Source organism: Engystomops pustulosus, chromosome 1, assembly GCF_040894005.1.
Source record: "Engystomops pustulosus chromosome 1, aEngPut4.maternal, whole genome shotgun sequence".
Lineage (NCBI taxonomy): Eukaryota > Metazoa > Chordata > Amphibia > Anura > Leptodactylidae > Engystomops > Engystomops pustulosus.
In genome coordinates, this window is record NC_092411.1 from 212,151,592 (window position 1) to 212,295,770 (window position 144,179).

At 39.2% G+C, this 144,179-nt stretch overlaps 2 long non-coding RNA genes across 5 annotated transcripts; one reads left to right on the forward strand and one right to left on the reverse strand.

Moving 5' to 3' along the window:
* Window positions 1-3,302: 3,302 nt before the first annotated feature.
* Window positions 3,303-107,425, forward strand: LOC140104153 (uncharacterized). 3 transcript variants are annotated; one of them, XR_011850263.1, is made up of 5 exons: window positions 3,303-3,437; window positions 30,737-30,794; window positions 32,277-32,376; window positions 56,054-56,122; window positions 91,623-91,797. It is a non-coding gene; the product is annotated as an uncharacterized lncRNA (long non-coding RNA). The 3 variants fall into 3 exon arrangements; XR_011850275.1 differs by lacking the exons at window positions 56,054-56,122; window positions 91,623-91,797 and adding an exon at window positions 107,298-107,425; XR_011850258.1 differs by lacking the exon at window positions 56,054-56,122.
* LOC140104078 (uncharacterized) lies at window positions 58,053-97,619 on the reverse strand. 2 transcript variants are annotated; one of them, XR_011850250.1, is made up of 4 exons: window positions 97,571-97,619; window positions 96,884-96,929; window positions 65,712-65,852; window positions 58,053-58,596 (listed from the first exon to the last, which is right to left on the reverse strand). It is a non-coding gene; the product is annotated as an uncharacterized lncRNA (long non-coding RNA). The 2 variants fall into 2 exon arrangements; XR_011850247.1 differs by lacking the exon at window positions 97,571-97,619 and adding an exon at window positions 97,113-97,185.
* Window positions 107,426-144,179: the final 36,754 nt, after the last annotated feature.

Sequence of the window (144,179 nt, forward strand, 5' to 3'; positions counted from 1 at the left end):
GTACATAGAGGGGGATACCACATGGCATCTATACATTGTAGAATTCCATTGTAGTATATCATCAGAAAATCTCAGTGTCTGCTATGCACCAAAGAAGATACGATCTATGCAAATCCCATCCATATGCTGCAAAAAATGGAACATAATGGGGCAGATTTATCAAGTGTCTGAAAGTCAGAATATTTCTAGTTGCCCATGGCAACCAATCACAGCTCAGCTTGCATTTTATCAGTGCTCATGAATATTTTAAAGGGGAGCTGTGATTGGTTGCCATGGGAAACTAGAAATATTCTGACTTTCAGACACTTGATAAATCTGCCCCAATATGTGGTATAGATTTCAAATAAGCAACTTTGATGATGTCAAGCTTAAAGGGGTTGTACCAAGTTTGCAAGTCATATCTTAACCACAGAATAGAGAAAACAAGCTGATTGGTTAACATACACTTTTGGGAATAATACCACTGTGTGAGTCTGTTTCTAGCCTCATGGTTTGGATGCATTATTTATTGTTTTCTATATGCTGTGCATTGAACATTTTTGAACAATAAAGATTATTATATAGGACTATTATACATATCCATTTTTTTCCAGATGTTTTTGCACAATCTCCAGCCCACTCATAGACAGTGAAGGGGACAGTAGAGCATTGTTCTCAGCAATTTCTAATACTCATTTATTGAATGGAGCAGCAGGACGAGCTCTACCCATTAGCAAGAACGGAAACCCTGTTCCCGAATTGCGAGAGTTCCTGTTCTCATGATCTTAGAATCCTAGCAGTCAGACCCTCATTAATCGTTATAACTTGCAAACTGGGTAAAATCCCTTTAAGGTAAAAATCGTTTCAAGAAAACACAAATTCCATCATTTGTCACTCCAGATTTTTTTGTGCATACGCACCATGTATTTTACACTGTAGAATTTTGGCATCGTACCTGATCATTATATTAGCATCATCAGTAAATCCTATATGGTCAAAGACATGAACAGTTTTATAATCCTTGCCTAAAGTATTTATTTTTTATATTTCAAGATATAAAAGGTAATTTGTATATATAAAGAATTGGATTTTACTGCTTGTTACAAATACTAGTACTATTCATACTACAAATACTACGGTATATATACAGTATGTATGTATATATATACATATATATATATATATATATATATATATATATATATATATATATAGGCTGTCCTCGGGTTACATACAAGATAGGTTCGGTAGGTTTGTTCTTAAGTTGAATTTGTATGTAAGTCGGAACTGTATATTTTATAATTGTAACCCCAGACAGATTTTTTTTTGTCTCTGTGACAATTGGATTTTAAAAATGTTGGATTATCATAAGAACCAGGATTAACAATAAAGCTTAATTGCAGACACCTCTGATAACTGTTATAGCTGTTTATTGAAGCCTGAGGCTAATGTACAATAAATTACCAGCACCCAGAGGTCCGTTTGTAACTAGGGGTTGTCTGTAAGTCGGGTGGTCTTAAGTAGGGGACCGCCTGTATATATGTAATTCTTTATTTAATTTGAAAATTCAAAAACTACAGCTGCATAAGAAGGAGATAGTAGCCAAAAAAAACCTACACAAAATTTGCAGAAAAGAAGAAAGAAGTGAAAGCAATATATAAAATCTCCAACGTGGAGCAAAGACATAGAGGTGAATCCTTTCTCATTTGACACCTTATATTTTAGCTTTGGATCATGCCAAATTCTTATAAGACTATCACTAACATGCCTTGAAGAAGTCAACATTATCTTACACGCGGCAGGTTGGCTTGGATTGGGTGTCTTTGAGAAGTAGTTACGCCTCAGCTTTCTTCCATACAACTTTGCCTTTGGCTAGATTTATTTGCTGTGAAGTCAAGCAATCATTGATGTTTTTGTGAAAGTATCTCCAAAGCTCAAATGTTTTAACTGGAAAATGTCAGCCTAAGGAGGAAAAACAGGCGTGTTTCTAGGCCTCGCAAAACAGGACAGAAGTGCGGGAAGAAATTATGAGTGTAGCCACATCTGATTTCAATATGATGACCTTTTTCCTGCACCAAATACTTATCTGAAGTATGCGGCTTATATAAACAGGTATTACTTAGTAATTCAATATCGCACCCTGCTCCTGTGTTAGCCAAAGATAATGCACTGCTTCTATAGTAATAATATAGACATGATTGCTAATATGCAGGGAATACACTATCAATTTATTTATAAAGTTCCACACAATAATCAGTCAAAGTGAAAGCCATGCTGATTTTGTTGTATGTCACAGAGATGTCCACAAAGATACAGCTGACCAATCTTTGCACGGTGGTCTAAAAATGATCAGACCAGCCGTGTGTACTCAATGCATAATATTAGAGAAAATGCTGCCAAGAGTGGAATTTCATTAAATTCTCTGAAGACCGGAGGTACCTTCCAGCTTCAGTAAACATCACTATCAATTTAACACTCACTGGTGAGCTTGATGATAAGAAGTACTGGACAGTTCAGGGCGGCCAAGGTATACACCCAGATGCGCTTTTCGCCTTATTGTGTCACTTTTTTCCTTCTGACGAAGCAAAGGCATGAAACTCGCATCAGGGTGTATGCCTTGGCAACCATGGACTGTCCAGTACCTGTTTTCGGGTATTTTTGATATGTTGTTGTTGTTTGGAATTTTGTAATTGATACTGAGGATCATAGGGGGCATCCTTTTTTGTTTGTTTTGTCTGGTTTATTGTACTACATTTTGAGACTCTTTTGTCATAGTTGAGACTTTTTAATCTCATTTGGGAGAAAAAAGTCAAAACTTGACAGAGAAAAAAGACTTAACTGCGATAAAAAGTCTAAAAAAAAAAGACCAGCGCCTCATACTGAGCTACTGCGTTCGACCTAAGATATTTCATATGATACCTTGTTGGGGTGCGCCTTTTTGTGGGCCCATATACCCTGGTGTCTCCAGTTTCCTTTTCTTTTCCCCTCCCCCTTTATTTTGAATTGTTATATGCAGGGGTGCACCTACCATGAGGCGGCTTGAGACAATTGTCTCAGGCAGCGCCACCTGGTGGACACACGGAGGCGACATTTTGCCGACGAGTAATGGAGGTAGCCGGTAAAGTTTCCTGCAGAGCAGTGAGATGCGATTGCACTGATCAGAGAAACAAAGAATCAGCCCTGGGCATGATGTGTATCAGGAACCCTAAGGGAAGCAAGCCCTGAGCTGATTCTTCTGTAGGCGAAAAGAGGAGCTGCCTCTGAGCTGCACTCACACCCAGGGAACCTGTCCCCATGAGGCTCAAGTAGCAGCAGGTCTATGACGTGTAATCATGCTGCCCAGCAGCCCCATGCTTGCTGTGAGGGTAATGTCTGCATCATAAGGAAAGCCCTAACATGTCCTGTATACAGTCTCCTCACAAGCTGCCCCTCTCATGTAGACTTAAGACAGTATTAAGGTAAAGGTGTGTCTGTTTGCCTGTATTAGTTTGCTAAAATGTCTCTGTATAGTTTTGTCTCTTTGTATGTAAGTATATTTCTTTGGTACAGTATATGCCTGTATATGTATATTTACTGTTGAATCTGTGGGTTTCTGTATGTGTCCATGTGTATCACCATGTGTATGTAGCACTATCTGTATGTGTACAAAACACTGTGTTATCGAGCATATAAACAGCTGTTTCCATTGAAAAAAATTGATAAGTTAAAATTCTCTACCTCATGTGGCAGAGCTGATGTGTCCACCCCATCTCTGCTAAATCTGTCTACAATAGTAAGTTGCAGCAGGGCTAAGATGGACAGATGTAGAACGAATGAGGTTGCACATGAATTTATTGGGCCAGATTTATCATGAGTGATTAGTGGGCAGAGTGAGCCGGATTATTGAAGACCAGGTCGCTGTCTTAAATAATCCGGCACTCCCTGCACTTGCCTATAAGATTTTTTTCTGGTGCACTAAGTTTAAAGAGCATACTCCACAATTATGTCAGACTTTAGACATATATGTGGAGCAATGGCACATTGGCAATGGAAGCCCCCTTTAGGTGCAGAGTTTGGTGTCACAGCAGACACAGTGCTGACATATTACAAGACTGAATAAAAAGTGTGCAACATGTCATATAGTCCCCAATAATGAGCTTATCCCACAAAAATTACACCTTAGATAGCTCCCTACATCATAGCACAAATAATTTATTTGTTGTATTTTTTTAACTTCTTAACAACCTTTTTTGTGCCCCTGTTTTTTGCTCCCCCTCTTCACAAATCCATACTTTTTTTCAGTTTTCCACATACAGATCTGTATGTGCAGCAGTTGTCTGTGTAACAAATTGTACTTCCCAGTGAAATGGGTTGGAAATGGCGAAAAAGTGGCAGTTCAGACATATGGGCGGTATTTTGTGTTATGGGCTTCAACACCAGGAATAACCTCATAGAACACGATATTTTGGGACAAGGCTATAATGGAAATGTTATGATTTTTGTTGTTTATTTTTTATATCAGTTCTAGGGGGTCATTTAAACTTTTAGGGTTAACATTTTTAGCCAAAAGTACTTTGACCTCTCCATCCAAGCGTTCCTTAAGGAAGGTGTTAATATATAGATCTAATCTATATAAATTTTGTAATACTGACCATACTAACTTCAATAAAGGGTCATTTGGATTGCACAATAAAAACTGTAGAAACATACGTGGCTTCAAAATTAGGGGGGAGAGGGGCATCTTTCTATAGTTTGCCTCAGGCAGCAGAGAGCCTAGGTTCACCCCTGGTTATATATTATGAATCTGTTTGTTTGAAAACACCTTTCAACCTTTACATGTGGCCCTTACTCATACACATGCTTTTTACATCATTATTGGATTTGATCTTTGTAACAGCATGGATGAAATAAAGGAACAAAGTATTTCTTTTCGACTATATTCACACCATTGGCCAATGCGTTTTCCCCCCTCTCCCTTCTTTTGAAGGACTACTCATGTAGCTTCTAGTGTATCACAAGGTAAGCTGACCATATTTTTATTGTCTTCCATGTGAATACAATCATCTTGTTGTTTGAACCTGGTGATAACCCCCATCCATACATCTGAGTAAAGGTTTATTCACACAGCTATATGTGTTCCGTGTAATACGGACCATGTGGCAATCTTAGTCCCTCAGGCCTAACACACTGAGACTAAAGACATGAGGATGTGATCTACAGCAGACTACCCTCACCAATTCCAACCACTGAGTTGTAATTTATCTGCCGGCAGGGAGCGGTTCAAGTTTTTTGTTTTTGTTTTTTGCACCAAGTAAATGGAATTTGTAATAAATCTCATCTACTGTGCTGTGTTGTGTAAATCACTAAGGGTTAGTTCCCAGCAATCATCCTGCAGCAAACCTGCGCAAATACGACTGTTGTGAGTTACCTTCAAGGTGGAACAGAGGAAGTCTGATGCCAGATCTAATCCCATTGTTTCCTATGTGAATGTTTTTGGAATTATGTGATGGTGGATTGCTTAATGCATACCTATAGAACATATTGGGGCAGATTTACTTACCCGGTCCCGTCGAGGAGGATTCAGGTCCTGCGTGATTCACTAAGATCGTGCGCCCGAGTACCTGCATGTGTCGCTTCTGCGCCGAGGTCTGCTGGAGTTCACCTGCTTCTTCCTGGTGCATGTGAGTGCTTGATCTTGTGACACAAATCCTTTTTTAAATTCCGTGGTTTGTCCGAATCCGTCGGGTTGTCCGACGACCCGCCCCCCGATTTCTGTCGCACAGGTCAATATCCCAGGGCAATCCACGCAAAACGGAAATCGTCGGGAAAACCAACGTAAATGTGCCCGGCGGACCCTTAGTAAATGAGCCGCAATGTATAGAACATGAAGTATAAAACATTACATCTGGATATGGTCTTATTTTGAGGAGGTATAAGTTAATATAGTGAAGATCATCCCAGATGAACAAAGGTTCATATTAAAAGTTTTATACTCACGTGTAAATGATGAAAGCTTTCCGATAATAACAACGTTGCATCTGGTCAGTCCCCGACCCAATTTGAACATTGCTTCTTCTGCCCTAAATTACATTTCAACGCGAAACTGACTTGTCTAGGGCAACAGCTTCCTCATGTCTCCTATCAGGGAAAATATGGATAGGCTACTCTAAATTTTCAAACGTACAATCTTGTGTTTCCAAAGATAAGCAGCACCAGATGTTTCTGCAAGCCACTTATTTCCACCACGCAATAAAAATCCAAGATAAACACAATGTTGTGTTTAAATAGTTGAGCCAAGCACAATCTTACCTTTAAGAAATTTTATTATTTTATTATTATCATTACAATAAAATTTAGAAGAGGAATATTTCATGTTTTTGTTCATTGCAAAAGGTTATATATTACACTCATAACCTGCTACATAACAACATATTCAAGAAGGAAAAAGCTGCCATCTAGAGAATTCAAGTTTTCTTCAACATTCAATGAGTGTTCATCTCTGAAAAATATATACCGTAAGTTAAATCCAATCTAAATCTGTGTATGTTCTGTACTAGCAACTACAAATAAACTGCTACTCAAGCCACTTTCCACAGAAATGATTTAGCGACATAAAATATAACATTCCAAAGAAATTACAGGATTACAGGTGTAATGGTACATTAAACCCAAGCAAATATACTGAAAGTAAACAAGTATAATGATCTACTAATAATATTAATTCGTGTTTGTATGTCTGTTTATTTTCCAGACTGTACATACATGACATAGAGTAATGCAACTTTTCTTATCTTAAATTAACCCTGTAATCAAACATGATGAGTCTGCATGTCAATGTTAATGGGGTCTGAAGAGGGTTCACATGCTGAGCATTATGCAGAAAACACTTACAATTGGTGCTTGCGCCGGTCTTAACTGTTTAAAGGGGTATTCCCACGAAGACAAGATTCATATATGTACTCAGGATAACAAAATAGATTCTCTAATTCACTGTTATTAACAAGAATACAGAATTTCACATATATAAGTCTCTATCAGTTCTGGTGTACACAATCTCAGTTGCCCCTAGACACAACCCTGTAACTTTGGATTTAGGGTCTGGGGCCGCCATCTTGGCTGACATTTCTGTCTCTCTGCTCTCTAGCCACGCCCCACTGCAGTCCAGAATGGAGCTCACAGACACTCATCACTTCCTGCCAGCAAACACATCATGAGGAGAGAGAAGTCTGCTTAGAGAGTTCCCGCCCACACCCTGGAATCTTAAACTGAGTGATAGGAGCTAAAACAGAAATAAAACTGATTAAAATTGTAAAGTAACGGTTTAAAATGATCTTTATTGTGTAAACATCACTAGGGGATAGAAATTTAAGAAGTGCTGGGGTCAAAAGTAATTGTGCACTTAAAAGACTGTGTTGGATTTGATTGGCTTCCCCCCTGGGCATCATTCTGGGTACTAATCAGTTGCTATTACAGCCAGTAAATTGTAAAAAAAAATGTATAAAAAATATACGGAATCCAAAATGTTTCAATCGCCCCCTCCTACTTTTGCATAGAATAGCTATAAAAAAAAAAAAAACAGATACACTTTTTGGCCAAATTGTCACCTATTAAACTTAGACTAAAAAGTGATAAAAATGGCGGTACAGTCTTCACATAGTTTACATTTAAACTGCTACCTTGTGCCGCAAAAAATTTATTTTTTACACTGAAGTATAAAAAAGTTATAACGCACAGTTCTGATTACACTCTTCATGCACCTATGTGGCATCACATAACCGTGGCCAGATTTCTATCCACTGGAAGGAAACAATGAAACTTCCTATAGAGCCTCAGTAAGCAGAGATCTAGAAAACCACAAAGATACAGTAAGTACATTGTAAAATTGTACAATAACATGTATTATCTGTAATGGGAACAACCAACTTAATTTCTTAGACTTTATGACTTTACAAACCTTATAGTAGATATCAACTGACTCCCCTATAAACACACTGTGGGATACAGGTATCTATACCATTAGCATTAGTGTTATAGACGTGAGGAGAAGCCCAGGGGACATTTACAAGAACTCTCTAAAATGGGCATTGTGAACCTACATGGGGCTTCTGTCTCCATCAAAACTACTTTGAAAACATATTTGGATGTATACCATGTATAAATGCATGTGGTATATATCCAAGGATCCACATATCCAAGAATTGAGCGTACATTTGTAACTTAAAAGGAACCTGTCACCAATGGATTATTTTATGCTTATCACATGTTCTAACAGCCCATAGTATGACAAAAGGAGCAGACATTTTTTGAATTTGAATCCCAGCCCCCGGGGCAGGTAGCAGGTAGCCGGGAACTTAAGTTTAATGCCTATATTATCTGATCTACACACCTCACCAAAATAAGAAAAGCACATATGTTATGACATTATAGAACATGTGATAGCCATAAAATAGTGTGTTGGTGACAGGTTGGCATGGAGCAGGTAAATCTCCATAGCTGTTATCTAAGAGCTGTGATTGACACAAGAGACACTGGTTATTTACTTACTAGGTGTCTTCATTGTGAACAGAGTGTAAAAAACATCTAGTCTGTATACCTATTTACTTTGTGAATGCATTATTAGAAGTCTTCAATATTCTCTAGGGAAAAGATAGAATGATTGCCAATAAAAGCATAAAATAATTATAGCCTAGACTTTGCCTTCGAAAACTGAAATATGAGCTTAGCAAATTCAACAGTTACAGTGATGGGTTGTGTTTTGCCCATAGAAGACATGGTAGTTTGTCAAGGATTAATAAAGAAACCTATTTGACTTCCTTAAAGCATTGATACATTTACAGCTTTGCTGAAGACGCTACTGTTGCAGTTGTGTAAATTCTTTCTGTGAATCATGTAAAGGGTTTTCATGTCCACATACACAGAGGTTTTGTTTGTTCTATATCACTGTCTTTTCCAGACTGGTGAATTATAGAATTGTCTTCACTGTTTGGATATTAAACTGTGCTAGTAAAAATACAGAGTTTTAAGCGTTAAATCAGGCAATAAAGATATCACTGTTGCACTGTGTTATTGGTCTTTTCATAACAAATTAGATTTTAATTCCCTGAAAGACTTCGGATTATGAAATACAAACAGATAAAAACATATAAAGAAACTATTATAAACCATTTAAGATAAAGAGGGCGTTTTTTAACATAAAAGTGCATTTTTTCATATTGGAAATTTATAGAAAACCTATAAATTTTATATTGAACTGAAAAAGAGAATATGACTTTAAGTGAAGGACTTTTTACTATTGAGTAGGCATAATACACATGTACAGATGTAGTATGCATTCACTCCTGCCGTCAACTGTTCATAAGTACAAAGCAATGTTATATTAAAAAGAAAATGTGAGCTTTAATACATTTTGGAAGAAGTAGCCAAACATTCAGTGTGCAAAATTTACAGAACATAGAAACTCTTGTGAGTTTGGATGCTTTTCAAATACTTTTTTCAAATATATTTGTATCAAAGATTTTTGGAAACAATAAAAACTGTGTAGATATTAAATATTTCTTATTGATACACAACTTGTAAAACTATTCTATTCTTATCATTTTTTTGCCTCTCCTTTGTACCTTCTCCAACTCCAGGACATCATTTTTATTAAATGATGTACAGAACTGAGCCACATATTCCAGCAATGGCTGAACCAGTGCTTTGTGTAGTGGTGATATTACATCCCTATCCCAAGAGTTCATACCTCTTGTAATACATGTCAAGATCCTGATGGCTTTAGAGAGGGCTAATTGCATTCTGTTATTTAATCAATGATCTACTAGTAAATTCAGGTCCAAGAGACTTTCCCAGATTTTCTCCACCTAGAAAATATGTTGTGAATAGATTATTATTCCCCAGGTGCAGAATCATTTCCCCACATGTAAACTTATTAGGCAAGTGGATATGCAAACACTCATAGGATATGGTGTGCCATCGCTTGGTGTAAACTCTGCCCCTCATGTGGCTCCCAGAATATCTAGAGCAGGGGTCTCAAACTCAATTTACCTGGGGGCCGCTGGAGGTAGATTCTGGGTAAGGCTGGGCCGCATCAAGTTTTCCACACAAAATGCGCTTACAAAATATCATTATTCAGATTCAAATGTCATGGCGTCTCCCAGCGCAAGGAAAGAGCTGTGTGACGGCTTGTTTTCTGCGTAACAAATTGCACTTCATAGTGATGGTATTAAATATTCCATGCCATGTACTTGGAAGCGGAAAAAAAATTCCAAATGCAATGAAAATGATGAAAAAAACGCATTTGCGCCATTTTCTTGTGGGCTTGGATATTACGTCTTTCACTGAGCGCCCCAAATGACATGTCTACTTTATTCTTTGGGTCGGTACGATTAAGGGGATACCAAATTTGTTATAGGTTTATAATGTTTTTTACAAAAATTAAAACCTCCTGTACAAAAATTATTTTTTTGATTTTGCCAACTTCTGGCGCTAATAACTTTTTCATACTTTGGTGTACGGAGCTGTGGGTGGTGTCATTTTTTGCGAAATTTGATAATATTTTCAATGATATCATTTTTAGGACTGTACGACCTTTTGATCACTTTTTATAGATTTTTTATATTTTTCAAAATGGCAAAAAAGTGCCATTTTCGACTTTGGGCGCTATTTTCCGTTACGGGGTTAAACGCATTGAAAAAACGTTATCATATTTTGATAGATCGGGCATTTTCGGACGCGTCGATACCTGATGTGTTTATGATTTTTACTGTTTATTTATATTTATGTCAGTTCTAGGGAAAGGGGGGTGATTTGAAATTTTAGGTTTTTTTATTATCATTTTTTTTTTTTTAACTTTTTTGTATTTTTATTTATACTATTTTTCAGACTCCCTAGGGTACTTTAACCCTAGGTTGTCTGATCGATCCTATCATATACTGCCATACTACAGTATGGCAATATATGGGGATTTTCCTCCTCATTCATTACAATGTGCTATCAGCACATTGTAATGAAGGGGTTAAAACGAAATAGCCTCGGGTCTTCGGAGGACCCGAGGCTACCATGGAGACGGATCGCCGCCCCCCGATGACGTCACGGGGAGCGGCGATCCCAGGTAAGATGGCGGCGCCCATGCGCCGCTATCTGTTTGAGGCTGCCGGCAGCTTTGCGGGTGTAACCGGTAAGCCTTTGCTGCAATATGCAGCAAAGACTTACCGGCTATGGAGGTGGGGGCCGCAAAATATTGTCCCGTGGGCCGCAGTTGGCCCGCGGGCCGCGAGTTTGAGACCCCTGATCTAGAGTCTACAGCTGATATATCCAGCTGCTGTTGTGCAACCCCACAACTCTACTCTAGACTCTGCCCGCCTTAGTATTGCACTATAACATGTGACAGTTCCTTTGGTTTGGCATGGAGATGGCATGGAAGGGTGGAATAGTTTGTGACATGCTAGTATATTAAGATCAGCAACATACCCCAAAATACATGTTGGAGGTAGTCTTGGAACATTAGTAGTATAAACCCTGTAAACTAGGCCAAGAATTTCCATCCAATATCTACGGAGTGTAGGGCACATATTACAGTTCCACATTAAGTGAATAAGGTCTGCATTGGCCACATCACATCAAACCAGGTTTGATCATCAATATGAAAACTTGCAAATTGTACCCAGTTCTGGTGCATAATGAAATATCTTTCGAGCCATACTTGAAGTACACATAATAAATGCAGACGTTTTAGAAAACCAGATGTCCAAAATGTTTAAGATGAAAGGAATGGTTGCATTTCAAGAAATTTTAGGGGTTAATATTCTTTGTCATTTTTTTAAGCTTATGCTTATTTTGGTCAAAACCCCTCAGGTCTTATGATCAGACCAAGGAATAGTGATTGCAAAATTCCTTTTCCGAAGCAGATGTTCTCCTCATCCAATTCCATGGCCCCTTGCTAACCTGAATGTTTATAAATTATACTAACAGCGACTTTTATTATATGTTGAAGTAGTTTTAACCAGAAACTCAGATTAATTTATATTATTTTATGACTTTGCTCTCTTGGGAGATGTTGCAGTTACAGTTAGTGTGCTACTATTGATTGATTGTCTCATATTAAGTTGACTGGTTGGTCACTGTTGAATAACAAAAGTCAGCTGTGTGATAATCCAGCCTTTTGAGCTACTGATCTTTAAATAAAAAAGGACTAAAAGGGATGTTTTTAACACATGACATATCCACTGAGGGTATGTGTAAATTTCTGGGCATGCACAGCTATTGGCATATGAATAAAAGTATTGTACCTGTTATTCTAATGCTTGTCTGTATTTGTTGCTAAATTAAACAAAAAAGTCATTTCAGAGCTCTCATTTTTAATGATGTGACAGTGACAGAAGGCTAGTTGTTCACTTATATATTATTTTATGACTAGAGATGAGCAGACTTTTGCCTTTGGGTTAGGCCCTTGCAACATGGGTATTTTGCCAGACTAGTTGCTGAACAACCAATCAGAGAAATTGATGCCCCTAACTACTACCAATGGCTAGATAGCTAGTTATGACTTAGGGTTGGGTACTAGAAGGCTGTTTGGTTGATTTTTACATTGCACAAAAAATTCTAAAAAGTCTGTCAGAGAGGCATGGAGATCAGGGTGCAAAAAGTCACCAGAGTGGGCCCTCAACCCAGGTATGACACTACCACCACCATACAGTGACCATATAATGGTATATTATACCATAGTGGATAACAATGAAGTGAAAGGTGACATCTCTAAATGTATTCATCCACTTTTCCTGTCTCTTCTTTCTGACCAGGCCACCATGACCACTTACTGTATATACTCGAGTATAAGCCGAGACCAAAAATTGGGGAAACCCATTGACTCGAGTATAAGCTGCGGGAGGAAAATGCATTGGTCACAGCCTCCCAGTATATAGCAAGCCCCCAGTAGCATACAGCCAGCCATCCCCATGTAGTATACAGCCAGCATGCCCCATGTAGTATACAGCCAGCCTGCTCCTTGTAGTATACATCCAGCCCTCTGTAGTATACAGAATATAAGGGGGCACAGTGTGAGGTGGAGCTGGCAGAGACACAATGGGGGTCATTTACTAAGGGCCCGATTCGCGTTTTCCCGACGTGTTACCCGAATATTTCCGATTTGCGTCGATTTCCCCTGTATCGCCCCGGGATTTTGGCGCACGCTATCGGATTGTGGCGCATCGGCGCTGGCATGCACGCAACGGAAATCGGGGGGCGCGGAAATCCCGACGGATTCGGAAAAACCGCTGCATTTAAAAAAAGAAATGTGTCGCTTGTGTTAGGGTAGTCCTCAATGGGGACAATTCAGTATATTGGAGAGGAGCCAAATTCAGGATGATGACGAGCTCGCCGAGAATTTCAGACAAGAACACATCCTGGTTCTCTGAATAAAACTCTGCTTTATTGGTGCATGACATCGTCTTATATACCCAAAAGAAGGGCGTTTACATGTTAAGCTGTCTTACAATTATTGGATGGTTTCATTGAACCATTAGGAAATATTATAACAATTGGTCAGTTTCCATTTAACTATATTTAATAATTAACATATGTCCTTGTTTACAGGGCATATCAATAATGAATAAATTCCATTATTGATTTTCCCATTAAGTGCCAGGTGCAAGCTGGCACAAGCTACCTTAATGGTCATTATTCACTGATACTAATCAGAAGTCCTGTAATTAAGAGTATTAATAACCTGGTCAAGGTTCTTTCTGGTCACCTGCATTGACTGTACCTTGTGAGGCTTTATTTTTATAAGTGAATTTAAGACAAAGAGGTTCTTTATAAGGGCCTCAAGATATGTATGGATGAGAGTATATTGGGTTCATCCCTATCAATCCCTCCTTTTGAGAACAAATATGAGCCTCTCCTCACCCTACGTACTTCAATGGTAAAAGACCATTGTCAGACTTCAGATTATGTTCCTTCACTGAATTCCCCAGAGTAGGGGAGTCTCATATCTTATTCTCACAACATTCTCTCTCCTTCATCATCATCATCATCTCCCTAGTGGATACACGGTCTTAGTGATGGATGTTTCAATCAGTCGTTATATAAGTCCTTATTACAGTAAGTTAGCAATACAGTAACAACAGGTGACTTGTGATGCTGTCATGACGGCTGACGAGATGAAGAGACCAGACCATACTGCTCCATTTTCTCAGCCAAAACTCCAACCGGTGGGTAAAAATATCATCAATGCTGGAGTTTCCTGCAAGTTCTTTGGATCACGGTGCTAATGTTCCAATATTGGACTATACTATGGAAATAATAAAAAAAACAATGATAAAATCCAAATTCTTAACCCCTCCTTTTTATACTAAGGACATGTCTATATTTATTTAATCTTTAAGTCAAAATATCAATAGTCAATATGTTGAGGAATCGAGAACTAATTCCAGCTCTGCAGTTATTAAGTTTCCTGCTTTAAACTTATCAGAGATATCTCTTGGAATTCGAATATCATCTATATACATTCTTGGATCTAGGGATCAGTCTTCTCTTTACACCAATGAGCTACATTTAGCTTACTCCTCGGCCCAGTTTACTTAGCAATCTAAGTTTGAGCTTCATGTTTCACCTTACCAGTTTCCTGGAAACAAGGATTGTTCTCCTACTCATGGGGTTACCCAGTATGTTATGACTGGTGGGCGCAACTTTAATAAACAATACATAGATAATAAATGGGCTCATACGAAGCCCTTCACATAGCTAACATACACAGTATGTTGTGAGTCTTTTTGGGTCATCAGAAAGTTTAAATGATGTATTCGTTAGAACTAGCAGTGGCAAATGCTATACAATTAGATTTACTTATAATTATCTTGTCATTATTTATCCTCTAGTATTTTTGTTCTGTGACGCATCTCTGTGATCTCACCTTCCCATATTGGGATAGCTTTTAGCATGGAAATACTTTGTTGGGGCCCTCCCTTCTGGGTATATATATTTCAAGCAATAGAGACCTTTGTCTTTTGGAGAAGACTAATAGGCCCTATTCCCTTTAGTCAATTCTTTACTTCACTCTATTGTGTTGGTTATTTAAATTAGGTATAGATTGTCTATCCTTTGCATACCTTGCTGAATTTTAATTACCTCTGTTATACCAAATCTACAGAAATTTCACTAATTTTAATTCTTCTGTAGAAGTTTCCTTCACGCATCAGGAGAGCTTCCGGCCACCCTAAGAACAGATCAACATACACAAGAGCATACTACCAACCTTGGTTAGTTGCATGAGGTCAATTAGCAGTCATTGGAACAGATAGAGGTGTCTAGGTGTGTGATTTTTCCTATATTATCGTAGTTATGCACATGTGAGATATGCTTTTGTAAACCTGGCTGTGGTAGTAATAACCCCAGGTGTGGAGCGTTGTATGTCCACTAGAGAGCACATAGCTTCTTTAAACAGGTGAGTTGGACCTTGAGCAGCTTCAGCCATCATAGGGTACATAAATCTTGGTAGGCATATTCTCTCCCCAGCTTCCACAGATCAGACTCTTCCCGAGTGCCAGCCTTCGACCAGATCTTCCTCTCTTCCCCGGTGGTTTACCAGGTCAGAGACTGTAAAATACTGAAGTCAAATGCATGGTTAGGCTCAGTGCTTACCTTGATCTGTGATGTTTCTGGGACCTCTGCTGCTCTTGTCCTCCTGGTTGTCACCTTTTCCGCTTTATTCACCCTGTGGTTGCCTTGTGCCTCATTAGTGGCCAGTTTTGTATGTGCCTTTTACCTTTACTATGTCTACTTCTTGTGTAATATACAATGTTCCATCAGTTATTTGATTACTTTCTCATGTTCTACTAGTCTACCTATGGAGGTGCGGAAGTCCCTGTCTTTCTCCCTACAATATTGTATGTATTTACCTGAGACATTACTGTATGCGCTCCAATGAGGGCCTTCAGCTCCTCCTCCTGTGCAGACATGTGAGGAAGGAGTGGTTCTGCTTTTACTACATCATGTTGTGTGACCACTTCATACCCACTGTGGAACCGTCCATCCTCTCCGATGCTGGGTTTATCCGTCTACAAAAACTTGAAATCTGATTATTATCCTTAAGTTTCCTGTGCTATGATGTAAAGAAAACAAGAGGAATGATAAAAATAATTTTTCATGCCTGACTCAAGAATGCAGTGGTATAAAGTCTAGTGACAGCACAGTGTATGGTTACAGGTCTTATTTACGCATATATCATCTTATTCAGTAAGCTCTTCTTTAATTATTAAACTTGAAACAATATCACAAATACAATAAAAAGAAGTTTCTTAAATATAAATACCAGAATGATGCAGCACAAATTTATACGTATGATATCTTATACCCTCTGACTACTTGCAAAATGAGACTGAAATGGTACCAAACAGCTATAGTGGTGATTGCAAGACATCGGATGACTTTCCGAAACCCCCTTTGTTTACTCATTAGATGACTGTATCATAAAAAGAAGGTATTTCATAAAATAAAAATGTTTAAAATGGTAAAACAACGGTAAAACATAATGCCAAAAAGTATTGTTAAACAAAGATACCTTGTTGAGCAAGGTTTCCTATATTATACTTTCTATGTATCTTCCCCCCCTGTTGACATTGCATCAATCACATTAATGGGAACCAAGGTATCTGGATTCAATGTCAAGCACTTAAAATTTTGTTGCCATGAGTGCTGCAATTTGCAATGTAAGTTTCTGAACAGGAAGAGAAAGTTTGCTGCATTATATTCAAAAAGTTATGCAAATTATGCAAAATGGAAATGGTGAAGTAGTTACTACATAATGGGGTATAATTTCAGAAGCAGTCTCTGAACTTAAATTCTTATAATATTTTTGCCTTAATTCAATACAATATAATAAAACGCCTACATGTAATAGGATTTAGTTGAGTCAGCTACCTGACGCTGCGGCTAAGAGGATGTCCACTGAGTGAGTGAAAATAAACGAAGGCTTCTAGACTTCTGTGGAGAGTTGGAAAAGCTATGTGTCTAATCATTTATACAATTGTTGCATGAGGGTGCAGACATAGCAGATTCAAGACTTCTAATACAATACTCTACTCAAAGTAGTACATAGCTAAACTCCCATGTGTTACTTAGTGACTCGATTACCTTCATGTGTCAGAAAGAACATTTTCCTGAAATGAAATTTAGAAAACCAACCATTAAAATTTTCGGACTCCTAGTGGTGACATCCACCAAATATATCGTTGTTTCCTAAAAGTAAATGCAGCCAAAATTTTTGGACCCAGGGGAAACCCATCTGTAGAATTATCGTGATATTTTAGTCATGGGGAATGATAGGGTACTGGGCATATTCTGCATTCTTCAATCCCTTCAGCTCCTTGTGTATACAAGGTGCCAACAGAAGAGTGAGATGGGTTCACATGGTAGGTGACTGTTTCAGATACATTAGGTTCTACTAACAAGTGAATTGTTCTACCATCTGGAAAATGGAGTGTAACCATTTTCTGAGACCCTGGAAGAATGGGGACACTGGGTGGTAATTGTACTGGTGCTCCTATGGGAGCGGTTTGAACGTTTATAACTTCTCCTACAAGGTCCCATAGTTTCCCACAAGTGGGACACTTGAATCTCTGTTGGGAACATTTCCTTGGGAAATATTTTACTTGACCTAGCTCAGCTGTTTCTGCTGCCTGTACAACCTGGTCCCAGATTTGTTCTTCAGTACTATTTGCATCTTCGTCATCCAGAAGTGTCTCTATTATCCTTTCCTGACACCAATCCATCAGTTCTGCTAAGAAGTGTTTTTTTTTAGCTTCTTTTGATAGTGCTTCCCATACAGTATTAACCAACTGTTGAGCACGTGTACTCATTTTTTTTTTTATTTCTTTATTATTTTTCTATTTTTTTTTTCCTTATTTTTCTTTTTTTTTTTTTATAACTTTGCTTATTACTTCCTAAAGCTGCTTATAAGGTCTTTTCTTGTCAAAATAAATGTTATCCCTTATTCCACCTGCTATATCCCGGAAATATTAGTCAGAAGTACCCGTTGGTGTGAAATACATTTGCTGTCTTTAGGTCTATCTTTTTCTCTGGCTGCCTCTAAAACGCCCTTTTCCGTATTATGGCTATGAAGCCCACAACTACCTAGGTTGCCTTTACTCTATTGTCCTGCAACTTGCGGTACCCACTTATTTATAACTGAGCTCAACGAGCATATTTCAGTGTGTTGGTGTGCAGGCCCTTTAATATGATTTGTGACTTGGCCAAGTGACTACACTGGAGTCACGTCACTAAATCCCCTAGGCTCCTTGGGTAAGCACGGAAGAAAGTCAAAGTAAATTTAGCGTATACATATCTCTTATACATCAGCCAGAGTGTAAGATTAACTAAACTTTTACAGCTTACTATGATGAAAGTTGTTTCTAGTGCGGGTTTAAACAATTCTTCCGACTACAGCTAACAGTCTCCGAGAAGTGACAATAATCTGCAACTTAAACCAGCCAGCAGGGGCGTCTTGTTCACACGCAAACCGGACAAGCCAGTATTACGGGAAGAGGTTAGTCTTTCTGGCCAGGAGTTGCCTTCGAGGTGGACTCATATCAGTCATACACCATTCATACAACAACATAAACAAACAACATATAATAGCGGCACAAACATAAACCTTCTCCAATATACTCTTATAATTATCTCAGGGATATTCTACGGTTCTTTGTCAATAAATAATGAGCAGTAAGAAGAAAGACTTATCTATAACGTACCGTAAATCCGGCGGCAGACTTTGAGATAGAGGAGACACAGAGAAGTTTGTGTAAGAATAAGGTTCTTACCATCCCCGGGGTTGTCTGTGTGTCCGCTGCCAAAGAGCCTGTTATGTTGCCGGGTCTGCAATACTGAAGTCAATCTGTTTCCAACTGCCCCGCGATTGGAAGCGCCATTTACTGTTAGGGTAGTCCTCAATGGGGACAATTCAGTATATTGGAGAGGAGCCAAATTCAGGATGATGACGAGCTCGCCGAGAATTTCAGACAAGAACACATCCTGGTTCTCTGAATAAAACTCTGCTTTATTGGTGCATGACATCGTCTTATATACCCAAAAGAAGGGCGTTTACATGTTAAGCTGTCTTACAATTATTGGATGGTTTCATTGAACCATTAGGAAATATTATAACAATTGGTCAGTTTCCATTTAACTATATTTAATAATTAACATATGTCCTTGTTTACAGGGCATATCAATAATGAATAAATTCCATTATTGATTTTCCCATTAAGTGCCAGGTGCAAGCTGGCACAAGCTACCTTAATGGTCATTATTCACTGATACTAATCAGAAGTCCTGTAATTAAGAGTATTAATAACCTGGTCAAGGTTCTTTCTGGTCACCTGCATTGACTGTACCTTGTGAGGCTTTATTTTTATAAGTGAATTTAAGACAAAGAGGTTCTTTATAAGGGCCTCAAGATATGTATGGATGAGAGTATATTGGGTTCATCCCTATCACTTGGGACGCGCTTACCTTCACTTGGTCCGGCCCGATGAACTCCAGTGCGTTCAGATGCTTTTCAGCGCAGCAGCGGCAGAGGAACTACCTTGATTAATCCCGTCCGGACCCGAATCCAGCGCAGAGAACGCGCCGCTGGATCGCGAACGGACCGGGTAAGTAAATCTGCCCCAATGTGACAGGGAGTGGGGGTCGACACAATGTGAGTGGAAGATGGGGAGCACTAAGTGGGAATTATACTGTGTGGGTCTGGAGTAAGGAACAGGGCAAAAGGGCAGTGCAAAAGGTGGGGCTTAGGGCAAATCCATTTTCTGCAGGTCTCTATACACTCCAGATGCTTTGTCCCTCTTTATGAAGTTTGTTGGCATGATATACAGGAGTAGTAGTGCTATGCTGGACCCAGGGCTGGTGTTATGGGTAAGCAAAGGCCCCCTGAAAAAGGAGAATCTCTTCTTTCAAATGAATCTAGACTTGTGTTTTAGGTGTTAAGGAACCAGAGATATTCAGGTTTAAAGTGAGGATTTTGGGTGCAATTTTTATATATAAAAATCACTCTCAAAGGCCCTTTAACCGTTTTTATCTCCATTTTCCTGACACTCAGACACAAATTTAGATTCATATAAAAGTGTAGGATAAGAGTAGTAGTGCTGTACTATAGCCTGGTGTAGGTTAGGAATAACCTACAGGCTGAAACAAAAAACAAATAATTACCTCACAAGCTGCTTTGTCTTGTCTCTTATGCAGTGCTGCCTGAACAGAATCTTTGGAGGATCAGATCCTGCCAGAGGGGGCACACACCAGTATGTCAGTTATTTCAATATAAAACTAAAGCAGACAATAGTTTAAAAAAAAAGTTAAAACTAAATTTCCTAACGTTTTGGGAACAAAAAAACCCTAGCGGAACTAAAACTTTTTTCTTTAGAATTGTTAACTTTTCACTATCCTTTTTCAACACAAGCTATGAAAATCCCAACATCTCAAGTCACACACAATATAAATAATAATGTTGGTTTGCAACATTTAATAAATGTGCCAGGTTCATGATGCAGTTTAAAGTGCATTTCCAAGTAAGGCCGGGCCTGGTGTAGAACACATTAGGGCACCAGACCAAATCCTATTAGTAGTTTGGGTTTATCATGCAGCACTAGAGCAGAGTTGTGGGCTGCAAGGCTTAGAAACAGTGGAGTTGTGTCTGAGACACACCTACTGTCTCATCAATGATCCAAGCTTCTGGTCAATTGCAGCTGCTCTGTGTTCCCTATAGACACTGTAACTAAAGTCCCAGATAAAATTTAGTTACTTTAGTTGCATCAAAAAGGTCAAATTATGTTATAATCCAGTTGTCACGGGTGCTCCCGCGATCCATGTCTCAGATCGCTGGTGCACCCGTGCCTCCCCGGGGTCTGGTGGCCGGCTTCTCTCCCCTTCCCCGTCTCCCGTGGCGTCCTTTGCTGCTTCCCCGGCTCGGCGCTCGTGTCCCCGTCTCCTAGGGCGCGCGCCGGCTCGCTAAGATTCAAAGGGCCAGTGCGCCATTAATTGGCGCTGGCCATTTGACTAATACTATATAAGCCTGTCTCTTCCTGCAAGCCCTTGCCGGATCTTTGTGCCTCACAGCCTGAGAGAATGCTTTTCTGCGATTTGCCTGCGATTCCTGCGTTCCTGTGTCTTCTGCGTTCCTGTGTCTCCTGTGTACCTGACCTCCTCCGTGTTCCAGTGTTACCTGACCTCCTCCGTGTTCCTGTGTTACCTGAGCTCCTCCGTGTTCCCATGTACCAGTGTTCCTCCGTACCTCTGTCCTGTGTGCTGTGTTCCCGTACCCTTCTGCTTGGACCTCATGTTGCTGACTCTGGACCGGACTATGACGTTGCACCTCTACCGCCTGCCCTGACCTTGTGCCTGGACTTCAACCACGAGATTGTCTGCCGTCTCTGTACTTCTACCTTGGCCGCCACTGCAGACAAGTCACGCCTGAGGAACGACCTGGTGGTACCACGCCGCAGCTTGTCTAACCCGCCTTGTGGCGGGCTCTGGTGACAACCGGGTAACACTTAGACTCCGGTCCCAGGTAGTGGCTTGCGTCATCGTCTGCAGTGGTCCAGAGAATCCACACCTGCAAGCCTGACACTAGTCATGGCCATGAGTCAGGTAACTTTTAAAGTTATTCTACAATGCACATCTAAAGCCCCAATCTTCATCCCCAAGTGTCATGTTTCCTAGGGAATTCTACTGAACATGTTAAACTGAAAAAATATGACTTTTTATGTACTGGCTGATGGACATATCTTGCAGTCTTAAGACTTTAAGCCTTCTGTACAAGACTTAACTTCAGGTCCTTCAAAGGAGCAAGAGTCATTTAATCCTACAAAACTAACCACACGTAATAGTTATATGAATGACTCAAATATTGAGTTTGTCCAACAATTCCATAGTTTTTTCCTGTTTTATGACGGCTTGTGATGTTTGACCAGCTTTTGCCTTGCAAGAAATATTCGCATTATTTATTGCCTTCTATTTGTTCCTTGTACTTCATATGTCTTTAACAGCTAATACACAGTAAGCTGCACAAATTCATCAGGGTCCTTTTACTGCCGTAACAGTTTTTTTCTTCTGAATATAATTCATGTGTCATTTCACATTAGACAGGTTTAACATCTGATGTTGCAAAATCAGGGTTCATATTCACAGAACAGATAGTGAACCTGTGAATTACATATATGAAAGCAATCAAGATTTGTGTATCCATTTTCTCTACATAACAATTTTGTCACCAGGTTTTACCCCACTAAACTACTAGAACCATCAGTTCAAGAATGAAATGTCATTTCTAGGATTCAACTTTTTATGTCTACTTGACTTTGGGGGAGATTTGTTAGCGGTGAATATGATTCTTCTCATCTCATTTCCACATGATATGAGTCAGGTTTAGTGGTTGCAGAGGGCTGTAAACTCAGAAGCTCCTATCTCCGGTCTATAGCAGTGCTCCCCAACCTTTTTGTATCCAGGGACTAACTGTAACCAAAACATTTTTCCAGGTACCGGGCCGGGTAACCCGTTTACTATGGTTCCTGAAAAAAATGGTGTGCCCCGCAAATAGTCCATATCTAACCCCAACCCATATAATGTCCATATAATTTCCTGTACACCCTGGATTAAAAGGGCCCCTTTCCTGCAGCTTCCCCCTTTTCTGTAGCCCCTTCCATAATGTCTTTTATTTTGAAGTTCCCTCTTCAGGACCAAAGGTTATTGGTGCCAGAAAGACCAGGTCATTTTTTGACGTTCTGCTATGCATTTCTGTAAATAACAATATCTCTGGAAAAGCATTTCATATCATAACAAATTTTACTTAGTTTTTTTCAAGACATGTGAGACTTGATCTTGATATGATAGTGTTAATAATTACACATTTAAAATTCGCCAATAATTGACTAGAAATGTGCAAAAATAAGCTTTTTGTCATTTTGTCATTAAAGTGTTTTTTTAATAAGTAGTAACTTTTACCAAACTATGTTATAAATATGAACAGCGTTATTCCATCACCTTTTCCCAGGTTCAGCTACAGATGCAGAGGGTGCATGTACTTCTGCAATAATGAAAAGTGAAAGTGAAAGTCTTTCCTGCAGCTTCTTCAACTGACAGGCTGGAGGGGGACACAATTCAAACGCCTATATCTCCTGAACCCTTGCACCTAGAAACACAAATCTGGTGTCAAGAGAGTGTATGTGTATCGATAACAGAACCCGCGATATGCATTTATACTTAATGTACATAATAAAGTAAACACTTACCTCCTATAAGGTCGCCGGCTGATGACATCATAGCAGGCGTGCGCTGGGCAGAAAGCATAGACCGGCCTCTACCCGCACTGCTGGGAAGCTGAGGACAGAAGAAGCCCAAGCCGCTAGGTCAATAGCAGTAATAGAGGTAAGTATCAATGTTTTTTTCAGGTATAAGTTTTTGGATGAGGGGGTTGTTGAAGACCACTGGTTTATAGTACCTAGAAGGAGGCTTTTTATATAACATTAAAGATAAGAATTTCCTCTTTCAGATCACACCAGGATGTGGTGGTCTACAGAACCTGAGATACAGGCAGCTTAAGACACAGTTGAAAATGTGAGCAGATGAAGATCCAGTTTCCTGCCTAACTGTCTGTATGTCCAGTTCAGCACATAACCCAAAGCTTGATGGGATCTGAAAGATGAGATTCTTATCTCTTGTGTCATATTCTTAATATGACATAAAAACATGTTCCTAGGCTCTATAAAACCAAAGATAGGAGCTTCTGAAGTGACCCTTCTCCTGCAACCACTAAACTTGACTCATCTCATGTGAAACGGGATGAGAAGAGTCATATTTATATGGTGATTTATGAGAGTGATTTTTACAGGTAAACAGGTGAGATTTCTCATGAAAGAGGGTATTTTAGAAAGGACATTTCATACCCAACCTAAGGAGGCTGGCAGTTTAGTGGTGTAAATCCTGGTAACAGGTTCACTTTAATTACAAATCCTATAGTAAATATCACCCAGCTTTTCAAGGCGCCAGAATTAAAAACCTAATCATGGTGCAATATTTAAAGTCCAATTGTATTAAACACTGAATATATGTCAGGATCAGTGGTAGTGGACGATCTGTACCACCGCGGACGATGACATAAGCCGACACCAGGGAGCAGAGTATAATAGGGTACCCACAAAGATTCGGCAGGGCATAAGGGAAGAGGCTGGCTATTTATTAGATTGCCAGGTGGTCAGCACCAATTAGCGACTTGCTGGCCCTTTAAATCTCGAGAAGCCGGCTTGCGGGGCGCTGGATCGTGGACAGGTGAGGGAGCCTTCTGCAATGTCGAAGGGGCACAGGGAGGCACACGGGTGTGGGTCACAGGGAGGAACCCGAGAGTGGGGTCACATGAGCATACATGACAATATACTAAAAGAGGCTTTCATTAAATACACGTGATTCCCTTGTGAGTTTCAGAATTTTGACTAAGAGTAGGAAATTATTTAAAAAAATTTCTTTTACTTACTAGTGAAATCTCTTACGAGTCCAGAACTGCCTTTCAGTGGTCACCACTGCTCCAGCAGCAAGGAAATCACATAATCACATATTATACAACCAATTTCTTGCTTCAGATGTGACAATTTGATGTGCCACTAATGCTGATGACTGGCTAGAGTAGTCATGTGATTGGTGTATGTGAAAGTGACACTGCAGGGCCAGCTAGCAAATAGTAGCATTAAATAGTTTGGTAATGGGTATATTTTTATAGATTTGGTCAGGTTACAAAATCCCAGATTTCAGAACACTATTATGATAGATAGTAGTTATGGATTCTGCCATCCTGGCATAGTATACACTAAAAATGAGGTGTTTCCAGCACTGATAGCTTTGATATTCAATAGTTTGAAGTGCTCGTAAAATGTATAGACTTCAATGAAGTCATGTCCATCCAGTTCTGCAGCAGCTAACTTAAAGAGACATAAACATGATCCCCTCCTGAGCACATCTCTGTGGCCTAATGCTTTTTAAAACTGTGTTTAAATACGACTTTGGGCAAAGATTTTGATGCCTGGTTTTAAAGGTTTTTGTTTGTTCATTTTTCACCGTGTCTAGGCCTCATTTACCATAGGATTTGAAGCTATCCCCTTGGAGTGTCTCACAGTTGTTAAGTGACAATCTAAAAGCCGATTTAGGATTAGCCAGCTTAACCAGGTGACCTGCGTGTTTGGCTCTGATTGGATGCAGAGGATAAAGCCGTACTTGGAACTCCATACAGTGTTAGTGAAGGGTTTTATCATTTCTCAGAAAGACGTGCATCCTGAATAGGAGCTGATGAGAAGCTCACTAATCAGGGAAGGATTATATAGAGCTCAATCTATACTCCTTTTAATTCCATCCTCATGAATGGTGTTCAGATGCAGCAAAATGAACTGGCACGGCACAGGGGATGTGCAAACATTGAGAGACACATCATGCTATCTTAATTAGCAAAGGATTTCTAGAATCATTGCAGACGCCCAGTAATAATGACAAGGGAAAGTGATCAAATTTACTATTGATATGTTGAAGGTCAGCAATAAACATGGCCAGTGTTAAGATCAGACCACAACTATGTCAACTAATAAAATGTCAGCACATTTAGGCCACACAGATTAGTAACAATAAGTTTCTTTTATCCAAATCTACTTAAAGGGGTTTATTGGAAAATCCACTTGAGGCAGGCTAGTACTGCAGTGTCTTTGCGTTATGGGACATCTTCCTCCTGATGTTCAGATATTTAAAGGGGTTGGCCACTTTACCTCATGTTTTTGTAAAGTGTGGGGGGAGGGGCAGGTTATTAGGTAATTTACCAATATACCTATTATTTGTGCTTCGATTTCTTGGTATGTAAAGTGAGGCATGTCTTTTACTTCATCAGCCAAACATTAATGTCCATAAAATGACTGCAGTTGGAGGGTCAAGTGACCAATCGCTCTGCCAGAACCTAACACAGCCATGTTGATAGAAGGCGCTTCTACTAAAACGGCTATACACTGTACTTCCTCCTGCCACCTCAATGAGCGGCTGTCGTCTCCACTTTGTCTTCCTCCTTCTACCCTCGTCATTCTGGAGACAATTTCATATTGTAGGCCTCAATGAGCACTTGAACCCACTTCAACTAAAATGGCAAATGAATCCTAAGAAATCAATCAGCACTGAAGATCAATGAGAAGAAAATAAATGGATGATAAGAATATTATGAATATAGTTTTTAATTGAGTTTTTTTAAATTATTTCTCTTTTTTAGTGTTCCTATTCTATCAAAAGTAATACTAATATGTGTTATTTTAGAATTTCCTTGCTGATCCTGTGTTAATTTTGGTATAAACCATACATTGTGCAAACCTTTATACTCACATGTGTGTAAGATCACACATTTGTAATCAGCTGACATTTAGGAATGTAGGAGATTTGTGCACCTGTCACTGTCTGTCAGGCAGATGGGGGCCTGTGAAGCAATTAGTATGGAAAATGACATTTAATTTATTAACATACAGTTAAAGCATGTGTGTGTGTAAGTGTGTTTGTGTGTGAATGTGTGTGTGTTTGTGTACATTTTTGCAGCCGCCAAGATGGATGCTGTCCCCTTATTTTGCAATTGATACCTCCTTGAAGAAAAGTGCACCCAGATATTGTTTTAATATTTTTCTGTACATCCGTTTTTGCGTTTTAATTTTTAATTTTTTTATTTTTCCATGTACAGAGCAGTGTGATGGCTTATTTTATGTGTAACAAATTACACTTCAAAATGGTGGTATTTAATATCTCATGCCATGTACTGGGAAGCGGGAAAAAAATATCAAATGCAGTGGTAAAAAAACACGTTTGTGCCTTATTCTTGAGGGCTTGGATTTTACGGATTTCACTGTAAGCCCCAAATGACATGTCTACTTTATTCTTTGGACCGGTACGATTACGGAGATATCAAATTTGTATAGGTTTTATTATGTTTACAAACATTTGAAAAAATTAAAACCTCCTGTACAAAAATTTAGGGGGGACGGGGGTTGCCATCTTTTGGCGCTAAGAACTTTTTTTACTTTAGTGTACGGAGATGTGGATGGTGTCGTTTCTTGCAGATTTTGATGATGTTTACAATGTTATCATTTTTAGGACTGTGCAACCTTTTGATCACTTTTTATAGATTTTTTTTTTTTAATGGCAAAAAAGTGCCATTTTCGATTTTGGGCGCGATTTTCCATTATGGGGTTAAACGCAGTGAAAAACTGTTATCATATTTTTATAGATCAGGCATTTTCCGATGCGGCGATAACTAATGTGTTTATGATTTTTACTGTCGATTTATTTTTATATCAGTTCTAGGGAAATGGGGGTGATTTGAGTTTTTAGGTTTTTTTTATTATAATTTTTTTTTATTTTTTTATTTTTACTATTTTTCAGACTCCCTAGGGTACTTTAACCCTAGGGTGTCTGTACGATCCTACCATATACTGCCATACTACAGTATGGCAGTATATGGGGATTTTACTCCTCATACATTACAATGTGCTGAAAGCACCATGGGAAGACCCGAGGCTACCATGGTGATGGATCGCCGATCCCCCAATGACGTCACTGGGAGCGACGATCCAACACTCTGCATACTACAGCGGGGGTAGGGGGAATGGATATATGCACACTGGAATCAAATAGAACTAGAATTACTTCAAATTTTATTAAATATCAGTCCACAAACAACAGACACATATGCCTGTATGTAATATAAAAACCAGGTTTTCCATGATCCGCCTCACATACCAGAGGGGATGTTGCACCTTCCCTATAAAATAGTAATACCTAGAAAACATTATGCAGTTATTCACAACAGAGTACAAATGAAGAGCACAACAATAAGTACAATGAGTATATTCACACAATGGCAGTATATGTAACAATGAGCACATAGAAAATATGCAGACAAATATAGTGAAGCTGCCTGGGTGTGGAGGGTTCCACAAAATCACCCTACATCATTCAGATCACCAGCTGTCTGGCTTCCCCAGAGGTCTAGTCAACCACTATATATATGTAAAAAAATAATAATTAAAAAAAAAAAAAAAATATATATATATATCATGTGTCTGTTGTTTGTGGATTTATATTTAATAAAATTTGAAAAAGATTTGAAATGTACAGCTATTTGATTTCTGTGTGCTTTGTTATCCATTTTCCCCTGTTGTGGTATATAGAGTGATAAATCAGTGTTTGACTGTGTATGTAGAGAAATCTGTAAATAAGTTTGCCAAGGTGGAATGAGGAAAACCAATTTTCAGCAGTACCTTAAATAGGGCAGCTTCCTCTCCATAAGGAGTTTAGTTTCTTCCCTGATCCACATCAATAGCCTCTCACCTGGCCAAACTGTACTGACGAGATGCAATAACATCAAAAAAGATCTGTTAATGTTAGGTTTTTATTAGCGATGGGCGGACACATTACATTGTAGGGAAGGATCCTCAGTCCCGAAGCCACGATCCTCCCTAAAATGACAGCGCCCTGCGCTACCGGCAGGTTCATACACATTAATGGCAGAATGGTCGACCTGAACCCAATTTTTTTTTCCATATTAATGTTTATTAGGTATCACAGACTTGCCTGTTATGTTCCTTGGTCTTCCTTTCTGCGCTTTAAACAGAACACAAAGCAGGTGTATTTATACGGAGACTTGATTACACACAGGTGGATTATATTAATCATCATTAAAGAACAACATTGGATCATTCGGAGATCCTCACTGAACTTCTGAAGTGAGTTTGCTGCACTGAAAGGGGCCGAATAATATTGCACGCCCCACATTTCAGCTTATTACAATATCCGATAAATTTCGTTCTACTTCACAATTGTGTCCCACCTGTTATTGATTCTTCAGGAAAAAATTGCAATTCTATATCTTTATGTTTTAAGCCTGAAATGTGGCAAAGGGAAGAAAAGTTAAAGGGGGCCAAAAGTTAAAAGGTTTGGCCACTCTTTTACATAAGTTGCCCATGTGCCTTTATTGCCTTAATAATAATCCCTGAATCTTCATCAAGTGGTGAATCATTCCTGCTACTTCCTTTAGTCTCTGTGATTTTCCATGGATATTTGTTTACATGTCTGAGCTTTGATGAAAAAGAGGGGCTGCAGCAGAAGAGATATTACTCACCCTGCTCCCTTCCCGTCCCCTCTCCCTGTAGCTGTCAGTGAGATGGACCATGAGAGAAAGGGGTACACTAGAAGACACCATTAGGACAGTCTGAAGGAGTCAGAAACAGGAAGTTGTGTATATATGCAGAGAGCAGCATGGTGAGAACAGGGGAAGGCTGAAGCTCTCAAAGGAGGCAAAGGTACAGGTATATATAAATGCAGAGATGTAAGAGGCATTAGTTCAGTCTAGAGGAATTTCAGGGCCCCAAAGGCCCCTGTAGCCCCTCTCTCCCTAGCAGACACATTACATTATACCATATAACCATATGGCATACATATCATGGAACTCAAACTGGACTACAATACTCATCAGACAAAAGAAGTGGTATTTACCAACTTACAGGCGACTAGTATTTCATGGTGACTTCTCCTGGCCATGACTTATCATTGTTTCCCCCTGATGTCTTCAGCTCCATGTAGCACTTTCCTCACACTTTATCCCACAGTTACTTGGTTTTTCTAGATATTAATTGTGACACATGATATTCTCCTAAGTAACATATAGCCTTCATACCACAACTTACCCATATATATTATTTACACTCCTCACCACTGGCCACACTGTGCCTCCCAAATTAATATTAAATACCCCTTATACCACAACTGACTACACTGTGCTCCCTATATCATATATAGATCTCACAACATAACTGACCACACTGCGCCCCCTACATATCTGATATATAATATGACTCATCTATAAATTGTAGTAGACATTATACCCTGTTAGTAAATTATATAGAATCCCCTGAATATAATTATAACAGTATATAACAGAATATAAATTATTAACAGTCACTGAATGATTAAATGTATCTAATTAATAGAGACATCTCCATAATGCATTATAAATTATATCGTCCCCATAATACAGGAAACACCCATAATAAATAGTTTACTCTGCCCTAATAATAGAGAACAGTTTAATATTAAATATATATATCTATATTTCCTTAGTTTGTCCCCCTCCCTTATTCAAAAAGATAAAATGATAAAATTACTTACCTTACTTCCCACAGCTCTTCAGAGCTGTGCATCAGCTGTGAAGTGACATCATTGGTACTAATCGTGTTAGTGCAGTGGGTACAGGGGAAATACCTGTAAGTGCCACTATGATAATCAATCGTACTGGTATCTTAAAGACACTTTTATGATTGATTCATTATTCATCAGTACACAAGCAATCTGTTCAGTCACATTCAGCAAATGGTCACAGCAGAAAGAAAAATAGACACATAGCTCAGTCATTAAGACCCAAAACAGGTGTAGTAGTAAAGGGGTTAAATAAAACAGCACTAAAACAAAGTATCTAATGCTTCTTCTGAGTTTGGCTTAGTATATCATATCAAAACTAAGCTATTCCTTCGGACATCCTTGGGGAAGGTATGTAACTCAGACACTGTACGTTTTATCCTGTTCTGCGTGGGCACTGAAGAACAAAGCATTATGTTACTTACACCTAAGGAATCAAAAAAGAAGCCTGGACATTTCTCAGTAATGTCCACAATGAATCATTTTGCAGACATCTTTACAATTTTCTAATGGTGAGATAATTCATGTTTTCTCTTAATAGAATTGTGTCATCACCACTGCCATTCCCATGAATACCGAATAGAACAGAAAACCTAAAGGTAAGTGGATTGTTGTATTTCCACAATAAGGATTTATTCTCACAATTGTGCTGTATATTAATTATATTTTTGACAGATAATATGGATTCCTTGAAGGATGCACATTTTTGTAAAGTTTTCTTGGACTACTTGGGTCTGTTAAAACAAACCTGATCTGTGAAAAAGTAATGCGAGCACTAGTTTTATACAGATCACAGCAAATGGCTGATAATAATAATAATCATAATGTGTACAAATGATTCAGCTAAAAACCTGCCTGGGTGTTGACAGTGTACTGGTCTCTGTTCCTCATTTCAGTGTCTCCTTTTAGACGGATATCAGACCATGGACATTGTGAATGATGAGTTATAAACAATGATTTTCCATTGTGAAACTAGAAGGGTGTGAATAGACAGAGCAGCCTTGACACGGTCGTGACGTGGCTATGACGTGACCCACCACATCAATTAAAGAATTGTGATGATAATTCATAACAAAATTATTATTTAGTGACAATTTCATGGTAACAGTACATGAAACTGTCACTAAATAACAAATTATCATCCCCATTGATGCGTCAGGCTGCATCACTGCTGCGTCAAGGGGGCATCCTGGCCACTATATATATTCATACCCTAAGTCTCCGAACAAAAATTTGATGCCAACTATAAACAGTTACATTTATACACAGTGCAGAATTAATGTATTCGAGGAAAGCACACATTAAATAATAAGGAAATAATGTCATTGAAAGCTTCCCAAATATCTACCTAAGCTTGGGAAACAAGTTAGAAACCATAGTACAGTTATAGCATCATCGAAAGCTAAAGGTAGTGCAAAATCCTCCTCTGGTAAGTCACATCTATGAGTCATCTAGCACATACCCTAAGTAAATTACAATAATATTAATAAATGAAATTGTAATACTGTAAATTGTGTAAATTATCAACGCTTGCCATACAAAAAAATGAAAATGTCACGGGAAGCTTCTACAGATTATTCTGAGCTGTTTATATATTTCCTATTTGTACAACTATTCATTTCACTATGGGACTAAAATGTGTTAAACCAACTTACTAATGCAAAGATTCTCTAATGGTTTATTATTATTGGTTCATCTCTAATATTTTAAAATCTTATGCCAACGTCTGGTAAATCACTTTACGCTCGTCCTCCTCTATGCCAATATAATAAATATTCTGTCCGATAAAGCAGTATTATTTTAATCCGGGAGAAATAAAAAGGATCTAAAATGTGACATGATGAGCACATGTAACATATTTCATTTTAATACCATTCTGGAGGTGAGATAACTGGTTTTATCTCCTTGTTACAATCATGCCCAGAACATACATTTTAGTAGACTTCATTTATTGTGTTGGAGGGCTTCCACCTCTATCACTCCCTCATGACGAATTAGGCTGCCCTTCTAAACAAATAAGCACTTCAGAGGGTTCCACTTGACAGGCTTGTTAATCCCAGGAGTCTGTCTTATCATTGCAGAATTCAAGGACTGAAGTTTTACAGTATCCCTGTACTGCCTGGCTCCTAGACAGCTAGGGAGAAGAAAATGACACTATAAACTGTGTTTATTCCCAAAGAGGTAAGATTTAGACACTTCCTTCCAACCAGCCAGAAAAAATGATAAAAAACAATGAGGGACATATATTATGTTTGGCAAAGGATGGCACTAGAACTGTTCTATATCTTTTAGTGGGATCTAAGTTTGTGACGCAAGGGATTAATGAATTGGCGCACACACTGAAAGGTTTACAACTCCCTAGATCAGCTTTTAGCTGGGCTATTTTTGTGGTTCAATAAAAAGCTGGTCTATTTTTGCGCCACAAAAAGCGCCAAAAACATGTCGGAAAAATAAAAGCGCCAGAAAACTGGTGGATTCACAAAATTAGAAGAAGTCGAGAGAACACTTTATCGGAAAACACCAATATGATGGCGCAGTAACTTCATAAATTCAGGTGCAAGAGGCTCAGAGAGGGGGGAAAAAACTACCGCCAGTTTTCAGTTTGAAAGGCCACAATAAATGCCCCACAATATCTCTGCTTTGGAAATACATATTGGAAATGATGTATATATGATATATGTGATTGTTGTAATAAATTTGTCATATTGATCATTCACATATATGTATTAATTATCTAGAACAATAACACTGTTTCAATTGATGCATTTCTAATGCAGATCTATTAATATGAATATGTATTGCAATTTTCAGGTACCATAGTATAGAGCAGGAAGAGACTAGATGACTGTACATAGTGGGGCTCATTTACTAAGGTTCCGAACGCCGCACTTTCGTTGGGTTTCCTGAATATTTCCGTTTTGCGCCGAATTACCCCGGGATTTTGGCGCACGCGATCGTATTTTGGGGCATCGGCACCGGCTTGCATGTGGCAGAAATAGGGGGGGCGGGCTGTTGGACAACCCAACGGATTCGGACAAACCACAGAATTTAAAAAAGGTTTTGTGTTGCAAGATAATGTGCTCACATGCACCGGGAAGAAGCAGGTGAACTCCGGTGCAGCAGCGACACATGCAGGAACTCGGAGGCACCGGACCCGAATCCTCGTCGGACAATGCACCGCGGGATCGCGACGGGACAAGACGGGGTAAGTAAATCTGCCCCAGTGTCTTATTTGCAGGCATCATGTTATAGAGCAGCACAAACTGAGCATGTTGGGAAGGAGAAGGAGCAGAGCAAGTTGCACAAAGTGTTCTATCTTCGAGTAGCATGTTAAAAAGTAGGAGGTGCTGCCTGGGTATTGCCCACATTGTACTATCTGCAGGCGGCATATTATAGATCAGAAGGAGCTGAATAGTTTGTACGTAATGAAGGAGGAGCTAAGCAGATAATACCTTGTGCCCTATATGCCGGTAAAATGTTATATAGCAGGGCGAGCTTTGTGTCAAACCAAAAATCATAAGCATGCAGAACCATATAAAAATGAAGGTAAAGGCCAGAGATTTATTGGAGCATTTACACTGGATTTGCTATTCCATCATTTTGCATCACAAATAACAATAACATAAATTTAGTTTTAGTTCATTTTTGTAACTTTTCAGAGAGCCCATTTAAACCACTGCACTTATTATAAGCCATTTATACAGCTGTAAAATCCTGGATTTATCACTCAGCATTTTTTTTATAACATTTGACAGAATAGATTTTACAATTTAGCAACATCAGTTTAAAATATGTGATTCAATATCTGAATATAAAAGGCCACTTGAGCCTTTTTTTAATCTCCATACAGCAACAGCTAATGTAGATTTTATCTTCATTGCATTGCATTGATTTTGCTCTGACAATACAATTGCTTTGGTCCAGGGCATTTAGGCCCGGCAGGACTTTTTATGGCCTTATCAAGCAGTGTCACTCCGCTGGTTTTAATGTGTTCAGAATATATTAACCAAAGGAAAAAGACAGGCGATAAAGGGTGGACACTTGCTTTGTAAAGCCGGGTATTTGCTGATCATTTGTGTAAATATGTGTGTGACAATTCCTCTTGTCTCTATAGTGCTATTGATTAGGCCATTTGTGTAATGTAGAAATAATAGCATCTCTGACAGTGCTATCAGATCTTCTGGTGAGTGCCCCATTCAATGACTTATTGTCTCTCCCACCTGTGCTGCCCCAAAAGACGTATAAACAATCATTTAATAGTACTTTTAACTTTGCAATAATTAACCACCTCGGTCATGATAGTGAGGATGTTCCAGGCTCAGAATTGCCGGCATTCCATATGATATTGATTAAGTCTACAACTGCTTAGCAACTGTCACAGCTAAAGCTTTTAGGGCCTTGATCATAAGCGTTCAATTGATTGTCTTTTATTATGTAGAGAGTATATAAAATTGACCATGGACATTACAGTCAATGTCAATATTGTAAGTCATGAATTTTCACATAGCAGTTTTTTATTATACTATTAAAAAATAAAAAGTTGGTTTCAACATGGAGACAATAGAACCCATTACGCTAAGTATTGAGTTCAGTTTTGATAATATTCCATTATATCCAGCAGACATCACTTCCTGCAGTGGCATGTTGGCTTAGTGGTTAGCATTATAGCCTTGCGGCGCTGTGGACCTGGGTTCAAGGCCCAGGCTCAACTTCTGCAGGTTCACCTGTCCAACTGCTCGTTAACACCTAACTTCTAATCAGCCAATCGCATGGCGGCAACTCAGTGCATTTAGGCATGTAGACATGGTCAAGACAATCTCCTGCAGTTCAAACCGAGCATCAGTATGGGGAAGAAAGGTGATTTGAGTGCCTTTGTACGTGGCATGGTTGTTGGTGCCAGAAGGGCTGGTCTGAGTATTTCAGAAACTGCTGATCTACTGGGATTTTCACGCACAACAATCTCTAGGGTTTACAGAGAATGGTCCGAAAAAGAAAAAACATCCAGTGAGCAGCAGTTCTGTGGGCAGAAATGCCTTGTTGATGCCAGAGGTCAGAGGAGAATGGGCAGACTGGTTCGAGCTGATAGAAAGGCAACAGTGACTCAAATCGCCACCCATTACAACCAAGGTAGGCAGAAGAGCATCTCTGAATGCACAGTACGTCGAACTTTGAGGCAGATGGGCTACAGCAGCAGAAGACCACACCGGGTGCCACTCCTTTCAGCTAAGAACAGGAAACTGAGGCTACAATTTGCACAAGCTCATCGAAATTGGACAGTAGAAAATTGGAAAAACGTTGCCTGGTCTGATGAGTCTTGATTTCTGCTGCGACATTCGGATGGTAGGGTCAGAATTTGGCGTCAACAACATGAAAGCATGGATCCATCCTGCCTTGTATCAACGGTTCAGGCTGGTGGTGGTGGTGTCATGGTGTGGGGAATATTTTCTTGGCACTCTTTGGGCCCCTTGGTACCAATTGAGCATTGTTGCAATGCCACAGCCTACCTGAGTATTGTTGCTGACCATGTCCATCCCTTTATGACCACAATGTACCCAACATCTGATGGCTACTGTCAGCAGGATAATGCACCATGTCATAAAGCTGGAATCATCTCAGACTGGTTTCTTGAACATGACAATGAGTTCACTGTACTCAAATGGCCTCCACAGTCACCAGATCTCAATCCAATAGAGCATCTTTGGGATGTGGTGGAACGGGAGATTCGCTTCATGGATGTGCAGCCGACAAATCTGCGGCAACTGTGTGATGCCATCATGTCAATATGGACCAAAATCTCTGAGGAATGCTTCCAGCACCTTGTTGAATCTATGCCACGAAGAATTGAGGGAGTTCTGAAGGCAAAAGGGAGTCCAACCCGTTACTAGCATGGTGTACCTAATAAAGTGGCCGGTGAGTGTATATATATATATATATATATCTTAAATGATGTGAAATTGACAAAAAGTGCAGTTTCATTACAAAAAAATAGTTAATTCTCCATATTGTGGTTTCATTCAGAAACTCCTAACTTTTTCATACTTTGGTGCATGCGGCGTGATTTTGTTTTTGTTATTTATATATGTGTGTTTTCAAGGGATAAGAGGTTGTAAGGAATTTTTATTATTTTTTGTATCTAACTTTTTTATTTTCATACTTATCTATTGTTAAATCCCCCAGGGCAACACAAACAGGGCAGAAAAATACATGTGGTTAATCAGGGGCCAAAGAGTAGATTAAATTACAGGTATCACCTCTTACTACCTCAAATTAAATATCACCATGGACATTGCTACATGCACTTTCCATGCAAGGTGAGCCACAACCTAAATACTAAGCACTTATATCATAGTACAAATGCTACACCAAAGGTATTTGGACTCTTTACCTAGGGTGAACTTTGGGTGTGTCCCACACTAGGCCAACCATTTATAGACACTCATTACAACATTGTACCATAGCAACAAAATAATAATAAATTATTCCCGAAGGTCCATCTAATTCATTACCATATCACTAAACAATTCATAATTTTTACGTGTGCAATATGTGCAAATTGCTGTATCTTACAAAAAAAGTGCTAATGCCAGTGCAAAGTTAGCTTATGTCACAGGCCACCTGAGGAAGCGGTTGCACGTGAAACATGCATCAGGGTACTTCATGTACATACACTAGACAACTATACACCATGGGTAAGCCAACTTAGGAAGATAGTTATAATGAGATTGCTAGGAAAATTTCATTGTTACACTGCTGCCATTTTGAACCATGGTTTGTTGCAATAATCATGCATTGGCACTTTAATGTGGCAAGTTTATATATACTAGAAGCTAACTTTGCACTGGCATTAGCACTTTTTTGTGAGATACAGCAATTTGCACATATCGATATGCCTTATGTAAAAATTATGGATTGTTTAGTGATGTTGATATGAATTAGATGGAGCTTCGGGAATTATTTATTATTATTTTGTTGCTATGGTATAATTTTGTAATGAGTTTTTTTTTTTTGATTATCTCTAATAAAATGAATTATATTTTTAATTTTGTTGCAATTTAAAGGAAACCTACCACTTGAAGTGGCAGGTTTCAGATGGAAATACCGAGCACCAGCTCAGGGTGAGCTGGTGCCGAAGCTTACTTTTGTTAGTGTTTTAAACCGCTGTATTGCGGTTTAAAACACTTTTTAAACTTTATAGCCGGCGCAGGGAAGTACGCGCTCACCATGCGCACGACTACATAGGAAGTGAAGGAGAGCCGCGCGCATGGTAAGCGATACCGCGGTTTAAAACACTAACAAAAATAAGCTCCGGCACCAGCTCACCCTGAGCTGGTGCTCGGTATTTTCTTCTGAAACCTGCCACTTCAAGTGGTAGGTTTCCTTTAATTTGTTTGGAGCAATTTACACTTATATATCTTTGGATTTGTGTTGTTTATGTAGTGGGTTCTAGTAAGAAAGATTATTTCAGGACTAATGTAATTCTTCTGTTTTGTGCTGACAATTTGGTTTTACATTTTAGACACTGCTAGATCCATCCAATGGGGTCTATTGTATTCAGCCTGTTACAAGAAACGCTAATTAATAAGGGGAATAGGCCTCTAAATGAAATTGAGTTGTTATCTATAAATTAATATTTAGTTTTGATATTCTTCCTTGCCTTTATACTAACATCAATATGAGAGTGTCCTCAATAGTGGACTTGTCTTTTGAGAATTTGGAAATATTAATGCAATATAGAATGTTGAAGAAATTGGATAAAATTTTAGACAACATTGATCACCCTTTGTTTGGTGTAATTCAGGATCAAGTGAGTGGCTTTAGTTCTCGTTTTATATTTATGATGTGTAGGTCCGAGAGATATAAGCGATCATTTATACCAGCTGATCTAGAAGTGTCAAATGTTGCCAGGAAGGGAAGAACATGTCATGTCTGTTTTTAAAAGTACTAATTGTCTCTGAGCTGTGTAATATGTATGTCTTATTTTATGTGTAAGTCTCATTTTATGGTTTTTATGTACTGTTTATGCGGATGTGATACTTCAAGTTCCCTTTGGGATAATAAAGTTTATTATTATTATTACTAAAGTGTGTCCAAATGAATGGTATGTCAAGTCTTTCTGTAGGCTATATTAAATGCACCAGCATCTGTCCTTAATTTGCCATGCATCAGGCATTGTAACTTTTTCCTGTATTGAACACCAGAGAATTGGTGGACAGGGCATGATAAATTCCCTCCACCGAGTTTTTGTGTAGTTTCTAAAACAATGTTCAACATATATAATGTTAGTGAGTAAAGTCTGTCACTTTAATAATAATAATAATAATAATAATAATAATCTTTATTTACAGTATATAGCACCATCATATTCCATGGCGCTTTACAACTTCTCATAGTATCATAGTTTATACGGTTGAAAAAAGACACTTGTCCATCAAGTTCAACCAAGGAAGGGAAGGGATTCAATGAGGAAGGGATTTAGGGGAAACAATTCTATAGGGGACATATAGAAATAAAATAAGACATTACTGAGTACAAAAACAGGAGTGAGGGTTTTACAGTCTATGAGGATGAAGGGGGTGACAGAAGAGGTATAAGAGCTTGTATAATGGTCCAGCCATTCTTTAGGGAACAGAGTAAAATAATTTAATAAGGATGATCCTGCTTCAACCAGTCATCAGCCACCATCTTATACAGAGCTCAAACTTAATGGGACTGCAGAGAAGTCCGTAGCTTGGTATCTGGTGTTTGCAGACGGGATGAGTACATAGGATGGGTTTGTACTAGCATTGTTAGTTTTATTTACTGGTGTGTGGTTTTTTTTTATAAATACAAGATAATGTTAATTTTAGCCTTAACCTGAATATATCCCAGTGCCCATAGTGGTTCTAATTCGGCAGCCTCCATGTCTAGCGAATATTCTTCTGAGCCAATTGATATGCATACTTCTATATGGCTAGATTCTAACACATATATATAATGACTCTATTTGAGCTAAAGAAGTTAATGGGGGTCATTTATCTTATCTCTGTTTGTTTTGGCTAGTTTTTGCCTGTCTTTTTTCTGTCTACTACTACTTGTAATTTATCAAACTCGCTTTTACCATTTTTTTTCCTGATCTCTTTTGGAGACATTTGTTACAAATGTCTCAAAAATGTTGCATAAATGTCTCAGGTCACTTCTTTCCATTTTCTAAGTTTTCCTTAAGTATGGTTTCGTCTAAAGTTCTTTGCGCCAAGAAATGTCACAAATGTTAGACAATTTGAAATGGTAAATGGCACATAAGATAAATGTGTTTTACTGATGATAAACAAATGTCCAGGAGACATTTCAAGATGTCCCCAAAAAGGTGCAAAAATTGCAATGTGCCAAAATAATGGGGCAAATTTACTTCCGACGCTGATTCGGTTCCGGCCTGTATCCACTAGGTGTTGCTGCTGCGCCGAGGTCCACTGGAGTTCACCGAAGTTCACCTTCTATTTCTTGGTGCAGGTAAGTGCAACACTTTTTTTCAAAAATATACCGTGTTTTTTTCTGAATCCGTCGGGTTTTCCGACGGCCACGCCACCGATTTCTGTTGCATGCAACCTGGTGCAATAGCGCTGAAATCCAATCGTGTGCGGAATTTGGCGCAAATCGGAAATCGTCGGGATACCTGATGGAATCGCACGGTTCGGACCCTTAGTAAATGAGCCCCAATGTCTCAAAAATGACAGAAAATACGGGAAGAAAAATAAAGATAAATGACCCCCATTTAACATTTACATAACATATATGCAACTTAATGGGGTTTCGAAGCCAACATTAAGCAAAAAAAGTGCTGTATGTAAGTGACAGCCTTGTCTTATCTCTGTTGAGGTGATGAAAGCTAATTCTGTTTTATTTTTGGAAAATGTTACGCTGTTATCTGTTGGAATAATTTGCTCATCCTACAAAAGCTGAACAAAGGCTTGTTGCTTCATATTTTTTTTATTTACCTGGAATTACTTTTTGATAGGTTACAGTGTGCAATACTTTAACATGTTCATCCCTGAGCAATGACACGTACTATACCGGTATTGTAAGGACTGTGGGAACTGAGTGTTCCCATATCTTGTAATCAAGAATAGGAACGTGAAGTACTGGCCTCCAGTGAGAGATTATATTTGTCTTCTTGAACTTTGGAAACACTGGTTTTCCATTACTACAGCCATAATCTTCTGCACAGATGATGAAATGATTGTTACATTTATAGAACCTGACAGTTTTCATTGTATGTTTGCATTTGATACATGTGACTATTGCCATCCTTGCTTTGTTGGAGCCTTCTAGATGACAGAAAGTTTGTATACATAGGTTGGAAGCTGCCATCTTTCCTGACCTGCTGTTCCCTGACCTGTGCAGAAGACAATGTACAGGGGTAGATAAAGGTGCATCCTATCACAGGGGTGTTATCTTTCATTGTAATCCTGCCTGTAAAAATAATAAAATGACTGCTGAAAATAAAGAGAATAATTTTTAGGGTCAAACTATTATTAGTCTTTTAGGCAGTCTAAATATTGATAACATATTCCTAGATAGGTCCTCAATATCAGATTGGTGAAGGTCCAACAACTAGTATCCCCAAACTGTTGCAGAAGCTGATGAGCAAAGAATGGAATGGAAGCCGTTCTCTGTTTAGTGGTCAGACAGGACTATTGCAGATAATTTTCCATTGTCTGTTTGTGATCAATATTGGAATCACTAGTGAAAAGAGCTGGTGCATCATGTGGCAGTCTAAATATCCCTCCCCCCCCCCCCCCGGGATATACTTGGGTGTGTCCAGACACTTTCTAAGCCAGGTCCTGACACAAGCTAGTAAATGCGCAGGCCAGGGAGTCCTATGCCCCAACCCGTCACATCCGCTGGTGTACAAGACATGATAAATGCCCCCTACTGAGATTTCATCTAGTTTGTATGACATAATTGAACATATGCAATGTCGGTGAGTGAAGTCTATCATAAAGAATAAAGAACATCTGATCTAAGTGTTACGGTAAAGAGATAATATATAAATAAACCTCATCAGATCCTATCAATGTGGCCTGTAGCAAACAGACCACACTGATCCGTACCTTTATAAAAAAAAAATGAGTTGTGAAAAATGTAAAATATGCAAAAATTGATTTGTATAGAGCAACGGAATATGATGGTGCTATATAAATAAAGATTATTTTTCTAAAATATTCTATATAGGGCAAAAGATCGATAAACAAAAATGCTGGAGCGCAAATTTCCTATTTTACTTCATAACTGTAAAATGTCCAACATAACTCTTCGGCATCTGGTCCAACATGTGTAAGATCAATTTAAAGTCATTTAGTCTTTCAATAGTAGATTTCCTTCATGTTAAAAAGATGTCCCTGCCCTCTGCTGACCTGCTGACCCTTCCAGAACCTTTGACTTGATACTGTATTGTTAGTATCTAGCACAGCGTCCCTTTTCTGTTATCAATTATCCACTGTATTCCTGTTTTCTTGATCATAACATAAATGTATATTTTTAGGGCCTATTTGTTACTGCCACAGTCTATTTAATCATCTCCGTTATCCCATGACATTCACTGGAATCAGTTCATTCCTGTGCACTGTGTATTATCTTACCTTTCCCTCATGCTGTGCAATTAATTCTTTTGTATCAAACAGAGGGGGTTGTACATCTGTAAAGAGACAGGGCAGATTAATAGCGCACACTTGGCATACATGTCTCTCATCAAAAACACAGCCATTTTTCATATCATAGACTCCACTTTGTTTGCTTTATAATGGATAGTGCAGGCTGGAACACAGGATTCACTTCATAAATTGTCTGAAAGTATCGACATACAAAATAGACAATTAGTATTTATAATAACATAACGTTTATTTTGATATGTATTGTCTATTGCCATAAATCTGAAAATACTTCTGGGGACTGAAATACTGACCTTTGAACTCTCACCGTCCTCCCTCTTTACAGAGCTTCTTTAAATGTAAGAAACGCATACAGAATCAGCAGAGTTTTGAATTTACTAATATTTTGTAAGAATGTGGTATGTTCTCTTTTTAAAAATTCCAACTCATTTTCTATAATTAATAAAAAGTTCAGCAATTTTTACTCTGGCCATAAGACCTGGTAGAAGACTGACAATTTCATAAGGCTTTTCTGTGCAGAAGTCATCTCATCTCAGACAGGATTATAATCGAAGATAACAACTCTATGGGAAGCTCTACCATCACATCCACTAATGACAAAAGATGATGTCCCATTATACGTACACATCCAATCTGCACAGAGAAGGTGTAGAAAAAAGAAAACTTATATGGCAATGTTTTCCTTATCCTATCCTGGAAAACATATTTGCATATTTCCTACGAAACTCTCCATGAGACCTCACTGAATCGATTCCAATAAGGTATATGCCAAAATGCTTAGAAAATGGAGGGGAAAAAATTTATTAGAAAATGTAATCCATTTCTAATTTTGATACTGTAAGTAAAGTGGAAATAAAGAAGTAAGTAAGGAGAATCATTCTCTTTGAAGGTTTCACATTTCTTCTCTACTGACATGTATCTCCTGCTGCCACATGTGGCACTGTGATAAGCCCAGTGGCAAATGCATTGGTCACAGCCTCCCCGTATATAGCCAGCACCCTTTAGGCTATAGCAAGCTGGCCCCCTATAGTATACAGCCAGCCAGCCCCAAGTAGTATACAGCCAGTCCCCTTTAGTATATAGCCAGCCAGCCCCCCTGTAGTATAGAGCCAGCCAGCCCCCTGTAATATACAACCAGCCAGCCTCCTGTAATATACAGCCAGCCAGCCCCCCATAGTATACAGCCAGCCCCCTTTAGTATACAGCCACCCCCTGTAATATACAGTCATCCAGCACCCTTTAGTAGCCAGACAGCCCCCTTAAGTAGTCATCAAGACAACCCCATTAGGTAGCCATCCAGCCCCCTTTATTAGCCAGCTAGCCCCCTTTAGTAGCCAGCCCCCATTATTAGCAAGTCAATCCCCTTTATTAGCCAGCCAGCCCCTTTAGTATACAGTCAGCCCCCAGTTTGCCCAGCAATAAACATACATACTCACCTTCTGGTGGTCCCGATGTACAGCGCTGCTCCACTTTTGTCTTCTCTGCGATGCTCCGATCCCCGCAGCTCCTCTTCTGTCTGCTGTAACATTCATCAGAGCCACGGCCATGCGCTCTGCTGGCATAGTGGCTGGCAGAGCGATGTTGAGGTGAGGTTTTTCAGCACATTTTTTTTTGTGCTGAAAACTGTGCTTATACACGAGTATAACACGGTAGGTAATTTACAAAGATACACACATTAAAGGTTCTGTTCTGCTGTCTCAAAATGTAAAACAAAGCCCATGGTCAGAAATGTCTTTTACCTCATCAGCCAGACATACCTGTCTATAAAATGTCAGGAGATGGGCATCAACCCATCTATGTAGCTCCCTCCACAGTAATTTAATTAAATCTGCAGCAGTACACCCCGGCTTAATTGCACAAGCGCCATACCCTCAAAGTCAGGGTGTAATACACCGTCTACATTGTGTGACCAAGGTAAATATATTATTTGTTTTAGTGGGAACAGAGGGAAAAAAGTTAAGGGTGATTTGGGACACCAAACCATAAGGTCACATGGATTGATCAGTGTCCCAAAATTCCCTGACAGGTCCTCCTTAACATTACCAGACAGTAAATGTAAAATGTTTATGATTCCTCATTAGCTAGTGCAGCCAACTCTAATGTTTAAGATACAAATAAACACTAAAATGTTGAATATTATACAAATTAGTGTAATGATATAGAAATGTCATGTGTACATTTAGTTAAGGTCTCATGGGTGAGGTCCCTAAATATCATGGATAAATGATACATGAAGGGGAAACACATAGTAAAAGAGCCTGCATGGTCTAATATGCTATGGATTTATTTTTAACATTGTAAGTGAAACAGTTTTTGACTAAAATAATTAGTCATAAGAAAAATGTGAGGCTGTTTTAGAGAAATGTAGACATATTCCCTGCAAGGCCCTTGCAATTATTGTGATAAGAACCTACAGATAGTAAAATGAAAAATAATGGTATGGTCTGCGGTAGATCTTGGATGAAGCATCGCAATGTAGAATTTTTAAAGTAGAGATTTGGAGTAAAGATACTTTCTAAGATTTGTAATCTGAAAGAAGAAGGAGAAAAGGAGTCATAATGTAGTGACTGGGAAAAGGAAACTATTTGAAGCATGAAAAGTAGATAATAGATGAAGTGGAAATCAATGAAGGATTCCTAATTAAGATGAAAGAAATGTACAAAGAGACAAAGAGAATTGATAAATGCGCAGTGTAACATAAAGTGATCTGAGAGTGAACGGATGCTTATTGCTAGCTATACCCATAGGTATATCATATTGGGAATAAATCAAATGTTAGTAATATAATATATACATATGATTGTTTAAAGTGGATGTAATGTGCATCCAAAACAGAGAAAAAAATAAACATCCAATTTTTATTATAGTAGAATTGCCCAGGGGTTATACAAGGTTTAACAAGAATGACATTTACTTAAATACATTACATGGGGTTGCTCTATAACACTAGACTCAACCTGATGACAGTAACGGCTTTTTTTCTGGTACAATACAAATTAAAACAGAGAGATTTTGAAACAAAAACAGTTTATTTAATATTTATTTATGTGACATTTAAACTTATTAGCATATCCAAAACACAAATGAAAGTCTTGACTGTAAGAAAGTAAAGAGGTTTTTAAATTTAAATCATTTTTTGCCTGTTTAATGTAGAGGACGATTGTTCGATTGCTTGGAAACATACTGCTCGGACCCCAGATAATTGACAGAACATGTGACAACAAATTCCTCAGAACTGCTCTATAGAGCAGTGGTGGCGAACCTATGGCACGGGTGCCAAAGGTGGCACTCTGAGCCCTCTCAGTGGACACAGTGGCTGTTTACCCAGCACAGAATTCATCAAACAGGACTTAAGAGATCCTCTTACAGGACCATGACGTGACACACTCAGCGTTATTTTAAAGTGAGACTGCAGGAAGAATAGATGTGGACATGGTCAGATTTTCATTGGAGCCATTGAAGCTCCTGCTTTTGGTCCCACAATTCTTCCTCTTCAGTGGGTTGTCAAGGGAAGCTCCAATGGCAATATGAATTTTCCCTCCTCCTGTCAACGATAGGTCCTCAGGACCGTTGAAAGCTGTGCCACAGCACGGAGCAAAAAGATTTTAATAAGTTAATGCTAGAATTGCTGTGTTGGCACTTTTTAAATAAATAAGTGGATAAGGGTTGCAGTTTGGGCACTCGGTCTCTAAAAGGTTCGCCATCACTGCTATAGAGAATAGAAATTCCAGATTAATTATTCTATGAGCTGTCAAAAAGTCCAGAAGAAATCATTTAAAAAATGAGTTGTGTTCCTCCTACACATCATTGACTTGGAGTTTCAGGATAGGCCTTTTCACTATAGGGAAGCTCAGGGGGCTTGAGCTCCCCCATTCTGACAATACCAGGTGTAAAGCAACTGAACTCTCAGATAATCCTATATCCTGTTGATAAATGTATTTGCTATATATACTAAATATGTAAAATTAAGAACCCCTTTAAATGGTCACAAATATAATTTCATACAGAGGAAAGGATTTGCTTCCCACTAACTTTGCTCCTTTCATCCTTGATCATTTCCGGTTAAAATGCATTTCACTATGAAATTTCTGCTATATTCTTCCTTGCTAGCAAGATGGACAGAAGCTCATTGAGGTGTCAGATTACATCGAAGCTCTCTGCAGAAGGGTAACAGCTAGACGGTATTCTTTGTGTACCTGTACTGGACTACTAGGGTACACCATAACATATACATCAAAATAGGGCTGGCAGAATTATGGTGATCTGGTAGCTGTGATCCAGGAGCATGGAAATGTAAATACTATATGACTATTATAGTCTTAAGCCTGGCATGTTTTCTATATTCTGTGCCTTTTCACAATGTCCCTTTTCACATATGTTAGAGAATTACTTTGCCTTTATTCATATATACTTAAGTGCCTGAATCGACAGCTGTTTTAATATTTTATATTCATCCAAAATTTTAGCTTGGATTCCAAATTCTTATCTCTATGAAACAAGTTACATATATATTGTTTCTAAAATTACAGTGAGAGGAAAATACATTACAGTAGGGACACAATAACCATAAAGAGAATAATGCAGAATATAATTGCACATGCCACTGTATAATTTATTTTAAAGCCATGGACTTTCCATATATTCCTCTCCTCATATAACTGTCAGTCTATATCTGATTCACATGCATTCACTGTATGCCAATATTTAAGAAAAATATGCTCATTGTCTTTGACGCAACAGATGTGTTTGGTGATTGGATCTGACAATATTTTACATACCATAATTCTGTGATTCCTGAATAATGGCCCTTTTGTAATGGACCCTAGAGATAAAACGCTGCTGAGAGCTTTTCATCAGAAATTCGGATATCTTACTCAATTTCTTTTGGATATGGTGCATTTTAACATATTTTGCAGATGTTCCAAGGAGAGACTTTGGGTGATGAATGAATTATTGGAGATAAAAATGTTCGTTTAGGATTTTGACAAAGTGGTAATAAAAAGTGTGCTAGTACAGTCTGTGCAAGAGAGAACGTGGAGAAAGCAGTGGAGCACACAGGGGTAAGGAGGATGCAAAGTGCTTCCTGTGACTTGGAAATCATCTCTGTCATGGAAAAGTTATGTCTGCTGTTAAAATGGTTGGAACCAGCTGCAATCCATGTGTTTGTGAAGCGTGTGTCTCTTCTTTTTCTTGTCCAATTATTGTATCTATAAATTGTTGTGGGCCACCTGTGCAATCCTCTCATCCACAATAGCCCCATAGGAAACATTATCAGATCAAGGCTCATAAAGTGCAAATCCGTAAATGTAAAAGCTGACACTTTCATTTTCTCCTGACTTCATTCTGCTGCAGCTTTTGTAAAGAAATACGTAAATATAAATACATTATAAATATCTACATGGTTCACATGAGGAAACACTGTTAAAGATGACAAAGATGGAAGCATAAATTGTATTAGCCACATATTTTTCTAAACATCTTCTACAAAACAATGGCACATGGACTGAACTTTTTCTGACATGTGGGGCTGAAGTTACTTCCTAAGATCTTAAGTAGGCAATTACAGTAAGTGGGAGAGTTGGAAGACTGCCAGTTTAGCAATATCCATAAGGTGCCTGACTCCTTAGAGTACAGTAGAAGTACTGGTCGTCAGGTCTATGTTGTACAGGAATGGGTAATAATACTCCAATATATCAGAGTGTATGGGGGAGTCATTTATCCAGCCCTTATGTTTGCCTTTAAATATTAAGACATCTTGTATAATACAGAGAAACTGAGATAACAAGCGATATTTGCTACTTAACTTAGGTGAACTATCTCAGCTACTACTCAAATCTACAGATCTACCTGATCAGGTTTTGTGAGATAAGATAGATTATAAAACCATTTATAAATCCAAATGGGATGATAGATATCTGATTTCATTTGTGTAAGAACAAGCCCGATCTCATAATTTTCCAATACATTTGTATGGTAAATATGGACAGTAAGATATATCTATGATTTCCAGGCATCAATATGTCAATATCTATGAACAGCTTTTTCATATATATGTCCAGCCTCAGTTTTGTGTAACATTGGATTTCCATTTAGGTTAGATGCACACTTTCCACATGGAATTGGTGTGGGAAAAAAAAATCAGCCATATCTTTCCCTAGCTCTGATTTCAAAGATACCCATGCACAAGCTGTGGAATATTTATGTAGATAATTTTTCCGTTTTACTATAAATTTTTGATGGATCTCTCTGCTCTCCTAGGTAATCCACAGAAATCTTGACCAAAATGAATTGTGCATGTTTTAGAAATATATACTGTTTATACAGTATGTTACCAAAGAAAGTACTCCCCTCTTTTTTTTCATTTTTTTAAAATCAAATCTTATCAAATTATTGGACAAAACCGAAGCCATTCATGTCTAAACCACTGGCAACAAAAGTGAGAACACCCCTGAGTGAGGGTGCAGTCTTATGTGCTTATGTCTATTGTTGCATTTACAAATGTGCCTCAGCCAAATCGCATACATATGTTTCCTGTGAAATGCACCAGGCGTCTTGCATTGTTTCTATGGAAATGCATATGCGATCAGGCCAAGGCCCGCCCCGGTGTACTAATGCAACGTTATGGACACATGTGACTGCACCCAATTAGCAATTTTTCCTCCTCTGTGTCATGTGACTTATTAGCGTTACAAGGTCAAGGTGTGAATTGGGAGCAGGTGTGTTATATTTGGTGTTCTCGCTCTCACTCTCTCTCTTATACTGGTCACTGGAAGTCACTGAAGGAAAAGAACTTGATGCTCTGTATTGAGATGGTCTAAAGTATGAGTAGATTGCCAGCTCCCCGAGGCTTTCCTCGCACAGACATTTTTTATGGGCACTTAATAGCTGTTGTTTCTCCTGGGCTGTTGTTTCAACGGCCCCATGCATGATCTGACTGGCCATCCTGAAAAACTCAGAGCAGGTCCTATACGGCTCAGGCAGTCTTTTATTACTGTCCTCACAATGGACCACGGGACAGTAGTTTGTGGCCTGAGACCTACACCAGGTTGTGTGAGGTTATCCTGAAACTGAGCTGCAGCCTAGTGGCCAGACAGAGGTTTTACAAGGCAGGTTCCATCGAGAACCCACCTAGCTTGGTGCTCAATGTCATATACAGAGGTTGGCTTTTCACAATAGACCTATGAGTGCTACTAGCATCGCTGCAGAAGGTTAAAGGGCTCGGGGGTCTGCCTCTCATTGATCAGTCCATATGCCACACATTGCATCAATTTGGATTGCATGGCTGTCATCCACCGCTTCTAGAGATGATGCACAAGAAAGCATGCAAACAGTCAATGATGTTGCTTTATACGGTATGACAGGTACAAAGGTATCAGACAGTAGATGTAGATGTCCTGTACAGAATTTGCCACCTTGTCTATAATGATAATAGCTATGCTTCATATAACAATAGTCATTAATCCTTGATCATAAATCTTTTACACTGGGAAGCAATTGAAAACATTCACAAATATATATGTGAAAAATCCCATACTTCTCTGGGATCTAAAGAAATGACAACTATAACCGTATGAAAAATATCGAGAACATAAATGAAATCCAAAACTGTTGTATCTCAAGTTCAATCACTTTTGGCATAAGAAATGCCCATACTGACCCCCAGCTGCTCTTGCACCTGTGCAGTACACAGGACCCGGAGACAGAAATTCACTTTGTGTTATATCACACCTGCCATTTCCATCATACCACAGCAGCTCCAGAAACAGCCATAAATCTGTCAGTGGAGCCTAGTCCTGGGCAGCACCCAGTGTAATACGCAGCCCTCTTATTCAAAGCAGATACTTATCTAGTTACCCCAATACCAACATTTATGGTAGTAACAATCGGATGGAAAATGAGACAGAGTGCCAGATCCCTTTCATATGCAGCACTGTGACAAATGATGATAGCTTTATCTTATACGCAGAATTTCAAAGGCCGGGCCATAAATTTTCATGTGTTATTTAAAATATTTACTAAAACTGCTTTTCCTTTCTGCACACAGCTACACATCTTACATGACTAGAAGGGGTGATGAATGAACACATTTCTGTGAAAGAGTTAGTCATGCAGAGGGGATTAGAGCTATAGAAATCAGGCTGTCTCCATAATAGATCCCAGCATAACGCTGTTTGCCTATTTTAGCAGCTTGTATTTATGTCCATTGCCATGTAGTATCATTTATACTTTACACTCTACCTGTCAAAATCTTTGTAGCTAAGGCATTGAAACAGCTGGGCTCAAAGAGGTGAGAAACAGGCCCGAAATAAGGGAAATATTAAGTATAAACACAAATGACAAGCATCACTTTCACCAGGGACATTCTGCTGCATTCGAGAAGTGTGAGAATGGTTTTATATGGTGTCTTGTGATTATTTACACCGTTTCTCATTTTAATAAATCATAATTGGGGATTATATTACATATTTAGTCCTCAAAGCCCATATTAGGCTCTCATCATCCAAGAAAACAGGTGTTAATTCATCATTATAATCCATTGGCTCCATAGTGAGATCTCATTCCCTTTTCTTCTTCAAGGTTCAACACCCAATTCAGTAGGCTACCCACTCTAGTTACCATAGGTTATCAGTATAGTTGAACGAGTTCATCCAAACCCCAATTTTAAATGGGGTTATGCAGGTTTTAAAAAATTACTGAGGGCAGTGCTGGGGCGGGCAATTTAAACATAATAAACATGTACTCACCTCGTCCGGCGCTGCCGATGTCCCGCGCCGCGGCCGGTCTTCTCTGCGCGCCGGATTCATTACAAGGTCGCACAGGGAGCTTCCGGCCGGCCGGAAGCTCCCATCCGACAACATCTCCCAGCACTTACAATGCCGAGAGATAGGGATGGATGGGAGGACCCGGCCACATCGCGGAGCGGAAGCTACCTGTGCGCGGCTTCCGTGCCCCTGTAAACAAACAGGGGCACGGATCGAAGGGACCGCGGTGCGGGACATCGGCGGCGCCGGAGGAGGTAAGTGGATGTTTATTATTTTTAAATAGCCCTCCCCAGTCTGGCCCTCACTAGTTTTTAAAACCCGGATAACCCCTTTAATGGGTGCAATTATCACTAGTTGTCAGCATGAATAGAGTTTACACAGAAGCTAAAGGGGAGTTCTAACTTCAGTCCGACTCTGTCTGAAACTCTGTGGGAAATAACACTTCAAGGATTGTCTGATAAGAAAAATAGCTGCTTAATAAAATATAGTTTATACTGAACCTGCAGCAACTTACCAACAGAATCACTAGGGATGGCACAAATAATTGTTATGAGTGCATGAGCCGTCAATCGGATTGTGTCGCAATCGCACCGGCTTTCACGCGACATATGTGTCGCAACCAAGAACTTACATGCTCCGGGAACTCTGGTGGACCTGAGTGGGGAGCGACACATGCAGGATATCGGGCGCAGGATCTAAGTGGATCGCGGCAGATGTGCATTCCGGCAGACATTCCGGATCGGGGATCGCGACTCGGACAGTGAAGTAAATGTGCCCCATTATCTGACACCTATTCCTAATATGTAGTAAACACATTTTTTTTTTTTGATAGTAGTTTGCTTCCTAGCTTTTGTCTGTTGTGTTCCTTGAGGCCCTGCTGGTAACCTTGGTTGGCTCTTTCCTTTAATTTAGGCCCTCAACCTTTCTGAGCCAAGAATATAAACCCCAAATGAAATACACTGAATGAAACTTATCCATGTAAAGTTTAGTGATAGTGGCCAAACCCTTTATCTATTTATTTATTTAAGAGGCCCCACAATCAACCATCCTTAGGTAGAGATTGGCCAATCATTGATATTATCCAAATCCCCACTGATGGGGATCCAATAACCCACTGATGGATATCTATAAGAAAGCCGAAGCCTCCTGATAGATTCGCCAGTGCCAGGAGGCATTGTTTGAACCATATGCTGGTTCATGATCCGCAAGCATAAAATACATTGCCCCAATGTATGTGGGCACAACCTTCTTAATGCCTGCACATTTTGAGTAGCTGTTATGTAAGCATACAAGCAGAAGATCTGGCTATTTAAAATAATTTTAAATTTTAATTTTAAATAAAGGGAATTTGTTAGCTGTGACCATACAAAGCTGCAGACAGTGTTAGATAGTTTCCTGGCGATGTGTGTTACCATACCATTATGTGTGCTGTTGTTCAAGTCCAGCTAAAATCCTGACCACACACAAATGTATACTTAAGCAGATCTCTGGGGCTGCTACCCAACACTGCAGTTTTGTGAAGTTTTGTAAACTCCCAGACAGATTCTCTTTATAGGTTACCTATGTAGTGTGGCAACTATCTATTTAAAATACATGATAAATATTTTTAGCAATATTTTGCAACCTTATTTTATAAGAATATATGGTTTTTAGAATGAGTGAAGTGAAAATGTTAAATTGCTTAGTTTAAGTAGTGAAAACTTCTGGAGTTTTCAATAACTAACTACAGGGTGAATAAAACCCTAAATCACTATAAAATAACAATTCTGGGAGAACTCTGTGTTTTAGTCTGTTCCCCTGCTATTGCTTGCTTCAGGTGAGAATATTTATAATGTGTAATATAGTACATTTATTGGGGTCTGTATAACCAATTATGCTAATCACAAGTCTGTTGTTTTCATAGCCATATTTGAAAAAAGCTGAATGTCCTATTTTGGCTATTTTTCCCTCAACAACACACCAATTATAATCTATCAGAGAACGGATCAGTATGTGATCAATATTCTATCAATATTTACTTTTATTGATATTATTTCTATTGAGAAAAGAAACATATATATTGAATACAATGTAGTAGAAAGAAAAACCTTTTGTGACTGATACACCCCATACATTATAACAGCTTTTGCAGGGGCGTATCCAGGACATCTGCACCAATGCTATGGTTAACAGAGGAGGAGTGCAGACAATAATGTTATTAGAGAAACTCCTTTAATATTAAGATTGATCATTGAGATGAAGGATTATGCAGCGTCTTTAGCAATTATATTACTAATTAAAATAGAGTGCAGGAAGATGGTGTCTTCTGTAACTTATGTTATTGGTCCACAGTGGAAATTTCTAGCATTATACCTCAGTACAGCTTCCAGCACAGCTGCTTTAGGGAAAGATGTTTAGTTTCTATAACACTCACAGTTCTACTGCCTGTGATACATCTGGTGTCCATTCCAGTATATTAATGATTATTAAATGTAAATGAAAGTGTGCAGCTTCCCTAAACCTTTTCTCATAGAAATATCAAAGTAAAATGAAATAGCGTAAGACATGTAAAATGAATCAGATAACCTATGAACCTTAAAATGTGAATGGAAATCTTTGCTCATCTCCAAAAGCTTGTACTAATTTAGTCAGTTCCTAGAGTGATACTGTCTCATCCTCTTAGTTAAGCCCATGAATTCATGGATAAGTGTAGAAATAAGAGATAAGAGTTTGGCACAGATAAGCTGAATCAATTGTGTCCATTAAAAAAATTACAAATAGTATCAGTCTAGTATCAGTTTGTCTACAATGTTTGAGAATAGGTGCACCATGGGACATTAATAAATGATTGTCCATCCTATGTTCAAAAATCATCACCTTGGGTATCATAAGACCTTGTCTCACCCCTGTGTAAATATAAATTTCATAAGAGACATGACCACAACTGACAGCAATACAAGGGAATATGAGTAGTCATGATAATAATACTGTTACTACTTGTTGAGGTCTAGAATTTACTGTCACATAATTCAGTATGTAATAAACAGATGCTCAACGCCTAATAAGAAAAAAAGGAGGCAAAGTCTGTGAGCAGTTGTCCCTCAACAATGTTGATACAGAAGAAGTAGAACAGTTTTACCTCAGACAGTTCTGATAAATCTTTCCTGTGAGTATATGAAATAAATAATACAATTTTATTACTCATTAAAGGAAATATATCAACAAAATCAGGCATGGATAAACCAGGGAAACTTACTCATGGATCCAGGCAGCTAGATCTGCAGCGCAGAGTGACTCTGGGAACCACCCAAGTAATCGTTTTAGTTCATTAGCATAATTAAAAAGTTGATTTTAGAAGGAAGGAGATTACCACAGTTCCTTGATCTATGAGTAAGTGTCGCTGGTTTGTCTATTCTCTATTTTGACAGTATATTTCCTTTAAGTGATCAAAATTGTGGTGAGACAACTTCCCATTTGAATCCTTGGAACTTTTTTTAACTAGAGGTTGAGCTACTATTTATCACATATATCATGACTTTTAATTGGGTTCAAGTAGAAATTAACCATAATTATAATCAGCTCCCCATCTGAGACTCTTTATTTTTCCACTAAGGATCACTTTATTGTTTCTAGAATTTAGAGACCCATACAAAAAGTGATCACTGTGCTGCCCTTCTATGGCGGCTCTGGCTGTATCATCATAGGGGAAGGTGCACCATGGAGGTATTAAAATATAGAGGTGTAGCCAAGGGATCTAAAGTGGATGCTTGAATGATCACATGATCTGATTCACTGGCAAGAATATGTATTGACAAGTGGAAGCGATAGCTCTATGTCTTTTTATCTTCAGAGATTGTTACAGTCTGTGAATTTGCCTCAAGAAATGTATCAGAAGTGTCTGAGGTAAAACTGTTCTAGTGGGCCAAGGACACCAATCAGAGCTCAGCTTATATTTTATAAACAGCTGTGGTAAAATTAAAGCTGAGATCTAACTAAAACAGTTCTGTTCTCAGAACTCCCCATACAGTGTTAAAATCAGTGAGAGACAGCAAGGCAGGAGGCAGTGAATATTATTGATGGCAGTAGACGGTTCAGGATAGGGGGCAGGAACACTCAGCGCCTCCATCGCATTCTACCACATTGTTATATAGGCAGTTTGGGTGGTACCAGGGCCCAAGCCATTTATGGCCACCCAAACCACCAATGAAATTTACACTCAGAAGGACCTTCACCCATGAAATCCTCATATATCTGTTCCTGCTCACAATACACATGTACACAAAGACATTTGAGGACTTTTGAAGGTCCCACAAAGATCCTAAAACCACAGATTGAAAGCAGGCAGAAGGGATGCATCCTCCATTCCCCAAGAAGCTTGATTTTAGTACCAAATGTAGGAAGAAAATTCCTGATTGTAGGAGCTATAATATTCATGCAGCCTAGAGCCCATGGCAGTCTTAATCAGCCCCTGCATTGGACCCCCTCATTGCCATGTGTTTTGCTGCTGATTACCTGTAACAATTAATTCTGATTGATTAAAATCTTCAGAAAAATACATACAATTGTAGTATTTAGTTGACTATGAAAACTGTATTAATATCCAATACAAACTGGTAAGCATAACTAATGTAAAGACATATATAAGAAATAGTTATATTATATATGAGATAGATATACAGGTAGCTCTGCTCTATTAAAAGATGTTGATTTCATTACCAGCATTTATCACAAACCCCAGGTTAGTCTTGTGGAAAGCAAAGCCAATTTTTGTGACTTTGTGTTCTCTACTTCCATTCTGCTGAGTTCAACATATGTTAAATGAAAGCAATGTTAAGTACACTGCAGGGGATATCCTCTCTTAACAGATTAGTTTTATTATAAGTAAAAAACAAAGGAGGTTTACCCTCAGCTCCAGCAGCCATAGACATGACAATGTCCCACCAGTTGAACATCAAAGTGTAGCAGATTTGCTTTGGAGGTTTTAAGGAGGAGAAGAACATCATTTAAATATGTGAAAGTTTAAAACATTCTGAGAGCTACAAATCAAACTGCTTGAGAAGAAATTAGAGATTTCACTAGAAGAAAAATTTGCTCACAATGTATTTTCTGGCTGCTCAGACTGACCATTTTTACTAGCTATATGGGCATTCTGGCTTCATCGGGTTGTACTTTTGTTAGGATCACCATTCTAGTAGGTGCAATGTATTTCAGTAATGGACACTAATAACTTTCCTGTGGCAACCTGTTTATCATTGGGGAACCCATGATCAGAATTGATTGGTCTGTATAAGCCAATTACTCTTGTAAACTGTTTATGGCATACTGATGCTGTAGAAGAAACTGATATTGCTCTACCTCTATGAAGTTACATAGTCCTGATCTTCGGAGGTTACATCTATAGTATTGTACTACATTACTGATCTACGCTATTTAATGTCCCTTACTGATATAGCTCAACTCATTTTTTTAAAGGAAATCTACCATCAAAATCAAGCATGATAAACCAGGGACACTTACTCAGATCCAGGCACGGTGATAATGGTAATCTTCTTTTATTTTGTTATCCATGGCTTCCCACCTTCTAAAATCAACTTAAAATGATGCTACTGAGTGGAAGGGATTTGAGGGTGTTAGCACAGCCCCCATGTGAAGACTATGGAGCAAAAAGTTGCATATAGTACTGCTGCACAATCGTCAATATGTGTGTGGATAGTCTGGTCTGCTGTAGAAGCCTCTATGGTCATTACAGTGGTAGCTAGGTCCACAATTGGTGGCCTATCCATCTTAAAGTTACACTTCATTGGTGCTGCTTTCCATCCCCAACCTAAGAGAAGGAGAACGTGTTCCCATTTTGAACTGTGGGTGATGTTGTAACAAACTAGTATTTCACATCTATGATTTCTGTGGTCAAGTTGTTTAAAAATGGCAAATCTGGGCTGTAAAATTGTCAGTTCTAAAAAATCTATAGGAAAAAAAAGAAATACAGTTGTACAGTAATTTTCTGCGCTTCTGTTGTGTTAGATCTGTTCAGATTCGTGTTCAGCAATTTCGGAAAATTGTTTAGTGGATGTAACTGCCCGCTAATAAAACTCATATTTCATAAACATACTTATTATATACATGCCTCATTCTTTCTAATCATATGCACATCACTGTTGACAAGACACTGCAGAATTTAGGTTTCAACTCCAATTGTATTCCTGTGCAGATGCTTTCAGGTAAAGTCTCCACCAGTAAATATGGCGGGCCAGAGAGTACATGCCCCCATCCTGCTTTCCACTGCATCATGCTCCAACAGTGATATAGATGGGGTTTCTTACATGCCTGCTTTGCCAAATAACTGGTGGAGAAGGCTTTGTAAAAACCCTACATATATATTACAGCAAGAACGTATGGAAATCTTGCCTTCCATGTGATAGTAAAGTATTTAACATCATGATGAGGAGAACATTTTATGGGTTCACTTACCCCTCTTTCTGCATGTGGCCCCTGAGGTCCCTTTGTTCGGCCTGTGAATTAAGTTATCTAGATATGACATAGTTGTAGATAAGCCATTGCCCTTTTCTAATGGCATGAGATCCAAGAAGAAATGCAAAGGAAGCAATTAAATGCTTATCAGAAGTTGGGACCCATGTAAATTGGTGACAGGCTTCAGCTTTATCACTTAGCAACCAGGACCAAGGGTCATGCATTCGGTTCCGGCATTGGTCCAGTTGTCTATCTGCCTCTGTGTAATAAATACAGGTACCACCTGGATTCAGCGCTCATTACCACAGGATTGCCGAGGGACGTGCAGTAGCTCACAACCATTTCATATGCAAAAACTATTTGCACCGGCGGTCATATCCAAGGACAATAAACAATCTTGTTTCTAAGGGTCCATATTACTACACTTATGGTAAATTATCTTCACACAGAGACATTTTCATTAATAACATCCGATTAAAGAAATGTGTATATATGGAAGATGAGTTAAATAGCAATGCCTTTTCTGACGCGTTTTACACAAGGTTTTTGTGCCTCTGTTGTTCTCTTTTTGCTCATACTATATGAGGTATTCCTTGCTTGATATTGCGAGCAGACAACTTTTTTGAAAGCAGTGATGTATGTGCAAGCAATAAATCAATAGCACAGCCTTTCTAAAAACTTTTCTAAAGTGCACAACAGACTAAAAAAAGAAGAGGCTAAATGTTAACTCCTCACATACCTAGATAATATTTCACATGACTTGGCTCATTATACTACAAAGCACTGATTACTCTCTATGATACTAACAAGTTGTGCACCTGTGCGACATCACATGACCATGAACAGATTTCACTAAAAGAGAACATGGAAGCTTTCTATAGAATAACAACAAGCAGAGGTCTAGAAAACTGTGAGGAATTGACACAGAAAGTATATTGGAAGATTCCATAGCTTTATACCATACAAGCAATAACATTTATTTACTGTAATGGGAACACCCCTTTAAGGATAAAAGTACTCTGCCTTCTGTTTTGTGGGACATCTTACAGTAAGACATCTTACAGAAGATGAATTAAAGAGAGTTTACACCAGATCCTTTACCTTATATATTTTCTTCAAGACTTTCTTGCAACAGGGCAGCTGGCAGAGATAGTAATTGTTAGCATATTGATCGAACAGATCATGTCTAAAACCAAACCATATGCAAACCTTATAGAATTTTTTTCCTTTGTAAACAGATACATGAAACTTTAGAGGTCCTGCTTTTTCCGAGATGAAAAAGAAATGTGGAATTAGTCAACACTAAGAAGATGAATTGTTCACGATGAGTTTTAGTAGGCTGTCCAACAAAGAGCTACAGTATATTTACAAATCACTATTCATGATGTTGTATGAAAAACTATCTTTCCTCTTTATCTGTTATAGATGGGTCTTGAGGCTTTCATGTCTAGAGCCACCATTGTCAGTGAGTCACATGAAGAATATAATGTCTGTTCTTGTCTTGTCTTGCTGTCGTGGGCTATGTTCAGGATATTCACTTTAATTCCCTTTTAAAAGAAAGAATAAAAAAAAGAGATAAAGCTTTCTTCATCTACCGTAATGAACAGGTCACTTTAGCGTTCAATAATCAGGGATTTACTTTGTATTATATTGTAGCAATAGCAAATGATGTAGACAGGCACAGCATTCAGATGCACCTTATAAAAGGGTTTACTTTGACAGAAATATACACACATTGGATTATGCTGCAATATAATTACATCATGCTTATTGACAGTGAAAAGAAATTTAAAAAAAGTTATTGAGGTACCACATAGGCAAGAAACTCCAGAAACCTTCATTTATTATTGAAGAATGCTTATACCAAATGTATTTACACCAGCTTTGACATTTATATGCTGCAAAACATGCTACAAAATGCCATAGTTCACATTGAGAAAGTAGGTGTTGGTGGTTAAGAAGGTGACTTTATGGCAAAGGGGATATTTTGCCTCAAAAATTATGCCAATGCATCATAATTTTGGCAAATGTTTCTACCATAAAATGAAATACATGAAAACATTTGATTTTATCATATAATGTAGAATTAGGCACAGGGGTATAAAACTGTCTAGTCTAAGGGCCAGTTCACATCTCTGTTACGTGTTCAGTTATTTACCTCAGTTATTCTTAGCCAAAACCAGGAGCGATTGAACAGTACACGTGGAAGTATTTCCATTATACCTTACCTCTGTAGAATCCATGGAAAGACTTTTACCTGTTCTTTGTGTTATATCTCTCTTGGTTTTGGATTAAAATAACTTAAGGAAATCACCTCAACGTAGATGTGAACTAGCCCTATCTGTTTTCATTGGCGCTATCTGTAGACATTATTAACGCAGGGTTTTTTCGCTCATTTCTCGCTCTCCACCTTCAAAAATCCATAACTTTTTCATTTTGTACGTGTACAGACCTGTGTGAGGGCTTATTTTGTGCGTAACAAATTTTAATTTCCCGTAATGTTATTTATTTTAACATGCCGTGTACTGCGAAGCTGAAAAACAATTCTAAATGTGGAAAAATTGAAAATGTCACGTTCTTGTGGGCTCAGTTTTTACGACTTTGACTGTGCACTCAAAATAACCCGTCAGCTTTATTCTTTGGTTCGGTGCGATCGCGGTGATACCAAATTTATATAGGTTTTATTGTGTTTTAATACATTTTCAAAAATTAAACGAATGTGTACAAAAAAGAAAAAAAAAATTTGCCATCTTCTGAAGCTAATAACTTTTTCATAATTTGGCGCACGGAGCTGTGGGAGGTGTCATTTTTTGAAAAATGAGCCTATGTTTGCATTGCTACCATTTTGAGGTCTGTGCGACATTTTGATCATTTTTTATTCGATTTTTTATGTGATGTAAAAAGGTGTAAAAGTCGCATTTCGGACATTTGGGCGCCATTTCCCATCTCGGAGGTCATCGCCGGCCGCAACCGTTTTTATATTTTGATAGATCAGGCATTTTGGGATGTGGTGATACCTAATGTGTCTGTGATTTTTACTGTTTATTATGTTTTATATCAGTTCTAGGGAAAGGGGAGTGATTTGAATTTTTTATATTTTATAAATTTTTTTTATTTTTTAAACTTTTTTTTTTCACTAATTCTTAGACCATCTAGGGTAAATTCTGTATTGCAATATATGGCATTTTTGCAGCTCATTCATTACAATGAGCCACTGGCTCATTGTAACAACTCTGCAGAAGCCAGATAGCCTCGGTCAAACAAAGACCCGAGGCTACCATGGCAACCGATCGCCGCCCCCCCGATGACATTCGGGAGCGCGGCGATCGGAAAAAACATTTTAAAAACAGTTTTTATTGTTTTACAACAGAAAAAATTTGACAGAGATTGCATGTCTATCCTTATAAGTCTATCCTTATTTTTGTGGTGTATTGGACTTTCAGAATGCCAATGAATTGTTTCCAGATGAGTCTACTACTATTGACAACAATAACGGGGATTGGGAACCATGAATTTGCATCTAAACGGGGTGTGTGGAGGTTGAAAAACATGGCTGCTTTTTTCCAAAAACAGCTCCTCTCCTGACCATGGGTAGGACATGGTATTGCAACTAAGTTATATTGATTTCTATACAGGTAAGTTGTGATAAAAGCACAAACAATGGTTGAGTGTGGTGGTCTTATTCACCACTAGACAACTTTTATATTGATTAAAGTTGATGTCTATATCTTAGAGTTAAAATTAAAAAAGACAGGAGTAATCCATTGGTAATACCAGATGTGCATAAAGGATTCTCACTTCTTAAATGTCAAATTCAATGATGATGATGACTTTGGTTGTCCAGGGTCTAGCTTAGGCCTCCAAAGCTGCTTGCAACAAATAAATTCTAGTAAAAAGTAAAAGTCCATTCTTTTGACTGAAAAAAGTTAAGTTTATCTAAATATTTTTTTCTTTACACAAATTAAAATTTAATATCCTAAATAATTCACATTAGATATTAAAAATTAAATTTTAAAAATCATAAAACATTAAATAATAATTTTTAGATTGCACTAATCTGTAGATACTAGATCAACAGATATCAAAAACAAGAAAAATCTAGATGTCCAGAAGGTGAAAGAGTCATTAGGTATTGTCATTGTTTTATTTGTGCTTTATGCAGATTTTCTACATTTCCCACCACCTATATGGACGTCTGCTTAATGTGGTTAGGAATACGATTTTTACAGTACAGCAAAATCAAGAGTAAATTATGCACATTTGGCACAATGAACTTTATGCCTTTTCGTCTTATTTAATGGAAAACATTTGGAAACTGCAGTAAAAATAGTTTACCCTTTGGAAGGCAAAGACATCTATGACATCAAATGTGCAGACTATAAATGTAAAATGACCGTTTAATCACATTATATTCAGCAAACTTGACCCTCATTGCTCACCATGGAAAATAAGTATGGTCCAGCAATGCAATACTTCCCGAAAGTCTCATAAACATGTACTCTCAAGCTTATAATGAGATAGCTAGAAGTGCAAATGTAGCTGGGGACCTAATATTTCCTCTTTCCTCCAGTGTCTTTTGTCTCCTGCTGTGTCTAGATAGCAGCTGTGCTGATTATAATCATTTTTGATTCTCTACTTTATGTATGTAAACTGTATCATTGCTATTTTGCCTTTACTGGTCTGTATACATTTCAGCGCCTGTAATTCCAAGCGTAGTTTTATATAATGTTTCCCAGCAGGACTCAAGAAAAGACATAAATATCACAGCCATTGACTGGGGAAACCTGATGCTGAGAATAAACGTTGGAATTAATGGCCTGTCGGGACTACTGGCGTGATGTGAACATTGAAAATATGATGCTCTAAGCCAAACATATGGGCACTTGCCATAAAAACGAAAATCTGTACCAAAATCAAAAGATTAGTTGAATGGTAGGGGTCCATGTTAGATCCATGATAAAGTAACATAAAACATTATTGTCTCTATTGTACTTGTAATGTGTTGTATAACTTATGATGCAATCTTTACAGCTGAGTAAGGAGCATTCTGCTAACAATTATTTATACTTTATTCATTATCCAATGTATTCTAATTGTGTTTTAGTGTAAGTTCAAAAATATGCAGCACTCCGGAATGAAGTCAAAAAATCATGCTTGAAAAAGGTGGGTGCCACCACCGATACGTTGCAATGGAATAAAACTTCACCATTCATTTTTTTACTTAATTCCGGAGTGCTACCTATTTTTGGACTTATTTACTGAGATCTGCTGCCGTGGATGTTACGGCTCTGCACTACCACCTCACTTTGTAGTGCTGCTCTGGATTTTCCCATATATTGGGGCACATTTATAAGGGTCCGCACACCGCATTTCCGTCTCATTTGATAGGGGTTTTTGGCGCACACGATCGGATTTTTTTGCAATTGCGCCGACTTTAATGCGACACAAATCAGGGGCGTGGCCGTCAGACAACCCGACTGATTCGGACTGAGCATGGAATTTAACATTCTAGTTGTGTCGCAAGACATGCACTCACATACACCAGGAAGAAGAAGGTGAACGCCAGCAGACCTCAGCGGATACATGCAGGATATCAGCCCAATGTCAATATGGTACCATCTTGTGGATTCTCCATGAACACCAATTGTATAGGAACGGCTTCCCTGGACTATCAGGCTAATACCAAACCTCAAATGCTTCAACGGTGTTCTTAAAACCCATCTCTTTAAGCAGGCCTATCACATTCCCTAACCGCATGAAACATCAACTCTCGTCCCATCACTGAGCCTCCTCCTATCTGTTATGCAGCAAACACCAGATACCAAGTTACAGGCTTCCCGCAGTCTCTCTGACCCCAGACTTTTTATATAAGATAGTAGCCGAAGGCTGGTTCTGGCAGCAGCATTTTTATTTATTACATTTTTTTTATTCTGCTCCCTTATAATATAGGGACCATTATACAAGCTCTTATACCTCTTGTGTCACTCGCTTCATCCTCATAGACTGTAAGCTCTTGTGAGCAGGGCCCTCACTCCTGCTGTTTCATAGGACTTTGTTTGTATTATGTCTTATTCTATTTGTATATGTCCCCTATGATGTGTAAAGTACCATGGAATATAATGGCACTATAGAACTAAACATTATTGTTATTAAACAAAAGAAACATTGCTAACAGTTCTGCTGCCATATCCATGGCATTGGAGCCCACTTCTATTTAAGTACGATAGTACCTAGCACAGCACCAAAGATCCCACCAAAGAAAGCATAAAAAGACCCCAAGGAAAAAGAGAAGACCATAAAAACAAAATTTTCCTTCACACTGCTGATGGTGGTCATTCAACCCTGCAGTTATTCCATTCCTGTCCTTGTACCTGGAGAGTCACCGACTAGTTTTAATGCCCAACCTCATATAAAGTCACATGGGATTGAGGAGAATCCACCAACCATAAGCTAATGTGTACGGGCAGCCTTAGACATTTATACAGAGATATTTTAAATGAGATTTTAACATTTGCAATTTACTTAGAATTTGGAGTTCAGAATTTGACTTGCACAGTTCATTTTGTAGTCAGTTTTATTTTGTAGCTGAGAATATGGCAACCTGTTCAGCATGTAAGAAAATAAGCCTGACTTTTCTGTAAGAAAAACTGTGGATTGATGAGAAGTTGATTGTTTTATGCTGGCCACATAAGAAAGCTTCACTGTACTATGACCTCCTGAGAACCATTCCCACCTCAAATATTTTTTGGTGTGGAAAGGGATGCATGATTCTGCCAGTCTTTTTCTAACATTTGGGTCCACCAGTAGGCCCTGATATTATGACAAGCTTAAAAGGGTTTTCCCACGAAAGAAGTTAGGCCCCTTTTCACAGGATAGGGCCTAACTAGCTGATCGGTGAGGGTCTTAGTGATGGGACCCCAAAAGATCACAAGAACAGGGGTCCGATGGAGTCACACTCTACAATCTCTGTCAGCTCAATAGAGATGAAAGGGCAGTCCAACCACGCACAACCGGCTGCTCCAGTCATCTCAGAGAGCTTGTGATCTGTGGGGGTCCTGTCAGCAAGTTAGGTCCTAGTCTGTGTGCCTAACTTGTTTTGTGGGAAAACTCCTTTAACCACAATGTAACAGTATGTAATGGCGTTGTTAAACTTGTATGGAGAGGGATTATGATCTGTAGTCTCCCCCTACATGGCAGGTGTATCTGTATCATACAGCACATACCTGCAGTTACCTGCCACTAGGCTCTCTGAGGCTCAAAAACCTGCCATTCAGCCACATCTGTTGGAGCAGTATATACAAAATATACTGAAATATTTTTGTATTTCAATATATTTTAAAAGCTATCAGACCGGAGATAAAAAAAAAAGTGAAATAAATATACAAATCATACATATATCAAGTATCCCATCATCCCAAACTGCCTGCTGCTTTTCACCATTTTGTCACCCACAAAAATGTGAATAAAAAGCGATCAAAAGGCCGTACAATCCCTCAAATGGTACCAATTTATATATCTTGTCCCACTTAAAATAAGACCTTTCCCAGTTCTGAACACCTAAGCATGAAAAAGTTACAAGTGTCAGAAAATGGCAAAACAGATAATTTTTTGTAAAGTTTTTTACATATTTTTTTAAGTGATAAAAACACTTTATAAATTTAGAATCTCTTATGATCATACTGACTTAAAGAGTAAGAGGATGTGTCATTTGGACCGCACAGTGAAACCTTGAAAAAGATTGCACACGAGAGAACTGCACAATTACGTTTTTTCTTCAACTGCCCTCATAAGTGTTTGTAAAGCAAAAATAAAAAAAGTTATTGCTTTTGGAAGGTGGGGAGTAAAAAAAAATGGAAATGAGTAAAAGGTAAAGGTAACATAAATAATCACTGTATCCCACATTTTATCAGGTGAAAGACCATAAATAGCTTTTTAGCAAGATTGTATTACTCAATGATCTTCATAATTGTAATATCAATTGTAATATGATTTTACATATATATATATATATATATATATATATATATATATATATATACACACACACACATGTATTTATTACAGGCCATTCAGTAATTCAGTATATGTTTGAATGTATAAACACATATTCAAGCAAGAAAATAATATAAAAGAAAGAAGTAACCTGTACATAACCAGTTTTCTGAAAACCAAGTTACTTTCAAGAGTAAACATGTGATGCTCATACTTCTATCACTGTCAGTTTATCATAGTCATGTTCAAATTCCTTCAAGGTTCTGGCAAGTATCATTGGATAGAAGGGCTCATTATTCATGTGTTACTGCATAACTAACATTTTGGATACTTGTGACCTCCAATATGATACGGCTCATTTAAGAAATAAGTAAAAAGCACATAACATTTATTTTAGTGCTTTGTCTGCTAAAATATAATTTAGCATCATACGTTGCAAAATATGAAACAACAGCTTAGCCCTGAGAATAAAATGAGGAGCTATTACACTACATTCTAATAATATTTTAAGGAAATATTGTGTTAGAGCTGAACGTGATATGGATTTTGTATTTGTTTTCATGGCGATTAATTATATAACATATACAAATGCCTCACTAGCAATGAATAGGTTAATACTTCCATGCTATTTTTCCTGCATTAAATGCACAGTGTAGATGAATGTACTAACCTTTGATCTGAAGAAACCTGAGTCTTATTTACAGCTGTGCAGTCTGGGATCCCATCCTTCTTTGGAAAGATAGAATCATTCTTGAGCTGAAGAAATAGCAGATCTGTTCTTGATTCAATTTTGCTCTGGCCATGGTTTTAGCTGGTAAATAGAGAAGAATAAATGTGCAAACAACAGATTTTACTCCAAACATTAGGTGATTTACAAGTTCACACATGACCATTTCCCCACCAGGGTTGACCTCTCTATCTCCCTCCCCTTCTGTTCTCATATGATTCAAGCAGACTGTGCTGTTATTCACATAGCATGTGATTGAGGGATGAACACTTTTATCTGGGGTGTTGATTGATTTTGGTCTAAAATGGTTCAATTAGTGACATTTCCCATTAGGTAGCTCCATCACTGCCCTTGTTATCAACAACCCAAACAGAATTGGAAATATCTGAGAAGAAGATGGAGAGCTGAGCACTCCAAATGATGGACATTGTGTACAATGAGTTTAGTTAACCTTAATGTCTCTACAGAATTTATCTAATCAGAAAGGTAGACATTGTAAAATAGTGACCATATAATTAACTAGAATTCTGTAGGACAAGATAACTTCATCCAAATCATTGCTAGCTAATTTTTTTCCATTGAGTCATGTCCATGGGCTCATCCAAATCTATGTGAACTGCTCACAATATTAAATAGCTTAAAGGGAACCTACCACCACAAATCTACCTATAAAGGTAGATTGGGTGGTAGGTGGATCATTGGGACGTGAGGATAGCCCTTTTAAGGGCTAATCCTCACGTCCCTGCACTTTTTTGAGAACTTTAATTTGATATTTATTCAAATGTACTTATGTGGCTACCGGGGCGTGGAGTAGCCGCTTATGAGATTACACGAGGCGGCTACTCCACGCCCCGGTAGCCACTTTACTCCTCCTACTCACCCATCTTCGGCGCGCAGCTCCGCGTAGCTGCGCGCCCTCGTCCGGCGAGCCTGCCGTCTGCGCATGCGCAGAAGAGCAGGCCCGCGCCTGTTTCGGAGTTGTGACCGCGCAGGCGCGGGCCTGCTCTTCTGCGCATGCGCAGACGGCAGGCTCGCCGGACGAGGGCGCGCAGCTACGCGGAGCTGCGCGCCGAAGATGGGTGAGTAGGAGGAGTAAAGTGGCTACCGGGGCGTGGAGTAGCCGCCTCGTGTAATCTCATAAGCGGCTACTCCACGCCCCGGTAGCCACATAAGTACATTTGAATAAATATCAAATTAAAGTTCTCAAAAAAGTGCAGGGACGTGAGGATTAGCCCTTAAAAGGGCTATCCTCACGTCCCAATGATCCACCTACCACCCAATCTACCTTTATAGGTAGATTTGTGGTGGTAGGTGCCCTTTAAAAGGAATGAGGTTTGCTCAGATTTTGGCATAACCTTACTTCTAGGTTTCCATATCATTGCTGTCAACTGTCTGATTATCCCCCAATTACCCACTTATACATCTAGTGAATAATGTCTGTATATTCTGTGGCTTAAAAGGTTCATAATGTTGATATTGCCACAAACCTTAATACATAGAATAAACCATTCTCATATAAACAAAGACTCCATAAATTTTCCCATTATAGGTGATCATTTCTGGGGGACCTATAGGACTCCCAGTAATCACAAGAACAAGAAAGGGGGAAAGTCCACTAAAGTGCTCAACCTGCTCTCCATTTACTACTTGGTGCAGCACTGCGTAGTAGACTAAAGTGACACAAACTCAAATCAATATCAATAATCAGCAGCCGACTAAAGCTTTTACTCATAATGGAGAGGAAAGAATTTAGAGAAATGTGATGCAATGTAATCTAATCCCCAATCATTGCAATTATATCATAGCAATAGTCATAGTCATCGGGGCTTATATACTAAGGGTCACAGATCGCACTTTAAAGGTGTTCAAGGTTTTCAGGTTTTGCGCAGATTTGACAGGTATGTAACAGAGGTTTGTGCTGGGATTGTGTTGCACGCGATCAGATTGTGGCAAGGCTGCACTGGCTTTCATGCGACACAAATTGGGGGGGGGGGCGGGCCGTTGGACAATCCGACTGATTTGGACCAAGCACCTTCATATTGTCTCACAATATCAAGCACTTATATCCACCAGGAAGAAGAAGGTGAACTCTATCGGAACTGAGCAGGGAAGCACTACATGCAGGATATCGGGCGCACGATCTTAGTGAATCGCTGCACAGTGCATTATCATTGGGCAATGCACATTCTCCGTGGGACCTGGTAAGTAAATGTGCCCCATCATAGCAATAGTAATGTAATCTCCCATCATAGCAGTGCACCAAGTCCAGCTACAGTGCAAACCTGGAATAACAGTTCTGCTGCTATTAACATCACACACAAAGTTATAATTAAAAGCATTTTCTGGGATATGGATTTGTTTCTTTGTTATTTTAACACAATCTGTCCATGTTAAAAGAAAAATTCTAATCCCAGACAACCCTTTTAATTATCAATAGAAAAATGAGCAGCACTCCAGGTGAATAAGGTGCAAAAAATGGAGTCCTCTCTATTTCATAAGTGGCAGTGACTTTTCGGCTCAGTCAGAGCCTTTCTCAAGCCAAATAACAAGTGACTAGGGCGGACATTTATACAAAATTTATGCATGAAACACAAGCCCTGTAGCCCTGGCGTGTGCATGCATGCCAAGCTGGCAGCACCATCTGGTGTAATAACAACAATCAGTAATCCAGCTTGTCGCTAAGTCCATGCAGAGACTCACAGACGTCGGTCCAAAGAATGCTCAAAAAATATATGTATTAAACTGCCAATGAATAAAAATGAGGGGTATATCACCAAATACAATACAGAATTGGCTATAAATACCACTTCAGGTAAAATAATGTCTAACCCCACCATGGGGAGACAAAACTTCACCAAGGTGTGAAAAAACTTCACCCATAAAAAATGTAACAGGGTTCCCTATTGGACAACCCAGTGTTTCTGTATATAATCATGTATAATATTGCCCCTGGTGTACACCAAGTGCCCTGCTTGCATGAATTGTTTTGGGACTGGCAAATCCCTATGTTTCAATTGTATAATGTATCAGTGTTGGTTGAACTGTGTTTTGTATTCTAAAATGGTTTCAGCCACATATAAAGTTACAAATGTACAAAGAATAAACCCGTATCCATCTTTTACAATTGATACAATTGCAGCATGGAAAGCATCCTTTTCGCAATTGTCCAATGATGCCTAACTGTCTATGGACCCTAATGGAACCTTCATCAGACTTCACCACCCTATCCTTAATACTTTGAGATTTCTTGTAGCTAAAGAGTGGTGGACTTTGAAACTCCGGGACCAAGGTGACACTTCCAGATAATTTAGACCAATGCATACAAATATGTTTGTATATGTTTCTAACTGTTGGTTTGGAAAAATAAGTCAGTTGAAAAATTGTCTTCATGCATGGACATCAATTGGTCCAAAAATAATAATTCTGTATAAGACATGAATTTAATGGTTTCGCCTATTGTATAAAAGCCCCATGCACACTGCTGTTGTGGGGTCCTATATACGTTCCCATAGACGGGAATAGGCACCATGTGCAATACAGTGAGCTCAACGAGTGTTCACAGTACCATGCAGTGGCTGCAAAAATATAGAGCCTGCTCTATCTTTGGCCATAAGAATGGCCGTATGGCACTATTTTCTATGGAGAGCGCACACCTGCTGTGTGCCCGCCGCTAGCGCGCCTGCCCTTTGATACGTGTGTGTGCATGGAGCCTTAGATAGGTATGAAAGGTGAAAAGTTCATGTTTGGTACCAGTCCATAGGATGAAGACGTCATCTATGTATCTCCAGCACTTCATACAATGTCTTAAAAGTGGGGAGGGATAGATGGCGTCCTCCTCCAAAGATATCATCACTATGTTGGCATAAATGATGCCATATTGACACTCATTACCACTCCCATGCATTGTATAATCTCCAGAAAGAGAAAATAATTACTTTTTAGAACCAATTCAAGTTACGACAAAATGCTATCCTGAGTATTGGGTGGAATGTCTTTAGTGGTCGATTTCTTTTATACTGCCTCGAAGGGTCCTGGATGAGGGACACCACCTCAAACATGACTAATAATTTCTTTTGCTCAATAGGGATTTGTGTGTCATTAAAGGGGTATTCTCACAAAGAAAAGAATCTTAAATATACCCAGGATAACAAAATAACACATTCTGTAAATCACTGTTAAAAAAAATACATAATTTCACAGATATAATTCCAACCTGTCTCTATCAGTCCTGGTGTATACAATTTTGGTTGTCCTTGGATATGACCATAAATCTTTTGACTATGGTCGGATTCTTCTCATGAATGGCTTCTTCTGTCTGTACACTGCAGATTCTTCTCATAAATGGCTTCTCCTGTCTGCACACTGCAGTGCTCTCTCCCTCCTGCCCCTCCCCCTGCATTACAAGGCTCCACATGATCAGGACTGGAGTTAATATGTGACTTTTTAACCACAATTTGTGGCAAAATTGTGTTTTTTCATACATGGAATAGTTGTACTATATATCCTGGTTTACAAATATGCAACTATTTTATAGTTCTAGAGAGTCCAGAGCAGCACATCAATTGAGAGAGGTGGGTGCAAGCCTACTTGGGCCGTCAGCAGGTAGTATATAAATAGAAAAAAGGCAGCACTCCAAAATTCCAGTGAAAGTCAAATAAAAGTCCTCTTTATTTCATATCCCAATGCAGCAATGTTTCGGCTCGATGTGAGCCTTTTTCAACAATTTTATAGGATATGCTACATACAATTATATGTGCCAACTTCATTAAAGTCTGTCTTCATTAATTCCCCAAATGATACACTCAATGGGGCTGATGTTTCATGCTTTGTATACCAGTTTATGATGAGTGTGAAAAAAATCACAATTTTTGACAACCTTTTAGATTTACTATAACCTGTACAAGAAAGCTGTTTCTGGGGCAAACCAAATAATCTAAGCTCTTTGTCCCTGAATAGAAGTTTTATCACGAATAAGCCAAAAAACATTGGGAGAATGAGGAAGGACTGCATGAGAGCATCTGGGTATTCTCAAACTTCCTCAGAACATCTAAGGGTCAAGCTTAAGAACTCCTATGTGACCTGTCCCACCACATAAGTTCATATAATATCATAATTGTATGGGAGTGTGGGAGGCAACAGATCCAGTGATGTTATACATACAGTACTAGCTGCAGGCAACATAGAAAGCTAAGATCATACCTGCATCAAAGACTCCATCCAGTAAAGTGACAGATACCTATTCAGAAGCCTAACAGACCTCAAATTGATGGGATATTTTGGGTTCCATTGGTATCTTTAGTGCTAAACATGTAGGGTTTATGTTATTGTTCGGCAAAAACTGTAGAAACTCTATCACAAATATCTTATTGATAAGGATTAGTAAGCTCATACTATTCATTATTATGGAAGATTATTCATTGTAATGTATTTGTATCTTATTCTGCTAAATCTCTGCTTATGAGTCCAGTGGAAGGTCCTGCACAGTGATTGACAGTTATCTCTCTATTCATGCTAATAGCTAGTTACTTGTACCACTAAATAGGACTGCCTACTAGATAGAGAGCATGAGCAGAGATTTAAATTAGATAAAAAATAGATTTAAATATAATACAATGAAGTTACAATAAGTACTTATCATACAACCTTTATATGAATCAGTTCATATATCAGTTTATATACTCAGTTCACCCTGCTCCATAACACGCTGTCAGCTGACTAGACACCAGATTCCCATTAAACAACCTATATTAGTAATATACAATTTATGCAGTGGCAGTAGATTGCTCTATTCTAACAAATTCTTTACAGGCGCCTTATGGATCGGAAATGCATTTTACAAAAATAGATTTATAATAACTTTCTAAAAATATATTTATAGAATGAAGAATCAGCATAGAATTGAGTTTCAACCTACCCTTAAATCCATCTCAAGTTTTAGATATCCATTTCTGAAAGTGCTTTGCCTCCACCACAGTAGTTATTGGTGATTTACTAACAACAGCGACCTCTAGTGTCTGCTTGGGAAATTTTACTTGTGTAAAGCAGAACCAAGAAAGCATCATGAAAAAACAATAGAAAACCAACAATACACAGTGTCACACTCAAAAAGAAGTGTCTTCTGTAGATTCATACTTTACTTTAGACATTGCTCAGAATTTTATCTGCTTAGCAGCATAATTATGGCAGGTTTTACAGTACAGTAATCCATTCATTTTACAGCTACTAGAAAAATCTTTTGTCATGTTCATGTATCATGTATGTTTACCCAAATAATAAAATCTGTATTAAATAGCTCCATTTGAGAAATGAAAAAGTAACATTTTTAGTGGTTATCTCATTTTAGCCAAAGAGATTCACAATTTGCTAAATCTGCTGGGAGATGCAGGCGGAGGCTCATTTCTTCAATAGTGACCTCTATTGGGGAAATATGGAATTTCATTGGGCCATTCTGCATATCTGCTTATATAAGCCATTTACCATTTGTTATTCTGCATGTTTTATTTCTCTCCATCTAACTTCAAGAAATTTTTTATGTATAAAAATGTATGAGGACAGGAGCGTAACGATTGTCGCCGTAGAAGATGGAATGGGCCCGCATCTGTCAGCTGGCAAATGAGGGTCCAATTTAAGACTATTGCACAAAAGATTGGATGGCTAGCACCAGGGCCGATTCTAGCATATTTGCTGCCTGAGGCGAATATTAAAATGCTGCCCCCCCCCCATTAAGTAAATGCTGAAAACTTTACTAACAACTAACATCGCCACAGACAGCTCCCTGACACTGTGTGACTGACTACAGGATCTGGGAGTCATTGGTGGCGTCTAGTACCTTATAGATGACAATCTCTTCCATCAGGAGGACTTTATTCCTGGTTCTCCAATCCATGAAGTATCACAGGTGAATTCACTGCCAGATATCTTCAGCTCCGTGCAGCATCTCCACCCGGCGTCCCTAAAAATACCACAGTCACTTACAGTATAAAGTCTCCTGGATAACAACACTGCGCTCCTAAATATTATGTACCCCTTACAGCACAACTGACCGCACTCTCCCCACATATAAAATATCCCTTCATATATATATATATATATATATATATATATATATATATTTCTACTGGAATTATAGCGTGTACAGCACCAATCAATATACAACACCCCCAATTTATTAATACAGACACCCTAACATTTGGTTTAAATGATGCAAAGTAATCTATGGTATCCTATAACTAAAATATCCCACCCTGTTATTATGTTACATGATTTTACATACAGTGCTCCCCTGACCAATGTGAATATATAGCACCCCCTAATATACATCCCCCCAGTTTAGTAATATTCTGTATCCCATATACAGCCCCCCAGCTGAAATCTGGCCCCATATAATATATACGCCCCCCCCCCCCCCCAGTATAAAACAATTCTGGCCCCATAAAATATATACAGTACCCCCCCCCCCAGTATAAAACAATTCTGGCCCCATAAAATATATACAGAACCCCCCCCCCAGTATAAAACAATTCTGGCCCCATAAAATATATACAGAACCCCCCCCCCCAGTATAAAACAATTCTGGCCCCATAAAATATATACAGTACACCCCCCCAGTATAAAACAATTCTGGCCCAATAATATCCATATAATGTATACAGCACCCCCCCCCCACACACACACACACACACACAGTATGCAACAATTATGGCCACATAGAATGTATACAGTACTCCCCCCCCTCCCACGATACCTCCCCACTCCCCCTTATTGGCCACATTTAATTAATGAAAGTACATGAAAAATAATAAAATCATACTCACCTGCAGGCAGCTGCTCCCTCGGCGTGGCTCCGGTCTTCACGCGGCTCTCCTGTGAACCGCGGCTCCGCACAGCGACACAGGCGGCGTGATGTCATGACGCCTGTGTCGCTGATTGGAATGGAGCGACGCAGCTGCCAAAAAGGCGCCCGAATTGCCCACTTTAGAGCGGCGAATTTCGCCGCCCTTTACAGGGATCCGCATTCTGCCGCCTGAGGCGAGATTTTCATCTCGCCTCATGGCAGATGCGGCCCTGGCTAGCACAGCTTATTATCCATCTAAGGCAATGCACAATTGTAATAACCAACCAAGCTGAAGAAAGATTGTACCAAAAGGCTCTTCAAACAATATTACAAGTATAAATCATCATTTTATTTGAGAACAGACAAGCTAATGACACACATTTAAAAACATTTAAAAATATGGTATGCAATGAAAAATACACACACAGTGAACCAAGGACCCCAGCACTGCAAGGCAGAAGTGCTACCCACTCAGCCACTGTGCCGTTTTATAGAAGGGGAGCTGGCTGCTGGACATTTCATAGAAGGGGGAACTGGCTGCTGGACATTTTATAGAAGGGGGCTGGCTGTAGGACATTTTATAGAAGGGAGCTGGCTGTAGGACATTTTATAGAAGGGGGGCTGGCTGCTCGACATTTTCTAAAATAAAAAAAAAAATTCTTTATTTATATAGCGCACACAGATTTTGCAGTGCTGCACAAAGCATGGCAAATCAGTCCCTGTCCCCAATGGGGCTCACAATCTAAACAACCGAACAGTATGTTTTGGAGTGTGGGAGGAAACCCACACAAACACGGAGAGAACATAGAAAACTCTTTGCAGATGTTGACCTGGGTGGGATTAGAACCCAGGACCCCAGCACTGCAAAGCAGAAGTGCTACCCACTCAGCCAGTGTGCCGTTTTATAGAAGAGGGGCTGGCTGATGGACATTTTATAGAAGGGGGAACTGGCTGCTGGACATTTTATAGAAGGGGGGTACTGGCTGCTGGACATTTTATAGAAGGGGGGCTGGTTGTAGGACATTTTATAAAAGGGAGTACTGGCTGCTGGACATTTTATAGAAGGGGGGTTGGCTGCTGGACATTTTATAGAAGGGGGGCTGGTTGTAGGACATTTTATAAAAGGGGGTACTGGCTGCTGAACATTTTATAGAAGGGGGGTTGGCTGCTGGACATTTTATAGAAGGGGGGCTGGTTGTAGGACATTTTATAAAAGGGGGTACTGGCTGCTGGACATTTTATGAAAGGGGGTGCTGACTACAAGACATTTTATGGAAGGGTGGGGGAGGGTTGGCTGCTTTACATTATATTGATTAATAAGGGGCTACTGAACTTTGTATTAAATAATAAGAGGGCCGCTGACTACGTGTGTATTTGTGAGGAGGTGCTGTTCTGCTACTTTAGGTGGGTTTTATATATAGTGTGGGGCAATATATATTTATGTGCACCTATATTTCAGTTTTCTAATATATGGTACATGTGGGTCTGCTGTGTATTAGTATGTTGTTTTGTATTTATACTGTATAGTGTATCTGTTTAGAGCATATATATTTGGTGTATAGTTTATATATATGTGTGATGCATATATAGTGTATTTGTTCATATGTCTGTGGGGCGTATATGTTATATACAGTATCTGTATTCTGAAGTAAAATATGACTAATGGGGGCCAAAGGCATAGGCTTAGGAATATGGGGCCCTGATGATAAATTCACACAATGTCCCACGGGTACGTTGTTATACCACTGAATGAGGGATTGTTTTCTGTGCGATAAATTGTTCTCCCTAGTGTCACCATTCAATATTCTATGTAATGCACTGGAAAACTGAAATCCAAATTTCTCATGGACTTTGTTTCAAGGCTTTCAAATAACACATTGTCTTCTTTTTTGGGTCAGTATGATCACAGCGATTCCAAATTTAAATACTTTTAAAGTTATATGCTCACAAACGAATGGTTTGGTCATGCACTAGTCATGCACTTAAATATGGTGTCATCTTTGGCAGGAGAAGCTGAGGTTATTTTTGAACCCCACCTCCCTCTTTTGATTGACAGCTCTGTGTCTCTTTAAATCTCAGTCTCATCAGACAGGAAATCCTCTCCCTGTCAATTTTCTGTCCTTGCTAGAATAATGTCATGTTCTCTGCGTGGTCAATTTAGCAGTGAGCACTGTGTGGTAAACAGCAGATCTTCTCACCATTTCACACACCCCACGACGGGCGAAACTAAGTGGTGGTAGGCAGAGCCAATATAGACAAAGGCAGAGAAAGTTTGGGGAACAATTTGATTTGATGGAGGAGGTAGATTTACGCTGGGACACCTTTTTGAAAAAGGGTTTATTTTGCCTGTTCTTGATGGCAGGTCCACTTTATGTGGCTCCAGTGCAAATCTTGGAAGGAATAGGACCTGCTCTATCTTGAGCGTCATGGCTACTGGCTCAGTCACGGTGCATTGGGACACGTTGTGCGTGTATGGCCCAGTATGGTTCTTGATAATAGCAGCTACTGGAAAAATTATAAAGGAAAGAAGCTATAAATATTATCCCAAGCTCTCCCATATAAACTTTTGCATCTACTGAAATAAATGAATCATCCATATCATATTGCAATCATTCTAGTGAAATGTACTGTATTTTTTAGTTCTCCTAGATTTAGGATGTAGATCCTTGTCCTGCATCTGTGCAGATGCAGTAGTGAAATTTATGCTGAACACTTACAAATGGTTACCTAATCTTCACTTTGTCTCTGCAAATGAGCCTCTGCTGCAGACATGTGTTGTATACAAAATAATCTTGGTTTCCTTCCACATATGGTTACTTAGAGTGTGCGCTTTTTAGCTTTGTACTTTTTTAATAAGCTGATTTTTGCATAATGGCTTATTTTTTGCATCTGCGACACTACACACCAGATGACTGGCATGTGGGGATGTGTGAATTAGTCCAATATATTTGCATTGTCTGGTATTTAAAATGTATTGTTTACTGTCTAGTGTTTTACTTTTTTTCACTGTTCTTATAATTGACAGTATAAATAAACAATATTTGAGTGTGGCTAAGAGCTATTCTCACAAAGACAAGTTACTGAAATGTACTCAGGATAACAAAATAACACATTCTCCAATTCATTTCTAATTCACTAATTTAACAAAATTACAGCATTTCACAGATATAATTATAATCTGTCTCTATCAGTCTTGGTGTACACAATTTGGGTTGCCCCTAGACCTGACCCTGAATTTAGGGTCGGCAGACATATTGTTCTTATGTCTGATCTCTGAGGTCCTCTCTGCCTCTAGCCCCCTCCCTTGCATTCCAGGATGAGCCCACACACACACACACACACACTTACTTCCTTCCTGCAAACAACAATACATCAACGCATTATGAGGAGAGTAAAGCTACCTGGGGAGGGGGAGGGTGGTTTATAGCAGAACTGTGTGTGTTATAGTCCAGTTAACAGAGCTGAGAGTGTCAATATGTGTTGTATCCATCTCATGGATCTCATCATCTCTTATCTCTGATCTGTCTCATCTCTCTTTTCTGTGTGTCAGATACTAGTAGAATGTCCTGAAGTTAAATGAAAGTGTATATAAACCTTTACCCTGATAATCTAACCACATTGTCACTAGACTAGAGGAATCATGTGTCTGGTTATAGAGTCTGTACAAAAAATGCTATTGCTCCTATTTGTAGTGTGGTGTGAACGAGGTCTAACTGGGAACTCAGAATATGGCTATTCCATAGATTGAGAGTTCTTCTTAAAGAATCCTTGTCACCTCCGGTGATAAAACCTTACCCCCCTTGTATGAACCATATACGTTTATATAAATTACATAAAAATGCAAACAAATGTGGGTTTTGTATATCGCGCTCCTCCAATATGATATAGGGTTTTGATAGCTTTTACCTTTTGCTGCGGTGTTCTATTCCCGTCCAACAACCCGGAGGGGAAGTGAGGGATAGATGCACTCTTTCTTCTGCCACGGATCCGGAGCAGCCCTGGCCGGTGACTGCGTTCGCATATGTGTGGACGCTGTTCGGAGTTCTCCGTTGTCTGCTTCGGTGCCTTGACGAAGGAGACCGTTCCTGTCTCCAAAACGCATAGGAAATTTGTTCCTCGTTTCTTTCTGTAGCACCAGTGGTGACGTCACCGAAGCAGACACCGGAGAACTCCGAACAGCGTCCACGCACACCGAATGCAGACACCGGCCGGGGCTGCTCCGGATCCGTGGCAGAAGAAAGAGTGCATCTATCCCTCACTTCCCCTCCAGGTTGTTGGATGGTAATAGAACACTGCAGCAAAAAGTAAAAGCTATCAAAACCCTATATCATATTGGAGGAGCGCGATATACAAAATCCACATTTGTTTGCATTTTTTTGTTAATACCATGATAGGAGGTATTTAGTATATTGCAGCACCAATTAGAATCAGTTGCACCAGTAAGCACTTGTCTGTATTTATATAAATTAATCATTATATAAATTAATTGTGTACCCTCTTAGTTGTCTCTTTTTAAGACTAAGTTCTTTCCTCATAAAATAGTTAAATATACAGTAAAATGGCAGATTCATGGATGGGTGGAGTGTTGAACTAAAACTATTAATTATAAAGATTATTATAGTAATCTAGCATGACCATAGAATATATATCAGCCCCTCACGTACACATTGACACGCCTAGCTCTTATGCCCCACAATTTTGCTCCTTAATAGCCACAAACTCTAATAACACGGAAAGGAATTTGTGGGATCCATTATATTCCCACTTCCCTCTTATGTGTTGATTGTTAATGTGTGGATTTATTTCTTATGGCTCTATGGAGATGGAACATTTTCTCCCATGCCGTAAAAACGTCAACTTAGACACATTGTAAAGAGACATCCCTAACATGTGTCTCACTGCTTACTGAAATGCAAGCTTAGATGTCCTATGACAGGCCAGCTGTTGGTAGACTGCAGCTTTCAGCATGTTATTATAGACAACAAACAACAGGTTCCTGTCACTTTCTTGATTTTAGCCTTTTCATTTATAAACTCCATTTTAAGACCTAAGTGAATAGTTGATGTTTCCTGTAGCTGCCGGCATTAACTTAACATCAAACATAGCAAAAGGAATTCACATAGAATATGGGTTGGCAAAACAATGAAGAAGTTAAGAAAGAAGTTTGGCACCTTTGCAATTCAAAAGTAGCAGCACAGGACTATTTTGGGGATTATTTGCTTTGGGTCACGGATCGCACTTTGGTCAGACTGTTCGCCAGTTTCTGGATTTGTGCAGCTTTGACAGGTATTTAACAGGGGTCTGTGCTGGGATTGTGTCGCACGCAATCAGATTGTGGCACAGCTTCACTGGCTTCCATGAGACAGAAATCGGGGGAGACGGGCGGTCGGACGATCCGACTGATTCGGACTGGGCACGAAAATTGTGTTCCCAGACATGCACCAGGAAGAAGAAAGTGAACTCCGGCAGATCTGAGCAAGGAAGCAACGCATGCAGGATATAGGGTACACGATCTTAGTGAATCGCAGCAGAGTGCCACAATGTGCCTAACAGAGGGGGGCCTAGAGGAACCCTTAACACGGTAGTTGTTTACTCAAAAAAATACCAAAATTCCAAAAATACCAACAGTACAAATATTAACTAGGCCTTTAGAATACAGGCCATGTGACAACCCTATAACAAACTCTACAACCTTCTGATCTGGTTGGAACTTAGCAGTAAAAACATTGCTGCTTATTGTGACAGACAATAATGGGATAAATAACTGCATAATTATTAAGCGTAAGGTGCGGTTCTTTATACTCTGGGTCAAACATTCTGTGTGTCCTTTGGAAGTATGGCCCTGAATCATAACCTCAACATTACCCTAGCATTAATATCACCGCAGCCATTGTATGCCCCCGAATACTACAAAAAATGCTATAAGAGCCATACAGAAATATTAACCTCATCAAGACCAAGTTTTTGCATTTAGTTTTCCAATAGTATTTTAAAAGTATTCATTTTTATTGCTATCTTGTGGGCTTCATTGAAAGGCTTTCATATTTATTCATTGGATCAGTACAATCAAGGAGATTTACATAGTTTTGTTATGTCTTAACCCCTTAATGCATTTAGACGTACATGTGTGTCAGAAAATGCAGTCTGTTGAACCATTCTGACATACATGTACGTCTTGGAGATTGCAGGGGCTCAGCTAAGTGTGACTGCCAGGATCTCGCACTAACAGCTATGATCACAATACTTGTTAACCCTATATAACCCCTATATTTAACCCTATAGATGACACAGTCATAGTGACTGCGTTTAGAGGGCACCTGGACCTCACCTGGATGATCGGCACCCTCCACACCAGGTATTACGATATTTTCACAATCAGCCTCATAAAAACAGGATAAAAAGTGATCAAAAAGTAACATTTACCCTCACATTATAACGATAAAAAGGACAACTTGTCCTGCAAAACACAGGGCCTAAAACAGCTCCATAAACAAAAATTTAAAATGTTAAGCCTGTTAGAACACGGCAATGAAAAAACAAGCAGATTTCTCAACAAATGAGTTCTATATTCTGCAAAACAAGTCAACTACTATATAAATGGGGTAGTGCCGTAATTGTGGTGACATATAGAATAAAGATAACATATTATTTTTTTATTGTATGGTGAACAGGCAACAAAAAAAAGATAAAGACCCTAAACCATAAGTAATGACTTTCTTATCTTCACCGAAAAAGAATTGGTCCGGCCATTCTTTATAAAGATTAAAAACAATTACCTGCACTGACCTATTGACATACATAACCAAAAATGTAGGAAATTTAAAACAGGTCCATGAGATAAGTGTAGACAGGATGGAGACTTTGGTGCTTCCTGTGAACAAGAAAGACATAGACAGAGAGAGGCCCTGGTCGGCGTCTTCAGTTTGGTGTATGATGGTAGTACCATTGATTTCACTTTGGGTACAGGTGGAGCAATGGGACAAAAATCTGTTTCTGTATGTGTTTTCAAATGTGTTTTCTAAAGCATTGGCTTTCTTCCTCAGGGTAAGGCTTCAGATTACTGGCAGATTGAAGACATTGGTTGGGCGATAGACTAAGATGAGAGAGTAGATGTAGGGAAGGGCAGCACTATGCCGAGCTTTGTGGATGAGGGTGATTAGTTTAAACTGTATTCAGAAGGAGATGGCAACCAGTGCACAGACTGTCTAGAGCAGTGGTGGCGAACCTATGGCACGGGTGCCAGGGGTGGCACTCAGAGCCCTCTCTATGGACACCCGCACCCTCACCCCAGCGCAGAGTTCGCCAGGCAGGACTCGAGGCCTCTTGTACTTCCACGCAGCCGAAGACCCTAGAAGGAAGCTTCAATGATGATCCAAACTTCTTCTACTTCTTTCTACTGTATTGGTGTCCTCAGATGCCTATACATTTTAAACATGTGACAGAGCAGGGAGTAATAAGTTTACTGCTTAAATTGTCGCATCGGCACTTTGCAAAAAACATGTGGGTTTTGGTTGTAGTTTGGGCACCCAGCGTCTAAAAGGTTTGCCATTACTGGTCTAGAGGCATCTGTGTAGTGTCTGAACTGAAAGACAGGTCTGGCTGTTGCATTAAGAATACATTGTAGAGGAGAGAATTTATTATGTGCATAATCAATAAGTAGATTGTTATAGTAGTTGAGATGAGAGTAAATCAGATCAACAATTGTAATAACTGTTAGTATTGTGGAAATGTTTTTGAGGTGCTCGTAGCAGAAGCAAGAAAGTGATTGTATATTCAGAGCAAAGGAGAGGTCAGGGTCCAGCAAAACCCCAAGACAGCGGGCCCTCTGCTATGTGGTTATAGTCATAGCACAGCTGGAAATGAAGAGCTCAGAGTTAGGTTAGTTAGTAAATGGCAGAAAGACAAGAAGTTTAGTTTTAGATGGTCCGCTGTATCAAATGTTGCTGACATTTGTTAGGGGTCACAATATAAGTGGTTGTTTTTAGCTGAACCAGTTCCAATTTTTAAATTGTACCATATATTTGGGTACAGCATATCTATCACTAATCACTTATGGGCCCTGGTGTCATAATTGAACACTATTCTATAGCTTAACACTCCCCAATCCCCACACCATAGCATGCCCATTAAAATCATTTTGTAAACTTAAAAAATAGCACCCTTCTGGTCTTTAGCAGCTTCACCCTAGACGGAAATGCCAGAGGCCATTGGTTCTGTTGTGGCCTCCTTGGACCATGGTGCACTTCCTCTTACAATTTTTTTCAATGTACTCACTCAATTGCCTGGATCAGCTCTATGACACACACACTGTAAATAGCTTACAATAGAAATAAAAATGCTGCATAATAACACACTGCTGTTTCATTGAATATACTTTTTTTTTTACCATGGGTGGGAGATGAGCCTCATCTTCCGTTGAGTACTCTATAAAGGACTATATACATGCAATTGTTACCTACTGTCAGTCAACTGTTGGGCTTCTTGCTCATAACTTGTTGACAGCTGACAAATGAAAAGCTGTTGCTATTATGCACCAACGTCTATGAACATTTCTGAACAGCCACCCACTAACTTGTGTTCTATAATCTACTGTCAGTTGTTGGCCTTTCCTCACCTAGAAATGTCATTATTTCTTTGTGTCTCCAGCTAGGTGGTCGGAGATGTGTTTTTACTCCTTAGGCGTAGTGTACCTGTTAAAACACTGTGTCTTTTGGCTCCAGCTTTAAGCCCCTGGGCAGGAAGATGAAAGATCTGTTTTGTTAATTGCACTACCATTTTGACTTTGCAAAAGACAATCATTCGATGTATCCTATTGTGGCATTAAAATGGGGATTTGGTTGAAGCACTGCCTTAATTCCTCCCTGGCAGTTCTAGTCTTCAAGGCACCTTGTTTAAATCGGCAGCTTTTGTTTTTTAGACATCTCAGTGTCTTGGCAGCTGTATACAGACATTTTAACAAATAGTGGGTAATTGCAGGGAATAGCAGCCTCACCCTACCATAGAGGCAAGCACAACCAACCTCTAAGTTCAGTTTTACATTGCTTACCGCGTTAACCCTTAAAGTCACAACTGCCTCGTGGCAGATTAATAAAGGATCAACATTAACAACAAGAGCACATACAAAGCTCAATTCTAACAGTGATACAAGGCTGAGAATCTGATAAGAAATGACTAACAGATAAGACTTGTGCTTGATCATTACACAGAATAAATGATCCCTGAACAACAGCTGCATCGACAATTTAGATTATTGAATTTCCTTCTATCAGCAAACAAAAAGGAAACATCCTGATAAGCCAGAGGATTATTCAGGGAAATGGTACAAGCTCTGCTTTTATTGCTTGAGGTTTTACGTCATGATGAGTTGATGATGTTACTACGATGTCTAAAACCTCACAAAACCCGAGCACCGGTTAGGACTGCAAATAGTTTAGTATATTCGAATACTGATTCCAACAAACTTGATTTCGAATTTTGTTTGGATTCAGTTATTTAGCTAATTAATAATAATTATTAATATATAATCTTTATTTATATAGCGCCATCATATTCCATAGCGCTTTATAAATCATAGGAGACTTATACAAATAATATACTACATTACAGAGTACAAACAGTCATATAGAAGGGTCCTGATCGCAAGAGCTTACAGTCTACGAAACATATCAACAGAAGGACTTGCCATAACAAATAGCAAAACTAGAGATGGCTCAGGACCAGACAACTAGATTACAAATGGGTTGAAGGGTCACTCTTAAAAAAAGAGGGAAAATCAATGGCTTGTTCTGATTTAAAAAAAAAAAGAATACGGTACCTTATCTTTCCGAAAGTAATGACTTTAAATAAGGTTTTATTTTGTACACCTGAAATAGGTTTTACTGGTGGCGCTGTTTAGTATTCTGTACAATATATTGGCAGGGTGTCTAGAAAAAAAAGTGAATCAGCAGGGGCAGTAAAAACAAGAAAAGAAAGTTCTGTCATATACTTACAGGTTCTGTTTTCATGGTTTTAATTTATTTCATTTTATTTCTATTTATTTGGTAGCATATCCTGAGGTGTGCTTTGCCGCATGAATAAAATCTCTACCTGTCAAGTCAGGCATGGTGGGACATTAAAATGTAGTATCCCCATCATTTTTCTGACTACAGTAAATACGGCGGTCTGCCTGCCCCTACTCAACAAAAATTTCGAAATGGGGCTTTATACATGCCTTGTCAACCAGAAAACATTGGGGTAGATGGAGTGCACCGGTACATGACAAAGCCCCACGCCATCATGAGGCTTAGACTATATGATGTATGTGTCACCGCGCTGCAGACAAAGCTACACCTGGTCCGCCCTGCTGTGGATTCGGTAAAAAACCTACAAACATTCACCGGTGAATTTCCGCAGGTTTTTAGAAAGTACCAGTCCACAAAACACACCCCGCAAGCCTCTCACCTAATACTATTTACCCTTAAAGCTCAGCATTAGATTTTGAGATGTGTATTTCATTGCCTGTACAGACTGGAAGTGCACGAGAGAAAAACTTATACGGGTTCTCCAGCCAAAGGCAAATGCACCTTCTGCTCTATTAATCTCTATTGCATTGATTAATGCAATAGATTGCCAACGATCTCGCATCATTACAGTGCATTACAGAGACCCCCACCGATGAGCAAGTTAGGCGGTAACTTATATACGGCTGGAGAACCCCTTTAAGCAGTGAATTGTTGTTTCCAAAAACCTTTAGATCAGTTTGCCAATAGAAATGCCTTTTACATAATACCCTTGCTAGGTCCATACATTAGAGTAAATCAGCCTTCAATGGCATCATGGAACTTCATAGTAATAATATGCGAATAGCTCCCCACATATAATTGTAATGTGGATTAGGCTTCCTAATGTAATATGTTAATACCATAGATGTAAACTTAGGTATCTTCGATGTTCACACATGTCATAGTTTAGCTATTACATGGAGCTATCTTTAGAATTTTGTATTTTGTATTCTAACTTCACATTTATTTAAAATAACTTGTGTAAACAAAGCCATTACTAATTTCCGTTTCCCATCTAGAGTTATATTAAGAAAATAAAGGCAGCAAGTTTTATCTCTTTTATTTTACGTACATCAATTACATGTTATCTTATCACATGAATGGAGGTTATCAATAGCAATAAGTTGGCAGTAAATTATGATGTAATGAAAGAGACATTGTAATACTCTGTGTAAAGATGAGTTAAGAAAAAATGTCAATATGATACCTTTTTAAAGGACATCTAGTCCAACTAACCAGTTCCTGCGGAGCTGTTCTTTTCTGTACTTCCCAATTTTGGCAATATAGAGTTATAAAAATTATGCTATCAGTCGTAGGTCCTCCTGCTACGTCACCAGAGCACCTCATATTCTAATTTATCAACTCCGCTGTTATTCTTACAGGCAGGAGTAGTAGAGTAACCGGGAGTGGATACGTTTTAAGACGAGTTGCTCTGAGGCTCTCCTGTGAATTGAATTTTAACGTTTTTTTAAATCTTATTTTTTTTAATTTTTTTAACTTTTTTAAATAATTTTCACTACTTTTTAGACCCCTAGGGTACTTTAACCATATACTACAATACTATAGTATTGCATATGGAGAATTCACTATGGTCTATAACAGTGTGCCTCAGGCACACTGCTATAAATCGTGCCAAATGACGTTCTCTCATACAGACTGCCATGCAGGCAGCCATGGGAATGGATCATTCCCCAATGATGTCACGTAAAGGTCGTGGGCGTCAAGCCTCAGCCCCTCTTCATGCATACTTAACAGCATTATGACGTATATGTACTTTATAATGTGTTAAGGGTAAGAAAACTAACATCAAAATCAAGCATGGAAAACCAGGAACTTTTACTTAACATCAACTATTATAATTATGTTAATTAGCCAGAAGGGCTCTGCCCCCACTGTGCTGCATCTTCTCACAAGACTGTCTCACCAACCTTCCCCTCGGCTCCCTCAGCTCTTACCCCCGCTGTCTGCCTAATGCAATCTCACTGCAGCAATGGAAGTTTCAGCACATGGTGTTGGGGGTGCATTAGGATTAGAGCTGGAACAAGGGTTAGAATTAGGCCTATGGTTAAGCAAACCATAACCCTATTGAAAACTTAAATGAAAAGTTCTCTTCTTTAGTACTTACAAGATAAAGGCTTCAGAAGAACAAATCAAGGCACTTATGACACTTCAACTGACTTTGTCTTTTTTGTCTTTGCAGTAACGGAATGCACATCAGTTCTATGGAACGGCGCCATTTAATAGCATGGACGTGCATTCCGTTACTGCAATCAAATTAAATGAAATGAGGTAGGACCTTTTTCTTTAAAAACAAAAATGAGTTTTTAGAGGATTAATACCAATTTCTAGAACAAGTAAAGCAACATCAATTTGCACTGTTTTTATTCAGTCCTGTACCAAATATTTTAAAAAATTCTGTGAATGCTGAGTGAAATTAAACTTGAATGATTCACTGATTTTTAATATTATTTGTAAACCATTCACGTTTTTCACTTCTCATATTGTAAAAGCATTGACGAAAAACATATTCCTTGAAGTGCAGTAAGATAGTTTATCACGAAAAAAAAAAACCTTATTTATTTTCTCCTTCAAATATTGCTTAAATCAAGGATGTCATATGTTCATGTGTTTGTATCTCATTATATGAGATAGATGCGTTGCAATGGCATTGTTTATTTACACAGGGCTGTTTATTCATGTGAAGATTGGCTTATGGTGACATTAAATCTCTGCAGACTCCTTTTGTTCTAGGTCTTCTTGTAACCCCATGGCTTCTTGTTGGTCCAGCCCCAAATCACTGCAGGTGGCTGAAAACAAGAAAAATAAGTTCTCACAAAATGGAATCTCGTGCAGCCCAGGATGGAAGTCGGTTTGGTAAAGCCATTCTCAGCGCTGTGACAGTATTATGAAATAAAGCTTGAATTACCAATACACCAGAGGCTTCTAATGCAATTATGAATGTTTACTTATACCATGTGTTTCCCAGCAAGCCTCTGCTGCATCAGGATAAACCAGAGGGAGCTAATGTTTTATAGATGGTAAGACTATGTTTGTTTTCAGTAGAGCTAAATCTCCCAAAGCACTCAGACACACTAATTAAAGTAAACTGCAGAGGCCCATAATAAAATACGTGTGTTTGGAGACTGCGGGATGAACTCTACTGACTTATTAAAAGTCAAAAGAAAAATATACATTATTTATGACAATTTAAGAGACACATTTTTGTTCAAAAGGTTGGCTAACTATTGCCTATTGCTGGCATGCACAAGCTTTTCAAATGGAATCTTCATAATTCAGGGTATTCATGTTAAAGTTCTGGAAATCTGGAAACACATCAAATATGTCGTGTAAATAAAGGAAGCGGAGATTATTATTAAGGTTAAGCCAGACCAGCAATGTGAAGTATATTTCTATATTTTTTTCTATGAATTAGGAAGATAGTGATAATCTAGGCGTTAGTAGTTAAACTTATATTGTAACTTTTTACATTCTTCATTCTAGTTCAACTTTGTTCCACCTGTCACATAATGAAGCTTCATATATAGCTTTGACTTAACATAGTTACTTTTTACCATTACGAAAAAGATAGGTTCTTTAGGTTTGTGTTTACCGTATATACTCGAGTATAAGCTGACCAGAGTAAAAGCCAAGGCACCTAATTTTACCACAACTGGGAAAACTTATTGACTATAAGCCTAGGTTGGGAAATGCAGCTGCAAATCTTTAATAAAATGTTCAGTAGTCTCCACTCATTAATGAAATGTCCAAAGCAGCCTCTTTAATTAACACAATATCCAGCAGAGCCCCCCCCATTAATAAAATGTCCAGGGTCAAGCCCCCATTAATAAAATGTCCAGAGTTGAGGCCCTATTAATAAAATGTCCATAGTAGAACCCCCATTAATAAAATGTCCATGGAAGAGCACCCCATTAATAAAATGCCCATAGCAGAGCCCCCATTGATAAAATTCCCATAGCAGAGCCCCCATGGATAAAATGCCCATAGCAGAGTGCACCTATCATTAAACTGCCCATAACGGGGCCCCATTAATAAAATGCCCATGGAAGAGCCCCCCATTAATAAAATGCCCATAGCAGAGGCCCTTATTAATAAAATGTCCAGAGCAGAGCCTCAATTCATAAAATGTTCATGGCAGAGCACCCCCATTGGCCATGACAGGTTAATGAAGGTTTTGAGAAAAGTAAAATTAGTTTTAAAGCAAGATGTACTTATACCAACTTGAGGAACAAATGGGTGGGGTTATACTTCTCTCCAGAAGAAAAAAACAATATTGGGATTGAGTAACTAACCTACTAAATTAGAGGACGCCCCATGAGGGGAGAGGAAGAGTACATAAACACTCTGGGGTTATATATACAGGCGGTCCCCTACTTAAGAACACTCGACTTACATACAACCCCTAGTTACAAACGGACCACTGGATATTGGTAATTTATTATACTTTAGTCCTAGGCTACAATAAACAGCTGTAACAGTTATCACAGGTGTCTGCAATGAAGCTTTAGTGTTAATCCTGTTTCTTACGACAACCCAACATTTTTAAAATCCAATTGTCACAGAGACCAAAAAAGTTCTGGCTGGGATTACAATGATAAAATATACAGTTCCAACTTACATACAAATTCAACTTAAGAACAAACCTACAGACCCTATCTTGTATGTAACCCGGGGACTGCCTGTATATGTGTATGTGTGTATATATAAACTTTTTTTTTTTAATCGGTTGCAATGATGGGCGAGGGTGGGCTTTATGTATAATACCAGAATAAAGATTTATTTAAACGAGAAAAAGAAATGGCCATGGCAGACCACTCCCATTGACAAAATGCCCATAGCAGAGCCCCCCATTAATAAAATGTCCATAGCAGACTACCCCATTAATAAAATGCCCATAGCAGAGCCCTTCATTAATAACATTTTCATAGCAGAGAAGCCCATTAATAAAATGTCCAGAGCAGAGTCCCAATTAATAAAATGTCCATGGCAGAGCACTCAGATTAAATGTCCATGGCAGAGTGCCCCATTGATAAATTGCCCATAGCAGAGCCCCCCATTTATAAAATGTTCATAGCCAAGCACCCCCATTAATAAAATGCTCACAGTAGGGCATCCCATTAATAGAATATCCACAGCAGAGCCCCTATTAATAAAATGTCCATAGCAGAGCCCCCATTATTAAAATGTCCATGGCAGAGGCCCCAATTCATGAAATGCTCAGCAGCAGAGGCCCACTTAGAAACATAATACTCTATGCGATCTGCCGGAGCTCAAACTATGACGTCAGCAGGCAGCGACCCTGCAGTGTCATTGTGTGTGCCGATTGGGGCTTTTTCAGCACAAAAATTGTACTGAAATCTCGGCTTATACTTAAGTATACACAGCAAGTTGAATTTGTATGTCGCAACTGATATATTTTGTAATTGTAACTCCTGACAAAAAAGGATTTTCAATATTTTATGCCATCATGGGAACAAGGATTATCAATAAAGCTTCATTACAGACACCTTACAGCTGGTCATTTTAGCCTGGGACTAAAGAAAATAATCCAGAGAGCTTCACCAGAGGTCACAGGGGGCAGAGAGATCCGTCTGTAACTAGGGGTAGTCTGTATGTCAGTTGTTTTTAAGTCAGGGACTGACTACATATAATATTTTCTATTATATGCCATATTCAATTCAGTCTTAAATTATAGGATCACTGATTAAGTCTTGTATAAGAATATGTAATTTAAACAAAGAGATCTTCATCTTTCTCTTAGATACTACATGGAGCGGTAATATGGTGTAAACAGGGAATGCAGGATTGGGACCTCCAGTGATCAGGCTTCATTCAAAAGAGTAAATAAGAGTAAATTTGTTGGGGGGGGGGGTTCATATTTGAGTGGTTGGAGTCTCACCACCTTGAGTGGGAGATCCTTCATGCTAATATTTACTCCACTTCTGTCAGAATGTGCCAAGCAGCTGGACCATCATGGGTTAAATATTTATTTGCTATTTACTGGACTACTTCATAACACAGATAACAAATATTGTGTGTCTCTGATTTTGTACATTTGCCATATTACAAAGTATTTCTGTTGTAATGTTCTTTTATTATTTCTAGAAGTAAAATTAGGACCTTACAGGGTGAACTTAAAGGGCCTGTGACCATAGCATTGATTTAAGTATGAGCCTTTTGAGAGATTGTAACATGTGATCATATATCCAGATAGTATTAGAAGAATGTATCACTGTTGGATCCCCCACCAATAAGTAGACAGTGGTTTTCCAGATACCCTATTTTTCCTCCCCACATGCCTCCAATGATGACAAGTTTTATTGTCCTAGGGGCAGCAAAGTACTCACCTGTCTTATATCATAATTTTATGTATATTTGATTTCATACGGAATTGGTTTTTCTACCAAATCCAAAAGAAAAATTCTAGGAGCTCTGATTTTAAAACAACATTAAATGGGTTTTGTTGAGTTGGATTGGAAAACCATCAGATGCTGGGATGAGCACAAAGAGAATAGGGATTCCATTCTCACTAATTGAAAAAGCTCCTTTCAAAGCTTTGGGGTCTACGTAAATTGTCACTCATTCACTGGCGTACATGTATCAAACTTTTGGCTTGCCATTTTCTTTATTTTTTGAGACTTTTCAAGGTTCTTCTTCATTTGTGACTTTTTGAGCCTAAAACAGTCTCCTTTCAAAGTTCACCATAATCCATTTTTCTGCAGTGTTCCCTAAGTTATCACCTGAATCCTGATATGAAAGTTACAAAAAAAGATACAAATTTTGGGGCCAATCTACTGCTGCCCCTGACCTGGCGTAGAAATTAGCTTGGCACTGATTGCGACTTTTGGAGACCATTTGCGACTTTTGTTTTAAAAAGTCGCAAATACACTGAAGACCAAATGCCCCATGTATCAATAAGGAAAAACCACTAATATACATCTGACCAGCTGTAAAGCCAAGAAAAGTCCCAAAAAATAGACAAAGCTAGACTTGCTAGTTGTGTAGATCTGTTCCATGTTAGCCATAGAGAGCAGAAGAGGAGAAATAATCAGGTGATACTTTTTTGAGGCTAACTGAGTATATTCGATGGAGAGCTTTCGAGAATATTGGTTCTCTCATCAGACATGATGTTATGCATGAAACAGAAAATTCACAGCATTTATCATAAGCCATACTTATGATAAATGTTCCCCACTGTCGCTGAGTGTTCTAGAGATAGCCGTGCACTGCAATTTTCAGGGCTCTTACACATGCTAGTCCTGCTGCTTTATCAATTGTTGAGAATAGGAACCCCATTCTGGTGATTGGTGGGGTCCAACTGAGATCAGATTGTTATCTCCTCCTATTCACCGTTAATCAATTAAACTTAGAAATCCTTTAAAAGGATATTTGTGACAACATTGTAGATGCTTGTGGGTCCCCTTTTATAGTAGGAAATCCATCAAAAACAGAAAACAAGCCAGAAAAAGAAAGATACCATATACAGTATGTTTTTTTTTTTAAATGGTAAAAGCAGTTTTACTACCACCTGTATACAGGCAATGTTGTCTTTATCGGTAAACAGAGGCCTAAATAAATATAAAATCACACTATTAATCTACTTAGCTCACATATTTTACCCGATTCTAGAGTTTGAACGTTTTTAAATGAAATCCAATGATTTGTAGTACAGTTATATTATATATAATGTTATATATTCCTCAATATATAACGGTTGTCCAGTAGGGTCAGTGGTTTTAATTAGCACATTGTTCACATTGCTTTGGGAGAGTATATTTATATATTATTTGTCGTAAACTGACGTATTTTCTTAGAGTAGACAGGTTATAGGTAAACGGATAAGATTAGATAAGGCACTGCTCATGCCTATACCACAGAGCTGTGGACAGCTAAATCCTTGTATTTATAGCTAGGAAGATACTGTATATCTAAAGCAGCTTGTAATTTTCTATGTTGTCACAGGTTATGTACATCATGTCAGCAAGATTGATGTCACAGCAATGCCTGGCGCGGATTTCCTTGAGTCAAATCAAAATGACTGTTTTGCACTTTGGGGGCAAGAAACAAACACTTCTTCAGGACCACATGTTATATGTTAATGATGAATTAGCTGCTTTATTATGTAATTTTAAATCAAGACCTGTGTTTTATAGTAAAGCTGTGAAATGCAATAAAATATTTTACTGCAGTCCAAATGGAGTTTTGTGTAAATATACCAAAAACTTTAACAACCAGGCACTTTCTCATACATGAGAACTGGAATTTCAAACATGTATAAACCTCTTGCAAAGGAAAGGAGTAAATATAAGAGAATATGTGTGACCTTTTATTATCATCTAATAATATTTAAGGACCTGAAAAAAATCTTTGAACCATCCTATTCATAAAGCTGTGACCCGGATAAAAGATGAACTGACATAAAACTACAGCACTGTGCATAATATTTAGATAGGAGTGGAAAACACAATGCAAAGTAAGAGTACTGCAAAATGAATTGATGAGATGTGGGCTTTCCTTATTTCATGTATGGAGAATAGAATCCAATGCAAATTTTTAGATAAATAGATGTCCGAGTACTTTGAAAAACAAGTTACAGGTTTTATTTTGTTAGTTTTTTCCTAAAGATTCTCAGCCTATCTAAAAAGTTGTATTGACTGGATAGTTAGCCCCTCATACAAACAACAACATTTCATGATTGCCATACAGTCATATATGTCCCAATTACACGATTCCCATAAAAATTGCACCAGGCGCAAGCTTTTTTTGTCCCTTTGCCCTAACTGTACCTATAGTGATGTCACTGTTACATCCGGCACAACGCATATTGCAGCCACCAGCCAGGGTGTAACGTCCGTGCCAAAACGTCCCTCTATCCGCAGTTGGCAGAATAGGTGGCGTTAATTTGTGTGTGAACTGTGGCTTAGTGTTTGTGTTTTATTAACTGAACCACACCCTGCTCCTTGCATTTCAGCATTCCCAGCAAGGGTTACTAAACTGGACAGTTCCCCCAGTGTGCTGCAGGAGGCGTGTCCAGGAACTGCCTTATATACCTGCCATCTCCCCTCAGAGCTTGCTGGTTATTTAAGTCTTATCTGTGTATCTAGTGCTCTTGCTATCTTGTTTGCTATTCTGTATATTGACTTCTGCTTTGCCTACTGACAATTCTATTTGCTATACGATTCTGTATCTTTGCCACCATCTTGAATTTGACCCAGTTTGTCTGACTCCGCTTGTCTGTATCTGTTGTTTGTCATAGATATTGTATATATATATATATATATATATATATATATATATATATATACATATTTTTTTTTTTTATGAGTAAGGCTGAATTTACATGAACATATGCCCGCAGGGCTGTAGCCAGGAGGGCATACGTTCATCGCAATGAAGAGGAGGAGTGGTGACCCCTCCCTCTTCATAGAGATGCACGTATGGGCCATGCATATGGGGAAAGATAGGTCATGTCCTATCTTTTCCCCTATGCACAGAGCAATATGCGTGCCGCACCATATCACTCCATGCAGCCATTGAAGTCTATGGGGGATGCATGTACGGTCGCAGGTCATGTGAATGTGACCTAAGGGGCTGCTCATAATATACCAGCGACAACTACAAGACAACCCCTCAATCTTTCATCTGTTATCATCTAGTCCCTGTCCCTGTTGTGCACGTTAACATTTTGTTGTGTTCTCAAGTATTTGCTTTGATAGACATGTCAAGGAAGGTAATTAGCCTTTTTTTAATAGTGAATGGAACATCACTATGTTGTATATTTATTAAAGTGTTATGCATTTAAAAAAAGTAAAGAATAATAATACAAAAGTAATACAATTCTTAAGGTTAAAATGGAAATTACAACTATTTCTCATTGTTATCTTTGTTGTATAGTGATCTGTGGTATCCATGGTATGTTTATCTAGTCAGGCACTATGTACATACAGCATGTAGCAATGGCCCATAGACCTAATAAATGTAGCCAGTGTGCCAAGGATGGATCATTTATCTCTTTATATCTAATGTTTGATTTACCACCCTAAATCAGAAACAAACAGACTTAGATTAACTAAAATAAGATTTTAAAATAATAATTTCTTGTTTTTCACCTTACAAACTAATTTACTCCTTGCTCTGGAAGATGCATTGCGGATACTTTCTCATTTCCTGTCTTCTTGGATTCTTCTGTTACTAAAATATTTTTATTACAGAAGAACTTGAAGCAATATACATTGTTTGTGGTGGGATTACTTGTAGTCCTGGTAAGCTGAACTTTTGTAATGAAATCCACTTACAGACATTCCACTGTGCCCTGTGTGAACTTGCTTATGCAAATGAAACCTGACCAGTTTTTTATCAGATATTCATAATCTAGAAAAATCAAAGATCAACGCAGTAATGTTTGGCACGTGCAGTGTCTCAGGAGTAAAGGTGAGTTTACACACAACAACACTGAATAAGTATATTTGCAGAAATATTCTGCAATATTTCCCATCTCCTAAACCTTTGTTCTACACACTGGAAATTTTGACAAACTATAGAAATTTAATATACCAGAAATGACAACACCTCTATCAAACATCTTTTTCAACTTTTGTACAAATGCCATCTATTACAACTATTTTATGGCATTTTAAAAAAAATCTGCTGAAAAACCCCACTTTGGCTTATGCACAAGTCAATAAAAAAATAAACCTGCATACTCCCCATCCACCAACCCCATTGCTTGGCGCGGCTCCCCGATGCTCCATGCAGCTCCCTATGGTTCCTCTTCTTTCTTCTCTCTGCTGTATTAGCCGGCAGAGGAGCGTCCACACTGGGCTGGCTATATAGTAAAGAGGGCTGGCTGTATACTAAAGGGGACTGACTATATACTTAAGGGGGCTGACAGGCTATATACTAAAGGGGGCTGGCTATATACTACAGGGGGCTGGCTGGCTTAATATTACAGGGGGATGGCTAGCTAAATACTACAGGGGGGTGGCTAGCTATATACTACAGGGGGCTGGATGTACTGGGAGGCTGTGACCAATGCATTTGCCACACTTGGCCTATACTCGAGTCAATAGGTTTTCTCAGTTTTTGGTGATAATATTAGGGGTCTCAGCTTATTCTCGGTCAGCTTATACTCAAGTTTATACAGTATATTTTGTGCAGGCCCATAGAGGTGACCATGGAACAATATATATGTATATATATATATATATATATATATATATATATATATATATATATATTGGGGTTTGGCTTAGGTTCTGCTATTTTTGGACAGAAAGGGATGAACTGCTCTAAGTATTGTATCTATTGTTAAAATGAGTAAAACAATGGGATTCAATAGAATGATTAACTGCATACACAGATAGGCTAAGGTTTGGTTATTGTGAATTACAGCCATACTGTCAAAAAATGATTATTACATCTGCTATATCTGTAGCTACCAATAGACCTAGGCCGCCTTGGTATATTCTGTGGCTTTCTTTGTGTGTGAAAGCTTTACATCATAGAAAGGGGTCAAGAATAATATTGATGACTTTCAACTTTTGAGAACATTGCTTGACAAGAAAACAAATACAGAAATCCTCCATCTTCTCAACCCTAACTTTCCACTTTAAAGGAAACCTACTACTTCAAAATGGTCATTTTGACCCCATTGGGTGCACCAGGAGTCTCAGCGCTTGGTCACGATCATGATAATGTACGCGCCTTGCGTGTGTGAAACTGCTCCCCCCACCCTCGCTTCCGAGAGCCGGTGACTACCCGAGCTCTCGGAAAGCAAAGGCACATGCGCACTGTATCTTAATTTCACGGCCTTAATACCAAGCGGACGGCCATGCAAAATTAAGATACAGCGCGCATGCGCCTTTGCTTTCTGAGAGCTCGGTGACGTCACCGACTCTCGAGAGTGAGAGAGGGAGGGTGGAGGGAGCAGTTTCACACATGCAAGGCGCGTGCATTATCATGATCATGACCAAGCGCTGAGACTCCTGGTGGGCCAAATGGGGTAATTTGATTAGTGAAAATATTGATTTTTTTGGCTAAACTGCACATTTATCTGCCTTCACAAGACCACCTCCAGCATCAGCTTACATACCCCAAGGTAAAGGTATGTTTAGGTCAAAATGACCATTTTGAAGTGGAAGGTTTCCTTTAAGCTGAATATTAAAGTGACCTTACTTCACATTTTTGGGCTGCTGCCTCACAGTGTATGCTGATATATAATCTATAATAAGAGGTATTTTAGGTCTACACAGTTTAAAGATTAGGCAGCAGTAGCATACATTGAAGAGAAAGCCGTCCCAGAAAAGGTCAAAATTCACACCATTATTGCCACCCCAGAAAAAATGCTATGAGCCTGGGAGTAGTTTCTTTGGAGAGAATAATGAGCACAGTCAATCTATGGATTCCAATAAGATGGACTAAATATCTATAGATTGCATATACACACTGCTGTCTCAGTAACAGGCGGCATTATATTGAACAGCTGGCTGATGTCATCTGAAGTGGATGGCCGGGGAAGGCAGTGGATGGGTTAAAAGTGCTGCAGAGGGACAGGGCCTGATGCCGTTGTTAGGGAGGGGATGCCCTCAGAGCATTTCAGTGACATTAACATAAAGATAAAAGTGATTATTATTTATAACAAAGGGATTGCAGCAATAAGCATCTTAACCTCTATAAAGCACTGGTGGTTAAATTAAGTGGTAGATTTCCTTTAAAGTGTAACTAAACTTATAACAAAACAGGTTACATATAAGGTAGGTTTTTTTTGGTCCGGAGAATTTATGGATGCCAATTTACTTTTGCATGATGTATGAATAAAGAAATCATTTTGTAACCTTGGAATGTGGGGACTTTTCTTCATTTGATAGACATCAACCTAATCCACAAGCACGAAGTAAGCACTGGCTCAGAGTGCTGTCCAAGCCTAGGCATCTGTATGTAAGTCAGAACTGGTATATTTTATAATTGTAACTCTAGAAAAAAAATCTCTGCCTCTGGTAATTGGATTTTCAAAGTATCCAGAGAGCTTCACCAGAGGTCAGAGTGGGCTGAAAGGTCTGTCTGTAACTAGGGGTCGCCTGTAAGTCAGATGTCCTTAATTTAGGGACCGCCTATAAGGACTTAACTATTTATAGAAAGTCCTAATCTAATCTCTTTGCAGAACTGCATCATCAAGGGGAATATTCTGTAGGTGTGCTATAGGAGTTAATTTTAATTCTACTTACCTTATCTCTATAAGGGACTTCAGATACACGGCTTACTGCTTGACTGCTGGAGAAAGAAGAGCAGACAAAAAGCACAGAGAAGCTTTTTTTACTTAATGAAGTATATTACAAATGTATTATTCATTTTTGCAATAAAAAAAATATTCATAGGTTTACACCTTAAACACCTTAAGGATCTCTATTTTACCTCCAGATGTCTTAAAGTACTGATTCATGATAAGAAACTCACCTAATACCTCAATGTTCTTTGCCTTGTGGACTATATGTGAATTCTAAGGTATTGGGAGGTACATGGCAGCTCCTTTAGATAGACCCCAATATAAGTATATAAGTGGTTAATACAAGTGCAATATAAACAATTAACAAGTTGTCAATATAACTGTAATATAAACAATATATTGTGTGCCTCCACATCTCCTGTACCTAAGTTATTGTTCCCCGATCACCTGTCATAGGAGGTTCTTAATATTCACAGCAAAAGCAGACACAATGGGGGTCATTTACTAAGGGCCCGTATCGCGTTTCTTCGTCGGGTTTCCTGAAAATTACCGATTGCGCTCGAATTGTGGAGCATCGGCGCCGGCATGCACGTGACGGAAATCGGGGGCATGGCCGTCGGAAAACTCAACGGATTCGTATAAACCACGGAATTTTTTTAAAAAAATGTGTCGCTTGACACGCGCTTACCTGCAGCTAGCAATGGATGGTGAACTCCAGTTCCTCCTTAGCATTGACCCTTGGAGGAGGAGAACAGAGCTTCGTCTTATTGGCTTTGTTAATTTTCTGCCATAACCAAAAGTCACAAGCAAAGACATATTGAATGCTACTAACTTTACCATGAGTCCTTCGGTTTACAAAGACCCTGCAAATATGTTCTCAGAATCATAAAAATAATGATTGCATTGTTATTGCTGTGCATGTTTCAGCTTGTTAATGATGCTGTTTAGTTTTAATCCCCAAACCTTTTAGCAAGTTTATATAAAAACTATGCTTATTAAATATATAATGTATGGCTGATGCTAGTAAATAAAGTTTAAGATCTCTATCTCCCAGGCTTCTCCAAATTATATTGTTAATATTAATTGCTGTCTGGCTAATTTTCTGTCCTGATTTCTAAATCATGAAGATGTAAGGTAATAATTGTCGCCCTTTAGGATAATAAAATGTCTGACTCTAGAACAGTAACAAATGGTTTCTACATAATAATTTATCAGTCTGCTTTATGCTTTATTGTGTTTTCTCATAGTCCTCAAAGGTTTAGATGAATAATTTGTCTCTAAGTGTAACATCTCATATATGAAATAAGTGCTCTACCCGTGAAGTGACCACCCAGTTCACAATAAAGATGTGATAATAAATATGCTAAAAAATGCATAACTCATAGTTAAAATTGCTAGAGCCCTTCTTTTTAATGTCTCAGCTGTGGTTCCTCAAATTGTTGATCAATTGGCTACTAGCTATTCCAGGCTATACAGATTTGATGACCTATCCTAACACCCAGCACCAGGAGAGTTTCTAGGTAATTCATCCCACCACACTTTTGCAGTCATTTAAATACAGTGTCCCAAAATTAATTATAACAATTACAATATAAACAACCCCCCCCCCCAAAAAAAATTAAAAATATTAAATACAGTGCTTCCCAAAATTAATATTAGCATTTGCATAAAAAATGGACAATGATCTTCAAACTATAATAGAATTCTTCCCAGGAATTATTATAATATCACAGTATAAAAAATACAGCACCAGAACCAAGCTTAATGTATAACTATAGCACAAAAAGCATGCTTAGTAGATAAATACAGCTCAATTGCAAATATTAAAATATAAATAAAAATAGAGCAGCACAGTGGCTCAGTGGTTAGCACTACAGCCTTGCAGCACTGGGGTCCTGGGTTCAACTCCCATCCAGGGCAACTTCTACAAAGAGTTTGTATGTTCTCTCTGTGTTTGTGTGGGTTTCCTCTGGGCCCTGAGGTTTCCTACCCTACTCCAAAACATACTGGTAGGTTGATTAAATTGTGAGTACCATGGGGACAGGGACTGATTTGGCAAGCTCTGTGCAGCACTGTGTAATCTGTGTGCACTATATAAATATAGGAATTATTATCATAAACAGCATTAATGGGACAGGCTATACAAAGTGGACCCTTCAGAAATTAACATGGAAAGTTTCATTAATTAACATTCATTTGTTTGGGAAAAATAATAAGTGGACACAGACTTTGTCCAAATAATGTACAAATATAGGAAATATTTTTCACACTATGAGTCTACCAATCTAAAAAAGCAATATTTTTCACTTTCTTTATTAACATTTATACAAGGTTATAGATCAAACCACCTGGGTATTAATGACATAAATATTGTATATTTTAGTTCACGTTAAAATGAATTCCCTGGCATCGTGCAGGTTGTATTGCAAAAGATTCCATGTTATCACTGCTTCATGATAAGCTTCTTAAACATATTCATGGCATAGAAAGCGAGGACACTATTGAGAATCAGCAAGGAAATCTTCCCAGAGGGCCAACACATTTAACATTTATGTGCTAAGTAGAAATACTTCTAGAAATAACACTGAATCTATTACTTGAGCATTACATGCTCCACCGCTTTTGGCACCTTCTGACACTTGGGCACAAAGAACAACAAGGTCACTTCAGCTTTCCTGCCACAATTTGTAAATTGGGGAGGTGCAGGTGACCATTAAATTATAAATATTGACCTTATACACTAAAAGGTCACTAAAAAGGGATAACTGGGAAATGGATGTATTCTATGCACTGGGAAAGAAAATTGAAAGGCTGTAAAATGAACCCATATTTTCAATTTCTCTTTAACCTGACTTCAAGTTTCAATGAACTGGGTGTTAGTTTCTGTCTTCTGTCTTTCTGCTTGTCTGTCTCCTTTCCAATATGAATGCAGGTACAGGTAAAAGTGACCAGTATCTTGTGAACATTACTGCATCCAAAATATTCTCCTCTATTTATAGACACTATTTATGATTAATATATGGTAACCTGATAAAAGTTAAAGTGCTATTTTGGTTTCATCATAAGTTCCTAGTATTGGGGATAACTGACTGACAGTGGAAGATGATTACTGGGATCTCTTAAAGGGGTTTTCCTACAAACAAAAGTTAGGCCCTATCCATGGACCCCCACAGATCACAAAATCGAGGGGTCCGTAGGACCCCTCATCGCTCTGTCAGACTAATGGAGCATAACGGTCATGCACAGCCGTCTGCTCCATTAGTCTGACGGAGTGATGTCATCACTGAGACCCCCACTGATCAGCAAGTTAGGCCCACGGATAGGGCCTAACTTTTGTTTGTGAGTAAACCCCTTAAATGTACTGGCAATGTATAGAGTAGCAGATCATGCATGCATTGCCACTCCAGTCTCTCCTATGGAACTAGCTATGTACTGTGTACAGCTGACAGTTACCTAAAAAATGAATGGTGTAGCTAAATAGGGACAAACCGATGCTCCATTATTTGGGGATACAAGGAACATCCGTACTTGTGATTATTGGGAGTTCTAGCATTTAACCCCCTTTGACCAGACCTCCCATTTTGACTCCTTTGACCAGAAGGTCATAATCAATATTCCCATTTAATTGACTACTGCCCTTTGTGCTTCATTTTCTAATAGTAATGTTTGTTAATGGTGCGATTGGTTCTACAACTTTCTATGAAACCGAAGACGTATTTTATATCCCATTACTTGAAGGATTTACTTGTGTATATATATTTTACATGTTGACAAAAATATGCATAAAATGTGAAACACATCTGGTGCAAAATGCTTTGTGCCAAATGACTGCTCATTATAGCAAAATGATTTATAGTAAAATGTAAAGAACATATATCTTAGCTTTACATTTGGCCTACACAGTATAGGGAGATTTTTCTAATCCATCAGAGATACTTGTCCAAGCAGGTCCCGACTACTAGGTCAGGGAGATGCATAGTCTTGTCTGTCTTCCGTGTGTTAATGTATATTATTTTTGTAGCAGCAATTCCTAAAATTCTCGTAATATTATTTAGAGTATAAGCACACCCAGTTGACAAATTATGACATAGTACAATGATAGGTGACGATGATAAGTGGTTTACAATAAAAATGTTATAAAAATATGTGACGCATCCATGTCTCCATTCTTGATCCTGCTTGTATTCATCATCTTTTGTGGGTGTTTGTGGTGCTACGTGATGGCATCTATCTGCTCCAAACCTTTTTTGTAAAAACAGTGCTTCACAAATTAGGTTAGTATATAGTGTCTCATGTCTTTGTCACTCTTCCTGGAAAAATCTGCATTTTTTGCAAACACTATGAAAGCCACAACTAAAAGTATGTAAAACAGCCACTTCATAGTGTAGCTAGGCGTAACGCTTTCTATGGAGATATTTGAATTTGTGAATAAAGTAACAAAGCAAATATCTATGTTTACCTATACATTGCTGTTAGCCCAGGGGCGTTTTCCATGAATGTCAGTGTATAATAGGACTGTCACAATATACGAAAAAGAATCTACAATCAAAAAAACTGTTTTTTTCCAAAAACAGAAAGAAAAAATATTTTTAACACTGTTCGATGTGGTGCTGCATAATTACTTCTCAGTTTCCATCTATGTGTTTCGCTATCATCTGTCAACGGCTTCCAGTAACCAAACTTTGTATACATGTAATATACAACATAGCCGTGGTCACTAGTAGTAATAGTGTACTGCACATTAGATCTGGCCCATTTATAATTCATGATACAGGAGACATAAAAAGATTGGGGTTGGTTACCAAAGATAGTAAGAATAATCATATAGAAAAACCCACAGCTCGATAAAGATCATGGGGACATAAACAAACAAAATTACATATCACAGGGCAATAACATCATCATCATATGACACAATGGGGCACATTTACTTACCCGGTCCAGTCGCGATCCAGAGGCGCGTTCTATGACGAGGATTCGGGTTCTGCCAAGGTCCTTGTGCCCGATATCCACAAGGAGTCGCTACTGCGCCGAGGTCTGCCGGAGTTCACCTTCTTCGTCCTGGTGTATGTGAGTGCTGTTCTTACAACACAAATTTTTTTTAAATTCCACGTTTTTTCCGAATCCGTTGGGTGTTCCGACGGCCACACCCCAAACCCGCCCCCTCCTTTTTGTCATGTGCGCTACAGTCCAATCACGTGTGCCAAAATCCCGGGGCAATTCAGCGCAAATCGGAAATATTCGGGAAACCCAATGAAAATGTGCAATTCGGACCCTTAGTAAATGAGCCCCAATATGACAAGAACTTACAATCTTTGAGGTGGAAGGGGTGACGCTGGAAGTAACAGGGCTTGTGCAATGATCCAGACATTCTTTATAAAGCATCAAAATAAATCGGCCTATATCCATACCTACATAATTCATATGCTTAGGGATGACATATAGGGGACTGAAATCATGATGCTTAGTTTAATGCCCTAATGTTACAACCCTTCCAATTTTTTGCATTTCCATTATTGCTCCTGTCAGGATCACAGACTTAGGTTCAGGAAGGGAGCCTGTAGGGTCACACTGGACCGTCCACTGACAGCTATCCATCTTTTAAAACCTAAGCTACTTTAGCTGCCACAAATTGTCATATATAACGAGACACCTTACATTAGACAATACCCAAATTATACACAATATTATACCTACCATTTGGTTATACCTACCAAACAAACCTTGGGAATGCTGTACACTGATGCAGAAACATATATTGTTTAATCCCTGAACCAAGTGGTTCTGCTAAAAAAAAATTATAAAATTCACGACCTTGGGAAAGCTGGGTGCCTACATAAACACATGAGTTTTCCTGAACTATCCAGACAGGACTAATCAACCTGAGCTGGATGACTCCTAGACAGCATCTGGGGGGTGGTGCAGCGATTCATTACTACCTGTCAGGGACAACACAGTGATGACATATTTTTGGCTTATGCAGGGCGGGACAAGGCTGAAGCAGTAAGTAATTAGGGTACGGAGAAGCGCTGAGCCAGCCAAAGGAGAGAGATAGCCTAATTATCATAATTTTATAATAGTTTTTTTCAGCAAAATCACCCGGCTCAGGGATTCTCAAGGTATGTTTGGTTCATAATGCATAGAATCAAATGGTAGATTTCCTTTAAACAATCAGATCCTAAAGCTGTATGCAAATGAGATGGGTCCAATAGATCTTTATCATATTCAGCAGTACGGCTTATTCATGAGTGGGTGACACAGCTACACCCCCAGTGTTGACTGACAGCCGGTATAATTTTTTGCCTCATGTACATTAACAGGGTTTTCTCGAGCCTGTGGTCTGTTGTTTACAGCCCGATTGTCATTGCCAATGACAGTGGACAGGGCCGGCTCCAGGTTTCAGTAGGCCCCTGGGCGATAGATCCTCAGTGGGCCCCTCAACAGTGAACTCATGTGGCAGCATTAAAAACATAAGAGGCGGGGAGGCAAGGCTGCAGCCTTCTCCATGAATTAATAAGAAGAGGCGAGGAGGCAAGGCAGCAGCCTCCACCATGAATTGATAAGAGGAGGCGAGAAGGCAAGGCAGCAGCCTCCTCCATGAATTGATAACAGGAGGCGAGGAGACAAGGCTGCAGCCTCCTCCAAGAATTGATAAGAGGAGGCGAGGAGGCAAAGCTGCAGCCTCCTCCATGAATTGATAACAGGAGGCGAGGAGGCAAGGCTGCAGCCTCCTCCATGTGGCTGTGTGCTGGCCACAGAAACAAGGGTTGGCACAAGTCCCCAATACTTTTCTTGGAAAATTACTAGAAACCAGGAAAAGGACAAACAATCTGCAGAATACCATGATGAACATGACTATTGCCATTACAGATGCACCATCTCTCATAAAGTCAATGGACCATACTTTCATGTTTTTGAAATAGGTGCAACTAACCATAAATCTATACTTTCATGTCCCAATCTCTGGGGTCATGAAAGGACCCACAATGTTACAACAGTTCACTCTATGCATATTAAGAAAGTGAGACGCTCTGTGGTTTATTTACAGGGATTATATAGCATTTTGTAATCAGATCAATAATACAATTTGTCATTTAATAAATCCTGGTTGTTATGCTAAGATAAAAGGATAAGTAATATGAGAAATAAAATTTAGGAAGGATGGTACCCACCAGTGAAGTCATAGCAACACAACAAAGAATAATGCTTGGAATTAGAAAAGAAAGCGGAAACACTCATGTCAGTGGTTTAGTGTTTGGGAAAGGAAGGGATTTTCATGAAACTCTGACATTCCCGCTAGTCACCAGCACAAAGACAAGAATGACATGTCTTATTGTGATTCAGTGCCTCCAATATTTTGGATGGTTTTGCAGCTCACTGGGGTTTTTCAATGATCTGGTAACCTGTCTGATAAAGTAACTGGCAATAATGCAAGTTCCACACCCCTGGGCAAAATCATCTAATCCCAGCAATTATATTGTTCTTAACATGCTGCACGTAGTTCTGGGGAATAATTCATCTCCCATGGACAATGCTTTATCGGAAATATAGAGACATCCCCTGCAGAGTATCACATCATTAGTGGCTGACTCTCGGAAACTCTGTACTTCATTGTCACTCACTGTTCTCATTTATTCCTAAAGCAATCAATCAACATGAACAGGTTATATGTCTGAAATATGGGTCTCTGTTGTCAACCAGTTCTACAATTACCTAAGTCATATAAATCTGCATTTCAATAATCGTCTAAGCATGGATTTATATACAGATGGAAAAACAATTGCCTCATAGAAAAAAGTTTACGCAAAATAGCATGATTACTTTTAATATATAAGAAAGATTAACAGTAAATAGTCTCTTATATGGACATGGTCTGTACTATAGCAAAAATGTAAAAAGAAGCATGAGGTTTTAAATACACAAGTTCATGGAGACCTATGTTTATGTAAGATCACTGATCTAACACCAAGGGCAATGACGCCCAGTAACCAATGTCACTACAACAGCGTATTTGTGGGTAGAGGAACATATTGTTATGAAGCTACATAGATATATTTATCATATATATTTATAAAAAAAAGAATAAATATGTATAAATGATCTATATTGTTGCTATATTATACCTCACTCACATACAGGTCAAAATTAACCATTGATATGTTTGTTTTAAAAAATATTTGTTCCCCATAAAAAAACAATTGTGATGCATTATTTCTCTGAGCTGTACCATTTCTCTCTAATTCCCCCTAGAAATGTATGAATAAAGTGCAAATTTGTTGCTACCTTCCTACTTGTCAAAGTTGTGTGTGGACATGGATTGGGTTGGTCACAAACCCTTCTTTGTGATCTTTGCACCATTTATTCATAAATGTCTAGGAGTGCCAATTAGACAGTTGAACAGAGGTAAAACGGAAACTAAAATAGAAAGATTTGGACCGCACATCCACACATTATCCAATTATCTATTGCCACTAGGTTACATTAACAAAACAAACTTGGTGGTCTTAGTTACATTTTGACCAAATTGCATAAGCCCACTAACCCCTTCACGGTGACCTCATTGTAATGGGTCCCTATGTTAATGGGTGCGGCATAACCGTGAAGTGGTTATTGGCTTATGCACTTTGGTCAAAATGTAACTAACAACCTCAAGTTTGTTTTGATAATGCAGCTTAGTGGCAATAGATCAATGTATAATGTGTGAATGAGGGGTCCAGATCTTTCTCTCTCCAAATGTTGGTATAGTTTGAATTCTGGCCCCTCAATAATTTTTTTTTCCAGATACCCGCACTCCTCCCTATTTTGCCTAAGTGTTTTTAATTTGCAAGAGACCCTATATAAGCGTCCGCCTATTTGCTCTTGGTCAGTTTCACAGACCACATGGACTGGTCTCAAGACCTGTTCACACAGTGCAGTACACTGTGGTGTAGTAGTGGCAGGGACCTGGGACCCAGAGCGATAAATGGACACCACTAGTATAGGGATCAACTAAACACTGTGAAGTGTACATGGGCTTATGTAATTTGATCAAAATGTAACTTACATGTTGTCATTCAAGGGGTATTCCCATTTCAACAGGTAGTTTGTTTTGTTTAAATAATTAAAAGTTCCAAAGTTCCAAGTTTTACAAATTTCCAATATACCTTCTGTAGCAGTTCTTTACGGTTTTCTAGATCTATGCTTGCTGTACTTCTATAGAAACTCTCTCCGAAAATTGTATTATTTTTCATCATGCAAACAATAACATTAATTTGCCGAAGTGGGAATACCCCTTTAAGGCTGTATGGAGGAAGTTCATAGGGCAGGGCTTCTGCAAGGTGGATGTACAAACAGTCATGATTGGTGCCAACTGTTAAAAAGGTTGGTCTCTTTACCTCATGTTTTTGTAATGTAGGTGAAAGATATTAGATACCTTATATATACTCGAGTATAAGTCAACCCAAGTATAAGGCGAGGCCGCTAATTTTACCAAAAAAAACCTGGTAAAACCTATATTTTTTTTACTCAAGTATAAGCCGAGTTTGGGTTTTCAGCACATTTATTTGTGCTTAAAAACTAGGCTTATGCTCAAGTATATATGGTAATTTACCAAGATACATGTATTAAAAGTTCTGCACCTTTATTGACATGTAAAGTGAAGCCTCCTGTCTTTTACCTCATCAGCCAGACATTCCTGCCTTTAAAATGCTATAGATTGAGAATCATGTGATTTTATTTGTCCATGAACAATCGCCCTGCCTTATGATAGTATTCATGAATATAAGATCAAGGTCCTGGGAGGGTGATAGTTCATGGACATATAGAGATCACATGACCCTCCATCTGCATCCATTTTATGGACAGGAATGTCTGGCTGGTGAGGTAAAAGACAGGAGGCTTCAATTTACATATCAAGAAAGCAGTGCAGAACTTATAAAAGAATTATATTGATAGATTACCTAACATCCTGCCCCCCACACTTACACACACATTAAAATATACATGAGGTAATATGGCCAACCCCTTTAACTTTTTAAGTCAATCCTGATTACGGCACAGACACAGCGATGGTGCATCAATTGCCATAACAGGGGACACACACAGCATTACAAACTTATGAGTTTGTAAGTGAGCATTTAAAATCAGAACAAAATTAGTGCTGATAATTTATTTGTTAATATGCAAAAACTTTCTCACTAGGAATAGCCTTCTGCAAATACTGGGGTGGACCATAATTTTGGAACCTTTAAAAAAATTGTAAAATCAGTCTGTCAGTATGCATCAACCTAATGGAAATGTTATAGATTACTACATCAAGAAGGTATCTGCTATGTTTGGTATATTATGGATCTGTTTTGGTGATGAATATAATGGGGGATCCTTGCGGATACCTGTCCACCAAATGGAAATAACTTAAAGGGGTATTCTCATTTCAGCAAAGAAATATCCATGCACCTGTGTGGCATCACATGACCAGGAACTAATTTGCATCCACTGGAAGTAATCATAGGAGCTTTTTTAAAGAAGAAGACAGTAAACAGAGATCTAAGAAACTGTAAGGAATTGACACTGAAACCATATTGAAAAATTGTATTACTTTTAAATATACAAATATACAACAGCAGGTATTTACTAAAATCTGAGCACCCCTTTAACACAAATAAAAAGAGAGACTGAAATAACATACAGATTTTTTGTTTATTTTCATATCAATTTATTACTGTTAAAATATTAATATTATGAATATGATTATTAATAATAAAACAGATCACATCAATTAATTTTAGATTCATTAATTTCACACTACTTTTCCATCCCTCTGTTCCTTAAATCTGTTAAAAAAGTAAAGAATGGAGGTGTAACGTATCAGTACCTTTCCTCCGTTAAAAAAAAAACGCATGGATAACAGATCCATGCCAAACTGACCATAACAGGTGACATAACATTTACATTGATGTCAATGGGATGTTATACCTCCATTCTTCACTTTTTTTAACAGAGGCAAGGAACAGAGGAAAGGAACGGTAGTGTGAATTTAGCATTATTAAATAGATTTTTTATTAATTACATTTTGTTTGTAGCTTATCATGTATTTTAGTTTGCAAATAAATTGCTCTTGTCCTAAAGACCTCGAAGTTATAATTCAGTACTATTGATACACATTGGGGGTCATTTACTAAGGGCCCTATTCGCGTTTTCCCGACGTGTTACCCGAATATTTCCGATTTGCGTCGATTGTACCTGAATTGCCCCGGGAATTTGGCGCACGCGATCGGATTGTGGCGCAACGGCACCGGCATGCACGCGACGGAAATCGGGGGGCGTGGCCAAACAAAAACCCGACAGATTCGGAAAAACCGCCGCATTTAAAAAAGGAAATTGTGTCGCGGAGCTTGCACTCACCTTCATCCAGGATAGGATCGTGAACTTCGGTGCATTTCAGGGAACTTCAGCGCAGCAGCGCCACCTGGTGGACGTCGGAGGAACTGCCTTGATGAATCCCGGCTGGACCCGAATCCACCGCAGAGAACACGCCGCTGGATCGCGAACGGACCGGGTAAGTAAATCTGCCCCATTATGTTGCAATCCATAGTCTAGCATTACATTTTCTGCAAATTCATATGAGGGAATTATGCAAGATATGTACTACTCATAGTACATGGAAAGAAACATCAAGCAGAGGCAGTTCAGCATAGGTTTTCATACATTTCAGGTATACAATAGAGAAAAACAGGAATGAAGAGTAATACATACTGTACATGAGTGAAGATACTCACATTATACTCAGACTTTCACATTTTTCTACCGATCCTTCCCTGTGTTCGTGGTAAAATGAAATGGGACTGTTACAGTTTCTTGTTGCTATATGTAAGCGACTGACACAATAGTTAATAGCATTTGTAGATCTTTAAAATCTCTTTAGCCCTATAAGACTTCAGAACTAAGTCAGGATTTTCTACTACTGCAAACGTAAATCCCATATATTTGGATAAACAATAAACATCCTTAACAAAAACTGTGTGCTGACTTCTCAAGCGCTGTTTTTAGAAATTAACATGTTTTTATAAGTGTCACCTGCACTTCAGGGATATCCAAATAAAATGCCTTTTTCACCAAGATTTTTTAGTTTAATCTATGGGGCATATTTACCAGGGCCTCTGTGCCACTTCAGTGGCGTAGAAACCCTGAAATAATCGCAAATGATAGCTTATTGCTAGCACTTGCGATTATTTAGCCCTCAACACAACCTTCACGCCCTCCGCTCGGCCAGCCGGGAGTGGCCCAGCATGGGGCGTTACTTTCACATCGCCTCTGCACTCGCTGCACCAGTGATTTTTCACATGTGATAAGTCGCCAGCTGCATTTATTTCTACACCTGGTAGGGCCTGGTGTAGAAATAAACGCTGTACAACACCCCACCTGATACATCAAGAGGCTTCAGGCCCTTGATGTAACGAGCCGCAAAAAAGCGGTGGCCCATATACGTCTGTAAATTACAAAATGTACATACCGCTAATGTCACTAAGGCTACATGCACACAAATGTATGCCTGCCGGGCTGTAGCCAGGCGGGCATACATTCAGCGCCATGGGGAAGAGGAGGGGTGACGCCATGGTGAAGAGGCCGGGCCCTTAGTAAATGACCCCCTGTGTGTCGATTCCCGTCTAAGGGGGACGTATGTAAGGCCACAAGCTTGCAACCATACATACGTCCCTCATAGGGTAGTGTGCATGGGACCTTAGAACTAGACAGTCATTATCTTCAGCTTAAAGATAAACAACGGGTCCTGAAAATCATTATAAAAGCCCACACCGAGCCCCAATCTTTACTTGGGTCTGTATTCAATAAGATGTGGAGACAGGAAGAATTGACAAATCCTACATCCAAAGTAAACTTTTGAGTAGTTATGTAAGTTGTTTAAAACAGCCTTCCTGCCGAGATCCTTCTACAAACTGTGTGCCAGCGTTCGAAGCAAGCAAATGGTATGTAAACCATATAGGTGATTTGATTTAGTTTGCACTTTTATTTATTAATTTTCCATTTTGTAAATTGCTACAAACTTTATGAACTTCTATTTTTATATTTATTTTTACTTTGCTGCATTTTTCCGCTTAACTTTTTTACCCTTAACTTGGGAAGCACGGTGGCTGAGTGTATAGCACTTCTATCTTGCAGCACTGGAGTCTTGAATTGAAGTCCCACCCAGGTCAACATATGCAAAGAGTTTGTATGTTTCCTCTCACACTCCAAAACATACTGGTAGGTTGTTTAGATTGCGAGCCCCATGGGGACAGGGATCAATTTGACATGCTTTGTGCAGCGCTGCGTAATGTGTAGGCAATATTTAAAAAATTATTATTATTCACCTGACCCAAACTTTGCCTTAGGACTTCCTGTGACTTTCTGCTGACTTTCTGCAGTAGATGATCTTTTATTTTAATTAGGACACCTAAAATAAAGTTATAACCATTAAACCACTATATTTCAAATACTTCCTTGTCCATTAAAGCCTTTTCAGGCTTGAAGGTTTAGCTTGAAGCTAAAGGGTTAACATGTAATAAAAAAGACCCCACTCTACTGCAAGGTGATTCACTTGGCTGGAATTCTTCAGATATTTCCTAAATAACTGTGACAGTAGCAGTAACTAATTCCAAGATCCATATTTTTCTGCAGAGGACATCTGCTGATAAGTCCATTTTTTTGGCCCTTTGAGTTTTTAGCATAATAAATTAAAATGAAGTGTAAAAGCTTTAGTAACTCAATCTATCCCTTGGCGTCAGGCTTTCTCTCTAAAAGTACCACTCTGTGCCAAACTGTGAGTGGTGGGTTTATGTTGAGGGTTTGGATGTTTTATAACAAAGCTCATTCCATTAGAGCATTTCTTGTGTCCGTTGGAATAGGAATATCCACACCGAAATGACCAAATTACATCCAGTTAGGTTATTTTACCTATGCTTTATAATTGTATCTGCATTTTCTTATGTGAAAACATGTAGCAAAAACTGAAACTGAAAGAAACATTTTTTCCATTATATGTTGTGTAACGTGTTAAGTGTCAAGTTTACACTTGCTTCATCAAAATATTTTCTTGTTATGTTACTATTTAACTTTTTAAATGTTGCTCTTAGGCCAGTTGCCAACAAAAATTGCACTATTTTTATCTGTTTGGTCCGATATAACTCCTAGTGATATCCAATATTTGGTCTTGTAGTCCTGGTGTCATCTGTGTTGCATCAGATTTCCACATCTCATTTCCACAGCTCTCAGCTTCTGCCTGGAAACTGACCATTTTTGTCACACGCCATTGACTTTGATGAGTGAAATTTGTGCACCACCAGTATCATAGTAGTGCATGCCTTGTTTTCTTGTACAGGATTTGATCCATGGGCCATGAAAAGCAAGCACAATAGACATTGGGGCACATTTACTTACCCGATCCGAGGTGTTCACAGAAAGTGCCTTGTCCGACGATAATGCACTCTGCCCCAATTCACTAAGATCGTGTGCCCGATATCGTGCAAGTGTCACTTCCCCACTCAGGTCCAACGGAGTTCATATTCTTCCAAATACCTGTCCAAGCCGTGCAAAACCCAAAAAGGTGCAAATTCCAACGAAAGTGAGTAGCACGACCCTTAGTAAATAGTCAGAGTTCAGTCCAAGTGTTCTCTAATGTGAACACAGATATCTTAAACAACCCCTAAGGTGTCAGAAGCTATTGGCTGAGCAAAGGGAGAGCAGAGAATCAAACAGCTAGATCTCTCTCAACCCACTCAGATACTGCGCATTATAGATCAAGGCTCGAGAGCTGGTAGGAAAACAAGTAATAGTTACATAATGCCCAAAAACAATGGGGGGGAATTTATCATTACAATTTGTCTTTGACTTTGTTGTCTACTTTCAATACAATTTTTACTTTATCTGAATTCATCATGTGAGTCTATGTACCGTATTTTTTGCCCTATAGGGCGCACCGGACTATAAGGCGCATTAGTCCGATGCGCCTTATATATGTAATAATTCCATATATAAGGCGCATCGGACTATAAGGCGCGGGGTCCGGGGGCGTGGCGGAGGTCCGGGGGCGGAGCGGAGCCTGACGGGACGCGACGGGACGCGGTGACGGGACGCGACGCCGAGACGCGACGGGGAACGCGGGGAAGGTGAGCGGGGAAGGGGAGGTGGAGGAGGGCAGCGGACCATACTTACATAGGTCCCCGCTACCGGAGACAGCAGATCTCCAGCGGGAACTGCAGACCACGCGGCAGAAGTTGTTCGTGCCGCGTGGTCTGCAGTTCCCGCTGGAGATCTGCTGTCTCCGGTCTCCGGTAGCGGGGACCTATGTAAGTATGGTCCGCTGCCCAGCGCCATACATAGGGCGCACCGGACTATAAGGCGCACTTTGGATTTCCACGGAAATCCAAGGCTTTTAAGTGCGCCTTATAGTCCGGAAAATACGGTATATTGTTGTATTTTTATTTTTTTAGGTTGGTCTCATAATATTGTTTTTTGGCGCACATGACTCTTGATGTCTTGATAAATTTGGTAGTGGTTTTTATCCTATTTCCACGACAGGGGGTGACTGGAGTCATTTTGCTCCAAAACATGGGCCTGAAAGAAAATTTGTGCCAAACCGCAAATCATTAATTCAGTTCAGCATTGCGAAAAATAGTCTATGCCAAAAAAAAATATTTGGCGCAAGTAGGGTCTATTTTAAAGTGACTTTGCACTGTCCTTGGTTCATTTGGCGCAATGGAAAGTCATAAAACAGCATTTGTACCCTAACTGCGCCAAAACAACGCCAAACAAAGGCAATAAAACCAATGATAACTCCCCCCTATTCCTTGTGTACACACATTTGACTACGGATTTCTTCTGAGGTACGGGTGCACCCATTGGGGCATATTTATTAAGGGTGCCTCGTTTTGCCCTGAATTGCACAGGGGTTTTTGGAGCGAGCAATCAGATTTTGGCAAATTGTCGCTGGCTTGCATGCGACACAAATCGGAGGGCATAGCCGTCGGACAAACCGCAGAATTTACTATTCAAACTGTGTCGCAACATCAGCACCCACATACACCGGGAAGAAGATGGCGAACTCCGGCGCACCTGAGCGGGGAAGCGACACATTCAAGAAATGTGCGCATGCTGTAAGTGAATCGTGGCAACGTCAACGGAACGGGTAAGTAAATGTGCCCCATTGTATGGTAACTTCATGCAGACTACCACTAGTCGCTGATGACATGTGTTATTTCAAACATTATGAAGAACGGGTGCAGCCTGGCGGTTGTTAGATCACTGATTGGTACAAGAATTACAGTATTTCATCTCTTTTCACATTACATTTCACAAGGCCATTCTCCATTGTATTTCTTCTATTTCTTTACTTTGAAATATAGCAAAGAACTTGTACATTAAGCATTTCTACATTAAGCATTAAGCATTCAGTAATAATTCTGTATTTGTCTTTTATTTGATAGACATGAAATGAATAAACATTACATCTCATGAATTACGTCTGCTGTCTAACCTTTCATACAGTAGATGCTTGATAAGAATGTATTATATTGTAAGGTGATACAATATTTTTTAGACACTGTATTACTGAAGCATGCTAATGGACAACACGTTGAGAAGAGAGAATGCAATAAAGGGAACTTATTAAGGTAATGGAGATGAACATGACCATTAGCCAGTATGGTACTTACTGTTCAGTAATAAGATAGGGGCAATCTAAATATAAAACTATCATCAGTCAGCCTTGTGTTGTAGCAGTAGATCAAAAAGAAAAGTGAAAGGTCTTGTCCAGTTAGGAGAACCTATTTCCATATATCATTTTACTTCATTCTGATGTAATAGATTTAGGATTAGGATAGGATCCTTTCTTTAACAGAGGGAAAGTAGTTTCAAGTTTGGTTCTGTACCCCATCACTCATTTATAGATTTGAATTAATATAGTGTAATGTTCAGATTCTCCTGTGGGGGAGCTGAAGGGTAAGTGAACATTTACCTCCACAGAGTACAGCTTTATCATTTACGTTATGTCAGGGGACATTTATATTGTTATTGTAACTTTATGTAAGCTTTTTTTTTTTGCTTTTTTATTTTCCTAACATTTTTACCCAACATACAGATTTTCTTTTAGAATTTCAAACCAATATGAACATTCAATGGTAAACTCACTGCATATTTCATAACAGAAACAAAGCAATATATGTTTAGTTTATCTCACATAGTAAACATGGAGAGAAATACTAAAAGAAAATATAAAAATGTAGTGGAGTAGAATTATGATGCAAGGAAAATCACACAAAAAAGGCCCACATTTATTACATTTACGTGAAGTTTGCCTGTAGAGTATGGCTCACATCGGACAGAATTGTGACGCATGATCTAACTAAGCACTAACACGTCCCTCTAGGTGCACATTTTTTCTGTCTTGTCGGACACAGTGCAGCCGCAACACAAAACTGGCACAGACACATTTTCTATATAAAAGTGTAAACAGTTTGTACGTTCTTCCTTGTGCAAAGTCAGACATAAAACTGGCGCAAACACTTTAATAAAAGTGGGCCTTAAAGGGGAATTCTTATCTGGGCATTCACATTCAGTTTCATTAATCTGCCATATATATACATTTCTTCAATTAGATGTTATTAAAAATTTTTTACATGTGTGAAGATAATTTCTCATAAATGTAGTCATATGGTCCCTCAGAAACAAGACTGTGTCCTTGGATATGGCCACCTCTGCTGGAGGGATTTCACAAAGAAACATAAGGTTTTTGTAAATGAAATGTCTGGAAGTTACTGCATGTCCCACGGCCGTCCTGTAGTAATGATCGCTGAATCCAGGTGGTCAGGTAGGATTCCGTAGGGCAAGGCTGCCAAAATGTGAGGTGGTTGTATCCGAGGAAGCCATCTCGTTTCTAAGGACAACATGGCTACATTTATGAGATATTATCTTCCCACAGGAATTTTTTTTTTTTTAATAACATCCAATTGGAGAAATGTTTACATATTACAAATGCATCAAATTAAATGTGAATGCCCAGATGGGAATACCCCTTTAAGTACTTTATTTACTACCCTCAATGACTGCACATGTGATGTGGACTAGGCATTAGAGGTGTGACTCCATATTCTCCATCCTAAGCCCAGTGAAGCACGTCTGTGGATGGTCCGTGAATTATGGACCACACTCTGGTCGGATTTCACTGCAATCAGAACTCTGCATGGAGTCCATTCTTCCCCACAAGAAGAGACTATGGGAATCTTGTGTCACTATGAATTTAGGAGCTATGCAGTGTGGATAGACAGTCCAAAATTCACGGACTGACCCCGGTCACGTGCCACTGGCCAAGCGGGTCCAGGAAGCTGGGATAAGAGTAGCTGACAGATTCAGTAGAGATGTAACTCATTGGGGAAAGGGGTTATTGCATGCCTTACAGTGGTCATACTGTACCTAATGCCATATGTTATACCATATGACAGGGTGATTAATACCCCACACACAACATGCACTCTGCTGTAATTAGTTTGCTTTGCTTTCTACATCATTAAGAAATAGAAACGTGCATGGGAATGACATTGCTATAATGTTTACAGTACAAACAGAAGATGCTGCTGTGTCGCCACCGTAGAATCCTGCTAAGTGCTATGCTAAAGGATCAAAGATTAGGAATGTCTCCTGAACACTTCTTCATAAGAAATAGGCCCAGATGTTTATTGTGCTGGGAGGAACATAACAGATGGACATAGGTGTACTTGAGAGCTTCCCTTGAAATTTATAGTTTTATGTGGCAGATATTTTTTGTTCACACTTAATCTAGAGGAAGTATTTTTAGGAGTGGGTTGCAAAAAGACAGATTTATTGGGGACTATAAGGACACTGTCTGTGCTGACAAATGTTGTGACTGGGAATCTCTTTTTTTGTCTATGTGACTGCATAAATGTATGTGCCTGGAGACATAAGAAGATTTTCTGATGATAGATAGAAAAGTACAAGTCCACAGAATGACCAACTTTGTCTAATTCCAGGTCTAACATACAGTAAACACATAACTCTACAGGTCAATATGTAACAAGTCAGACAAGGCCGATATGATGCCGGTAGAATTAGTATTTGGATAATTGTCAGAAATCTCAGTGGAAAGTACAATATATTGTTAAATTAGCATAACATGCCATCTGTATGATATAAAACATATGTTGCATCTATGTATACATCACATATAATTTATGTCAGCGAGATATAATGCTTCCTATATAAATTATAAAAAACTACTATCACTTATTCACAGGAGATGTGTGGAGCAGGCAAATGGCTGTATTCTAATCACAGAAAAAGGAGATTTTTTTTAACAATGGACACACTAAAATAAATCATTGTAGCCTTTAAAGGGAACCTGTCAGCAGAAATTGACCTAATACAGCTTCAAACCTTCCAGATCATGTTTCCATTACGGTCCAATGTGGTGGCATCTTCCATCTTCAAACTGATGTAATTATTGATTGGATATTGATTGGATAAAGTTATTGAGGTGGAGAGTTCAGAACTGAAGACAAGCTCTCCCTCCTGAGAATGTCTCCTCTTCTGTGATTGAGATAATGAACCAGACTAAGGAGAGCTGGTTACATAGTTCACTGGGTGCAGGGATGTCATTCACAGTAAAGGGGGCCTTCTGAGGTGGGGACCATTTAGCTTTAATGATGAACTCTCCTCAAAGTACCATATATACTCGAGTATAAGCCTAGTTTTTCAGCACCAAAAATGTGCTGAAAAACCCTAACTCAGCTTATACTCGAGTCAAGGGAAAAAAACCAAAAAGTGAACTCACCTTCTGACGCACCCCGGCATCCATCGCGGCACCGACAGGCTGGCTATATAGTACAGGGGACTGGCAGGCTATATACTGAGGGGGCTGTGACCAATGCATTTCCCACCCTCGGCTTATACACAAGTCAATATGTTTTTCCAGTTTTTTGTGTCAAAATTAGGGGTCTCGGCTTATACTCAGGTCGGCTTATACTCGAGTATATACGGTAGATTTTCTTGATCATTCCACCACACTGGTCCATGAAATAAACGTGTTCTGAAAGCTGTTGAAATGTTTGACAACATGAATATGATTGTATCTTTTTCATATGCCAGCAATTATTTGTATAATAATTTGCAATTTTTCCCCCCTGTACGGAAAAGATTTGCATAGATAAATTCCATAGATTAATTAAGCAGAACACTGAAAAACTAGGTCGCCGTGAACTTTGCTGGGTGATTGAAAAAGGCAAATCAACCGATGCGCCCAAAAAAGTAGCAAAAAATATGAAAACAATGTGATAAATTATTTCACATTTTCATGCAGGTTTTTGTTGATATTTGTTTCAATAACTAGTGAGTAAATCCAGGCCCGGCGCCAGCACCCGGCTAACCCGGGCAAGTGCCGGGGCCCCGGGGTACTGGAGGGGCCCACTCGGGCCCCCAGATCAATCATGGCAGTGTTGGGCTTACGGACACAGATCGCTATGAGAACATTTGCAGTCACTCACAGTGACCACACAGAGAGAACTGCATCAGTGAGGTGAGGGGGGAGACATGGGGGGCAGTGTGTATACAGGGGGAGGGAGGGAGGGGGGCAGTGTGTATACAGGGGGAGGGGGGCAGTGTGTATACAGGAGGAGGGTGGCAGTGTGTATACAGGGGGAGAGGGGGCAGTGTGTATAAAGGGGGAGGGGGGAGGGGGCAGTGTGTATACAGGGGGAGAGGGTGGCAGTGTATATACAGAGGGAGAGGGTAGCAGTGTGTATACAGAGGGAGAGGGTAGCAGTGTGTATACAGGGGGAGAGGGTAGCAGTGTGTATACAGGAGGGGGGAGGATGTGTCCACGCGGGGGAGGGGGGGCAGTGTGACTACTGAAGGGGGGCCCATAAAGGGGCCCACTAGGGCTCTGTCACCCAGGGGGCCCACTAAAACCTGGAGCCGGCCCTGAGTAAATAACCATTTCATACTTTGTCTTACATGCCTAACTTACATGATACTCACAGCATGAAGGTTTAACATTTTGCATAAAAATTTCACCCAAAAGCAGGATATTTTTAACTTTTTGTGAGTAGTGTATTAACACATGGGGGCACATTTACATTTACGGTCCCTCGAAGTTCCCGAAAGTGCATTGTCAGACGAATATGCACTGTGCCGTGATTCACTAAGATCGTGAGCCCGATATCCTGCATCTATCGCATTCCCGCTCAGGTCCTACGAAGTTCACCTTCTTCTTTCCAGTGTATATAAGTGCATGGATGCTCACAATCTTAATCTTAAATCCAGCACTTAGTCCAAATCAGTCAGATCGTCCGACAGCCTGCCACCCCCCCCCCCCATTTCTGTAGCATGAAAGCCGGCACAGCTTCGGCAAAATCTGACCCTCTTCTAAATACCTGTCCAGGCAGCACTGGTAATGTCAGAAAGTCCAACGAAAAATGCAATCCCCGTACCCTTAGTAAATGTGCCCCATGGTGTAAATGTAGCCCACTGAATGTATTTGTGCCATAGTGAGATGCCAATGTAGTCTGCGCCTAAAGACATTTTAGTTGATCAGTACAAATATGTCACACTGTAGCGTCTGCCAGATTGGGAAATATTGGTCACTTCTCCTGCTTAGAAGTGATTGTTACTAACTGAAGTCAATAATTCCAGGGCTGCAGTCATTTAGGCACAAACATTTATTTTGTACAGTACACCCCCATCCAGAAGTAATGACAGAATATTTTATAGCGTCTCCAGTTTCTTTAGAGAGAACACAATGTTTGTAGTTCAATACTAGCTGAGCTCATGAATCACCACAGGAAAAAATGAAATCACATATTTATTTTAACCCTATGTCAGACTATGACATGACAATCGTTGGTGCAACCTGACAGATATAAAGTGACAATACTCACATGAATAGAAGCTATCTGGAGGGCAGCTGCATAATACTGCAGGGCTTAGGCCTCTTCCCCCAATTCTGATCAGTGCCATTCAGGTTGGTTCTAGCAGTCCGGCCGTACAAGTTTTACCATAAATCACATAATCAAAATCACAAAAAGTTACAGCTCTTAGATAATGGTATCATAAAAATAGATATTTTTTGGAGTAAAAACCTGAAGATATTTACTATTGATGTAATCATACTATCCTACAGGATAAAGTTAACTTGTTATTTATGTTTTAGTTCATTGCCCTTTCCAAAAAAAGATAATACATGATAATCAATTTTTAACGTGGATAAAAAAATACTAAAATTAGCCTGTATATGGCTTTGTGTATAGAAAAAAAGGTAATGCCACTTGGAAGGCAGGGGTGAAAAAAAAAAAAAAAAAAGCATAATGGCCCACATTTGTCAAAAACAGTGCAAACTGCCCTATGGGACATAATTATGAGGACCTTAGTGCTAGCACTTGCGATTATTTGCCCCAATCTACCACCTTCATGCTAGAGGGGGCGTGGAGGGGGGGGGCGCAGCCGGCTGAGCAGAGGGCGGGGCATTACGTTCACCATGCTGGCGCACTCGGCGGCGGCTTTTCACATACATCAAGAGGCTGAAGCACTGAATAAATTAATAAAGATGTCATCCAAAAATAGTCATTAAACCCACACGATGAATGGCATAAAAACCCCACCAAAATCTTGTCCCACATATAATATTGTTATAAAAAAAACTAAAAACCACTATTTATTCTATAAATTTCTATAAAGTTCTACAAGGCAAAGCTGGCTAATGTATAACCCCTTTGACTTTTGGGCCTCGCTGTGTGCCAACAAGTACAGTACAGTACTTGTCTCTGCACTCGGGAGAAATTTTACAACAAATTTGGTTTTCTTTTCATTTCCCATCATTTTCCCAAACTTCCTAAAAAATGTTTCTGATAGTTTGAGGGGTGCAGATTTGAAAATGGAGTGATATATAGGGGGTTTCTAATATTATATATTTCAAATCTTGTTATAAACAATAATGATCCCAAAAAATTGTCAATTCTCAATTATCGAAAACCGATGTTCGATTTGTAAGCCGCGTAACATCAAAATAAAATATAGAAACATTTTTAAAATTATGACAACATAAAGCAGACATATGGGAAATGTTATTTACTAACTAGTTTGGACGGTAAAACTATCTGCCTGAAAACGAGATAATTTAGAATTTTGAAATTGGGAATTTTTCATAATTTTTTTTTTTTATTTTAAATAAACAAAAAACTTATCAGCCAAAATTTACCACTGATCCAAAGTACACCATGTACAACAAAAACATTATCAAAATCAGTTTCATAAGTTAAAGTGTTCAAAAGTCATTGTTCAGTCAAAATCGCTCTGTGCGCGTCCAGGATTTATTGGAACAAAACTGGAATCACTGAACTGTACCTAGCAAGTCCATTAAGTGCAGCAGTTCTAGGTTTGGTCCGAAAAATCCTGCACACACACACAGAGCATCCTCTTGCATCGACACATTCTAACTTTTACATACTTTGGTGTACAGAGTGGGGAAGGGTGTTTTTTTTGTAGGATGAGAAGATGTTTTCATTTATATTTTTTTTTCACAGCTTTATGACCTTTTGACAATTGTTTATATTTTAATGCAACTCTACTGTGGTAAATTGTGGATATACTGGCCCAGATTTATCAATAGTGAGGCAAACTGAATGTAGCCTCGATAATGTGCAGATTATGCAACAATGTGCCAGATTATTGAAGACCAGTGTCTTCAATAATCTGGTGCACCATGCACACGCTGAACACGCTTTTCAACAGCTGCACTCAGTTCAACAGTTGTACGCCACAATTATGTACTTTTGTGGTGGACACAGTGCAGCCACAACACAAAACTGGAGCAAACACATCACAAATGCGTGTGCATGCAGTTTGTACACTAATTTGTGTGCAAAACATGACTGAAAACTGTTGCAGCCAGTTTTATAACTCTCTATTATAGTCTGCCTCCAGCGGACTGTAATAGAGACTGCAGAATAACAGCTATGAGGGCCTTTAACAGCTGAGCCCTCTCCATACAGTCTATGACAGTTGACATACATCTGACTATCTAGAGCTGTATTACAGACTTTAGGCACAATTTATGGTCAGATTTTATGCTTTGCTCATACAACTAACTTGCCTTTCACAGCAAGCAATGTCCCTTTATTGATGAAGCTATAAAACATGTGGTGGATATCAGGTTGTCCAGTTTTTGTATACAAATTGAGCCAGAATTCTGGTGCATTTAGTGCACTTAGTTTATTAAAATTGCCCCATTGTGTCTTTGTATTGTGTCTTCACTTCCCTTCATATTGGCCTTTTATATCCAGACCATAATTATTAATGCCTATCCATATGAGCTTTCATTAATATGGAACTGGTAGGGGTTTAACATCCGGGTGTAGATAAAATATGATTATGATTGATGACTAGTTAGGTTACTAGGTAAAATTAAAAAAATCAAATGAAGTTGTGTTTGTAAATTAGTTACTGACCTTTGTTTCATATCATTACTGTATATTGTATAGTATATAAGATGCATGTAATGATATGTAAATGAGATGGGATACAAGGACTCTTTATTGAATGAACCTGTCATTTTAATAATGTCACAATGCAGCTGCTGACTTGGTGGTCTCTTGTGGTAATCCTGTAATCATCCTTGTACACCTATTTACTAAGGAGACAGCAGCAACATATCACAGGAGGTCTCTTTCCAGCAGCATATCAGTTCCACTGTTATTTTATGACTACACTTGTGAAGTGAGCTGTGGTCCCAATTCCCTTCTGTTTGGGTTGCTGAGGAAAAGAATCTATTATGAAAGCTTTAATCTGAGGAATTCAGCAGAGGAAGAGACTCTACATGGAGGCCACCAGCAAGTCCTATAGCAAGGGTAACAGTGACATCTAGTGGCCATAATGTACAGTGCAGATTTCATTATCATATTATCTGTAGCCCAGAGGAAAGTTTATGTTTACATAAAGTATTGTATATTGTACCTTGTCTGCTGTGTGGTACATTGATGTTAATTCAATTCTTTATTTAATTAATTATTATAGTTGTATAAAAAGTTTTATCTCTTGGTGACCACACCAGGGAGTCTACTACCTACCTCCACAAAGCAGCATGATGTAAAGAAATGCTATGCCATTTCTAAAATATCTTTATTATTTCTGTCATTATACCATTTTCCGGATATTTCCGGTTTAACTTGTATGCTAATAAGTCATTGGGATCATCAAGGTAATGTCCTCAACACCCAGAGCACTGCTATTCCTGCCTGAATTACCTCCCTCTTCTACCAGAGTCCATGCTTTTCAAAGTAGAAATCTCCTGCTTATCTGATGGAGAGGGAAGGAGTCCAGGCAGTAATACCAATGCTCTGGGTACTAAGAACAGAACCTTGTCGCACCAAGTGCCGCATCAGCATACAGATTAAGGCTACATTCACACACATGTATGGGGCACGTATATACGGCCGACGTATGTATGGGCTCACGGCACTGTACAGGAGCGGTACGGTGCCGCACACCATCATAGTGCTTTTCTGTACTATATGCTGCCAACAGATTATAATGCTTGAGTAGACAGGAAATTCCCTTTAAAGAGAACCTATCAGACAAATCTGTCCCCCGAACTGAAGGTCCCACCTCATTTCCTGTAGTGAGTTGCTCTGCATGATGATATTGAAATGGGTCAGTGGCTTCTATGAATTATAAAAATGACCCCCTCTACCCCACTCTGCGTTGTAATCCTGTGAATTGAGTCAGCTGGGTGTTCCTGAGTCAGGCTGCAGGACCCCCTTACTCCTCTTTCCTCTGGTAAAAATGCCTCCTGCCCTCCTTCTGCACACACCTCCATCTAAGCTACAGCACAGAAAGGGGTATGAATGATATGTGCAGGAGGTGTATGCGGGAGGCTTGCAGGGGTGTACCAGAGGACATAGGAGGAAGTTGGTTTTGCCGCCTGTCTCAGATCAACTCAGGAACAACCAGCTGACTCAATTCACAGTATTATAGTGCAGAACGGGGAAGGATGGGTCATTTTCATAATTCACAGGAGTCGCTATGACCCATTTCAATATCATCATCCAGAGCAAATCACTACAGTAAATGAAGTAGCACCTTCAGTTTGGGGGCAAGATGTGACTGGTAGGTTCCCTTTTAGGCCATATAGAGAGGTTTCACCAGGTAAGTCCTCTTCATATAAGGCAGGTGGCTGCTGTATGAGCATTGAAGAGCATTCAAGATGGGTTGTGGTTGGGTCTTCTAGCATGACAATGACCCAAATCCCTAGACAGGGCAACTAAGGAGTGGTTGTCCAACAACAGCCCTGAAACCTGAAAGATCTGTAGAAGATCTCTATGAAGATCTATGAAGATCTATGAAGGGCAAAAATCCCTGAAACAGTGTCTGCAAACTGGGTCAAGAACTACAGGAAACGTCTGACCTCTGTAACGCACTGAGGTGGTAGGCTACACCCACCCGTCCCTATTCCCAGTCCTGTATCATGCGTGATGTGTGCACCACCATGCGCCACCTCGGTCAGCCGAAAGCTTACATGGGGCACAGACCAAAAGGATGGCAGCGCAGGATGCTGGGAGGGATCACAGAGGTAAGTAAATGTTTATTTTTTTAACCAGCCCCCTCCTGCCGACCAAATCATTTTTTTATGCTGTAAGACAACCCCTTTAAATGTGTCACAGGTCTTTTTTACCTATGGTAGATCCACTTTTACAGTATACCATACAAGTACATTATTTTGCTGTCTCCTGTCTTGGCTCTTTCTAGTGTGAGACTGGGAAGTGATGGAAGTGTCTGGTTGGAGCCAAGTCCGGTAGGTGCAGCCTTAGGGACAATAAGGTAAAGAGATAATCAAATGATTTGATTCACTAAAAGGTTTGCCAAATTTTTCTAAAGATTTGGTTGGAGTCTGAATCAAATCAATCCAAATAATGTTGTTCCAATTGTTCTGGAAATTAGTATATAATCCTTTTAGTCCTCTAACGCACAATTTTTTAAGAAAAATGTCCCATCCCATAAAGTTAATTTTTCATTAGGGGTAGCCTAAGGGGTAACGGTTAGATTTAGGGTTAAAATCTGTCCTTGGATATGACTACCCATGAACCCTGGCAGTGGTGGCCTTCCTGACCAAACAGAATCAGTGGTCATTACCACATGATAGCTTTATGACATGCAGTAACTCCAGGACATTTCATAGGCAAAAATGTGTTTCTTTGTGCTAGCACTCCGGGAGCGGGGGTCAAATCCAAGAAAATCAATCTACAACATGGCTACAATTATGGGAAATTATTTTCACACAGGTATATTTTTTATTTTTTGAGTTATGTCTTAGTAAACAAAAAAAATCTGTTGTTTTGTTACATTCATTTAGCTGTTGAACCTTTTTGTCTCCTTATCATCATTTTCCTTTTACCATAGTAAAGCACTTGTCATTTGTATTAGACAGCAGATGGACTTGAGACATCTGTGAATGATCTATTTATGAATTACCTTGGTCGTCTTATTGATCTGGGGCACGAATATATTGTGTTTCACCCAAAGATGAGAAGAATGCCTTCATGCATACATGCACTGGAAACTCTATACATTAAAATATTATCATAGACCTTAATAATAACCATAAATCAGTCATCTTCCCATTATAGGACCCAGGAGGTTTATCTTCAAAAATTTGTGTACCCCTACATGACAGGTTCTTGCCTGAAGTTAAAAAGCTAAATTAAAACAGAAGTCCCCACTCCATCAATCAAAATCATAAATATTGTATGAGAAATGTAGGGTAACTGCCATTTTTTGGAGAATTAATACATAATTCTGGGATGCCAACTTCCAGAAATGCTGGCATCTTATATCCATAGCCTCATATTCATATAATGTTATTATGTGCTTTAAGAAGGATTGGAAATTAGTAGAAACTACTGTGTACTGCCTGTTCCTTAACATAGTCCTTTAAACTGTTCCAAATAGCCAAAAAAGTGTACAAATACTTTTTTTCTTGCTTTCTTTGCTGCCTCTTTGTCCACTGTTATATCCAGCAGATCTCTGAAATGTGGTAGCACTAAAGCTCACATGACTGTATCACAAAACACCATAGTTTATCTCTCACCAGTGTCTGATTTCCCCCACCCCCCAGCCGGAGCAGGGCATGGAATTGGCTATAACCTGCTACAGAAACTAGTGTAAGCTAAAGCCCCTGGGACGACAATTCCCCATCACTACTGTTGTTATGGTGTCCATATCCTTCCTGCATTCCATGTCTTGCACCCATTCCGACGCTGAGGGACATAGGTGAAAATACCTCAGTTGGTATTCAAGGTATGTTTTTGCCATGTTGGGTCCAACAAAACAAAAGTGCCCACCATAGTATTCCACACATGGATGCTATTTATCACCAGTGTTTCATAGTAATATATGAAACAAAGAAACAACAGCCTATGCCCCTTTATCAATGATCCCATAACCATAGTTTAGTAACCTCATAAACAGAAGGATTAACTCACTTACCATTATGACAAAAAGAGCTGTTAGGTCCCATAAACACCACCACTTGAGGTCCTCTCCATCTCGCTGAGGGGATAGACGGTAATAACAACCTCACTGCCGCAACAAAGGTTAACCTTCTTGTTTAACACCATTTCACAGTGGCCGCACCACATATACTGTATAGCTATAAGCGATTCCAGGTTTTCCATAGATTATAGTTAAGTACTGGGGATCGCAGTCAAAGGGGACTTTTCATTAAGATGGCAAACAACTGTTCTAACAAGTAAGCAAGATGAAAGCAAAAACCGTTGTTTTAGAAAAGCACAACCATGGAACATGTAAAAAATGGAGAAAAATACTGGATAATAGATAAATGTGCCCCTCTTCTTTATTGTAAGGTCTCGATTATAGGCTTAAAATTGCTGAATAAATTTTGGCCATTTGAGTCCTGACATTCCCAATAGTGTATGGTTCCGTTCACATTTCATTATTGGAATACCGTAGGAATTCTGTACTTGTGCCTATTTGCACATAACATATGAAATCGCATATGCATTTGCATAAACATATGGAGAAAACGTTAACATTCCCCGTAAACACTACACTAACGGCAATGCTGCAATAAGTTATTGAGTTAAGCTAAAGCTTGCTCTATCTGTATATCCATAAAGTATATGAATATGTATATGAGACTTCCAGCACATGTAACACATGATTCTAGAGAGGATTGCAGGGTGGTTTATGACTATCGCTGTCCCTGGTTCTAAATCAAGAAGTGATTAGTTTCATTTGGAATGTGTAAATCAGAACATTTAACATAAACTAGTGCACCGTGAATCGTGGAAACCCTTCCATATAAAGTCTGTTTATTACTTGTGATGGAGCATATCATTCCTGAACATGTATTCAGATATAGTAGAACTGCTGGGCAAAAATTGCTGAAGTTAAAGGAGACCAATAAATCGGCTTATTTAGTGACAATTTGGTGGATATAAAAGACAGAGCACAAAGGATCACATATAGACCCCTCATTGTATAGGAGGATAACTTTCTGGTAAGAACATTATAGATTTTGTTACAGAGATTGTCACAGTGTTACTGTACAACAGTGCCATGCAAATATTAAAGCACTGACTGCTCTTTAGGATTAGTGACTTTATAGGGATGTGGTAGTATACAGACAAAAGATTAATCTTAGTGCCCCTGTTTCCTATTCCCAAACCTTCCCCTTTCCCACACATACACAACTTCTTCAGCTTATTATAACTTACATTGAAAAAACAACTTTACACTACCTGACCGAACAGCAGTTTTTTACATAAGTTTTTATAAAAAACCCTTTACACAAACCCTGTTTGTTTACCAGGGGCTAAAAATCCTGCCTCTCTCACATTACATAGAAGAGTTGTCTACCAGATCAGAAAAAGGGTACAGCACATCCAATAGGTTGGGTGTCTATACACATTGACAAAAAAAAAACTAGATAAAAATCCCATTAGAAATTAATTAGAAATTTAGTGCCACCCCACTCTCTAGCTGACCCCTCAATGACTATTATTTACTGTTGCGTTGTGAAAAAGATATCTGGACTGACTAGAGCTGCGTTTTCATTAGCAAGGGATCCAGCTCCTGTTTGGAATACATTGTTTTCAGGTTCCAGTATGGTGGCCTCTTTGTGAGCACCTTGATCCTAGCTTTGCTTTAGTATTAGCTTCCTGTGTGGATTTGTCAACATGTAAATGTAAATTGGTGGCGCTGCAGAAAATACAGACACATATAAAATGTATAAGTTCCTGGTTGTCTGGCATAGCTGGAATCTACATTAGAATATCCAAAGATTATTGTTTACTGAACAAAACTTGTCTCCCACAACAGTGTAACAGCTAGTATATAGATATTGAACTACTGAGAAAACTACATATGCATAAATGAACACTCATCCTTCAATGCAGGAAAACTCACAGTCATGGACCTCTTAGGCTATATATAGGAATATTACAAACGTGATTTCCTATTTAAAGGGGCCACTCTTATACATAAGTTGCCCATGTGCCTTAAAAATACTGAGTGTTCATCAAGTGAATCAGCATTCCTGCTACTTACTTTAGTGCTGTCTGCAGACTCTCCGTGATTTTTTGTTTAATTGTATAAGCATTGATGACTAGGAGGACCTGCAGCAGTATGAGTATGGCTCATCCTGCTCCCTCCCCTCTCCTTGTATATTTCAGTGAGGAGGGTCTGTTAAAAGAAAGAGACAGTGGGGAGACACCATGAGGAAGGGCTGGAACAGTGAGAGAGAGTAAGTTGTGTATATATGTAGAGGGAAGCATGGTGAAAACAGGCGAAGACCGAAGCTCTAAAAGGAGGCAAAGACACATGTACACATACATGCAGAGACATGTCTAATGGAAGAGATTTATTGAAAAATAGCCAACCCCTTTAAGGGTGAAGTGTATATGCACCTGTCAAACATCAGTCACAAGTCCTGTTCTATACCGGTTAGCCTCTTAGAACCTCACATGCTACTGCCCTTTCTGAATAGCTCCATCCAGAAGGTTTATGTAAAAGTTGCGTGGAAATTCTACAAGGCTTTCCAGAAGCCCCATCTGTTTCTGGCTGGTCTTTGTAATATTTATGACAATAATTTTCAGATTTATCAGGTTAACCTTTGGATAGTCTCCTAAAACAACTATTGACTCTTTACATTTTTTAGCACAGTATATTAAGACGTGAGGATTAACGTTACCGTTTCCCTGAGTGTCCTTCAAGCTGCTAGTAATCCTTTTCACATAATATATCAGCAATAGTTTGAAAACAGGAATCTGGAAATATGTTATCACATTTAACATGATATTTGATCCACTCATTTGTCAGAGACTGCAGAACATGTTTTTATTTAGAAACACAAATTCAATCGTCATGAGAAATTGTTCATCAAAGTTAGAGAAGTATAAACGCTATCGTGCAACATTGTGACAAGCAGATGTGTGAGTCTGTAGAGTAGCGGTAATAAACATGATAGTGAAAAGATGGAATCTACAGAATGTAGGCCAAGGGTTACTTCTGGAATAGGAGAAATGTGCATGTGCTTCCAGGTATATACAGAAATATATACGATAAATAGAAGGTTGCATAGACGTCAATTTGCATAAAAATATGAAGAAGTAGAACTGATTTAAATATTGAAACCACATTAAAGATAAACATGCTGCAGATTCAAATCCTGCAGCAGTACTTAGTTCTCTATGTGACTTTTATCATAGAGTGTGGATGGGATTTGTATAACTTTCATCCACACTGCTGCTAATGTAAATTGCTGCTGGTTAGCCACAGATGATTCCGCTGTGACATACCTACTGCAAGGCTTGTCCTGTCCTTCAACAAAAATATATGCTATTTCACCTCCTCCATCTACCATAAAGATCTAAAATCTGTCTCTGGACCAGGTGCAGATCACCAAAACATTTCCAGAAGGCAACCTTAGAAATGTGATCTGCAAACGTACCAGATTGAAAACAGTGGGGAGCATTTATCAATATTGGCATATGGTCAGTGTTTCTAGCACACAAATTGTGTAGTAAATTACACCAAAGCCAACTTATCTATCAAAAAGTGCCAACACAGTAATTTAGCCCAATGTTGCCAGCAATACCACTATAATAATAATGATAATAATTCTTTATTTATATAGCGCCTACAGATTACGCAGCGCTGCACAAAGCATGGCAAATTGGTCCCTGCTCCCAATGGGGCTTACAATCTAAACAACCTACCAGTATATTTTGGAGTGTGGGAGGAAACCGGAGGACCCAGAGGAAACCCACGCAAACACGGAGAGAACATACAAACTCTTTGCAGGGCCAAATAATACTGCTACATGATGACCACCACCATTACAACATAAATACCTCCATCTAATATATAAAGCTGAGTGTTTGTATATGTATGTCCGCTAAACGAATCTGTACCGTCACCAAATTTTGCACAAAGTCAAATGAGTATAGTAGGATCTCACCACCCCCAGGATTCCCTCTCGAGACTCTTGAAAAACACCCTGGCAGTCTTGCAGTCAGTTTTTTCTCCACATGCTCCAGGCAATTCTCAAATGGATCAGGTGCTCCTAGGGTCCCATAGTCCCTTTCAACAACCAGGGAGGTGTACCTACTGTACTGATACTGTCTTATCTCAGATTTCAGCCAGTCAATCCTTTGTTGACCATCCCAACCTGCCAAATAGAGTGACTCCAATTCTTTACGTAGTCTCAGGTACTGGCTGTACTTACTTCTCCCTTTCTTAATTGACAGTCTCTGTAAGAGGGACCGGATCTCCTCCTTGATGTCCTCCCACCAGTCGGCCATATTGTTATAAAATCCACTCTGTGAAGTTGATTTTGGAAGAAAGAGTTAACGTATTCCTGGATAGAGTTATCTTCTAATTCAGTCTCCAAAGCCCTCTACCAGCCCTCTACCAGCCTCAGAATAGTGGCACCCAAACAAAAGTATAAGGCCAAGAGATCTGAATATGGGACATTTCTTTCTGTTCTCTCAATGATGGCTTCAGTAACGACTCACCAGAGTGAGATCTATCCTATTGCTGCTTCCTGCACAGGTGTAGGTGAACATAGGACTCCTACCCCCCTGTACAAAAACATCAGACAAGCCAGAATGCTGAATAATACTATTAAGGGCCTTACAGTCTGCTATTCACATTACTGGAGACCACAGTAAGATGGAAGTCTGCCATCAGTAGAAGAAGTATAAAGACTATCCCCATCATCATAAGTCTGAGTCAGAGTTGTCTTCCTGACTACAAGTTTCCATATCCCACTGAAACTCAGCCTCTTTTTTTGGCAGGATCCCCCTGGATCGTCATCATATTCCTCCATCATACGTTTCTCCCCCTCTCCATCTGACTGGGGCAGGGGAAATGGAAGGGATGGGTACTGGCTTATCTACTGGCTGCTCCATTACCTCCATGTCCCCCTAGGTGTTACCTGTCCCTGGGTGGTCCGTGACACTACCACTAATGTCAGGGGTCTCTGGCACAGTGCACAGTGCCTCCTGCTCCTCCATCTGCCCCTTCCATTAGGGCTTCATCAGAGAGGTCCCTACAGATGTTGTGCAACATACATCCTTCTCTCTGCCGATAAAGAAGGAATTGGGAAGGTGAAGGGCGATGTTCTGGTGTTGGTGTAATCTAAACAGAACCTTCCACCCACCGGTCCAGATTCTACCTCATAGCTGGTCTTAGTCAGGTCAGGCATGAGGGCGCAATGAGCCAGATAATGATGTCCTAAGGGGGGACTGACTCATTCTAGAACATGATGGTCACATTTGCTGATGGAAACTGAAGTTGTTCCACCCCTCCGTATCTCTGTACCGGGGATAGTGAGCCTAGAACCAGTCGAGATTAAACATGAGCTTAAAGGGAACATGTCACCAGGGACCTCATTTTCACTAAAGACTTGCTGAGGTTGCTGAAGCCCATCACACCTGCAGTGCACATCTGCCTCTCTGCCTTTTATAAGCATTTTCATTACAATATAATTGTGTGTTATAAAACTTACCTTGCACCCTGCGGAAATCCTGGGGTAGTCACAGGGACTGGGCTGTGGTTTTGATGCATTTCAAAAAACAACTCTCTGTTACTCACTCCTCAGATCTTAGCCCCCATCTATGTGCTCCTGTACAGCTCCTCCCTCCACTCCATCTCCCCTTAATGTCAGCTCACCAGGCTGTGACCTCTGTGCAGAAGCATGAGGGAGGAGCTGTACAGAAGCACAAAGGTGGGGGCTAAGATCTGAGGAGTGAGTAACAGAGGCAAGTTAAACCAAAGCCCAGCCACTGTGAATATCCCCAGAATTTTGGCTCATAAAAGGTATATTTTATATGCAGGTGTGATGGGCTTCTGCAACCTGTCTTTAGTGAAAATGAGGCCCCTGGTGACAGGTTCCCTTTAAAGCTGATATCATACACCTGTCTTTCTGGAAGGTTAATTAATGTCAGCTGGCTGGAGACCCATCTGGGTGCACAATATGTCCCTCCTTCAAATGCCTCCCTAAACCTGACAACATTTCTCCTCTTGAATGCTTGGTATGACTCCAAGCATTCCCTCCAAGTCCTGCTGCAGGGGATGTGTGGGTTGTTGACCAGCTGTACTTGGGCCGCTGACCACCAAGACCATGGGGCTCTGCTGCCTGTGGTGTGACTAGAGGGGGGAACTCCTCAGCTATTGACTGTCCCTCACCCTCCACAACATTGGGGTTCACTGTGTCACGAGCTGTCATTGATTATATCTGGGATAACTCCTCAGCTGGGACATTATCACACACAGAAACATCACAAATATCAACAACAGAGACAACAGCTATATCAGGAATGTCATCAACATTATCAACATTAACCCAGGACTGCTGATCACAGTCCTGAATGTCCTGCTCAGATTCATCCTGCACCTCACAGTGCTGCTCAGGTACACCTTGGGGTGCAGCTACAGTGTTACCTTCATGTATGAGTCCAGAGTCCTCCTGCAGTGCACTGTGTCCACTTCACTGCTGTTGTACCTTGTAGTACCTTACTGCAAGCTGCTGCAGGACTTGGCTGTTGTTGCCTCTTTTTGTAAACTTCTCCCTCTTCAAAAGGCACTGTTGCTGGTTGCAGAATAGGTCTGATATGGGGCTGTGGAATCTCATATCTAGATGTTGATGCCTGGTCACGCTGAAACCTGTTGGTTTCTGAAGGTTTCTCCAACTGGTTCCATTTTCTCAATAGTAGACTCCATGTCCCGCACAATGTGAGAAAGCTGTTTGGCAAGTGAGTCCAGCTTGCTTTCCAGCAGGGCATGCTTCTCTGGGTTTGCTGCATATAGCATATACATGCAATCAATCTGTTTTTGCATGCATGCTTGTATGCTTCCATTTTTCATACTAGTCCTGGTATCTGACTGGCTAGCTGGAGCTCAGGTAATGGCTCTGGGGGCTGAAGTTTGCAGCTGGGGTGTTTTCTGGCTTGCTCGCAGTATTGGTTCCTCTAGGCCAGTGCTGGCACTCAGAGCCCTCTCTGTGGGCACCCAGGTCCTCAACATAGAGTTCATAAGACAGGACCATGGCTTCCTCCTGCAGTCCCAGGCCACACAGGACAGTGTTGAACTATAATTTGAGATCCTGCCATGGTCCTGCCATTGGCCCTACAATAATCTGAGTTTCTCTTCTTTCTACTGTTCTGATGTCCTCAGGACGCCAATATGATTTAAAGCTTTGACAATAAGTTATTGCTTAAATTGTCATGTTGGCACTTTGAAATAAATAAGTGGGTTCTTGTTGTCGTTTGGGCACTCGCTCTCTAAAAGGTTCGCTATTACTGCTCTAGGCACTCTACCAGTGGCGTAACTAGGAGAAGCAGGGCCCCATAGCAGATTTTTGCATGGGGCCCCCCCATAAAAATATTCATACATACAAACACATTTATACAATCACTAACATTTACACACTTAAATACACAATATAACATTCTACGCTCACTTTTATATGCTCGTCCACACATACGTATACACTCGTATGTACACACACATTTATGTACTCATATATACATTTACATACTAATGCATACAGTATATACAAACTCACTGTATATACTTACAGTATATATGCATCAAAGTTGCATGCATACTGTTTATATACAGTATACATACATCATATTCTTTTACATACGGTATACACCCAATGTGTATACACAAACATGCAGTATAAAGACACCATATACACACAAACTGAATCTATATACAGTATATATACACACACACAGCATTTACACATACACACACACAGCATTTACACATATACACACAGCATTTACACACATACACACAGCATTTACACACATACACACAGCATATACACATATACACACATAGCATAAACACACATACTCCATATACACACATAGAATATACACACATACTCTTTATACACACATACACACACAGCATATACACATATAAAGACACAGCAAATACACACACACAGCATATACACACACACAGCATATATACACACACACACAGCATATACACACACAGCATATACACACACACACAGCATATACACACACATATGTGTGTGTATATATGCTGTGTGTGTGTATATGCTGTGTGTGTGTATTTGCTGTGTCTTTATATGTGTATATGCTGTGTGTGTATGTGTGTATAAAGAGTATGTGTGTATATTCTATGTGTGTATATGGAGTATGTGTGTTTATGCTATGTGTGTATATGTGTATATGCTGTGTGTATGTGTGTAAATGCTGTGTGTATGTGTGTAAATGCTGTGTGTATATGTGTAAATGCTGTGTGTGTGTGTATGTGTAAATGCTGTGTGTGTGTATATATACTGTATTGTAATGAATATGCAGAAGCCATGTATCCTCGGGTCAAACGAAGACCCGAGGCTACCATGGCAACCAATCGCCGCCCCCCGATGACGTTCAGGGGAGCGGCGATCGGAGGTAAGATGGCGGCGCCCATGCGCCCCCAAATTTAAAGTGCCGCCGGCGACTTTGTCCTATTTAAGCCCTAATTAAATCAAACACCTTTATGGACAAATACTCATATTACACCTTGCTAAATTCTCTAAGGGGTGTGCTTTCCAAAATGGTGACACTTGTTGGGGTTCCCCTCTGTTTTGGTACCACTACGGCCAGGGCCGGTTCTAGACAAAGTGGGGCCCTGGGCAAAACTAAAAGTGGGGCCCCAAAATAAAACTATTTTATGACCAGTCACAGTCAGCAAGAGGCTCCTTTAGTATGGTAAAACAAACTGTAATATGGGAGAATTTTATAGGAGATAGATAGATGATAGGGAGATTTATGGGCAGCATGGTGGCTCCGTGATTAGCACTACAGCCTTGCAGCGCTGGTCAACATCTGCAAAGATTTTGTATGTTCTCTCTGTGTCTGCGTGGGTTTCCTCCGGGTCCTCCGGTTTCCTCCCATACTCCAAAAAATTTGGGGAGGGGGACCGATATTTTCTGAAAGCAGACACTTGCCCCATTTTCAAAATTGCATCAAAGATTTTGTAGACATAGGCGCCTTCATGCAATTTTGATTCAAATTGAAACATTTTATTAAAAATACTTAAAATTTGACTTTGATGGCAAAAAATTTGATCCAAACAGAAAATATTTACCTTCACATCTCCTAAATGTAATACATGGACATTTGTAGAGTTCACAAATGTGCCCTATTGATATGTTCACATGAATAAATCCACATAATATCACTAAAACTGTAATAACTAGATATCTGCTTTTCAGCTAGACATTTTTAGACAGTCACAACCTGCAAAATATATCAATAAAACAGAATAAAAAGTAAAGGCGCCATAAAACCTATAGAATTTTGAAAACAGACAACCAGGCGATGCATTTGGCAATTAACATTCAAAATTTCCTCTAAAATATGTACAAATCCAGAATACTTATATAAAGAAAATCTACTTTCCTAAAAAAGTAAGATGTGAGGAGATCATACAGACTCCACATGTGTATATTCACCAAAACATGCAGCAAAGGGAACTGCAGAAAATTCACATAGATGTATCATTGTCTGTTCCTTAGACAATGGTAACCCAAATAAATAACTATATATCCATAAACCCCTCTAATGAGATAATAAAAGTCACGTTTAGATGTGCGCCATTGTATTATCACAATAACAGAAACCTCCCCACTTCATAAGAATGAGAGTGAGAACGTCATAACATTGGTGTAAATAATGGAGGATGATGGGAAATAAAAACTTTATACCAGGACATGTGTGTGTGTTTGGTGTTACATATAACTTTATGGACATGTTCTGGTCGCGGTGTAGTCACATTAGGCGAAGAGGATTGAATGTTCATCGTATCAGTCAATTTTCCCAACAAAAAATCACAAAATAAAAGGGAATAAGAGAGAATGGGCCGCATTTATCACTTTTGTGCGCATAGGTGTAGTAGTTGTGCCTAAATTCTGGTGCACTGTTTTCCAGAATTATCACAAGCTTTTACAGAATTAGCACAACCATCTGTGATAAGTTAATTTCCTGCCTCTTATTAATCACTTTACTTTAACACAGTTTAGGCGCAATTTTGGCGCAGTTTCGGCGTAATGTTAGATTCAGGCACTTACATGTGATCCTGCTACAAGCTCCTCTCTGCTTCTCCCACAGCCCAGAATGAAGATAACACTCACAGCAGCACCCAGGTGTGTGACACCCAGCACCCAGTGATCTCCTCAGCAGGGGCTTCTCCTGGAAGGGATCCCCCAGTGCTGGTCTCCTGCTGCACTCCCTGTAATTCTGCACAGTATCCCCCTCAGATACACTGGTGATACTGTGCAGAATGACATGGGGGACACCTGTCAGTACTATGTGCAACATTCTGTAACGTTCTCTTCTCTTTTGCTTTGAGCTCAGGAGTCTGCAGAATGTTTTGTAAATAGAAGGTGATGAAGTGTAAATAGAGTCTGCAGCTCCTGTCTGCAGAGTATCTAATGACTGTATTATCTGTACTAGTGTCTGCAGAGTATCTCATGTCTGTATGATCTGTTCTAGTGTCTGCAGTGTCTGGATGAGCTTTTCTGCTAGAAATGAGCTGTTCTGCAAAGGGGCTCAGTGCTTTCTTCTCAGTTAACGCCAGCTCCGGGCTGGAGTGTTTTTGCGCCCGTTTTTGCGCCTAAATGAAATGTCGCAAGTGATGAATATCATTAGGCGCATCAAAACATCTGGATTGCTAGGATAAATGAGGGAAAGCTGTTTATTTTTTGCTGCACAGCTAGCATTTAGTCACATTTAGTCGCAAAAATGGCACAAAAAATGGTGCGCCAGAATGAAAAGGCGCAAAAACAACAGAAAAAAACGATTGATACATGTGGCCCAAAGTGTGTTCTTAGATTTGCATAGAGAAGGGTTAAAAACATGAGTATTAGTTGATATTATCCCTTCTCAAAATGTAGTACTAGTAACATATAAAGTGAATATTTCCATTATCTGTGAGGTGCAGCAGCTCCTGTGTGCAGCTAATACTCCCTGCAGCCTGATGGCTAAGAATCTGGAGATGGGGAGACACTTCAGGGGGCTGTATCTCTGCTTCTGTGACTCATAGAACCTCACTTCTTTTTTCCTATGAAAGAAGAGAGTCTCCTCTTTTATATGAATCTAAATTTGTGTTTCTAAAATGCAGAAAAATGGAGATATTAACTGTTAAACTGCCGTCGGAAGTGATATTTATATATAAAAATGGCACCTGATATTCTCACTTTAAACCTGAATATCTCTGGATCCATAGCACCTAGAAACACAATTAAAGATTCATTTGAAAGAAGAGATTCTCCCCTTTCTCCCTGGGGGCCCTGGGCAATTGCCACCTTTGCCTACCCATAGCGCCGGCCCTGACTACGGCTCTCTAAATGCATCCTGACACATGTAAAGGATGTTTGTCAAATTTGGCTTCTAAAAGGCCAACGCCCCTCTTTCTCTTCTGAGCTTCACTGCGTACCCATACAAAATTTTATTTGCATGTGTGGGGCAATTTTATACTCGGAAGAAATGCTAGTACACATTTTTTGGGGTTGTTTCATCTTTAATTCCTTATGGGATACAAAAATTAGCCGTAAAAGTGACTTTTTTGGGAAAATGTTCATCTTTTTCCTTTTAGGGACCTAATTGAAGCAAACACCTGTGGGGGAAAATACACATATTACACCTTGCTAAATTCTCCAAAGGGTGCACTTTCCAAAATGGTGACATTTGTTGGGGTTCCCTTCTGTTTTTGTACCACTAGGGCTTTCCAAATGCATCCTGACACTTGTAAAGGATGATTGTCAAATCTGGCTTCTAAAAGGCCAAAGTCCCTCTTTCCCTTCTGAGCCCTACTGTGTACCCATACAACACTTTATATGCAAAAGTGGTGCAGTTCTGTGCTTAGGAGAAATAGTTGTACACATTTAAGGGGTTGTTTCATCTTTTATCCCTTGTGGCTTACAAAAATTTGGGGTAAAAGTGACTTTTTTGAGAACATTTTCACCTTTTTTCCCTTTTGGGGACTAATTGAATCAAACACCTGTTGGGGCAAATACACAAATTACACCTTGCTAAACTCTCCAAGGGGTGTACTTTCCAGAATGGTGTCTCATGTTGGGGCTTTCATCTGTTTTGGTACCATTATGGCTCTCCAAATGCATCCTGACACAGCCATATTTGCCCTGCAAAAACGAAACAACGCTCTTTCCATTCCAAGTGCCCCCCTGTGCCCGTACAGCGGGGTACAGTGACAAAATGGGTATTGGCATACTCAGGAGGAATTGCCCTAAACATTGTAAAATACATTTTCCTTTTTAACCCATTGTGAAGGTGCAAATTTGAGTGTTCAATGAATCTATTGTAAGATAAAATTACATTTCTGTAATTTCACTTTCATTTATCTTTCACCCTCATGAAACGCTCATAGGGTTAACAAAATTCCCAAAGGTTGTTTTGAATATTTTGAGGGGTGTAGTTTCTAAAATGGTGTCATTTGTGGGGGTTTTCTGTCATGTAGGCCTTATAAAGTCACTTCTAACTAAACTGACCCTCCAAAAGTAGGTTTTGATGATTTTCGTGAAAATCTGAAAAATTGCACCTAAAGTTATAAGCCTCCTAGCATACTAAAAAAAAGGAAAAGATGTTTGAAAAATGTTGCCAAGTTAAAGCAGACATATGGAAAATGTTAGTTATCAAGTTATTTTAGTGATATGACTAACTTTCCAAAAAGTAGAAAATTTTGAATTTGAAAACATTGTTTTTTTCAAAATTTTTGGCAAATTTCCATCAATTTCATAAATAAATACTAAACATATTGATTAAATTTCTCGACCAACATGAAGTACAATGTGTCAAGAAAAAACAATCTCAAAATCAACTGGATATGTTAAAGCGTTCCAAAGTTATAACCACTTAAATAGACACATGTCAGATTTTAAAAAATGGGCCGTGTCAGGAAGGTGAAAAGTGGCTTCAGCGTTAAGGGGTTAAGGAGAATGACCATTTCTCATGCATTGTAGCACTCCACCATCCATAAATATCTATCTATACAAATATGTAAGAAATTCTTATATGTAAAGAGAAACTGTTGTGTACTCCATACCCTTGTTGGATATCACACAGCTGGAACACCGATGCTCGTTTCGTGGATGACAGCTTCCCTGCGGGCGGAGGGCCGTCACGTGTGCTATAGTAACAAACTCCACCAGTTCAGATCTGGTCTAAAGATCGGAACTGGCTCAGCTTAGACCGATATACACTATGAGGCCAGAGCCTCTTAGTGTATATGGGTGTCGGACCCTCAGAGAGGAGAGTTATAAACGCCAGTCTTGATAAATCTCCCTCAATGTGCCCAAGGATGTATCCATGTTTATATGTAAAAAACCTATAAAAGGTATGAATTTTATGTAAAAGTAAATGTAACATTGTGATATTCAGGGGTGGGAGAACTACTTTAAATACATAGTTTGTTAATAATATTGGATTTGCTAATAACCCTTATGTGTTTAAAGTCACAGTTGCCTCCAGAGCCAGGCTGTTACATAACACACCCCAGGAACATACCTCACAGAATGCTCATCAACCTCTTTATATATACAATATGGACAGTTCTGTGTATAAAATAAGAGATCATGTTGAAAGAAAAAGAACTCACTATTCCAATATTTAGCTACAAATGTTTACATTTAAAGTGACGGTTTATTTTTGCAGAGATTTTCCATCGGAAATTTAAAATGGTCTTAGATACCACTTAGCAACACACAACAATCCCGCACTGCCATGTTCTGAGACAAGTAATGCTGGTCCTACTTTTCCAATCATCTGTCCTATGACATTTACTGCATTGATTGTGACAGGTTAATAGAAAGAAAGAATAGAATAGAAAGAATTAAATATAAAAAAAAAATAAGTCGAATAAGAAGAAGCTATGACTTTACTGTGAACAGAGGATTATTAGTTCTTGCACAGGAATAATAATGCCACAGTTCAGGTATATTAACCCCTTATCACCGACACTAATTTTCAGCTCAATGACCAGACTCGATTTTTCGAATGTGACATTTATCACGATAATTGGTTGGAACTTCGGAACGTTTTAACATATTCGGGTGATTTTGAGATTGTTTTCCCGTGACACATTGTACTTCATGTTAGTTGTAAAATTTAAGTGATAAGTTTTGCGATTCGTTCTGAAAAAAAATGAAAATTTGGCAAAAGTGTGTAAAATTTCTTCATTTTCAAAGTTTGAAATGTTCTGCTTTCCAGACAGGAAATAAAACTACCCAAAAAGTTTGATAATTAACATTTACGGAATGTCTGCTTTATGTTGGGATGCTATTTTATGCGTCCTCACCTTTTTCTAGGATGTTATGAGGCGTAGAACTTTAGGTGCAATTTTTCTAATTTTCATGAAAATCGCCAAAACTCACATTTTGAGGGACAACTCAGCTTTCAAGTGACTTTGAAAGGCCTAAATAATTGTAAAATCCCATAAATTACCCCACTATAAAAATTTCACCCCTCAACGTATGTAAAACAACTTCTATTGAGTCTATTAACCGTTTAAATGTTTCACATGGGTTTAAACAATATGAACCTGCGATTAAGAAACTTTAGAATTTTTGGGGAAAATACATTAATTTAGGCAAAAACTGACAGTTTCATAATGAATAAAATGATGAAACGCTCTGCAAAGTTTGATGCCCAATTTCTCCCAAGTGCCGCAATACCCCATATGTGGTGGTAAACTTTTGTACTGGCGCAAGGCTGGACATAGAATGCACAGGCTATAAAATTTATTTGGTCATGTGAACATATGAGGACTTATTATTTGTGGGGTGAGAAACACTTGTAAAAATAATTCATTTTGGGGGTCTATAGCTTATTCATGAGATTTTATTAACTATTTAAAGGGGAACACAAACAAAATCATACATTTTTATTTTGGATTTTTAGCACTTTTTACCCCTCCGCTGATTCTAATGTAAAACTAATATTATATCTTTATTCTCTGGTGCACTACGATTACGGTGATACTTCAATTATATAGTTTTTCTTATCTTGCTTTATTTTACTGAGCAAAACCAATATTTTAGAAAATCGCATTGTTTTTACTAACTACAACTTTTCAGCGCCATAACTTCTGTATTTTTCTGTTGTCAGATCTGGTTGAGGGCTTATTTTTTACGAAAAGAGTTGTTCTTTTCAGTTGTATCATATTAAAGTGCATAACTTTTTTGATCACTTTTTAGAACATTTTTTGTGATGGTGTTTGATGAAAAATTGTATATTACGGGAAGTTTTTCGTGTTTTTTTTACGTCCTTCACTGAGCGGGTTCAATATTGATTTAGATTTATTGTACAGATTAATACGGAAGCAGTGATACCAAATATGTACGTTTTTTTGGGTTTTGTTGTGTTTTATATACTTTATTTGCATTTTATGTGTAACTGGGGAGACTTTTATTTTATTTATTTATTTAATTATTATTGTAAAATGATTTTTACTTTTTTTTTTACATTTTTTACACATATTTGGGCTTGAACAAGCGTTCATCTGATCGCTTGTTCAAGCCCTTACACTGCAATACACTTGTATTGCAGTGTATATTGTAAGTATGTGTGACCGGTGTGTAAGGGGTTAAACACCTGGAATCTGAGTTTTTCCGATCCCGGGTGTTAATGCCGGGTTTGGGCTGTGACATCACAGCCCGACACTGGCTCCAGCGAGACTCCCGTGTCCCGAAATCTTCTTCTGATGCGCCGCCGTAGAAAGGCATTGCGCCAGAAGAAGTACCCTTAATGACCGCCGTTAAAAGCCGATAGGGCGGTCATAAAGGGGTTAAACACAGTGATGTCACAGTAGAGAGAATGCATACAGGGATAATACACACAGTGATGTCACAGTACAGGATAATACACACAGGGGCACATTTATTAAGGGTCCGCACACCGCATTTCCATCATTTCCGATTTGTGCCGCATTTAACAGGGGTTTTTGGCGCACGCGATTGGAATTTGGCGCAATCACGCCGACTTTCATGACACACAAATTGGGGGGCCAGGCCGTCGGACATCCCAACTGATTCGGACTATGCGGGGGATTTAAAATTCAAATTGTGTCGCGAAACATGCACGCACACACACCGGGAAGAAGAAGTTGAACTCCGGCGGACCTGAGCGGGGAGCGACGGATGCAGTATATTGGGCGCACGGTGTAAGTGAATCACGGCATAGTGCATTATCGTCGGATACTCCGGATCAGGGAACGCGTTTGACCGGGTGAGTAAATGTGCCCCAGTGTGTTCACAGGAGCTGATCCTGCCTCCTGGTCCTTGTTCTGCAGCTCTAGTGAGTCAGGACGGGGACCAGGAGGTGGGACATTCTTCCAACCACATACTTCCAAACCTCTGGGCCGAAGAAAGGGGGCACACTACAATTTTTTGCATAATAAACCATGCCCTTTGCCCTGTCCCTTATCCTAACCCCTTAGTATGCCCACACAGTATAATACCTAGAATAATGGCTCATACACTATAGATTCTCACCCTGTACAATGCCGCACACCCCTCTTTTTGTGGTCCATTTCTCTGCTCCCTCTTATTATGAACCAGTCTTTTATTGGTCCCCATTTCTCTGCTCCCCTTCCTTAGCTGCTTCCCTTCTTATTGTGCCCCTCTCTGCTCCCCTTCCTTATTATGCCTCTTATTTGCTCGCCATCTTATTGTGCTCATTCTCTTTCTGTGCCCCCTTTCTGATCTCCTACTCATTGTGCCCCCCACTCTGTTCCCCTTCTTCATTATGCCCCTTATTTGCTACCATTCTAATTGTGCCCCCGTCTGCTTTCCATCTTATAATGCCCCTCCTTCTCCTCTTCTTATTGTGCCCCCCATCTGCTGAAATTCTGTATTATGCCCCTTATCTGCTCCCTTTTATTATGCTTCTTATTTTGCTCCCCCTCTTTTTGTGCCCCCTCTCTGCTCCCCTTCCTTATTATGCCCCTTATCTGCCCCCTTTTATTATGCTTCTTCTCTGATCCCCCTCTTATTGTGCCCCGCTCTCTGCTCCTCTTTCCTATTATTCCTCTTATCTGCTCATCCCTCTATGTTCCCCTTCTTATTGTGCCCCCTCTCTGCTCCCCTTCCTTATTATGCCTGATATTTGCTCGCCATCTTATTGTGCTCATTCTCTTTCTGTGCCCCCTTTCTGCTCTCCTACTCATTGTGCCCCCCTCTCTGCTCCCCTTCTTTATTATGCCCCTTATTTCCTATCATTCTTATTGTGCCCCCCTCTGCTTTTCATCTTATAATGCCCCTCCTTCTCCTCTTCTTATTGTGCCCCCCATCTGCTGAAATTTTGTATTATGCCCCTTATCTGCTCCCTTTTATAATGCTTCTTATTTTGCTTCCCCTCTTTTTGTGCCCCCTCTCTGCTCCCCTTCCTTATTATGCCCCTTATCTGCCCCTTTTATTATGCTTCTTCTCTGATCCCCCTCTTATTGTGCCCCGCTCTCTGCTCCTCTTTCTTATTATCCCTCTTATGTGCTCATCCCTCTATGTTCCCCTTCTTATTGTGCACCCCTCTCTTTTCCCCTTCTTATTGTACCTCCACTCTGCCCCCCTCTTATATTGCCCCCCCCTTTTCTCAAGAAGCCCTCAAGAAACAGGGCTGTCCCAGCGAATCCGGGATGGTTGGGAGCTATGCATACCATGATGTTACAGTACGGCGTGAGAAAGCGCTGGTAAGTGCAAAACGGCACATCGTCAGGCCCCACACCTTCCTTGTACGATGCATGTGAAATAAAGAATATTGCACAGTATTGGTGAGTGCTTGTCTTCTTGGATATTGGAGTGTTACAGTACACTAATAATACACAAAGTGATGTCACAGTTCAAAGGTAATGCAAACAGTGATGTTACAGCACATGGATACAGTAGTGCAAGCACAAATGAGTAACTTGGCATTCCAAATAAATAGCAAGATTTTATTAGTGATTCAAAATAACAATCCACAGAGAAATATGTGTAATGTTTCGGTCTCTATGACCATCCTCAAACACTGTGAATATATAATAATATTGTGTAAGTTTACAATTCAAGTGAAAAGAAGGTTGACAAACTTAAATGGTAAAAAAAATAATTTAAAGCAATGCAAGATAATGTACAATCAGGATACTAACAAATTATAGAGTAATATGGTAACAATAAATATGTGAACATCACAGAGCAAAACATCAATGATACTTTTGCGTAGACAAACATTATGTAGGCAGTATGTAAAAGGTGGAAGTTTATGAAAAAGCAGCTTTGTAAGCACCATGTCAGGTAAACTAACATTGGTAAAATAAAAAGTCCTAAATAAAGAGTCCGGCGTGTTAAACGCCCATATCTATTAAGAGGCTCCGGCCTCTGAGTAGAGTGGACGAAAAATCCTCCGGTTCAGACCTGATTTGAACTGGTGGAGTTATCCACTATAATTTTCCAGCTTTCGCTTTTTTAATTTTCTGGCTAGGAAACTGTACATGTGCATAGGTTTATATGCTTGGAAGGCTTCTTTTGAATGAACACACTCTACACCCAAGCCGGAACCCAGGCATAGCACACAATCGGATGGGGAGTTGGAGGGATAAATGCACCGTCCCCACTGTCAAGCATGGAGGTGGAAACATTGTACCACATTTGTAAATGTGCAGTTTCCCTGTGTAGTGTGGAGGGAATGATGAAGAACGTGCGCCAGAAATCCTGAATGATG